This window comes from Podarcis melisellensis (genome assembly GCF_964234715.1).
Source record: "Podarcis melisellensis genome assembly, chromosome: 11".
NCBI classification, from domain to species: Eukaryota; Metazoa; Chordata; class Lepidosauria; order Squamata; family Lacertidae; genus Podarcis; species Podarcis melisellensis.
Window position 1 is genome coordinate 17418956 of NC_138543.1, and position 144179 is coordinate 17563134.

At 42.6% G+C, this 144179-nt stretch overlaps 2 protein-coding genes and 1 long non-coding RNA gene across 5 annotated transcripts; 2 read left to right on the forward strand and 1 right to left on the reverse strand.

Annotated features, from left to right (window-relative positions):
* The first annotated feature begins 266 nt into the window (after positions 1-266).
* Positions 267-14637, forward strand: LOX (lysyl oxidase). Of its 2 annotated transcripts, XM_081930715.1 has the most exons (7): positions 267-1406; positions 2881-2989; positions 4951-5088; positions 6850-7006; positions 8285-8380; positions 8466-8581; positions 10746-14637. In XM_081930715.1, exons 1-7 carry the CDS (start codon positions 761-763, stop codon positions 10750-10752), a joined length of 1269 nt encoding a protein of 422 aa, XP_081786841.1. In that variant the 5' UTR covers positions 267-760; the 3' UTR covers positions 10753-14637. The 2 variants fall into 2 exon arrangements, with proteins under 2 accessions (XP_081786841.1, XP_081786840.1); XM_081930714.1 differs by lacking the exon at positions 10746-14637 and having other exon boundaries at positions 494-1406; positions 8466-8600.
* A 3395-nt stretch (positions 14638-18032) lies between these two features.
* On the reverse strand, positions 18033-61303 carry SRFBP1 (serum response factor binding protein 1). 2 transcript variants are annotated; one of them, XM_081930709.1, is made up of 8 exons: positions 61147-61303; positions 41005-41093; positions 39898-39970; positions 30256-30327; positions 24023-24104; positions 21137-21869; positions 20018-20055; positions 18033-18367 (listed from the first exon to the last, which is right to left on the reverse strand). In XM_081930709.1, the coding sequence occupies exons 1-8, from the start codon at positions 61174-61176 to the stop codon at positions 18189-18191; spliced, it is 1296 nt and encodes a 431-aa protein (XP_081786835.1). In that variant the 5' UTR covers positions 61177-61303; the 3' UTR covers positions 18033-18188. The 2 variants fall into 2 exon arrangements, with proteins under 2 accessions (XP_081786835.1, XP_081786836.1); XM_081930710.1 differs by lacking the exon at positions 61147-61303 and adding an exon at positions 60820-61022.
* On the forward strand, positions 51013-52040 carry LOC309380724. Its single transcript, XR_014173078.1, has 2 exons — positions 51013-51204; positions 51573-52040. It is a non-coding gene; the product is annotated as an uncharacterized lncRNA (long non-coding RNA).
* Positions 61304-144179: the final 82876 nt, after the last annotated feature.

The following is a 144179-nucleotide window of genomic DNA, read 5'->3' on the forward strand; positions in this document are numbered from 1 at the left end:
CCAGTTCCAGAGGGGCTATCCTGTTAGGCTGTAATCATAGAATCATAGAATTTGGGAGGTACCACGAGGCTCATCTAATCCAACCCCTGCAATGCAGGAATCTTTTGCCCAACTGGGGACTCGAACGCATGACTGTGTTTGCCCAACTGAGCTCGACTGTAACGCGTTGAAGCCCCTTCAGCAACAGATGAAAGAAGAATAACGGTTCACCAACCGCCCCGTCTCGCCCGGTCCTGTCTAAGGTGGCAACGCAGCCTTAGGGGTGAACGAGGCTGGAAGCCTGACGGAGAGGCAGAGATGCGAAAAGAGGATTGCTGTTGTTGTGTTGTTTAGCGGACCTGGAACTGTGGAGCCGGCACGTTTCGAAGCGCATTACGCGAACAAACAGCGCAGGAGCCGCCTGCCAGAATGGGCTTGTGTAACTTTGCGAACGTGCCAGAAAAGTTTAAAAAGCCCTCATCTCCTCCCACCCACCTACCCTCCGCCTCTCCCTCCCTCCCTCCGCTGCCGCTTCATTCCAGACACCAGCAAAAGCAAGAGGGAGAGGCGGCTCGCTCAGTCCCGCGCCGAGCGCATTCCTTTTAGCAGTCTTGGAGAGGAGGAGAGGGGAAGCTTGCTGCAAAGGGGAAATCTGCCACCTGTGTACGAAGAAAGCGCCCAGGCGCCTGCAAGAGCTGCTTCTTCGCCGTCGGGCTGTTGTTTGGCTCGACGGTCCTTCCAGGACCCAGGGGTGTCAAGGGGTACCCCACTCGCCGCCGCTATGCGCCTCTCCACCCGGCCGCCGCTGCTGCTCCGTGTAGCCCAGCTGCAGGCGTGCGTCTTTTGGAGTTGCCTGCTGTGCGCGCCGTCGGGCGCGCTGCCTCAGCCAAGGAACCCGCCGCCGCCGGCCGTGTGGAGGCAAAGGATTCAGTGGGAGAACCAGGGGCAGCTATACAGCCTGCTCAGCGTGGGCTCCCAGTACCAGCCGCCTCGACGGCGCGCAAGCCAGCAACCCTCGCACGGCGGCCACGTGTTGCTCCTCCGGGGCAATGGCACCTCTCCGCGCAGGGCGCAAGCGGTCGCCGCCGACGGCACCACCCGGAGACCCGAGGCGCAGCACTGGTTCCAAGCCGGCTACCAGCAGCCCGCCGGCGACAGGGGGCGCGGGGCCGACGGCGCTGCCAGCAGCAGCTCTCGGCGAGCGCCCCTCGCCAGCGCCCCCTCCAGGCCGGGCAATAGCAGCGGCGCGCCTCCTCTGAGCAACTTCCCTCGGGCGCGCGGCTTAGACCGCATGGTGGGCGATGACCCCTACAACCCGTACAAGTACTCGGACGACAACCCCTACTATAACTATTACGACACGTACGAGCGGCCCCGGCCCGACAGCCGACAGCGGCCCGGTTATGGCACCGGTTACTTCCAGTACGGTAAGAGCGCGCAGTTCGCCACGCCACGGGAGAGAAAACGTGGCGAGGAAATGCGCCCCTGCAGTGACTTAAACGTGGAGTTGGTCGCTTGCTCTGCCAACAGCAGTCGCCCTCCGAAAAAAACCCCAACCACCCCTTTTAAAACGCGGTGGGTTTTTTGGGGGGGCGGGGAGCGGGTATTGAGTCGTTGTTTTTATTTCGATTATATATTTTGCATTTTGTTCTGCCATCCGCCCTGAGATCTCCGGGTATAGGGCGGTATATAAATTAAATTAATAATAATAATAACCCAACCCCGACGCAGCCACGTGGCAAATCCTGCCCTCCCCGCCAGACGGCACGTTTAACACGGAGCGCTTGGCAAGGCGGCCGGCTCCACTGCCATTATTCGCCATCTGGTTCCAGCCCTCCCCCTTTGCCCCTCACCGTGTCTGCGTTGTTGTCAGCCTGGAACTTATTGCACGAGAATATCCCTTATTCACCGGAAACTTTTTTTTCAACAAGGGTTGTTTCTCTGTACTTTAAAAAGTAATGTTAAAAAAAAAAACAATCCACAAATCAACTTCTACAATTCTGCGCAGAGCGCTGGAGTGGGAAGGTTTTTCAGGACAAAAGTTCTGTTATCTTAGCAGTGGTTCATTTCCTTTATGCTGGAGGGAGTGGAGTTCTGTCCTACTGCAACACTGACATTTTAACTCCAGCCCACAAGCCCCTCACCAGCCATCAAAAAAGCTCTCTGTGCATGCTCAGAGGCACTGTTAATATTAAATCCAGTCCTGTGCACAATCTGCTGGGGCTGAACCCTGGATCAGTTAAGACCCCTACAACACACTTTGAAGAAAGGAGCCTTATGGTTATGGCACCCCTGCCCCCAAATTTCTCCACTCCTAGAACAAAGGAAACTTGCACCAATGCTCTGTCTCTTTGCTTTAAAGTAAGGCTGGAAGATGCCCTTCATCTTCAGGCTCTTTGAACGGGGTTAATTCAAACCACAACCTGCCTAATGGATGGCCAGCGTCAATTGTTTCGGCATAGCTGCAGGTCCATATAACAAAGAGCAAAGCTCCACAGTGTCGGACACATTTCTGGTATTTTGATCTGGCAGACTTAAGTGTACTCCTCAGCTGGTGTCCTTATGGGGAAGAATGCCTTGAAGATTTATGAGAAAAAATGCTTTGGAGAGTGCTGTGTTTCACAGTATCTGCCAATCTGCAAGGCACGTTGTCTATTCATATTCCCCCCCCCCCTTTTGATCTTGAGAAAAACGACTCTTGATTCTTGTTAACCAGCCATGGATGTGAGAGATATGGATTGTATGTAGTGTTTAGGAAGATTTAGTTTGTGACTCCTCTAAGATAGGCAAAATGCAAACATGTTCTGGGCTTGATCTGTTCTCTCTCTCTCTCTCTCTCTCTCTCTCTCTCTCCCCCCCCCCTCCGTGTGTGTGTGTGTGTTGTGGCATGATGCACTGCAGGTCTCCCAGACTTGGTACCAGATCCGTACTACATCCAAGCATCCACTTATGTGCAGAGGACTTCCATGTACAACCTGAGGTGCGCCGCTGAAGAGAACTGCCTAGCAAGGTAAACAGGAGTCACTCCTGCCCCTTGGTTTATGTTGACACTGGATTCCTAACTGAATCTGATGGGAAGATCTGGAGTGTTAGAACGAGGGTTTGTAAAAGAGGCACCCACCAGATTAGATTCAGAATGTCACGTTGAAATTGGCGGGATAAGTTGGTTGTTATTACCTTACAAAGTGCTGTTGCTTTCAATAGGACCAAAGCATGACCAACTTTGTGTGGAACCACAACATTGCTTTTACATCACAGTTCAGGACACGCTGACAAAAAAGTCAAAATGTCACACTGGCAGTTTAACGAGAGGGAAGAGGAGTTAATTTCATAAGTAGCAGAGAGTTCTGCTTCCATTCCAGTTGATGAAACATACTGTTTCTATTACCCTCTGCTGAGAGCTGGATGACCAAACTACAAGGCTTCCATGCCCTTATTGTTTGGGAATTACTGCCTTAAAAAGTGCCTGTTTTTCATTAAGTCAGTGCTTCGCTAATTTTTGAAAACAAGTCCCCCTTGAACACATCATTTACAAATTGTGAAATAAGTTGTTTTTTTTTAAAAAAGGCAAAATCTTGCTATTTGATAATTGCAATTTGCAATCAGCTCTTAATAAACCGTTTACTTTCTGAATATTATTATTATGATTATTATTCCATGGCTTTTCAACCAATGCATATCTACTAGGGAGAAAATTCCACTGAACTCAGTGGGACTTCTTTGTAAATATGCATAAGATGAGGCTGTGAGGATACTAATATAAAAAAATGTATTTTAGATCTGACGGAATGTTGTTATGCAAAACAGCCTCTCAAAATTACCTAGTTCATCGCTATGCCAGCCAAGATTTGGTAGTATGCTTTTTACACTTGCAGTAGTGCTAGCAAATTGATTCAAGAGTATCTTGTACTTGAGGATGATAGAAAAATAGCTAGCTAATGTTACACAACTCCATCATATTCTTAGTTGACATTTTAAAGGGGAAATATAGAAACTCTGCTGAAATTGGCAGGAGAGGAAGGAAGTGGAGATCACATGGACATGATCAGCAGGAAGAGGAATCAACACCTTCTCTGACTCGGCAGACACAAAAAAATTCTGGTAAAAGATTTGGACTTGGTGGTCCAGTACACAAAGCAAATTTTGGTCTATTTCAATAACAGAAAATCCACCTTTCATAGGACACCAACAAGTGAAGTTAAAAACTTCAGTAAATAAAAGTAGGCATGGGATATGTTTTATCTGACTTTCAGCCATGGCCTACTACTTCTTAGTTTTTTTAAAATATTTTCCTAAATATTTTATCAAAATAATGCATACTTCCTCTGATTTGAAGAGAGGAATTGGTTATGCTCATCAATTAGGCATGTGTTGGGCATAATCAAAAAGGAGTCAAACGTAAACATTAATAGCAAATGGAGTAGTAGTAGTAGTAGTAACAATAGTAAATTATTTTTTTTTCACCCATGAGGTCTCAGGACAGGTTTCCACAATTTAATAATACAATATTAAAATCAGTTAAAACAATAAGTCAATAGAATAGGGTGGCTCCTAAAATACATATTTCAGGTATCAAAGGTCAGGGTAAAGAGGCACATCTTCAGCATATAATGGAAACTGCACAATGAAGATTTCTTCCTCTCTGGGGAGGTAATTACACAGTTTAGGAGTTGCCATAGAAAAGTCCATCTCCCAGTCTACCCCTCTCACAGGAGGGGTGGGGGAACTACCAAGAGGGCCCCCTCTGCTGATCTTAACACCTGAGAGGGTCTGTAGAGAAGGCAAAACACTGATATATACCGCATTGGACATTGTTAAGCAGCTTCAGCTCTCGTTATGTTGCATTCTCTAAAGATCCCCAAGAGATCGTTTCAACTATAATAAATACAAATGTCGCACCATAAGGCAACGTGTGTTTAACGAGCAATTTCAAGCCTATTTCATGCGCATGTATGTTTTACATATTTGCAGCTCAGCTTACAGGTCGGATGTCAGAGACTATGATAACAGAATGCTTCTGAGATTCCCCCAGAGAGTGAAAAACCAAGGCACTTCGGATTTCTTGCCAAGCAGACCACGATACTCTTGGGAGTGGCACAGTTGTCATCAGTGAGTGAAGGGCTCAGTCTGGTACTTTCCAATTATGTTCCCTTGCTGTTTGTTTGTTGTGATGTGGCTTCCAGCACTCCACTCCCTTCCCCTGCTCTTGCTGCCATGCAGAAAATAGCAGGAGTTGAACCCTTACCCACTGAACTCAAGTTTACAACCCTGCTTTAGGAATACAGTGGAACCTCGGTTTTCAAACGTAATCCATTTCAGAAGACCGTTCGACTTCCAAAACATTCGAAAACCAAAGCATGCAATTCCAGCAGTAATTACTTACAGAAAACTCAAAACGGAAGCCATTCGACTTCCGAAAAGCAGTCGAAAACCAAAGCAGTTACTTCCGGGTTTTTGGCATTTGTAAACTGAAACGTTCGACTTCCGAGACGTTCAAAAACCGAAGTTCCAATGTAGAAAATAAATAGGAGCTATTCCAATGTGATGGAAAACGTAACTTGTTCATCTTCGGTGTATACATTTGGGACATTCAGAACATACTTACTCAGTAATCAGTGGAAATGTTAGGTGGGTGAAATTGGTCGACTCAAGGTGATGTTGGTATCTGAGCTCTTTAACTCAATGAGCATTTCCTGCATATGGGAAGGATTCAAAGATGTGCTAATATAGGTATGGTTTCTGTGATCTGAAGACTGCCGTCCAACAGAAGGTTGCCTTTGGTTTTCAGCTGCTTAGGCCACACATAGGGCAAATATCACCTTCGTTGATTTTAGACCTGCCTTTGCCAATCTGTTACCCCCAGATGTTTGGTACCTCAACTCACATCAGCTTGGGAGGGCCTGCAAAGGCAGCTTTAGACCCAAAGAGGGACATATGTGTTGAAACATGTTGCTTGATTCCATCTTCTGTTGGAATCAACAATAAGAAAATACAACGGAGAGAAGACGTTGAGGTGGCTGTCTAAAGTTAACCTATTTCCCCTCCAAATAAATAAAAAAATTGTCCAGTAGCACCTTAGAGACCAGCTAAGTATGTTCTGGGCATGCACACAAGAAGGTATCTGAAGAAGTGTGCACACACAGAAAAACTTATACCCAGAACATACTTAGTTGGTCTCTAAGGTGCTACTGCACAATTTTTTAATTTATTTCGACTGCGTCAGATCAATACAGCTACCTACCTGAATCTATTTCCCCTCCAGCTACTCTACTGTGAGAAATATAATGTAGCAACAGAACAGGCCTTTCACAATATGACTAATGAATAATCAGAAGCATAATAAGGCAATGTGTGTAAAACTAGAACATATTTAACACAGTGGAGTTTAAATATGAAAATATTTTGCGTAAATACTTGGGGGCCACTGATAGAAAAAGAATCAGAATCCATAGTATCCTTGGAATTTACAGTATACAAAGTAAGCATTTTTAATTCAGATGAACAGTATTCAAGGGTAACAATTGGACACTCCGATATAGACACTTAGGTGCTTCCTACTTCTTGCAACAGGAAATTTTGGAACAACAATTTTGCTTAGTCTTTAAACAAACTAAATGCTATGCAACAATTTACTCTCAAGAGCTGTATTTGTAATATAATTGTTGAATAATGAAACTATATGAAGAACAGTATCATAGGGCAACAAAATATTAGCCCATTAGTTTAGAATAATAAACAGCGATTGTAAGGCTCTATGCCAACGTTGTTTTGCTGGGCCACTATTATTATTATTATTATTATTATTATTATTATTATTATTATGGTTGTTGGGTTAACACTTAATAAAAAAGTTTGCCTGTGGTTTAACAGACACTACCACAGTATGGATGAATTCAGCCATTATGACTTGCTTGAAGCAAGCTCCCAAAGGAGAGTAGCTGAAGGACACAAAGCAAGCTTTTGTCTTGAAGATACGTCCTGCGATTATGGATACTATAGAAGGTATGCGTGTACAGCACATACGCAGGTAAGGTAGTCGCTGATCATTTTTCATCTCTTGCTGTCAGAATATAGATGGATTTCAAACATCAGTCTTGAAACAACAGCACCATATAGGCTTCAGGGAATCTGTTCCCCCTCCCTCACGGCAGGCTGCCAGTAATGGAAAGACAAGAAGCTCTTACTAAGGTCTTTTATTCAGTATTCACAGAGAGATGTAGAAATGCCACCTCTTGGATAATGACGTTGAAACCGGTATCGCAGTCTGAACTTCAAACCAGTTTCAGACAATGCATTGAGATATCTTCCAGCTCTGATCCCTGTACTGGTTGCAAGGAGTAACAACTAAGTTTAGAGGCAACTGGCAACTACCTTCTTGTAAGCCCCTACAGATTTAGGTCCTGGAATGCTTTCCCAACTTTTCTGCAAACTGGCTAGCTGAGTCTCTTAAGTATTATAGCATCTGATTGCTAATATGAATTCTTTTAGAATTCTTGCGGCTTCATCCGCTGTTTTGAGACCTGTGCTCTCTGCAAAGTATTTTCCTCAGCAAATGAAGATTGCATCCTATTTTTTTTTGAAAAAATGTGCATAGCTGCCAGCTCTCAGTATACCCATGAGCTTTCTCGCTGCAGCCCTTGCCAAGTGACACACAGTCTGTGGCAAAACATTGTACTTTTCGTAGGGGCAGCCAGGCACAGCTCAGAATGATTTCAGGGTAGGGAAAGGAACTGAACCGCACACATTACGTAGACCCAAAGGGTTGTGAGTTCATGGCTTAAGGGGAGCTGTCATTTCAGGACAAAAATATGTTTCCTAAAGTCAATCCACCCTTTTAATCTAGCAAAATAACAATGAGACATGAAAAGAGTCTAAGTCTCGTTTTACCAAGTTACCCTAATGGGAAGCTCGCAAGGAGGTCCTGTCCTTGTAACTTGCAACAACTGGGGGGTAGAATATAGTGGGGGGAAGAATATAGTGATTGTGTCTAGCAGCCATTGATACCCTTGTCTTTCATGAAAATGGCTCCTTTGCTTTGGAATGGGAAAATGCTGGATCTTTTGTTTGTTTTGGAAGGCAAAATTATTTTGCTAGAATTTAGACCTTTTCTATAAGGGTCATTCTATTTATATAGCAGGAAAGCAATCATTTTGATAGAATTAATGGTGACAGTAAGGTGTCATGAATCACTGAGAAATGCTAACTATCTAGGCAAGCTTTTTGACATTTGTCAACATTGTACTTACATATATATAAAAGAAAGTTAAGACTTTCACTTCACTATCCTGCTACACTTCAATTTTAGGGATTGAGCCCTGGGTGTTACGACACATACAATGCTGACATAGACTGCCAATGGATTGATATCACAGATGTTAAACCTGGAAATTACATCTTAAAGGTATGGAAATTACATTTTAAAGTTAATAATAATAATAATTATCAACATATGAACTTGCAAAGTACAGCATGCATTTCTTTTGCAGGTTAGTGTAAACCCGAGCTACTTGGTACCAGAATCAGACTACTCCAACAATGTAGTGCGCTGCGATATCCGTTATACAGGTCACCATGCATATGCGTCTGGCTGCACAATTTCACCGTAAGTAATTTCCTGTTTACACATTTTTACACAAAAATTGACACATTATTATGGTCTTTCAAAAAATGTGTTGCGCAGCATGTATTTTATAAAATGAGACTTTTTGGTCTTATCTCAACCACATAATGACAAGTCACATAATCCCTCCTTTTATCTGGTAGAATGATGAGCTCAAGAAGCATTCATTTGTGCTTTTAAACTAACAGAGTTCCTTTTCATATCACAGGGGTCAATGGCTAGTTCAAACTAGGCTTTGTTCAAACAAGCTAGGATCAAACCATGGCTTATGACCATCACTTGTTTGAACAAACCATGGTTTAAATCAATTGGAATTCCTGAGTTCAAATGTAACGGGGAACTATGGTTAAGTTAAAAGTGAGAGCAGATGCTTCCAATGTCTTGGAGGAGGGGAATTGTGTGATTCTGAGTTATGTGCATATTATGCTAACATGTAGTTTAGTGCTATTGACTAAAAAGGCTCATTCTATAAAATGCATGCTTCCCTTCCTGTCATTGTAACAATGGCTGTTTTCATATATCACAATAAATCATAGTTACTGTGAACACAATCCCTGGCTCAGTGTTACATATAGATCAAGGACCATGGTTTGCGTTACTCCAATCAAACCATGGCTAGTTTGAGGTTTGATCCTGGTTTATTTGTAACATGATCCCTGCTTCCTGCGTAATCCTAGGTCAGGAATTGGAGTTTGTTGCTCCCACTCATACAGACGCAGGGAAGCAAAGTAGTAACAATCTTAGTGTTGATAGTAAATCATTAACCATGGTTTATCATAATGTATGAACATGGCCAGTTTGTATCATTTTTCTTAGACTTGGTTGTTTTACTTTCAGATTCAAACCTCTTCATAGTGAAATGATGTGCTTTATCCTTTGGCTTTTCATAAAATCTATTTGATTGAATGGCCTAGAATGAACTTAAGAGTAACGCAAGTGTTGAATTGCTTGCCAGTGCAAGACACTCAAGTCAGATTCTTTCTGAAATACTTCTTTAGAAATCTTGTTTTGAGGATTTAAAGGGATTTGTACATTCCTACAGCAGTAGGACTTAGCAAGCGTCAGCTGTTATTTCTGGCTCACACCACTTTCCTGATACTGCTAAGGAAGTTCAAACGAATCCAAGCTGACTTTAGTTTTACCAAGCCCCTTGGGGATTGCCCATATACAGTTGGTCTGGTCCATCGTCCAGGCCCACACTTGCATAAATAGATGGATTATGTTTGACACTGATAGCACTGCCAATGGTCTTTTGGACAGGACTTTCCCTAGCAGTTATGGGAGTCACTGTATCTGGTCTCGCTGTTTTTCCATGTAAATGTGTGCCTGGGGAGATAGGATTGTTAACATGGTTGCATGGAGATATCTGTTGTGGGTGGGGATCTGTGCTTCAGAGGAAGTTGCAACTCTGGCGTTCAGTAATTAGCATGAGCTCATCTATATATAACAATGCAACGTTTGTCTTTAATACCCCTGTTCCAATATCCATGTTTATTCTTCAGCTTGCATTAAGGAACGAGCTATTAAACGCATTCTAGAGAACACCAGCACCAGTACTAGCCTAAGAATAGGCAATTATATTTATTCATTCAAACAAACCCACTGAACTTATTTTTGTCAGCACTAGCCCAAAGTTGCAGTTGGTTTACAGAATCAACAAGTTAAGAGGCCTCGCAACAGGCTTTTATGAATTCTTGCAAGTGTGAGTTTCTAAGAGCCCAAGAGCTAGAACAGCAGGATTCTTAAGAGGTCAACAGTGACATTAGCAGAGCGGCAAGAGGAATTTGTCACAGCTTCTCACTATGCTAAGAAATAATTTAAAAGGACGTTCGGGGAACAGCCCCTTTTCTTTAAGAATCTGGCACAATTCCATTTGGAAGTAATGAAATGTTGTCTAAGTGCACGAGTGTTTAAACTCTTAACAAGACTTGTTAATGTTAGAGACCTGTGCAAGGACACAGTCAATAGTGATTTGCCTTTTACTGAATCTTATTTAGGTTAATCAATAGGAGCAGTTTAAGCAGAGGAAAAGTGTTGTGCTAATGTTGCTTAAATTTTAAATCCAGCGACGATATCTGAAGGTCTATTTAGTACTTTTGTCTTGATGTATATTATACTTAACAACTGCTTCTTTTCTCTTTATTAGGTATTAAGATGAAAGAAAATTTATGCAACGGTGCCCAAGGTTTTGAGGTGAAATTATTTTATAAACTTGAGACAGGATGTAAAAACTTTTGAAAGCGAAAACGAAAAAAGGACCAGAGTATATACAAAAAGAATTTTAATGACTCTGAAGCATTAAGACCTCCTTCAGAATGAATGTTGTCACTCAATTAATGTGTTCAACTTTTTGAGGACAGTGAAAGATTGGTGCTTTATATACAGTATTTCAAATTCTACAGGAAGTTTTAACCCATTCACAGAAATGCCTTTTCTCTGACTACTGGAAAATCAGTACGCTATTTGTGAATGAGCTTAAGGAACAATGAGCTTAAGGATATTCAAAGAGGCTGAGATTCAAAGAGTTACTTTAGGTTCATATATGCCCAATGGAATCTTACACATTTTACTTAAATGTGTTAAAAAAACAACAGACTCCAACCCCTCCATATCAAAACAATGCTTTTTACATTTTCATTTTCTTTGGAGGTTTATTGCTATGTGGCAAGTGGCCAGGGCAGTGGTGTCCAAAGGGTCATGGAACTAATTTCACAATTATTTGGTCTGCAGCCATATAATAAATACTGAGAGTAAGGAGGAGGAGGAAAAAGCAGTGGTCATGGGGCAAAATCTGGACCAAACTCTGGGGAAATGAAACTTCCAACAGAGCTAAACACCCAGCATGATAATTTCCTATCCTTGGGACAAAATGTATTGTTCACTTTTTAAGAACTGTTCATGCTTCATGTATAGCAATGGCTATTCATTACACCTTTTCAGATGAAAGTATTTGCATTTTAGACGTATTAGCGGGCAAGTATCTTCTTAAACCAGATGCCTATTGATATTTTGACAAGCCATTTTTTCAGAAGAAATATGAAATAGTGAATTACCCATTTCCAATGTTTGCTGCAGATTGCTTTGCACACTTTCTTCTTTTTTTCCGTACAGCTCTAAAGATTTTAAATTACGATTATTTAAAAACTATTCTCCCTTAATAGAATTTGGGTAACCTGGATTAAAGCTGATCTATACACTCGGCAGAAAAAATAAGTCTATTTACAAAGGTGGAATTTCTCAATATATTCCATTATTTAGTGCAAACTTTAATTGGTTAAAAAAAAAGGTTAGGAGTCATATAGTTTGGTAGCATCACAAAACAAGGCTTAAAAGACTGATTCACAAGGAGCTAATTGATGTTCTCCATGAATACTGTGTTTTAAACCTTGTAGGCAGTCAGAAAGAATGAAGGCTTTTTTATATTAAAAAACCATACTAGCAGGATATTCAGTAGGCTGCATACTAAATAATGCAGTACTGTATTATATGATAATACCTGCCATATGCAGGATTCCACAGGCAAACTTGTAAATAATTCAAGTGAAGAAAATCATAACTCCAAATTGAAAATTGGTTGTTAGAGGTAGAAGAATCATTCCTCCTTTGGCTAAAGTGAAATAGATGGGTTTCTCCACCTCCCAAAACTGTGAAATAATTTCTAGCAGATGGGAGTCTTCCTTCCCACTACTAGCTTGCTGAAAGGCCCTATAAATATTCAGTTGTTGGCCATGATTTTAGCTGTTAGAACTAAAACTTGCTGCATTTTGAGTGCATTCCATACATTAAATATGAAAGAAGTGATATACATTAAGCTTGGGGAATATAAGGACATTTTCAATAACCATTTCTTGGAGATGTTTAATGGCTTGGAATATGCATTTCAGATTGTCTTGAAGACGCTCAAGCTCCTCCACTTTTCGTACAATTTATTTTGCAAATTTAAACAAAAATTTGTCATCCACACCACTGCTTCTGCCTATTTTGCTTGCCAGTGCCTTCCCCTTAGCTTGGATAGCTCTGGTGGATGTTGAAATCACCAGTCCTACCATGTGTAATATGTCCAGTATCACACATGAACACAAGCAACACCCTTTCATACATCAACAACAATTGCTATCCACATGATAAAAAAATTCCTTCCAGTAGCACCTTAGAGACCAACTAAGTTTGTTATTGGTATGAGCTTTCGTGTGCATGCACACTTCTTCAGATACACTGAAACAGAAGTCACCAGACCCTTATATGGGGAGGGGTATTATTCAGAAGGGTGGTGGGAATAACACCATTACTGGCCCCAACAACATCAAACATACCATCTCAGGACTATTTAATTGCTCAACTTCTAACATTGTGTATGCCATCAAATGCCAACCGTGCCCTTCAGTTCTCTATATTGGACAAACAGGCCAAACCCTATGCCAAAGGATAAATGGACATAAATCGGACATCAGGAATCACAAGACAGAGAAACCAGTAGGAGAACACTTCAGTCTCGCAGGACATTCTATACAAGATCTCAAAGGAGCTGTCTTATTGCAAAAGAATTTCAGAAACAGACTGGAAAGAGAACTTGCTGAATTGCAACTTAATACCAAACTTAAAACCATGGAGAGACCTGGTTGGAATAGAGACATTGGATTCTTATCTCATTATACACGATAAAGCTATTTTTAGCCATCTCACCCCTTGCTTTTTCCTGTAAGACCAATTGCAGTCATTAACAGTTGTCAACAGGTCTACCACACCAATCAGCCAATCACCCATTCCCACCACCATTCTGAGTAATACCCCTCACCACCCTCTCATTACATATAAGGGTCTGGCAACTTCTGTTTGAGTGTATCTGAAGAAGTGTGCATACACACGAAAGCTCATACCAATAACAAACTTAGTTGGTCTCTAAGGTGCTACTGGAAGGAATTTTTTAATTTCCCCCCCCCCCAACTACGACAGACCAACACGGCTACCTATCTGTAACTATCCACATGATACATGTCTTAGCAGCCTTGCTTGCTTATATGTAGAAAAATTTCTTTCTTTTTAAACATGTTTTAGTAGCAGCAGGAAAAACTCTGGGCTGGTATTGGGGAGCCAGTGACAACTGAGAAGAGAAGGGAATCAGGAAAGCTGATGGAATGACGATGGCATCTCAAGGAATAGGGCCGAGCAACTTCGTAGGACCACTATCCCACATTTAGCAGCTTTTCCAGTTACAAAATTGTGTTTTCATTTATTGGAAGGAAGCAGGTTATCTGCTGTTACATATGATGTGAACTGGAATATCTGACACTTTTGGATTCAGACCTCAGCCAAGATTCACTTTGCCAAGATCAGTTCTAACAAAGAAAGGTACTAATTCATGAAGATTCATGGCAGCTTGGAAGATTTTCTTGTGGTTTTTGGAACACACGAGGAATTAATGGGCTACATCTTTTTGCGAGAAACTAATCCTTTTCCCTTCCAGCTGCATGACACAGAGATAGATTTTCTTCACTTTTTTTGGCAGGCCCTTATTCGGACTATAGCACAGAAAATGTTTCTATTTCAAATATTTCACATTTAGATGAAAGGGATTTTTAATGGTAAACTGATTTTCCCCCCAGTCACCCTTTTTGTACCTCCCTATAGGTTTAGTTGGAGATAACTGAAGTACTATACTCTTACAAGTGGTCTACCCTGTGCCTTACATCAAAAACATCATTTTCACATTCCAGATACTACAAAGGTGCTTACATATTTTAACTTGAATTGAAATAAACAGTTTTCTGTCAGGAAATTTATAAGCAACCAAATGTTACAAATTTAGTGAAGAGCCACTCTAACTTCTTGCAAGGAATTCTAATATTTACTTCATTATTTTTTTCAAAGAGCCTTGCTTTTAAAATCTTTGCATCTTTCTCTGAGAAGTTATTTATAATTATTCATACACTAGCTTTGTTTTCTTCATTGCACTTCCATATTCTTGTTTAATTCTTGTATCGTGGTTGCAGATTTATGTGAAAATGACCTGAATAAATTTGTTTTTCAAATGCTCAGAACGTCTCTCCAGCTTTCACCAAAATCTTTCTTACAGGTTAAGAGGAATCTCTATATACATGATTGTATCATTCTTCTGTATGGGGGAAGCATTTCATTCTCTAAAAAATACAAACATGATACTTCAGATGCAAACCTTAGATAATTTTGTAGTTACCCTGCTAGGGAAAGGAGGGTCAACCTAAGAGAGCTAAAGGAGTTTACAGAAGTCATCACACATGGATGAAGAAAATTATATAAGCAGAAAGTTTGCTAATCCTAATAGCTAACAGACCATATCGAGCTTGGAGAACAGACTATAAGAGGGCTGCCTCTACTTTTCAGAGGGAAAGCTTGTAAAAATGCTACTAATTATGCATTATGACAAAATTATTATGGGACAAAGCTCATAGGATAAAAATAACAGTGATGTTCATGCCACAAGACTAGCCAGATAGTCAACGGGTCTTCAATAGGCTAGTTTATTGTCCTGTATCACCATTTTAGTAAGCCTGTCTGGAAAATTACTTTGAGTTCAAATGTATCCTTGAGTTCAGAATGTTTCTATTTCTACAAAATACAATACAGTATAAGACTGAGACTTTTGTATCAATATAGTATGACCACAATGGAATCCTAGTCCTCCATGCACTCAAAACGCCGCTAAACAAAAACATTCAATAATGTATTTTAAGGTTGCTAAATTTTCCTTCTATATTGGTGCTTTTCAACTGGTGCTACGTCTCTGTATGTCTTGCAGTTTTAAAAACACTGGTTTATCTGAATAGAAGAAAACAAGAGATGCGATTTACATTCACCTGGTATTGCCCTCCTATGTAGACAAAGTCTACATAGCTCGTTCCTTAGATCAAAAGCTTTGCTGTAAATCCAGCACTTTTAAAAATGCTTTGATGTGCTAGACACCCCATAGGAATACTGCTAGGGTCATAAGTTATAGCAGTAAGAAATTCTCTCCTGTTCATCAATTGCCAAGAAAAACTAAGCACTCTTGGCAGTCCAGAGACATGTAAAGAGATGCTACCCAAGCTATGAAGTTTTCAAGTTTCTCTATTTTCAACTAAAACAGGAAAAGGCGCTATCTTATTACTTTGTATGTAGTGTGCAAGTTTTCTTTAGCCATTCACAACTTGTTTTTACCCAATGGAAAGATGTTTATCAACTAGAGAGATTCAGGGCATGTTGTGTAGTTGTAAATTTAGGAAAATGAGAGACTAAATAATAAAGGGATAGGAAACCCTAATATTGGGCTAGCATTAACTTATGTAATATTTTTCTCTCCAACATGCATGTAAAATGGGGAAAGGCTTTTAAAGCAGTGGAGCCACTAATAGTTACAGCTTGTTAAGACGTAGCTTGAATCCCAAGAGTAATGAAGGACCATATGAAAATAATTTCTTTTGGATGTAAAAGACAAATCCTGCAGTATTATAAGCAAACAACTTCACCCTACTTTTTCAATTAATGCACTCTAGATAACCAAAAGAATTAACTGATCTGAAAATAGATGACATTCAATTCAGTCAAATGCCCTTCTAATCTCAGAATATCAAAACACAAATGAATGAAACCATTGGACAGTATAGATACAAAATTCTGACTTTAACAGATCAGTGGTAACTTGTCAAACTTAATCCGTTCCGGAAGTCCGTTCAACTCCCAGAACCGTTCAAAAACCAAGGCGCAGCTTCCAATTGGCTGCAGGAGCTTCTTGCACTCAATCGGAAGCAGCGTCGGACGTTCGGCTTATGCAAAACATTTGCAAACCGGGACCCAAGCCATTCAACAACCAAGGTACCACTGTACTAAGGAGGTAAATATATGATCTAACACCAGATTCATTCCTTTAGAGCACGAATGGTGATCTTGTGTCCCTCCAAATGTTGTTGGGACTACAACTCCCATAATCCCTGACCATTTGCCATACTGACTGGGGCTGACAAGAGCTAGAATCCAACATTTGGACACAGGTTCCTGACCTCTGATGTAGAGTCTTCCTTTTCTGGACAGCATATGTCAGTTATTCACACTGCAAGACACATGCTGTTTTCCAGTGGTTTCTGTTTATACATTTGTTCCAGTAATTTAATACAAACTCTGACATTTCAAGCAAAAACAGCCAAGCCCCGCAGCATCTTAATAAGCAACAAAACACCACCAAGGTGTAATGGTATAATTTGCCATATACGATAGTCATCTTCAAATATCTAAAGGGCTGTCACATGGACAATGCAGCAAGCTTCTTTTTCCCTGCACCAGAAGCTAAGACCCCAACAAATAGATTCAAGTTACAAGAAAGGAGTTTCCGACCAAACATCAGGAAGAACTTTCTGACAGCAAGAGCTGTTCGACAGTGGAACTGTCTCCCACAACAGATGGTGAACTCTCCTTCCTTGGAGGTTTTGAAGCAGAGGCTAGATGGCCATCTGTCATGTATGATCTAGTTGAGATTCCTATATTGCAGAGGATTGGACCAGATTACCTTTGGGGTTGCTTCCAACTACAATTCCAAGATCCTATGATGTACAGCTAAAAAGCAGAGACATCACCTTCCCAACAAAGGTCTGTATAGTTAAAGCCATGGTTTTCCCAGTAGTGATGTATGGAAGTGAGAGCTGGACCATAAAGGCTGATCGCCAAAGAATTGATGCTTTTGAATTATGGTGTTGGAGGAGACCCTTGAGAGTCCCATGGACTGCAAGAAGATCAAACTGATCCATTCTGAAGGAAATCAGCCCTGAGTGCTCACTGGAAGGACAGATCCTGAAGCTGAGGCTCCAATACTTTGGCCACCTCATGAGAAGAGAAGACTCCCTGGAAAAGACCCTGATGTTGGGAAAGATGGAGGGCACAAGGAGAAGGGGACGACAGAGGACAAGATGGTTGGACAGTGTTCTCGAAGCTACAAACATGAGTCTGACCAAACTGCGGGAGGCAGTGGAAGACAGGAGTGCCTGGCGTGCTCTGGTCTATGGGGTCACGAAGAGTCGGACACAACTAAACAACAACAATGATGTACAGCAAAATGTTTTTTCTGCCTATGGGATTTCCACAAAGGCCTATTATTTTTGAACTTCTAGCTAGCCCTTCACTGAATGGTTCCCAAACGTTACAAAAATGTCTTGATGTAAGCGAGTACAATTTGCATTCAAATCATAAAATAAAACCACAAAACAACCAATGGCAAAGAAACAAAACAGGAGCACAGAACAGTCATGCAGGAGAAGGAAAAGGATTCCATTGAATCTAAGGCCCGGATAAAGAGGTGCATCTTCACCAATTGTCGATACCCATGATCTTTCATGCAAGTTCCCATTAAGAAGTTAAAAACATGGCAAATGGAGCTATTCCTGACAAGTGCAGAATAGTTTCTATAGAAAAAAGCCTCTTGCAATGAACAACTTCAAAATCAACCATTTATTTTATATATTACATTTATATTGGAAATCTATAAATGAAATGTCTGTTTTTAGTTTATACAGCTGTGTCAACAAGTTGTCAACAGATGAGATAAAAAAGGAGGAAAAGAAGAGAGTCCTTAAGAAATAACACCCCCTTAGTCTTCAAATTTAATTTTTTTCCCTTGGAATGCTGTAATTTGAGATACTTGCTCTCGACGTTTCCTGCTCGCTTCCCAGGAAGGATGAAGTGGCTGTTCCAATTGTTCTCTCTTAATACCTTGCTTCATACTCAAACCTTTGAACATCTGTTTCTGTGGACCGTTTCTTTCAAAACCTGCACAAGAATTCATAGAACATTAAGAGCATCGACAATTCGCACACCATACAGGTATATAGCTTCTAGTTGGTCCCTCAGAGATAAGAAGTCGGATCCAGATTTGCTCTTCTGCGAACAGATAGGATATTTCCCACCTAGGATGCAGTAGACTTCTCAATATACAGTGGTACCTCTAGATACGAACGGGACCCGTTCTGGAGCCCCGTTCGCATCTAGAGGTAAACGTATCTAGCGATGGCACGTCTACGCACAAGCGCGTCGCTTTTCGCCGCTTCTGCGCATGACATCATTTTGAGCATCTGCGCATGCGCAAGCGCCGAAACCCGGAAGTAACGCGCTCCGTTACTTCCAGGTTACCGTGGAGCGCAACTCGAACACGCTCAACTTGAAGAAAATTTAACCCGAAGTATGACTGTACAAAGAGCTGTAATTTCCCTGTGTAGCCCCCAGCACCACCTCTGATGGTGTTTCAGAACGTCTCCCATCCCTCCTGAGCAGCATTTGAGGGGGCATCTGGGAAAGATATGGGAAGATCGAAGAGTTCCACTGAGCACAAGTCAGGATTCACCTTATCCTATCTGCTTTATTATTTATTATATATTTATGACGCAACATACCTGGTTACATTCACACATTAAACAGAAGCCACTGGCATTCTTTTAATTATCTTATGGAAAGCTTCCAGGCATGCCAATGCACAGTGGAACTTCATGCAGTTTTGGAGGACAAGCAAAACTTCAAAATATGCTACAGAGATATGTGGTTTTCAAAAGTAATTTCTTCTGATTGTATATAAAACAGTACTGAATTATGCAGCATTGGTAAAGTTTTGGGCCATCAGAGGCCCAAATTGGCACTGGGGTGGGGCAGAGAGAACTTGCAGAACAGTGTCGTGTGTGTGTGTGTGTGTGTGTGTGTGTGTGTGTGTGTGAGAGAGAGAGAGAGAGAGAGAGAGAGAGAGAGAGAGAGAAGGGGATTATTACCGTATTTTTCGCTCTATAAGACGCATCAGACCACAAGACGCACCTAGTTTTTGGAGGAGGAAAACAAGGAAAAAAAATATTCTGAATCTCAGAAGCCAGAACAGCAAGAGGGATCGCTACGCAGTGAAAGCAGCAATCCCTCTTGCTGTTCTGGCTTCTGGGATAGCTGCGCAGTCTGCATTCGCTCCATAAGACGCACACACATTTCCCCTTACTTTTTAGGAGGGAAAAAGTGAGTGTTATAGAGCAAAAAATACGGTACATATGACAAGCCACAGTGCTTTCTTTCCCTGGCGGAATGATCTTCTTGGTGCAACACTGAATTCCTCCCGAAATTTCATAAAATATGAAAATGAGACTCCTGTGCCTTATAAACCCTTTTGGAAAATATGAAAACAAGGATAGCACATTATTCCAATATTCAGTAAAATCATAGCAATTGCTTGACCTTGAGTAGGGCTAGTAAAATTCGCTGTACAAACCTAGATTGTAAAAATGTCCTTCCTAAAACTGAAAATTTAAAAGCCTCTATAAAGTTCAAGTACAATGCTTTAAAAAAAATTCAATTAAATGCATTTGAAAAACTACTGCTACAGTTTAAATACAAAATGAGATTTTGTTCTGATGCTGCATGAATGCAAGTAGCAACATCAACTTGACTTACCTTTTGCTTTACTTCTGGGAAGGTGGTCTTTTACAGTTCTAGAACAGAAAAAAGTGATATTTTTAGAAGTCAAGACATGTGATATCTGTGAAACCAAAAGCACATAAAGAGACCTGAGAATTATCTATATCTGGGGCGGGAACCTCTGGCCATGGGCCAAATATGGCCAGCCAGGCCTCTTCATTTGTCCCACAAGGCAACCTTCTCCAAACCACACCCATCTACTCCACACCTGACATTATATGCGACATGAGGTGGAGGTCAGGCAGAGATGTGGCTGTTTTCCTTGATGAAAGTCACATTGAACCCTGTTTTCTATATGCTGATGAGTGAGTGTTCATTCCTGCATGGGGACTTCTCTGTCCCCACCTTTGTAGGCCAACTTTATTCACTGGGCATCATTTTTACATCAGATGATTGACAAGCAGTGACTCTGCCCACTTGTCAGTTGGTCTACGGAGTTGAGGAAGTTAAGAATTTCACTCGCTCTGCATAAATGGGGTTTGATAGCCAAGCCAAGCTCACAGTCTGATCGTGAATAAGGCTCAGTTTCCATGACTTCCTTAAAGCTATTGAATCTGACAATGGTAGCTCCTCTAAAGGTAAAGGGACCCCTGACCATTAGGTCCAGTTGTGGCCGACTCTGGGGTTGCAGCGCTCATCTCGCTTTATTGGCCGAGGGAGTCGACGTTTGTCTGCAGACAGCTTCCGGGTCATGTGGCCAGCATGACTAAGCCGCTTCCGGTGAACCAGAGCAGCGCACAGAAACGCTGTTTACCTTCCTGCCGGAGTGGTACCTATTTATCTACTTGCACTCTGATGTGCTTTCGAACTGCTAGGTTGGCAGGAGCAGGGACCGAGCAATGAGAGCTCACCCCGTCACGGGGATCCGAACTGCCGACCTTCTGATCGGCAAGTCCTAGGCTCTGTGGTTTAACCCACAGCGCCACCCGCGTCCCATGGCAGCTCCTCTAGGGCAAGTCTAATGCAAAAATTGACTCAACAGAGGAGGCTAGTCAGAAAATATGCAAAGACTTTTCACAGCATGTAAGCCATTTGAAGGGTGAAAACATTTGTCCAAAAAGTTTGCAAACTAGATTGAGGGTTTTGATGGCTTACCTTTTCACTGATTTGGACTTATTTGTTTCTGACAGTGAAGAGTAAAACATGGATTCTAGCTTCATTGTTTTTGAGCTTTGATTTTGGCCTTTTGCATCTGTGTCCTGGGCTGTGTCAGACTGCAAGCCCTTTTTGAGCTGGATGCATTTGCCTTTCTGGTCTGTAGGGAATGAAATATCAGCTGCTCCCTTCTTTTTCCTCGTTCTCTTTACTTTGCCAATGAAGAAGTCATCGTCGCTATCATTTTCATCAGAGCCAGAAGACTGATTATAGAATCTCTCTTCAGTGCTGTCATCAAAGTATTCCTTCTCCATTCCAGCTTCCTCACTTGTCACTCTATCAGGTGAATCAACTTCTGTTCTACTCAGGAGGTCATCCAAACATTTTGTAACTTCGGAATATACTGACTTTTCTGCTTGAGCCTGAGCAGCTAATTTATGATGCTCTGCAGCCTGCACTGTAACATCACCCAACAGGCGTATTTCCTCACCGTCTGCCATTTTCAGCTTCTCTCTCACACAAATTTGTTCTTTTCCCATGTCAGAGCCTGGCTTCTCTTTCACCTTTATTTTGTCTTGGTTTCCAGCTTGTTTAATTGTTTTCTTATGTAGACTGCTACTGGAATGCTGGGTTAGCTCAGATTGTTTGGTAAGTTGTTCTTCCGATTTATGCTCTTCTGAAGAAATGGGTCCTGCTGGCTTCTGTCTCGCATCTTTGAAGGCTTTTACAGCAGCTAAAAAAAAGCAAGATTTTTTTAAAAAATAATGCAGCATAAATGGTAAAAACACAGAAATGATAAAAGGGGTTCTAAAGCGAACTCATTTCATTGTGGTGGGTGGTGGAGTGGGGCCACATAGTGTAGTGGTGGAATAAAATATACCGTATTTTTTGCTCTATAAGACTCACTTTTTCCCTCCTAAAAAGTAAGGGGAAATGTGTGTATGTCTTATGGAGCGAATGCAGGCTGTGCAGCTATCCCAGAAGCTAGAACAGCAAGAGGGATGGCTGCTTTTGCTGCACAGCGATCCCTCTTGTTGTTCTGGCTTCTGAGATTCAGAATATTTTTCTTCTTGTTTTCTTCCTCCAAAAACTAGTCTTATGGTCTGGTGCGTCTTATAGAGTGAAAAATACAGTATTTTTCTCTGTGGCACCTCATGTGAAGAGGGTCCCTGGTAGCAGGCAGAGGATAATAATAATTTATTATGTATACCCCGTCCATCTGGCTGGGCTTCCCTAGCTACTCTGGGCGGCTCGCAACAGAATGTTAAAAACACAATGCAGCATTAAACATTAAAAACTTCCCTAAACAGGGCTGCCTTCAGATGCCTTCTAAATGTCAGATAGTTGTTTATTTCCTTGACATCTGATGGTAGGGTGTTCCACAGGGCGGGCACCACTACTGAGAAGGCCCTCTGCCTGGTTCCCTGTAACCTCACTTCTTGCAGTGAGGGAACCGCCAGAAGGCCCTTGGAGCTGGACCTCAGTGCCCAGGCTGAACGATGGGGGTAGAGAATACATGGCCCAGACAGGGTCTGTGTTAGGGAAGGCAGTTTTCTAGAGGAATATGTTTACATCAAGTATAAGGCATCTGACCAACACCTTTACAAGTGTGCCCAAGTCATACCCACTACTAAGCCTGGATCTATGCACATCAAAGAAGCGTTTCAGTTTAAAGCGTTGTAAATTTAAACAGGGAAAGCAGGTAGAGAAAAAGGGGGCTCCACATCGCCATCTGGTGGCACAATGTTATATCGCACACCCAACACATATAAATCACTTTTTTTTTTACCCGTCTAGCTGAGTCCTATGTCTGCTATAGGACATAGGAAGCCTTCTCACCCACACAATTTGGATTCTACATCCAGTTCACTGAACCATGCACCAAGAGGCACTGGAAAGGTAGTCAGGAGTATAGGACTGCAGGAGTATTTGGACTTTTTACTCAATGGCTCCCGGTGACAATTATGCCATGGGATGGCCCCAAGTCTCTCATTAAATTCAATGGGACTTTCTCATGGGTAAGTGTGCGTAAAATTGAAAGCTAGTAACTCTTTACCTAATTAGAAAGGTATTAGAAGGCACTTAAGCATATTCTTACAGCTACTGGAGAAAGACAACTGAAAAATTTAAAGGAAGTTAAAGATGACCCCAGTGATTCAAGGCTGCAAAACCCCAAGTCTCTCCAAGTAACAGAGTAAAGACAGAGGTGGGGGAATTAGAGACCCTTTCTTTTTCAGTGCTCTAAGAAAAAAAAGATGAAAAGATAAATTACCAAGAAAAATTGTCTGCAAAAGTAGACACACTTATTTAGTCACAGGCCCTACTGAGCATAGTGAGATTACTTTCAATCACACACAGACTTAAACAGTTCATGAAGATCTCATTCTTAAAGCCTTTAAGTAAAAACTGAACTGCACATGTCTTGCTTTAACAGTATGCAGTCATTGTTCTACCAGAACCTCCTGAATCATTGTTTAATTTCACTAGTTTAGCAACTATGGAAATAGCAAGAGTGGTTATTATGAGTCGGCGTAACCCCTCAACTTGCTGGTATGAGTAACAATACTCACGTGCAATAGTGGACATGGTTGTAGAATAGCCCTGAAAATCTTAAGACACACCCAGAAACATTTGGCTTATGAGCGTGCTAGGCATCTGTAGATGCACTGCTTTTGAGATCTCTCTCTCCCATTATTTCAGGTACACAGAATACAATACATTTAGCTTACTCGACTATTGCAAATACTCAGTTTGAGAAGGTCATCAATGCCTAGACACAGCAGCTTAGGACAATGATATTGTTGTTGTTGTTGTTGTTGTTGTTGTTGTTATTAAAGCTGTACATGCTCCAGTGTACGAAGATTAGCTGGGCAAATTTTGGCTTACCTTTAATATTGGCAATTTTTGTCTTCAGTAGTGGGTGTGTTGTCAATCTAGCAACGGCTCTTTCTTTTACTGTAGAATTAGGCTGTATTAGAAAAATGGTGAAGCATCTTGTTGAGTGACAAAACAAAAAGGAGAAAAAGAAAACCAACCCTATCAAGATTAAATCTGCATATGCTGTAATAAGGGGCTTGAAAGGTTACCAATGGCAGTGGTATTACACCAAACTCCACCCTAGTCGGCATTTCTGAAGATCAAATACTATTATCTTCAGAGACTTAGGAACAGCTAGAATCTGTATTTCTAAAAATGAATCTAACTTACTTTTGCCAACCTGCAGGATTAGGAAACACTTTCTCGTGACCAAAGAGCAGTCATAGCTTTTGTGGGAGTACCGAATACCTTTAGTTCATGCACGAATGGAAAACACTAAAATCTTTCATTTTACAAGAAATTCAATTTCCGCCCATTTATAGTTACAGTTGAGAAGGAAAGGGTTGCTAAACATACAATCTGACATCCACATTTTTATAGCTTACTAGTATTTTTCTGCACACAAAACCCTGGCAAAAGATGGTAGCAGTCATATTTTCCCATAAGAATGCCCATGACACTATGCCAAAAAATTTGGCCCAAGTCTTTCAAAGCATCCAAGGTATGCAGATTATTGTACATATCTGCTGCAATCCTAAATCCTATGGAACTCAGTAAGATGTGCTTCTGATGAGCAGATACAGGACTGCATAGATAGATGAATCGAGTGAAAACCTGCTGCTCTGTATGTTTGCTGAGAAGTACATTCCACCAAGTTGATTGGGGCTTATTCCAAAGTCAGTACAGTAGAACCTCTACTTACGACCGCCTCTACTTGGGCCCGATCCAAGTTGCGACCGCAGCAAACCTGGAAGTAAATACGGGGTTTGCTGCGATTTGCACCTGTGCAAAAGCACGCTGCCGCCGAATGCGCCTGCGCCCAACGGCGCTTCTACCAGCGACCTAGATCGACTTACGGATGGACCTCCGGAACTGATTACGTCTGTAAGTAGAGGTTCCACTGTATAGGCTGCATTACTTTTTCACTTCTCAATCTTAGCTTAAAAGTTCCCTCTGATGCTATAGCATTAAAAATGTAACATAAAATAAAAAGTCAACTGCATAGTGGATAACAATTATCCTAGGCTCGCTTATTCATAGATGTTAAAATGCCAAACAAAACAAAAATATTTTAAAGTCTTTCCCACAGTGACTGTAGCCACTGATCTCATCCAGATCTCTGCTGCCCATACTCCTTGTATGAAGTGCATGCCTTGCATCAGTAGGAGACTCAACAATGAGGCAGGATTTTGGACTAGTGTATGAGACAAAATTCGTAAGACGTTGATTTAGGAACTGAACTCACTTCCTCTGTAGTTAGGAGCAGAGGGGACCCTTCATTTCTCAGGATCTCAGAATTGCATTGCCATTGCAAAGCTCCATTAAACAGCTTATTTGTAGCAGCTGTTCTGTATGGTGGCCACAGAAAACCCCATTAAATGGATTGTTCTCACTGAAATTTTCCCCAGGCTCCTGGTGGTGAAGAAATAATCTATGCGATGGGGAAAGCCATTTGGCAGGCTATAGTACACATGGAAACTATCCATTATGCTTTTGCACAGTGTTTAGAGGTAGACCAACAGGAAAAATACACTGTCGGGCACCAGGACTGGATATTAACTCTTGAAACTGTTTTTGAGCTAGTTCATTTCCGTTCAAAAGCCAAAATCACCGGGCAGACAGTGTACCTTTGGCACCGAGGAGACGTTAAGCTAGACAACAAATTCTTAAGGCTGTGAAAATATTTAAGAACATAGTTCAAACGTACAAATCTTTTGAAGACCACAAGGCTGAATCATCTGCATTACAGGAACAGAGTTAGTCACAGGGAGACAAATCTTACACCTTCATGAAACATTCCCACATCGCCAATGTTCTTAAGAGTAACCACAACCATTTGTGTTTGAAGTTAGGATCTGTTTGCCATGGAAATTTATCAGGAAACAGTGGTTTTTAAACACCCACAGTCAATTCCATTTCAGACAGAATCAGGGGACTGTTCAGGCTCTATAAAGGTTATTCCTAGGGTATCTTATCTTGTGCCTTATGAAGAAACATTAAACTTGCTTCTTACTGCATTCGTGTCCAGGGAACTCCGAGCAGCCTTTTAAACTACTAGTGAAGCCCTACTGAGCAGAGTGATCTGACACGGTGGGTTTGAATTCACAAAAGATAACACCATAAGGGCATTTAAGGGGCTACAACAGTCTGGGGTTTAACTGTTTTTTGCAGCAAGAGACTAACAGGGCTACCCCACTGCAGTAATTTGGGATATCTTAGTATAAGGTCTGGCCCTGAAGATGTGCAGATCACAAAAGCAATGACACCTGCTCACCGCATGTATCTTTTGACTTTAGGATGAGATGCATATTGACAGAATCCCAAGCACTCACTTCCTACAAAGTACACATTAAGTATAAGATGTCACCAACAAATACCAAGACTTATTTAGCTAAAAATGACAGCAGAGATTTCACAGAAGTTTGTTTCTTCTTGGCTTAAGAACTGCACACAGAATTTTTAAATAAGGCAAAGAATGTTAAAAATCCAAGTAAGTAATTATGTGTTCTGTTATTAATGTTGTAACAAATGCCAGCATCTTCTATCAAGCAACATAAATGTATAATTAGCATGAAGGAAACATAACGTTTTCAAAGTGAATGGCCTTGAGCCAGCAGAGAAACATCATGATTTGGATTCCAAAACTTCTGAATCAATAAATTTCAAGTGGCTGTAATGCACACTGCATAAAAGCAACGGGCTTTCCCATGCATTCCATCCCATGCATTGCTTACGTATTTTTTTAAATTATTAATTTATTTTTGAAGTGTATAAATGGCTCACAAAGAACACAGTAACAGTATTACCAATAAAATACTATTCAATCATTAGCCATAAAAGCTTGCCAAAGTTATACTAAGTCCCAAATAACTGACAATCTATTGGCACATATATATTGGGGAAAAGACCTGTTTTCACCTATCTTCCAAAAAAATACAAAAAAGTGTTGGTCGAGGCAGACTGTTCCACATCTGGACCAAGAAAACCTTTGCCTTTACACTTTTGATGATGGAGAAATGGTCTTCTTGTAAGATCACCGCAATGGAAGGAGGGAGAACTAGGTCTGGTCCGTGGGCTGGAGTCTTCTCTCCTCTCCACTAGGTGCCCTGTCTGATAGGTGGGCGGAGCTATTCACCTGTCAGTCACCTGATATCACAATAACATCAGATGACCCGATTCCCTTTGTCTGTGTGGTCTCAAATCAAACCACACGGCTGAAGAACGGTACTTTGCAGGCACTGCCGATAAGCTGTTTGTCAGTGTTTTGCAACTTCTAAAGCCCAGTGCACAGCTGAGTATTGAGCAGTGTAGCTTGCAGGTGCTGTCAAGCCCCATTTCCTGCTCCGTACCTTATTTCATATATCTATGATGTCAGGTATAGTACAGGTGGGTATGACTTAGCTGAAAGGGCCTCACGCCCAAACAGAGAAGCCTGGCCCGCTTAATAAGGCCTGTGGGCCACAGGTTCCCCATTACTGAAGGGCACATGAGAGAAACTCTCCCTTCGTGTACTTCTCTAAAGTAGACTCCCCACCCCACAAATATTTGACGCAATGATCAGCACTAGCACAATGGGGTTCCCTCTCTCCCCCAGGACATGCCCTAAACCATCCCAAAATCTGCTCCGAGGGCTTGAGGGATCTCCCAGAACAGATTTAGGGGGCACATGGTGGAGGAGAGTGGAGAACATTGTGCTAGGTTGACCGCAATCAGCTGCTCCACTTAAACATACTCGATTCTACATTCTAATTCTTCATCTTCCCCAAGCGTCGAAAACAATTTCCGCTTCCTTTTAATGTATGTATACTAGTTAAAACGTAGTGGCCAAAACGAAATGCACTGAGAAGCACCGAAAGGAGAAATGACATTGATTCCTGTACCTTGTATTAATAAATTGGTTTTTCCTTTAAAAGCATCAACCAACGACAACAAAAAGAGATCACAACAAACCCTAAACTCTCATATTGGTGAATTGTATGTATGTTGTGGTTTTGCTAGAAACAGAAATTCCGCCAAAGAAACTCACATTATATGCTTAAATTATATTACACAGAGTAAGCAAATCTGCCTACATCGGCTCATTCCGCTTTGGCAAAGTTTGAAAGGAAAGCTAGGGCATTGGTAGAAATCTGAGAACTCCCCCTTTCAAAGACAGCTGTAAGCTGGACACTGACAGGCACAAGAAGTTTGCCTCTTTCTAACTATATCCATTAACTAACAAGATGGATCTCAATAATAAATAAATTGCTCCATCCTGTGATAAGATATCCATGCTATTAAGTTATCCACTGACAATAGGAAATATACAATTTTTAAAACAAATGTTGACCATTTCAAGCAATGACAAAGTTTTTAATATGTAATGCTGTACTGTTTTTAACACTGATTGGGAGCCGCCCAGAGTGGCTGGGGAAACTCAGCCAGATGGGCGGGGTATAAATAATAAATTATTATTATTATTATTATTATTATTATTATTATTATTATTATTATTATTATTACAACACAAAGGTTTTCATTGCATATGATGAACTTGCAGCCGAATCCTTTTTTCCCCTGGAAAAAACAATCCCTGAAAAAATAAATGAGCAAGGTCCAATGTCGCACCAGTTAACATGATGGGACTTCTTCTCCAAAGGAACAAATGGGATTTCCCCCAAGCCTCTGCAGCAGATTTTGGGGACATATGAAGGGCTTCAGGGAGAAGAGAGAATCCCAATTGTCTGAACTGAAGTCCATTGTGCAAAGTGTCTAACAGGGTTGAATGTCACCCAATGTAAAATCTGCAAAATGTATCTCAAAATGCCATCCAGCAACTTTTGCCCTCTTTCTTGGATAGACAACTGCACCTAAAACCTATGTAATCAACTGCACCAGAGATGAGATTTGAAATACAATTTATTTTGGCATTCATATAGAGATGCTGGTTTATAAATAAAATAGGACAATGCAGATCAGCTGTGAGGTGCTTACAAAAACATCTAGAGTCCTATCCCCCAGCTCACCTCCTACCTCAAAAGCAAAAGTGCTGACAATCTAAATAGACACCTGTAAAGTACCGTATTTTTTGCCCTATAGGACACACTTTTTCCCCTCCAAAAATGAAGGGGAAATGTGTGTGCGTCCTATGGGACGAATGCAGGCTTTTGCTGAAGCCTGGAGAGCGAGAGGGGTCGGTGCGCACCGACCCCTCTCGCTCTCCAGGCTTCGCGGACCTCTCCGCAAGCAGCGGGAGCTGCCTGCCTGCTGAAGCCTGCACGCGCTGAGCTCAGCGCGTCCAGGCTTCGCGGACCTCTCCGCAAGCAGCGGGAGCCAGCACTGGGCTCCCACAGCTTGCAGAGAGCTGCCTGCTTGGGGGCTGGGGTTGGGGGAAGCTCAGGCCTCCCCCGCCCCAGCCCCGCGTCGGGGGAAAAAAAATAATTCCCCCCCTTTACTTCCCCCCCAAAAAACTAGGTGCGCCTTATGGGACGGTGCGTCCTATAGGGCGAAAAATACGGTATCTCCATGAGATATGCATGGAGTTTTTCTTCTTCTAAACTTGCAATGCACCGAAAAAATGAAGAACAGAGACATTTGCAACTGAGAGCAGAAATCTCATCAAGGCATCCATCATAACCAAAGCAGGCATCTGCACATACCTTTGTTGTTGAAATGTCACAACGTTAGAAAAGTGCTCTGAAGGATCTACAATGACATACACCATCAGCACCAACATAACATGAAACCCTGTGACAAACCTTTGGGGTGGCTGTACAGTGGTACCTTGGGTTACGTACCGTCCCCCTTACGAAAGCTTTGGGTTATGCGCTCCACTAACCTGGAAGTAGATGCCCCTTGTTGCAAACTTTGCCCCGGGATGCGAGCGGAAGTTGTGCTCCAGAGGCATGGCAGCAGCGGGAGGCGCCATTAATGAAAGCGCGCCTCATGTTACGAGCGGTTTCCGGTTACGAACGGACCTCCAGAACAGATTAAGTATGTAACATGAGGTACCACTGTAAATATATTTGCTCAGGTCGAAAGTGGGTTCTTTCCCGCAAGCATGTTTACATGATGACTTAACACAAATGCACAAAGAATCCTACCTTTTTGCAAACAATCTCAAAATTAATTTCTCTTTCGAGTGCTAATTTGGTAACGTGGTCAAGCTTTATCTCCTGTGGGGGGAAAAGAGAGAGAGAAATAGAGTTAGCTAAAGGCTTTCATTTCCCCTTTTTGGCAAAACAGGATTAAAATCTAATTTAGATTAAAATCTAACTGGAAATGCAGCTCATCCCTCTTGAAAAATAAGAGATATCTATGTTAATGGTGTTTAATTTTTTTTAAAATATATAGACTCGTTGTAATTCCTATTATACCAAAAATCTGGAAGGCATTACTGAGGTCTCTGGCCTTCTTCTTGTTTCTGCTTTGATATTTCATATCTGTTTTCTGTGATGGTTTTGTTTTATGCTCAATTTTGTATGTTAATAAAATAAAACAAATCCACCATATGCACACAAGTTGACCTATAACACAGCCCTTCTAGGATAACGCCAGCTGCATAGTGCAGTAAACAATGTCCCCAAATTTCAATCACTCAGCATTTACAGTTCTCCACCTCCTGTACAGTTTTCTTTCGGAGTACAGTGGTGCCCCGCAAGACGAATGCATCGCAAGACGAAAAACCCGCAAGACGAAAGGGTTTTTCAGTTTTTGCGTCGCTTCGCTAGACGATTTTCCCTATGGGCTTGCTTCGTTTGAGAACCAAGGTACCACTGGATATGAAATTAAAAATTAGAATCTGCATTTGAATCGTCTATATTTAGAAAAAACAATCCACACAGCTTCCACTTCGGGTCACCCTGGAAATATAAATGATTTCTAACTGACATAAGGCATTACATTCTTTAGTGATGTTCTGTACAATGCAGGGGTGCCAACCTGAATAAAATATTGGGGGGGGGGGCAGGTAAGCCCCACCCTGCATAATCAATCACATGATACAGTGCGCACACAAAATTTGAATGGGAATGCCCATCAACTTTGTGGGGGTCCGCCCCCCCAAATATTTCATTGTGGGGGTCAAAGCCCCCACAGCCCCTGGGAGTTGGCTCCTATGGTACCCTGATGTACTTCTGTATCTTGGCAACTCCATACAAGACATAATTCAAGTAATGGGTTGAGCAGTGGATTGAACCTGCAGTTCACCGAGTATCATTTAAAATGTTCTTAATTCTTCCACAATATGCTACAATATGGAGAATGGCTTAGGCTAATTCAGTTTGTGACTTTCGTTCCAGTATTCTATTTTAAAACTTGTTGTTTATTGTCTGGTTGTTGGTAAGAAATGCAAGTAACACATCACATCTGGAATTGCAAATTTAAAATAGCAAGGGGATTTTTTCCCCTTTTGGTCATAGCAAGGTGATGAAAGTTCCAGCCGTCTGATAGCTACTGTGGTCAAATTCACACCAGGTTTTGCAGATGGGAATGTCATTTGAAGTTTTGGTGCCAATTGGGGAAAAACATCCTCATGCCTTCGGAGGGAAAACACACCCACCCCACTTACTAGCTTTACAATAAACTTCACCCACAAGGAGTTCCAACACCACCTCCACCTAACCTAAAGGAAGAATCATCAGTTAAGACTAATTTGAACTTGATACCCACTACAGTTGTATCTTGAATCTCGAATGACTTGCAAGTCAAACATTTTGGGTCCTGAACGATGCAAACCTGGAAGTGATTCTTCTGGCTTGCGAACGTTCTTTGGAACCCAAACGTCCGTTGCAAACTTCCAGAACGGATTCCATTCGACCTCTAAGGTACAACTGTATCTCCAAGTTTATATTTAAGGCCAACACTGAATTAACAAAGAAGAATTGAGCATGCATCTTGTGTGATGTCACAGAAATAGCGTGTAACTGATAAAGTTGTGCAGTGGACCTGGCCTAAAATCACAACTCAAATAGAGCCAGCTGAGCCAAGTCACAATCTCTCTGGTTATGTTTCCAAGCTTCTCTGTAAAATGAGAATGACCAGCTCAGGAACTCCACGGTACAACCATCTTAGCCAGATTAAATTAGGTACAGTACCTTACAGCTGACTGGCAATGACTTCAAGCCTCACTTTTGGCAGGGGCTAGCTATGCTACAGAGTTCTTGACAGGCTGATCGGCAGCCTTGTGAAGGGCACCTTAAGACTACTGACTGCTCCTTGGCAGTTTTCTCACAACGCAGATGATGTTACAAAAGACATTAACTATGGGGGGGGGGGGAGTGGTTTGGAGAAAACCACCTCACAGACCATATGGGGCCATGATGAGCCTAGTTAGGGCTGCCGGGCGGAGTTTTCCAACTCCTATGGTAAGGAATGCAACCCTATGGCCCAGGGAAATCTTAGTCTACAGGTGTAAAGAAAAGAAACCCACAAATATCTTTACACACAAAGTAGACAGATGTAGGCAGGCTGCTAAAACACTTTGCTCTGTTGACAAGAGCTGTTATTTATCAAAGTTTCATAAACTATAAAATAGTTTACCAGTACATCAAATTTAAGACGAAATTTAATCTTAAAGTAAACTTATGCACTGGTATTTCTACCGATAACAATGGCATTATTTCAATGTACTAAATCGACACAAATTTATCTCCTGCTGCTAGGAATCCCCACTCACTTAAAATTCAGCCACAATACCATTCCAAATAATGACAAGAATCCAAATAAGCATAATTCCTTTATAAAAACTGGAGGTTGTATTCAATGTTACTCAGAGTAGCCCCACTGAAATTAATGACTATCTTTGGTTCATTCATTTCAGTGAGTCTTACTTGGCGGCAACCTTCAGAGTTGAACTAGTCTTTCTTCAAAACCAACAAGTAATGCAGTTTGCGATATGGAACAAAGGTATGTTGTTAAAATTATACCAAAAAACCCATTAATTTTTTTTAAAGGCCTTGGGCATGCATATGCCCTTAGAATCCCTAAAATAACCCCTTTGGATAATGCTTCCTTTTAAACTAAACTCTACTGGCTCACATATAGATTTAAGACTGTAATTCTGTGCATACTTACTTCGAGTGCTCTGTAGACTGATATCTGTGGTCTTATATATACTAGCCTTTTGCACTCTTGTCTGATGTTCCTAACCCTTCTTTTAGACTTTCTTAGCTTCTTTTGGACTTATATATATATTCTGTTTTAACTCCTTTTGGTGTTTTGTTTTGTTTTTTAGATTTTATATGATTTTAAATTATTGTACCCCTCTTTCCTTATGCTGGTCTATGACTGTAATAAAATGTCACTATTGTTGTTGTTGAAGTTGTTGAATTTGGGAAAAGCACCAACAAAATCAGTGAGATACAATTCAGATACGTACAAAAGTGTTGGCACAGTTAACTTTTCAAATGCAGTGACATGTTCCTAAACTTATTTTCATGATTTTAAAAGGCTTCCAAGACAAAATGGAAGCAATGACTTCAGCATAAAGTTTAACCTGGAAACTATGATATGCGCATTTTAGACAGTGTAACTAGAGGAACGGTTTCAGCCCCATGGTTCCCATTCAAGTCAGTAGTCACATATAGGAAATATAATTAACCGTCTTTCCTCTAGGATGAAAACATTCGTTTGCAAGACCGTAATTTTGTGGTGATTTAAAAAGCAGTCGCTCTCCAAACTGCTCTTTGCAAGCTACTGCAGAAAGTATTTTGGTTATCGATGCTACAAAAACCAAGTTGGACAAAAGGAAAAAGCTGGGTCATAACATCATTCAGTGGGGCAATCACAAAAACCAAAATTGCAATGTTTGAACATTCCATTTCCTTAGCAATTCTTCAGTTGTGTATGTCAGCATTCGCTTGGGATAGTATCCTCTAATTTTTCCTTGAAATGTGTTCCACATCACCGTCCCCAAAGTCAAAATCAAATTTCAATTATAAGCAATATCAGGATTAAAGCAAGAACAAGCTTTCCTAGTTTTGATATGTGGGCATGTACTTAGGTAGTAACTATCACCATAAGTAGTTTTCTCTTTAATTTTCAAATACAGTTGTACCTTGGATCCTGAACGCCTTGGTACTCAGACATTTTGGCTTCCGAATGCTGCAAACCCGGAAGTGGGTGTTCTGGTTTGTGAACGTTCTTTGGAACCGGAATGTCCAACAGGACATCTGCGGCTTCCAATTGGCTGCAGGTAAAGCCAATCCATACTCATTATGACCTAGAACTTGAACAGTCCACTAAAACCCTTTCTGGCAGAAAATGGTATTACAGTTGGAAGTCCTAAAATTTAGATGTTATGGTATTTCACTGGCATAGGTATAACTGTAATTTAGCTAGCCACTGCTCTTACAAGTACATTCCATGAAATATTCATGCCACTTTGTAAATGTAAAGTAGAAAAAATCCTTCGCTTGAAAACCCTGCTGTAAATTCATAGGTAGTACATAGTTCTGTCTCCTTTTTTTCTTCAGGAAAACTCTAAACTCCACTTGGTAGCAAATTTAGAATTCAAGTTCAAGAAGTAAAAAGGTAAAGGTAAAGGTACCCCTGCCCGTACGGGCCAGTCTTGACAGACTCTGGGGTTGTGCGCCCATCTCACTTAAGAGGCCAGGGGCCAGCGCTGTCCGGAGACACTTCCGGGTCACGTGGCCAGCGTGACAAAGCTGCATCTGGCGAGCCAGAGCCGCACACGGAAACGCCGTTTATCTTCCCGCTGGTAAGCGGTCCCTATTTATCTACTTGCACCCGGAGGTGCTTTCGAACTGCTAGGTTGGCAGGCGCTGGGACCGAGCAGCGGGAGCGCACCCCGCCGCAGGGATTCGAACCGCCGACCTTTCGATCGGCAAGTCCTAGGCGCTGAGGCTTTAACCCACAGCGCCACCTGCGTCCCGTTCAAGAAGTACTTATTAAATATATAAATGAAGCCATTTTCTTGCAATCATATTTACCAACATGGCACAGGCATTGAAAAACAACCGCAAGAATGCTTAAAATGGTTGCGATTCAACCAGAGAGAAGAGAAAAGCAGCAAAAGTAGTCGGAACACAGAGCAGATTTTTAAAATTCCATTTTGGACACAAGGCAAGCCATTAAGCTGTTTTGGATTGTATTGGCTGTCATTACCCAATAATTAAGAAAAACAAACATTATTTATGACCCTGCTCCCTGAACTGACTTCAGAAGAGACAATGCGGAGCATAAAAATTTCATCTTGAAGGCATTTGTTCTTCTCTTGTGTGATATTAATACTCTTCCTTGCACAAAGCAAAAGTTCAAGCTGCCATAGGCATTCTAATCTGCTTATAATTTGCCATCCTGCTACAGCAGCTCACATATAGAAAAAAGGCAACTTGTGGCAACTTCACACACAGAAGGAAGCGCCTTCATGCCAGGAACGTATGCATCTCGCTGGGAGGAGAGAAACACGCAAATACACCCCCCAAGCTTGCGACTCATTCCAGAAACATTTTTTTAAAAATGCAACTCTCTTTGTCTCCTTATCTTTGTCTTGCATGTATCACATTATAGGCACAAAAAGTGAACATGCATACATGTACAACTGCAGCCATTCTAAAGCAGGCAAGGGAGTTGCAAGGAAACTATACAGCTTGGCTCCCCAACAAATTGGCTCCCAAATGCTGCAAACCCAGAAGTTTGTGTTCCGGTTTGCGAACATTTTTCGGAAGCCGAATGTCCGATATGGCTTCCGATTGAGTGAAGGAAGCCATGCCTTGGTTTTTGAAACCGTTTCGGGAGTCAAATGGGCTCCCGGAATGGATTAAGTTCGAGAACCAAGGTACCACTGTATTGTGAAAGCAAGGCAGTACTTTGTTTCCTGAATATGTACAATGCCTCCTTTTTAAGATTAACAGGTTGCTGGTGGCGGAAGGCAGTCCTGGAGGCAGTAAATCAAGGTGTTTGAGAACCAAGGTACCACTGTATTTGCAGACAAATTCATACCTAACTTTGAACCATCGGAGGCAGATTATTCTTGAAATTTCTTTAGCTTTAATGGTCAGCTGTGTTGATACTGATGTGCGCCTTAACTGTTGTTAAGGCAGGAAGAGGGAATTTATTCCTTGCCAGGACCATGGAATCTTATGGCAAGTTCCCAATTTCTTAATTAGGGTTTGCGGATCATAGGCAACATTCAACTAATACACAATATCAGCAGATCCATGGAAATCAATGAACTTAAGTAACGTAAGTCCACTGATTTCAATGGGTCTACCGTGAGTAGGGATTAGCTGGGCATCACCTCAGCTCTGTTACACTGGCCCAGAATGCTCATTTCAGAACAGTGACATGGGTTTACATAAAAACTTGTAACATGTCATGTGATATATTTTGTGAAATAGGATAAATTGAATCAATGAAGGCCAAATAATAGTATTATTGTAATCCACCCTCTTTTTCTACAAATACATCTTATATGTCCAGTTTGGACATCCATAAAATAAATCACGTACAGAGGAAGAACTAGCAAGGTTCATAGCGTTCTTTGTCTCTTTCCTGTATTTTAAAATAAATGTTTTATACAGTTTTGGCAAAATGAAGCCTGAAGAATCTAAAAACAGTTTTCTGTTCCAATAGCTTCAAGAACTCCTGCAAACAATTAACCCAGTTTTTTCATCCACGTAGCTAGAATTTTGAACCAATGTTGTTTGCCTGCAAAGAGGATATTTCTAGCTTTTGAGTTTGGAATGTTTGGGATTTCTGAATCATCTGATTACTACATATGCCTATTAGTCCTCTTTTAATAAATATAAAGTGCAAATATCAAGGGGGAAAGCCCCTTGGACCAGACCACACTGATGTCATAAGAACAAACCTGCCATAGAGAAAAACTTTAATCTTTTTAACAGTTTGTGACAGGACTTCTCAAGTTCCATCAAATACATACCATCATCTGGCTGGTATTCATTTTTCAAGTGCAAGTGCCTAAATCTTATCGGGTACCATACACAGTGACTACTGAACAATTCTTCATATGTAACTGTTAGCACCTAGCAGAATGTGTTAACCCCCAAAAGTATTTTACATTAAAATAAAAAACAGGTAAACTCACAGCCCAACATGACATGAGATTAAGAGGGCTCGACACACAGCGGTCTGTATTTCAAATTTTATATAATGCAAGTTACGTTGCAAAACAGAAATGGTTTTTTTTCCAAGCTGAAGCTGTTTTTGCCCCTGAATCTATTTCGAAATCTGTTTCGCAAAGAAACTTCATGTTTACATATGAAAGAGGTACAAACATAATGAACTTCACCTAGAAAAAAGCTTGACCAGGCATAGGCAAACTCGGGCCCTCCAGATGTTTGGGACTACAATTCCCATCATCCCTAGCTAACAGGACTAGTGGTCAGGGATGATGGGAACTGTAGTCCCAAACATCTGGAGGGCCTCAGTTTGCCTATGCCTGAGCTTGACAGTAGGAGTTATAGAATCTTTCGGGCAAAGTTCATTGTAAAATGTGAGAGCCTCTGCTTGAATGTTTGCAACCAGGATCGAAGCAAGCAATCCCTTCAATCCCGTGAACTGCTCCCAAACTATGGAATGCACTATAGGCACAAGACGACGACAACAGAACTGGATGCTTCACTGGCCACGGCAGAGAGTGTTTTCCTGCCAGGGATGATACTGGATTCCAAGTCCAAGAATACTGGTAGGAAACAAACTTTACACATAATTTCCACAAACAAAGAAGCCTTTTAGGGCACTTTGGGTCTGGTAGTCTCAGTCCCATCAACAGCAGGAGAAGACAACCTAAGGAGCCCAAGGCGCACTCAATGCCTCAGCCACTTTTCCTCCTTTCACCAAGGAAAGTTTCCAGACCTTGGAGCAGGGAAAGGAGGTTGACAATTTTGGCAAGGGCTGCTTTGTGTGTGTCCTCTAAGCATTCTGCAAGTGCTCCAAATGCAAGCTTGCAACGGTTCACTTTAGGAGTGCTTCAAAGTTTCAGAGGCTTGACACATTTCAAGGACAGCAACATGCCGAAATTCCAATTCAGTGGTACCTCGGGTTACATACGCTTCAGGTTACAGACTCCGCTAACCCAGAAATAGTGCTTCAGGTTAAGAACTTTGCTTCAGGATGAGAACAGAAATCGTGCTCCGGTGGCGCGGCAGCAGCAGGAGGCCCCATTAGCTAAAGTGGTGCTTCAGGTTAAGAACAGTTTCAGGTTAAGAACGGACCTCCGGAACGAATTAAGTTCTTAACCCACGGTACCACTCTATTAATGGTACAGGTAATCAGTATTTCTGGTTTCTGCAGGGAACTGGATATCTGAAACACAGCATCAAGTTTCTGTAATGCAAGTCCGTTTGCTTGTCCAAAAACATAGCTGTGCCCTGCAATTCCACAGATACTAAAAGCCTTCATTTTTGATGGAATGAAGAAAGGGCAAGATAGCTAAAAGACAAAGGGCTGGATCCATAATGGCTATTTCTTCAATGGAAGAGTTCATTCATAGAAGGCATTGGGTTCTGGTTCTGTCCAGAGGAATGGAAAAGGATTTCCACTGACTTCCCCTTTTGCCATGCTGTCTCTAGAGCTCCTGCAGGTCTCCAACCCTATGGAGCAGTTTTCAGGAGGTGTAGGGGTTGTCGGAGAAAAGGACAAATAAACTAAAATCACTTCTTTCTTCCAGTGCCAGTGAAACTCTGCTAAGCAAAATTCTGGATCCAACCCAGTTCTGCTATTATTTTGTGTGTGTTTTTGGCTGTAGCCTGTCTCAGAGAGACTTAAAATAACATTTCCTTATTTCCCCTCTTTTAAAGTTATCTTCTTCTTCTTTGGCGATCACAAAGACCAGTGCATTTGCTATGTGCTTTGAAAACTGCTGTATACATTTTAAGGCAATTCTATAGGCACCAAAGTGGAAGCTGTTTAATCTACTTTTCATTAATAATTAGTTCTTAAATACTTCCAAGAACCAGCATATTGTGTAAAATTACTATAGCTCACCTGTTTAGAAAAGTAAACTATGCATTCATTAGCAGGGGAAAACAGCATTCCTGCAGCTTAATCTTATGGCTAATTTGAAAGACCAGGCTTGCACTTTGACGTTTAAAGTTATAAATATTGTACGAAGAAAAGAGACTGTAATTAAGCTATTCATTGCTACAAAAAAGACCTGTTATTCAAAAGCCTGCCAGACATTTACTGGCTCAGCATGTCAGTGTAAGAGAAGTAAAAGAGCCTTGCAAATGCTAATGAATACCCTGGCTTCAGAAGAGAAAAAATACTTTGGTTTCAGTCCATTTTGTCAGTTACTGCTTTGCACATTAGAGCAGTGACAGCATTGCAGAAAAATGTAAGGAGTTGGCAAGTGGGAAGACTAGGAACTATGATGTCAACCACCAAAATGTCCATCGCATTTCTGAGCAGCAGAGGCACTTAACAGTCATCATTCAGTTCAGGAATTAAAAATTGAGGCACACTGGTCTGTTGGAAACAAATGCTAGTTTAGCTTGGCAACACGTACAAGTCAAATTAGTCTAGCACCTTGACAGTTACACCAATAAAAAGTAAAATATAAATTTAAAAATAGTCTCCCACCACGTTTGTGGTCTGTTGCTCTCCCATATGTTCTATTTACAGCCAAAACTAGTCCATACAAAATCTGAAACAAATTTATTTGAAGTGGATTTTTTTTTTTAAAAAAAAAGGCCTGTACAGATGTTTGTAATTTAAGCAGTTTGTAGACTAGATATCCAAAGGCATATGCATAGCGTTACCTTCATGGCATGAATTTCTTCCAGTAACCTCTCTGCACGTTTATGGTTTTTCAATACTGCATCTTCCGTGCCCCTGAAAGAGGAAGGTATTTAAATAATATTGCAATACTACATATGTTATGTTCCGTTATTATTCACTGTAAAATAATTCATGGTAATAGTTACCAAGGCCTGGTGCAGTTCTTTTTTCCCCTTTTCTTTTTTGCAATCTCTTATTCATGGTTAGGAAATGCAAAAGTTGCACTGGGAGCATAGTGGAATGGTTTGCACATCATATGAGTGCAGAATGGCAGCTAATCCAAGGTCTGACTTAGCTTGGCTACAGGACAGTGGTGTAGCATGGGCTGCTGGCACCCGGGGTGTGTGTGTGAGAGAGAGAGAGGGGGGCAGCCATGCCAGCCGGAGCCCTCACTGCCAACTGAGCCATGGCGGTCTGAGTCGGCAGCAAGTGAGGTGAAGTGAGGGGAGGGGAGGAAGAAAGAGATTCAAAGCTGCCATTTGAGGACAGACCTGAGGGCTGAGGTGCCCTGTTGGCAAAGGAGACAGCTCTCTCCTTGGTGGTGGTGCCCTCCCCCTTCCTCCCTCTCGGCCGGCTCAGGGCACACATGGGTGGCCCTTCACCAGCCACGAGGAGGAGGAGGCGGCACTGCTGCCCCAGCCCGCAAGGCCTGGACCAGGTGCAGCTTGGCTTGCCTTCTCACTGCTCCGAACTTGATGAGGACCCCTGGCTGTGCCCCCTCGTCGTGCCCCTTCAAAAATCTGTGCCCAGGGCCACGGCCGCCCTGGCCCTCCCCACACTATGCCCATGGTTGAGGAGGAGATTCCTTAACCATGATTCCAGGCTTGGACAGTGCATTGGCTTAGCTACCAAAGGGACCTGGAAACTCCAAAACACGTTATAGAAAATGAAAGAATGTGGCGACTTGGGACTACTGGGGAGGCTGCAGGAAGAAATAAGTCATCATGGCAAGAGGGATATTTTTTGGCCAGAGAGGGGCAGGGGCAAGGGGTTGCTTCCCACTTTCCTGCTAGAAAGAGCCCTTAGCTCCTACTACCAGTTGCCCTGGGACTGCAGAAAACCATAAAAAGAATAATTGTTAAGCTTACTTTTTTGCCTTCAGTTTTGCAATATGTCTAGTTAGTTTGCGAATTGTCAGCACTCTGACTTTCCTCACTTCTTTTCTCATCTTCACAACCTGTTTTTTCGGGGGAAAGAAAATGCGTTGTAAAAAAACAACAACCACCAATAGCATATTTTGAATAAACACTCAAAAGTTTACAAACAGCTTTGAGCATAGTTAGCTCCCTTGCTTAACAAAAGACTGAATTCAGTTTTTCTGCTAAAAGTCAAAACTGCTTCCAAAAACAGCCAGCCAGTTGAGGAACAAACCAAGTCTCAAAACATGTCTGAGTTCTGAAAAGAAACAAGCCATGAAATAGCCAGGACATTCCTATGCAGTCATGTTTAATTTTCTTAGACCTAGGCTTGGCTATAGGTGAAGACAGCTTATTTGTGTTACATGTTCATTTATGTACTCACACTACCACAAAACACCTGTACTTTCTTCTAAGTCTTCTACAGAACAAGACTTCCTTCAGTTAACCACATGAATGTTTTAATTTAAGATGATGTTAATGCAAACCTGACTCATTCTTTGGTAAAACACTCTTTCAAATTCCATTTCACAGAGAAATAGACTGTTTTCTGGTGCAGTGAATGGACTAAATGGGCACTGACAGTCAAGAAGACCCAAATTTTATCTTAGATCAAACATTTCTAGGCAACCCTATAAATTCCTACAGCACTTCCATGATGTCTTACAGCATGAGGTCAGCATGCAATAAATAGGTAAAAAAAAACAAAATGAAGCACAAAGACAGGGTTAACACCTTAATAAAAGCAACCCATATAAATAAGACAGAAATCACCACACCCCAAAGTTAAAAATAGAATGCTAGCCTACCCAAGTTATTTAAAGTATGTTTAATAATAAAAAATAGCAACACTAGCCTCTCTTACAATGGTGCCATAGTTGAGGTCATTGCTTTGAGAAACTGAAATGTGGTAGTCGTACCTTGGATCTTGAATGGCTTAGTTGCTTAACATTTCGGCTCCCGAACAATCGAAAGCCGGAAGTGAGTGTTCCGGTTTTTGAACTTTTTTGGAAGCCGAACGTCCGGCGCAGTTTCCGATTGGCTGCAGGAAGCTCCTGCAACCAATCAGAAACTGAGCCTTGGCTACTGAATGTTTTGGAAGTCAAACGGACTTCCGGAACGGATTCTGTTTGGCTTTCAAGTTACGACTGTATATGAACACTAAATTCTAACCAGAGAACACCACCAGATCTAGACTTTGTTCTCACTGATGGATGAACGGAGGTGACATGCCAATTTCTCCTATAGCGCCTCACACCCTCGAGGTAGGGAGGACTGGTAAATACTGCCTCTCCCTCCCCTTCCATTAATAGGAGCCTTCTGCTGGATCAAAAGTACACAGATGGAAGCTCTTCCATTCACAAAAACGTAAGTTTGGATCCAACTCAGTGAAAAGCTGCTATGTGGCAATGTGCGAATGCGTGTGTGTATCTAATTTAATTCCACTATGATCAAAGCCGATTTGGATATAACGGTGTTTTTTGAAGCCTACCTCACAGACTCAACGCTAGAAAGGAACTTGGAACGCATTTTAAAGTAGCCCTTTCAGCTTACTCCGTATTTCTATTTACTTGCCTGGAGAGCTGCTGGTGCCAATTCTGTAGGGAGAAGCAGAACAAGGAGTCCATTTCTATCTTTCTCCGGGAAGATAGGGAAGGCCTCTGTGGGAAGCAAGTGGCTTTCAGAAAACTGGTACATCAGTTAACTGATAGTCAAATAAGGTCAAATGACTTCCTATTTATTATATGCTCACAATGAAATATCCAATGGAATAAAAAAAAAATGCCACTTTGAAAGTAACACCTTCTGTTTTTAATAGAGTTATAGGGTCATTTGTTAACAAGGACAGAAGTGAGGGATTTACAGTCTGAGGGGTGGGGAGCTAGTCGTACAGCAAAGTTTCCCGCACTATCAGCTATAAATGCAAGCAAGAGATCCGGAGGGTGGCAACACAAGAACGGGGCCTTCTCTACAGTGGCTCCCGTCTGTGGAATGCTCTCCCCAGGGAAGTTTGCCTGGCCCTTTCATTATACACCTTTAGGTGCCAGGCAAAAATATTCCTTTTTAACCAGGCCTTGGTTTACTTTGATTGACATCTTACGCCCTTTTAAAATGTGGTTTTGTGTGTTGTGTTGGTGGGTCACTGGGTTGTTGTTTTTATTTTTATTATATATTTTGTGGTTTTATATTCTGATTTTTTTCTGTGAACCGCCCTGAGACCTCCGGGTGTAGGAGGCCCAGTTGGTAGTGCTACCTGTAGCTGCTGCCCAGTTGGCATTGACCAGGGACTGGGTTAGGGATTGCTTCCATTTGTGGAATGCCCTCCCTGGTGAGCTGCTTCTGCCTCCTTCATTGCTGACTTTCAGGAGAAAATAAAAAACATCTATTTCTAGCCAGGTGTTGGATGGGATACTACTGACCATGGCAACCTTGAAATTAGCAACTATGAAGATACGTGATAGTGTTTTTAGATGTTCTAAATGTTTTTTATTTTAAATTGCATTGCCTTAAATTGTAAATTGTATTGCTTGCGGTCCTTGGAAGCGCAGGCTAGAAATTTAATAAAAAACAAATAAGTAAAATGTCACTATTTCCTCCCCTAAGACCTGGGAAAATATTTATTAATATTACTTGCTACGGGAGGGGTAGTTTATTATTCAAATTCCGACTCTGTAGACACTTCCTATTTGTTTAGTAGTGGGAAGTATAAGTGTAACAGCCAATTCCAAACCATCAGCGTGACCTCTTATTTAAGGTTGGGGGGAAAAGGAGTCAAGTGAATTTGCAAGGCTTGTTTTCCTTTTCCTTGTGACAGTCTCCAAAAAGACAGCCTCCCTCTGGGAAAATGCACCCCATGTGGAACAAATATTGATGTAAAATGATACTAAAACTAAAACCCTTTAAAAACACTTTATTGCAAGGTAGAAGTGTTTGCATATTTGAAACCAATTGGGTCAGGAATTAGAAATTTGGCCAGAGTGACCATGTCATGCTACGGTTCCATCTTACTACCGTGCAAACAGGAAGCACTGGCTTGCAAAAACACTTCTGCAGAGTCAAAATTTAAATAAACGATGCCTGTAATAGCAAGTGATTGTCCATAAATATTATCCCTGATAGTGTTTATAAGGAAAAAGGCTCAACGCACACAGCTTAAAATAAACTATGATGTAAAAAATAAAAATATTTTAATCGGAACTCACTAGGCCACTCTTTTAAGTACGGATATGAAAATGGAGTTTATAAACAACAAGTACTCAAACTAAACTTGGGGTTCCCATCAGTTGTTTTTGGCCACTCTAGATAAATGTTTCTCTGCCAAAACTTCAGGGCCAAACAAGGCCCATCTTCTTTCCTGTACCTGCCCATCCAACCTGTTCCAACCAGATTTCCAACGTTATCCTAAGGAATCAGGTGCTCAGATTTGTACATCTGACTTGTCACTACAACATTGCTCCCCAACAAGGGACTGTGCCTTGGATTTTGACACGTCTGCAGCTGTTAATACATTCTCTCTAGCAGGAATAGCTGCACAAGTTCAATTCTTGCCTGTCACAGATCTGGCAAACTGACGGCAAACCCACCTACTTCCATGGATACGTTAGCTGATATAGATGAAAAGTTCACAAGCTATAATAAAAACAACAACAACCAGGCATAGGCAAGGCCCACAATTTAGAGAATCACAGCAGATCATTACGTACTCAAACATATATTTTTAACTTCCTATCCAATATTTAATTTATTCTTTCCAGGACTACGTGTGGAGACATGGTATATTTTTAGGAACCCATTTAACCAAAGGTCAACTAACTGCTGGCCATGAATGCAAGAAAGAGGACACACCCTGTGGCGTAATAACATATGGACATGTTATCTTATACTGATTTGGCACATTAATTCAAATCAGTATAATGTGGAAAAATCAGCTGCTGTCCAATATCTCCGGCAAGCTTATTTTAACCAATATGCTTCCAATTTCTCCTTTTTCCTTATCTTCTAAACACGTGTTTGGATCAGCAATGAGAGAGTAAAGGTAATAAAGTGATGCCCAATCCAGACAAGATGGAGGCAGAGTTCTCTGGAAGTGCAGTTTACTAAATTACTGGGATTTCCCACAGCCTGACAGAGCTATTAGATCTGACCTTGCATTTAGATGCCAAAGACTGGCTCAAAGAGGATTTCACTGGCTTCGGTGGGGTGTTAGCTGAAGCCACTTCTGGGTTAGCAGCATGATTACAGTGAAAATTGTATGAATACAATTGTATGATTCTGTAACTGCAAGACCTATTTGTGCTCACCAAACTGGAGGAAATAGCAGAAGGGAAAGGAGCCAAAGACTCTTCCTTTTCCATACAAGAGGGCTTACCTACTGTTAACTGCACATGTATGTGCCTCCTGAATCAATATGAGCTCAGGCACGTCAGCGATGCTGTGCCAGCTGAACAGCTGGCCTTTTTGTGCAATACATAACCTTACATGCAATGACTTGGGTGTCTGGTGGCCTGACAGAAAATGTGAAGGGACTAGAATGTGTCTGGCAAACCAACCAGCTTCTGCAGATCCTACCATTGCCCTCAGAGTCCTGGAAATACCGTATTTTTCTGTCTATAGGACGCCGCCTTGTATAAGGACACCCCCCTATTTTTGGGAACTCAATTTTAGGAAAATGAGGGGAGATGACCCAAAGGTGTTGAGCTGCGGGCAAGAAACACTCCTTAGATCGTTTCTGCATGCAGCGGCATCGGGGCAAGTTGTGCTCCTGGGAGCACAACCTTCTCTGATGCCGCTGTGCGGGAAACGATCCAGGGAGCGCACACCATGCGCAGTGCCTTCGGGGGAATTTGCGCTCTCACCAATGAGCTGGCTGGCGGCGCACCGCTTCTCCCCCTATGCCACTATCCATATATTGGACAACCCCCGTTTTTTGACGTAATTTTTGAGTCAAAAAACCTCATCCAATACACAGAAAAACACGGTAATTGTCTATGGACTTCATTACTCATCTGCCTCCTCTCCCTGCTTAAAAGCTTGGCAGAGAGGCGGGGAAATTTACTGAAACAACATAGCAGCTCCCCTGAAGTCTTGGAGCTCTTGCCAGTAACCTTGGCCTTTGCTGTCGGACTGAATTTTTCGTTGCTGCTCCTCTGCCTTTGCAAGAGCTCTTTCCCAGCTACCGAGTCTGTATTGCTAGGCTGATATAACAAGTGTTTACTTCTTCACTTACATGCAATTTCCTTTGTTGTGTGGTTTGGGGCAAAAGCCAGGACCCTATTCATCCAAGGGGGCTGGTAAAGTGCAAAAGCAAATAGATATCAACTGTGCACATGGTGGGAACACATTGGCTTGGGATGTTTGCGCAGACCGCAGTGCTTTGAAATGTAAACATTAATATTTCTAATGTAAATGTTATTTTCTTAACAATGCAAGATATTGACCTGGGTATGGGGAAATATGTAGCAGATGGTTGGGAAATCCATGCTTGGAACTGAAGATACTTAAAGATGGTTAACATAGCAATTTCAGAGCATCGCAGGGGGAGGAAGAGGAAGGGCAGCATCACGCAAGGTAAGGTTTGAACTGGATTAGAGCCAGATGAGAACGAAGAAAAAGGAAATGGGGATTCATGTTCTAAACTTGGAAATTGGAATGGCAACACTTCTGCGGTCCATATGTCCACCATGCCTCCTCTAGCAATTTCATGTGTAGGTCATTCTTGCGTCATTTTCAAATATCACTTCATTTGACTCTCACCTAATTACTCAGCTGTAATCATGTTTTCCCATGCAGCCAAAACAAACCCGACTTTGAGAAGGCTTACAGATTCAACTTACTTGAGAATGTTAATCAAATGCACTTCCTTGCTTCCTTTCCTACACCCAATGGAATCCCAAGCATCTGATTATTCCACTCATGACAACTGTGGCGCAGCGAGTTTAAGAAAGAAAAAAATCTAGCAGAGCCTAGTCAACTAACAAACTGCAGAGAAGTTTAAGGCATGCTTTAGAGATTGCGGAGGGTGATGGAATGCTAAGAGGGTGTATTAAAAGGACTCGCTGGATCACAGCCAAAGATTATACATTGTAAAGACCTTGTAAGGGGTGGCAAATATTGGAAAGATGTATTGCATTAGAATAAAATGTTATGCTTGGCTACTTTGGGGGCTTGCTTTAAATCTGAAGAGAGAGAAGGGGTCCAACCTAAGCGAACCCGCAGCCAAGAATTTAAGAACATTCATAGGAAAGTCTGACCAAAAGGGGAAAGAGCTCTCATGAACGGTACAAATCTATAGCTTAAAGCGTATCACCATGGGGAGGTCAAAGTATGAAAACATTAACACCAACCTGTGTTAGGATGAGAGCGACATTCTGTTCTTGAACACCCAAGTAGTAAAAAAGAATCAAGAAAAACTGACACTGAATTTATAGTAAAAGCCAAAGGACACTATTAAATCACTTAGATATATACATCTTAGAATATACATCTATAAAACAACTTAAAATGCAGGTTTGACTATGATTCTAACAATGTTAACTTGGAAGCCATTCAGTGGGACACCATTCCTATCGCACCTCAAGGCATATGACCACTGAGCCCACAAGACATCAGCACTCGGTGACCATCCAACTGCTGAATATTGTTGCCAAGGTCACTTTCTCAAGTGTCTTCAATGTCATGCACAAAGCTTAATTTTGCACATGGCAGTGGCTACCATCAGCAATCACAGTGTGAATTTGCCCCTAAACAGCCTTTGCATCAGGATGTGAGAGTGGCTTCTCTTAAGACTGGCAAATTTTGGCTTCCTCATTTAATTTTTCCATTCCTGCAATTCACCACAAGATCTCTGTAACTAAGAATTAGTGCCTGAGCTCATTTTTCCTACTCCCCTCCTGTCCATTCTCCTTTCATGTTGTGTCTCCTATGCTGTGAGCCTGAGGGCTGGGACTGGCTTCTCAATGACAATTTGTAAACCACTATACGGGTGGGTTGGTTTTTTGTTTTGCTGTAGAAGAGAAGACTCCCTGGAAAAGACCCTGATGTTGGGAAAGATGGAAGGCACAAGGAGAAGGGGACGACAGAGGACGAGATGGTTGGATAGTGTTCTTGAAGCTACCAGCATGAGTTTGACCAAACTGCGGGAGGCAGTGGAAGACAGGAGTGCCTGGCGTGCTCTGGTCCATGGGGTCACGAATAGTCGGACAGGACTAAACGACTAAACAACAACAACATAGGGGTGGCTTGGCTTTTTGTTTTTTTTGCTGTAGAGCAAGATAAACTGGTGAAATAACTAAGTGATCTGGCATCAGGTAAAGTAAAACTTTTCTCTCACTCAAGTTGCCCTGCTTTGTTCCCACAGGCTAAGTCTCACTCCCTTCCTCTTCCCCCTAGACAGCCTTACCTGGACAATCTTGTTAAGAGCACTGGCTTTTCTGTACCCATTATTATGCACTCTTCCTTAAGCATCTTGCAAATTGCAACTGGCAGACACTTTGCCTTGGGACTGATAGCAATCTCCAGTCTTAAAACAGCTTTGTCTTGCCAGCATCCTCAGCTTCACTGGCCCCTAGGGAGAGTTTTGATGATGCCAGACACATCTTTTGACAGCAACATGCTTTTTCATGTTGGAAGGTGGTGGTGGTGATGAAAGACAGATGCAGCCGCTCACCTGCTTGCCCCAAAAGCAACTGCTACGCAAGCAAGCATCAAATTTTGCACCTGCTTTTCAAGTTGGTCTGTGGAACCATTAGAAAACAAAGACTAATAACCCATGACTTCTTACATAAATTAGGGTACGAGATAGATGCGGGTGTGTTATTTCAATTACAAGCAGATTTCCCTTCTTCAATTGGAAAAAAATGCTTTAAAAACTAAGGAGGTGAGAAGTATTTCCTTACAAAATGTCTGCCTACTTTGTGGAATTTTTGTAAAACAATATTTCTTCTACTGTTCAGCATTCCCGCATGAAGAGAGTATTGAGTGAAGAAATGTACACAGATAAACTTGGCAGCAGTGCCCCCCCAACTGCTGCCACAATTGTAGGCATTGCAAACTTAAAATTATATACAAAGGAATACCTACACTTAAATCAGTAGTAGATATATTTTAGCAGATTAAATCATTGTGCAAAAAAACAAGTAAATAAAATGAAGATTTATGAATGGTCAGTTCTAAGAGAATGATGTTTTCTGAATTTTAGATTCTAGCCCCCTTTTCAGGCCTCCTTAACTGACATGAAAACAGCTGTAGCAAGCTTTATATAGAACACACATGCTATGGCCACAATTCTCTTAAATTGGCAGTAAGCTATAAGTTCCCTTTCAAACGTGTTGGATTCTTCTTTGCTTTATTCTCATGGCTTGCCTTAATTCAAATATGATAAGCCACCAATCCAATTTGGATGGAATACAAAGACCAAATATAGACCAAATTGCTTCACTTAGCTGAACTTATTTGGATTATAATATGGAAGTCAGTATAATCACTTACAAATTAGCATAATCATCACAGTGAGAGAAAGCTACAGACAAAAAGAAACACACTAGAAAACTGTAGAGCAAAAAGTTAATGAACTGAAATCAATTTGACTTAAGTAATCAGCAATTTGTCCCAATGACTGCAAAGGGAATTTAAGTGCAACTAATTTGGTATGGATACTAATCCATTACCTGCTGTGGTTGCTTTCTTTAAAAAAAAAAAGAAAAAGAAAAAAAGAACTAAGATTGGAACTAAATATCAGTGTCCAACAAAGATTTCCAGTTTGGTGCTTAGCTCTGATATACAGAGCAGAATCACACAGTTGCAAGAAGCAGCAGAAAACAACAGGTACTTCACCTGTTCCCACCACAGCTTATCCCCTGCAACCCTTTCCTCTGTGTAGCTTTTCCCCATCCAAATCAATAAATACTGTAATGATCAGAAAGGTTTTAAGCACCTCCTCTCCACATCCACTGGTTCTCCACTCTGTACTCTCTTTAAATGTCAAAAAGAAACCAAGACTGGGAAGGAAATATCCATTATCCATAAGTTCAATAATGACTCTTGCAGCATGGCATACTTGTGTTCACAGCTGTAGTTATACCTCATTCTAGGGTAGTGTATAACATTATTCCTCCCAACCATTTCTGACAACTGGCATTCCTTGCATACTTAATACTGGCCACCTATATTCCACCATCTATCATGGAGTCGCTGCAAGAAATGATTTTTTTTCTTATGCCAAATACATGGTCTCATAACCAAAACTTGTAACAGCTGACACTCCTAAAATGACAGGAAATATAAAATGGGAATGTTAACCTGGATGTTAAATCTTATTTGCCAAGTCACAAAAATCAAACGTTTTTACTTGTGAACCTAGCTGGTACTATCAACAGCACTGTTTGCTGACTTGTTCAAAAATATCTTGAAGACTGACAAAATCCCTGTTAATGTGGAAGAAACATTGAAGAAAGAACCAATGTCACACTTCACATTCTTTTCAAATGATAAATTACACATTATTACAACATTCCCACATGTATTTGTTTGTTTGATTTATATACTGCCCTTTAAGGCACAAATAAATAGTCAAAATGGAAGCAACAAAATAGTAACCACCTACCTGCAAACACAAAAGGCTGTAGAATATTAATCAGCCGAAGGCCTGGTTAAACTAGCTTCATGTAAAGAAGGCATTTAAATGGCACATTTCAAATGCTCCAAACATAAAAAGATATGCATGTGGCATGATTATCCCCACACTGTACATGGGTAGAGTGTGGTGCTGAGAGAGCAATGAATGAGGTCAAGTTGTTATTATCATCATGATAATTAGAATTTTAGTTGTTTTATCTTCCCCAGGGCAACCTAAACCAAATAGGCAAGTGTTTCTAAAGCAAAGGACAATCAGACAAATGCATGGCAGAGAATTCCAAACCAATTCATTCCTTTTCCTTGTTAGTTTATGGTGAGTTGTGGGGGGGGGGGAATGGAGAGATGGATACAGAGCTGGGGAAGTATAGTGGGGGGCAGAATGTCCCGTTTAATGCCCCAATTTACTTGTGGAGCCTGGGAACAGTAAGCGGCAAGGGGGTCTCTAGACATGTGCAGAGTGTCATGGTTGGGACTATGGTCAATATTTGCTGTGGATTAAAGAAAAGCACAGGGAAGCAGGTGGCGCTGTGGGTTAAACCACAGAGCCTAGGGCTTGCCGATCAGAAGGTCGACGGTTCGAATCCCTGCAACGGGGTGAGCTCCCATTGTTCGGTCCCTTCTCCTGCCAACCTAGCAGTTCAAAAGCGCGTCAAAGTGCAAGTAGATAAATAGGTACCGCTCCGGCGGGAAGGTAAGCGGTGTTTCCGTGTGCTGCTCTGTTTCGCCAGAAGCAGCTTAGTCATGCTGGCCACATGACCTGGAAGCTGTATACTGGCTCCCTCGGCCAATAAAGCGAGATGAGCGCTGCAACCCCAGAGTCGGTCACAACTGGACTTAATGGTCAGGGGTCCCTTTACCTTTACCTAAAGAAAAGCACAGCCAAGCAGGACACAACTGAGGATGACCTACTGAGCATGTAGCTCCATTTAAGCTGAAAGAAGAGATCCTTGTAGCTCAGGGACATAGCTCCCAAGATACATAAGCTCAGTGGTTCAAATTAGTGTTTACACCAAGAGAGTGTAAGCTGTGGTTTGTGCCCCTCTTGTTTTTGACAGGATCAGAAAGTTAAACAAAAAGAATTCTAACCACCATACTGCAAAGCCTTCGCCAGCAGAACTAGAGCAGGGAACCATGCAAAAACAAATGAAATGAACTGCAGAGCCTGGTGAGGAGAAGGCAGGCAAAAGTTGCCATATTTCTACTAAAGAGGTTCAGGAACAACTATTTTGTGATGTGTGGCATGCAGTAGGGGTCACTGAATCAGAAGAGAGACTGAGAAGTGGACTGGGGGGGAACCCTGCATCTTCCCTTCATATGCTGGAAAAACACCAAATTAAATTGAACTGTACGCATCACAGTTTCAGTTATACACAATGTGACTGTTCGGGTTTAGGAATGACATTCAGAGTTTAGTCCCCAAAAAAACAGCCTCATGCCAATTACAAATAAAAATTAAAATGAATGATGTGTTCAACAGTTCAATGACTGAAAAGGAAGGGATGTCATATACAATAAGTAAAATGAATGATCAGTTCTGATTAAAAGTCACCTGGTACAATTAATATCTCTTTTAGACACCTGTAGCCTTACCAGTTAACCAGTCAGTGTTTTCATCACAGCTATGCTACAGCTCCTTTAAATATAGTCTACAGCAAGCTCCCATGACTGAGCTTGCAATTTTTTTATTACGCACCAGCTCAAGTAAGCAGCCACATGTTTTATTTCTGGCAACTTCTAACTAGCCTACGTGGCCCAACCAAATGCACTTCACACAAACCACTCTGAGCAGAAGGGGGAGGCAAAATCTCATTTTCATCTATATTCATTTAATACTGCTCAGTTTGCAACAAGTACACAGGCTGCTGTTGCATTTTTAATTTCTTCATAATCTGCTGCAAGCAAATGTGCTTGAATCTGCTGGTCACAGTATGCCTTTAATGTTCTGCAACTGATGATGTGGCAACTCAAAACTTGAATAATAGCTGCTGGAAGAGATCCTAGGGGGAAAATGTTCTTCTAAATTCTATCTCAGAGGCTGAGCTTGGAAATTTCATAAGCTTTATCGGAATGGTTGCTGAGAACACTGACATGGTCCGAAAGAATGTCAAGAGATTTTTTTTCAGCAGAACTCAATCCATCACAGGAAATTCTTACTAAAGAACTTGCTAGAGAATATTAAACTATTTTAAACAAGAGACAAACTTGTTACACGTATCCTCAAGGGATGAAGAAAGGCTTAGGGCAACCTAAGAATGGTTTCCTTCTTAACAATCTACACATTCATGCCTTTGGATAAAAAGACTAAATTGAATTGAATACAGTCTGCCAATGCCTTCTAGCAAACACTGACAAAGTTCTATGAAGCAGATACTTGGTAGATGTGCAGAATTATCAACTTACTATAATAGTCTAAATTTTGGTCATCATTCTTATCCTTAGAAATTAAAGGGGGGGAAATCAGCCTATTTCTGGGCAGAGGGAAGTGTGTGTGTGAAGTTTGTGGCCAGCTACGCTCCAGGTCATTCCACGTCAGTTCAATGGGGTCATGCCACCCACCGTCTTGGGTTTTGATGAAACTTGGTGTACACCCTTCCCTTATGGTTGAAAGAAACCCCCTTAAATATTTCCCCTCTATCTCAAACAGTTTTAATTTTATAGCACTTCAAAGTTTCATGAAATCCGGGTTTCTGTTACTCTTTCATTCTATACTTCAGATCTGTGAGTATTTTGGCCATCGTAGTTCCAGACCTCTTTTGCAAGCTACAACCCATAAGGGCTAGGAAATGACCTTTCAGTTCTAAACCTACTTTCAAGATTTGATTTCTATAGCCTAGAAATGGTATTCTGAGATGTGCATGAGCAGGAAGAAACCACCAGCCTTCCCACTTCTCCTCCTTGTAGCTGGGTGGACAAGTTGGGTAGCTTTTAAGTTTTGCTTTCCATTACCAAATCAACTTCGTGTGTTGTCCAGACCAAGGATCGTGCTCTCTATCAAACTCCAAGTTAAACAAGTGAGCTTCAGAAACCACAGTTAGACATTGGCTTGATTTAAAACCTACCAAAGTTTGTTATAAAGTATGATCCTTGGTCTGGATAACAAGACAATCCAGGATTCAGGGAAAGCAGGGGAAGAAACTGCTGTAGAACTTGTTGCAGCTGCAGGGAAGGAAGAGGAGAAGAGAGGACACAAATTTTAAGTTATCAATACTTTGTTCCTGCTAATGCATGCCTCACAAAGCTATAATTTTGTGTGACATGTGAACCTTCCTGCTAATGCACATGTAAACTAGACCAATGGATACTGTCCTAAATATATTTCTAACAGTGTAAGCCCCACTGAACAATATACACAAATTGTTTTGATTCACCTAGCTTACAATTCCACTTGATTCACTAAAATTATTATCATTTATTATTATTATTATTATTATTATTATTATTATTATTATTATTATTTACTTATACCCCACCCATCTGGGCAGTTCCCAACAGAATATTAATAATAAAAATAATAAAGAAAGCGACAATATCAAACATTAAAACAGGGGTCAACAACCTTTTTCAGCCGTGGGCCGATCTGCCATCCCTCAGCCATTGTGGGGGGCTGGACTATATTTTGAAAAAAAAATATGAATGAATTCCTATGCCCCACTAATAACCCATAGATGCATTTTAAATAAAAGCACACATTCTACTCACGTAAAAACATGCTGAGTCCCAGACTGCCTGCGGATTGAGAAGGCAAATGGGCCGCATCCGGCCCCTGGGCTTTAGGTTGCCTATCCCTGCATTAAAAACTTCTCTAAACAGGGCTGCCTTCAGATGTATTCTAAAAGTCAGATAGTTGTTTATTTGATTTGTATAGATTAGAAATGGTATTCTGAGATGTGCATGAGCAGGAAGAAACCACCAACTGATGGGAGGGTGTTCCACAGGGCGGGCACCACTACCGAGAAGGCCCCCCGCCTGGTTTCCTGTAACCTCACTTCTCACAGTGAGGGAACCGCCAGAAGGCCCTCAGCTGAGTGATGGGGGTGGAGACACTCCTTCAGGTATACGGGGCCGAGGCCGTTTAGGGCTTTAAAGGTCAGAACCAACACTTTGAATTGTGCCCGGAAATGTACTGGGAGCCAATGTAGGTCTTTCAGGACAGGTGCTATGTGGTCTTAAATATAACAGATGCAATGGGAGAAACAAAGCAGTGGTATTTATTCCACTAGAGCAAAATCCTCACAAAATAAGTGAGAGGGCTTTGCTATGTTCCATCTACAGGAAAGCAGAATGAAGTCCTGAAGTTTCACCCTAAATGCCCAAGTGCTATTAAAAATGTATACATAAATTTAGGGCCGGGGGATTCTGTCCTAAAAGAATACATCTCACAATTCTGTTTGGAACAGTACATATATTTAAGGCTTTAAATTAATCAGTTTGTAAATTAAGCACATTTGCAAGAGAACTTGTACAAGCAGTGCAGGGGTGGGGGTTAAGAGGAGCTTATTACTTATTTTGTGCTGCCACCTAGCAACATTTTCAAGTATAATATGCGCATAAAGCCATTTTACGAGTATATTTTTAAATATATTACCATTCCATCTTATTTTTTTCTTTTAGATTATTCTCCGCCAAAAAGTAATGACCGGAAGAAACAAAATTCTATTATACAAATTAAAGATGCGTCCCTGATTGTTTAGGTGTCCGGGAAAAGGTTGTTTCCAGATCGCAAGCATAATTGCAAATCGGGATCATTCCCTGCCCCAACACTAACCTTAAATGAAGCCTGCTTCATACCAATGTATGAAAAGATTATTTTTCTTTTCCCAACAGTTCAGAGACTTGAATGAGATCAATAATATTCACACACATACAGCACAATTGCTTCTTCACTTGTAGTTACATATTCCTATATTATCCTGCCTGTACATTAAGATCTGCAGGAAAACATTGTTCTTAACTCTGCTCATGTGACAATGACATGTGATAGGGCCTTCTCTGTGTTGGCATCTTGTCTATGAAACTTCATTTGGAGGTATGACTGGTGACATCATTACTGGCACCCAGCTGGTGACTTACCTCTTCACCCTGATCTTTTGGGGAAGCTAATTTGAGAAGGGAGTATGAGCAAAGTCCTGCTGTTCTGATTAAAATATAACTGTTGGTGGAACGTCATTGTTTTAATATGACACTGGTTTTGTAAACAGCCCTGGGATCGTAACTGATTACGAAGGGCAGTTTAGAAGTTGAATAAAATAATAAGTATTTGTCCCTACTCCCGATTCCTAGTCAGCAACAGACACTCATGCAGTTCTTACCCAATAACAGCTATCTCCGATGCAAAAGTGCTTTGCATGGATATGAAAAGAAGAGAACTCACAACAAACTGCAGCCGTGGTGCTGCATGATCAAGCTGGACAGCAGCGAGAAGCAGATTACCGTATTTTTCGCACCATAGGGCGCACCGGACCATAGGGCGCACCCAGTTTTTTGGGGGGGAAATAAAGGGGAAAAAATTATTTCCCCCCCAGGTGCGGGGCTGGGGCGGGGGAAGCTAGAGCTTCCCCCGACCCCAGCCCTCAAACAGGCAGCTCTCCGCAAGCAGCGGGAGCGTTCCCGCTGCTTGCGGAGAGGTCCGCGAAGCCTGGACGCGCTGAGCTCAGCGCGCCCAGGCTTCGGCATGCAGGCACCTCTCCGCAAGCAGCGGGAACGCTCCCGCTGCTTGCGGAGAGGTCCGCGAAGCCTGGACGCGCTGAGCTCAGCGCGCCCAGGCTTCGGCATGCAGGCACCTCTCCGCAAGCAGCGGGAACGCTCCCGCTGCTTGCGGAGAGGTCCGCGAAGCCTGGACGCGCTGAGCTCAGCGCGCCCAGGCTTCGGCATGCAGGCACCTCTCCGCAAGCAGCGGGAACGCTCCCGCTGCTTGCGGAGAGGTCCGCGAAGCCTGGACGCGCTGAGCTCAGCGCGCCCAGGCTTCGGCATGCAGGCACCTCTCCGCAAGCAGCGGGAACGCTCCCGCTGCTTGCGGAGAGGTCCGCGAAGCCTGGACGCGCTGAGCTCAGCGCGCCCAGGCTTCGGCATGCAGGCACCTCTCCGCAAGCAGCGGGAACGCTCCCGCTGCTTGCGGAGAGGTCCGCGAAGCCTGGACGCGCTGAGCTCAGCGCGCCCAGGCTTCGGCATGCAGGCACCTCTCCGCAAGCAGCGGGAGCCCAGCGCTGGGCTCCTGCTGCTTGCGGAGGGGTGTGCGAAGCCTGGAGAGCATGAGGGGTTGGTGCGCACCGACCCCTCTCACTCTCCAGGCTTCAGCGAAAGCCTGCATTCGCACCATAGGACGCACACACATTTCCCCTTCATTTTTGGAGGGGAAAAAGTGCGTCCTATGGTGCGAAAAATACGGTAAGTATAGTGTGTGTTTAACAAAAAAATCATATACTATAAACCAGTGTTAAGTTCTAAGTCTGATATTCAAACAACTGCAAAATTAAATGTATTGCCGGAACATATTATCCCTTTAGTAACCTCAAACATTTTCTACCACTTCTTGTATTTTTTAGCACTTGCAAGTGTGTCAGATCTAAATCTAAAATAGAAAATACAATTCACAATAAAAACAGCAAAAAACCAAAATACAAAGCCCAACTAAAATAAGAATAAAGCATGACAACTATCAAACAATTAAAACTAATGTTAAAAAGCATAAAAGATAGCAAGGGTAAACTTGGTGCAAGTATCCAATATATCAAACACCCAATGAAAGAGAATAAGGGATCCTGTGATACCTTAAAGCCTATGGAATAAGCTTTCATGAACTAGAGTTTACTTCACCTGCTTTGTTTTTTGGTGTAACAGACTGACAAAGTGATCCCACTGGAAGTTGTCAAATAAGAGAATCATAATTGAATGTCAAGGGATCTAACTGGATCTACGGTGGGACACTAGAGGACAGAGAAGTTCATCATTTACAGTCTTAGAAATTGACCTACTTCTTCAGGTGTCAAGGACATGATGCTGTTCCATGCAATCACAAAAGAGATGCACACGTGCGAAGAAATCCAACCTTCTCCTTCACAATTGGTGTCCTTAAGTACTTTGTAAGCCTTAGGGAGCGAGTCTAACTCCCAGGCAGAAGTAGCAGTATAGAACAATGCATCTGCAGCTCTGCCACTTATGGCCACAAGCTTCCGGTTTTCACTGCACCCAATCCATGCTGGTGCAGCATAGAGACCCAACCAGTAGCTGAACCAGCAAATCCTTAATAGGATTCCTATTCCACACCTTCCCTACTCCTGCAATTCCCTGTTTGGAGGGCTTGTGCTGGCTACCACCAGTAAGGCCACCACTGGCAGTAGTACCTGCCCACTCAACAGAGTTTTCAGTTTTCAGCTCTTTTACTTCTGCACAGAAAATGCACAGCAACACTATGAAACAGGGAAAGAGAAGAAACACAAAACTAACTATGAAAAGAAGATAATGAAGACAGGTGTGTGTGAATGAAAGAAAGGAGGAGAAAAGAAAAGTCACAGAAGTGAAGGAAAGGCAAAGTTAATGTTTTAACCAAATGTTGGGTCAACACAAGGAGTATTAAGACGTAAACTTTTGTGGACCACAGGTTATTTAATCAATATAAACATGCATTTTGAAAAGTTGCAAAAAAAGGTATGCTATAATAAATGTGATTATTTTTTTCAGGTGTGACAAGACACTCGGTTGTTTTTGCTGTAAAAGACTAAGACGATACCCACACCGCAGACTTAAAGTGCTCTTATACCAGTTTAACAGCCATGGAGAACCCTATAGTTTGTTAAAGGTGCTGGCAATAGGAGGACTGTGAGGTCAGCACCCTTAAGAAACTACATTTCCCGGGCTTCTTTGTGGGTAGCCATGACCATGTTAGAACAGTGCTTTAAATGTATGCTGTGGATGTGACCTAACACAGTGGCCCTTTGGCGAGAGGGAAAGTCAATACTGCAACTCACTGCACCCTTAATTGGTGCACTTAGCAGGGTCTACTTCTGAGGGTAAACATGCAGAGCATGGGGCTGCAGCTGTTCTAAGAGGAAGAAAAGGCACCTGGGAAATGTTGTGTGGGATAGCTCAGTCAGCAGAACATGAGACTCTTAGGTTTGTGGGCCACGCTGGGCAAAAGAGATCCTTGTATTATGAAGGGGGTTGGACTAGATGACCCTCCAGGTCCCTTCCAACTCTATGACCCTATGGATAAACAAATGGACACTGCTCTCGATATCTGCAGGGCAACGGACACTGAGCAAGCTCAGGAGTTTTGCAGCAGCACTATAAAGCCAAAACAGCCGAAGCAGAGCTCCTGAAGAAGAAGCATTCTTTATTTGCATCAGCCACTAGCCATAGCAATAAAATAAAATATACCAAGGATAGAGGTAAAAACGTAATTATACAAAATACATTCTGGAGGTTTATAATAATAATCAAAGAATAGATCTTATTCTAATTGCCCCTCCCTCCTAAAAAAAATGCATTTTGCTGTCACCTGATTATCTTGATCTGCTGGAAGAAAGGACACAGCAGCAATAGTTGAGCGACCCCGCATGGACAATAATAGAGGGGTAATAACCTCACTCCTCAAATCTTTATAAAGAGTGCAAGCCAGAAGCACATGAGCCACTGACTGAATACTGCCATCTCCACAGAGACATAACTGTTTTTCCAGCAGGATTTTTTGAAATTGACCCTCAAGTACAGCTGAAGGAAGTATATTCCATCTTGCGTAAGGAAAAGCACACCTGTATTTTGGAATTGTTACATTTTGCAGATAGTGCCAACAGGTCAAAATGACTAGGTGGCAAATAACTATACCACAAACAAAATTTCCTTCTGGTGGCCAAATTAGGCGGTGTCTGACTTAATTATTTGCTTCACCAAAGCCCAGTGTTAATAACTGTTGCGGTGATAAACCAGAAACGCAAAGCGTTGGGTTCACCATTTTAGTCCAAGTGCTATCATGACGATCTTGTGATACTAAGAGTAGTGGAGCGGGTGGCACTGCGGTCTAAACCACTGAGCCTCTTGGGCTTGCTGATCAGGAAGGTCAGCAGTTTGAATCCTGGCGGCAGTGAGCTCCCGTTGCTCTGTCCCAGATTCTGCCAACCTAGCAGTTCGAAAGCACACCGGCACGAGTAGATAAATAGGTGCTGCTGCAGTGGGAAGGTAAACAGCGTTTCCGTGCACTCTGGCTTCCGTCATGGTGTTCCGTTGTGCCAGAAGCAGTTTAGTCATGCTGGCCACATGACCCAGAAAGTGTCTGTGGACAAACACCGGCTCCCTCTGCCTGAAAGTGAGATAAGTGTCGCAACCCCATAGTCGCCTTTGACTGGACTTAACTGTCCAGGGGTCTTTAACCTTAACCTTAGATCCCAGGGCAGCTTACAATATAAAATGGTGTAAAGGTATAAAAGGTAAGGGACATGGGTGGCGCTGTGGCTTAAACCACAGAGCCTAGGGCTTGCCGATCAGAAGGTTGGCGGTTCAAATCCCTGTGACGGGGTGAGCTCCCGTTGCTCAGTCCCTGCTCCTGCCAACCTAGCAGTTCGAAAGCACATCAAAGTGCAAGTAGATAAATAGGTATCGCTCTGGCAGGAAGGTAAATGGTGTTTCCATGTGCTGCTCTGGTTCGCCAGAAGTGGCTTAGTCATGCTGGCCACATGATCTGTACGCCGGCTCCCTCGGCCAATAAAGCGAAATGAGGGCCGCAACCCCAGAGTCGGCCACGACTGGACCTAATGGTCAGGGGTCCCTTTACCTTTACAAGGCAAAGGATCCCTGGATGGTAAAGTCCAGTTGAATTCGGTCAGCAAACTTTTTCAGCAGGGGGCCGGCCCACTGTCCCTCAGACCTTGTGGGGGGGGGCCGGACTATATTGGGGGGGGGGGGAATGAACGAATTCCTATGCCCCATAAATAACCCAGAGATGCATTTTAAATAAAAGGACACATTCTACTCATGTAAAAACGCGCTGATTCCGTGGGCCGGATTTAGAAGCCGATTGGGCCGGATCGGACCTTAGTTTGACTACCCATGGGCTATGGGGGTTCAGCACTCATCACTCTGAAAAACGACATGAGCGCTGCATAGTCGCTTGTGACTGAACTTAACCATCCAGACGCCTTTTACCTTTTGTTTTCTATTTTACTAAGGGTAGTAGACCGGTGGGATTTAAATTCATCCGAAGCCAATACTTCAAGGTCCCACGCCTAAATCTGCAATTGGACATCTCCTGCCCAGCGGTGGGATGAGCTTCACGAAGCTGGAAGGGTTCCCCAAGGGTCATCCAGTCCAACCCCGCGCAACGACTCCCTCAGAAGGCGGCGTGTATTGGGAGGGCCTTGATGCTCGCTCAGCAGACCTCCCGCCCTCGACTCCGTTTCGCGGCCATCCCCGCGCGCGCATTTCCCCGACCGGTCACCCTCAACCCGCCGGGCGCCTTCCCCCTCCGCTCACCTCGTTGTTGAGGTTCAACGCCTGCGCCATCGCCTCCCCTTGGATCGCGCGCACCGGGGCTCCGCGGAAGGGACGGCTGGGCGTCCAAACACACGCGCGCAGCACACCTTCGCCGCCCCTCGCGTCTCTCCTCACGACCGACGCGAGCGAAACAACAACGCGCGTGCGCGGCCCTTCCGGCGCGCTCCTTCCGGGCGCCGCTCTGCAGCTCAGCCTCTATGGTTTAGGAGGACAAGCTGGCTGCTTTGGAGTCCGCGTCAGCTCTGTGGGCTTTTAAAAATGATTTTTATGAAAGATTTTCATGAATGACAAAGGAACGTGCAATCTCTCTCTCTCTCTCCTCTCTTTTCTGGTTCAGACCTCGGGGCATAGGGCGGTATATAAATTCAATACATCATCATCATCAATAAATACATCAATACATCGCCATCCTCAATCATCATCAATAAATTCAATACAAATTCAATACATCATCAGTAGTCTTTTGGTTATGTTCATTGTAAGGCAATGTGGTATCCAGTGGGGAAAGAGGAGAGGGTGGGGGGTAAACACACTAAAAAAAATTCGTTTTTCCAAATTGGCACATGCATAAGGTTTTTATGTCAGCATCGTTTGGGGTAGGTTCCCTTCCTATTGTTAAGTGAAAAGGGGTTTAAAATTAAAAAAAAGAAGAATTATAAATAGGTATTTGAACGATTGGTATTAATAATTGCAGTGCTTTTTTCCTAAAACAATATTTAGGGGTGCTCTCATTTTCTACTCATTGAAATACTGCCCCTCAATGAGGCCAAACTTAATTCACAAAATGTTTAGGGGTATGCGTCCGCCCCTTGGAAAAAAGCACTGAATAATTGTATTATAAATTGGTATTGTTATAATGAGGCTGTTACTGGATTGTAAACGAAAACTATTAAAAATTATTATTAATGAAATAAAAAAGAGTGGCGTGGAAAGCGGGAAAGGAGTTGGGAGGTTTCTCATAAATATGATGAGAAACTATCTGTGTTTTTAAAAACCCAACATATCTGGGTGGGCATGGCCAGGATCTTTGTTAGGGGGAGCAGAACCTCGGATTTGTGTTGTTTTCGGAGGGCAGCTGCCTCCTCTTGGCTACTCCCACGCTGATCGGTGGCAAATCCAGATAACAGTTTCACAGAATCGTGGAGTTGGAAGGGACCCTGAGGATCATCTAGTCCAGTTCTGTACTGTGTCCAGTTCTGGGCACCACAGTTCAAGAAGGACACTGACAAACTGGAACGTGTCTAGAGGAGGGCAACCAAAATGGTCAAAGGCCTGGAAACGATGCCTTATGAAGAACGGCTAAGGGAGCTGGGCATGTTTAGCCTGGAGAAGAGGAGGTTAAGGGGTGATATGATAGCCATGTTCAAATATATAAAAGGATGTCACATAGAGGAGGAAGACTGTTTTCTGCTGCTCCAGAGAAGCGGACACAGAGCAATGGATCCAAACTACAAGAAAGAAGATTCCACCTAAACATTAAGAAGAACTTCCTGACAGTAAGAGCTGTTCGACAGTGGAATTTGCTGCCAAGGTGTGTGGTGGAGTCTCCTTTGGAGGTCTTTAAGCAGAGGCTTGTCAACCATGTCAGGAGTGCTCTGCTGGTGTTTCCTGCTTGGCAGGGGGTTGGACTCGATGGCCCTTGTGGTCTCTTCCAACTCTATGATTCTATGATTCTATGAACCCAAATATGCAACTGTCCCATACGGGGATCGAACCTGCGACTTTGGCGTTATCAGCACCACGCCCTCACCATCTGAGCCATCCAGGTGTTTGTAGTCTTGGGCTGTAATTCTTCCTGTGACTCCCCGGGAAAGTGGTGGAGTCTCCTCCTTTGGAGGTTTTCAAGCAGAGGTTAGATGGATATCTGGCCTAGAGGCTTGAGTTGAGATTGCTGCCTTGCAAGGGGGTCACACTAGAAGGCCCTCTTGGGTCCCTTCCAACAATATAAGGGGGGGATATTGTGATAGGAATTTTATGGTCTTAGATATATGGTAATGTTCATAAGTGTACCAACCAAGCACGTACTGTACATAGATCAGCACAGGAAGGCCAACCTGGAACCATTTTGATTCCTAAACTGAGTAAATGTTTTCTCTGCAAGGTCAAAGTGGGAAACCTCCCTTTGTCATTTCCTTCACAAATCCTGTCTTAAGGGTATGTTTGTGTTTGAATAGGGTGTGAGCTTGTGGCATGGCCCAGGAACTAAGTATTTATCATTACAAAAGACTGGCCAGGCTCCCCAGGCAATCCAATCAAGTAACCTGCCAGACAGGAGATAAACAAGGACAGGAGGAAAAACAACATTCAAATTTCTGTTTAGACCACCTTTTCTGTGATGTAGGTATGATGTATCTGAGGGGTGGTCTTAGGTTACACCCCTTCTGTGATGTATGTATGATGTTTCTGGGGGTGGTCTTGATCTACAGGATGGCAATTTCAAAAGTCTTTATAAGGCCTTGCATGCCATTTTTCTGGGTCCCTCCTCTCACCTGTGGGTGAGGGGAGCACCCTGTTGCAACAGATCAATAAAGATCAAGCTTACTAGCTGCTTTGCTTCTCAATATTCTCTGGTTGGCCTCTGTTATTCTCTCCTACCAATAGGGAACCTATGTATGGACTCTATAAGGGCAATTTTTGTTTAAAACACTTCCTCTCCCCCACGTGAACCCCATACCCTCCCTGAATAAGCTCTGGAGGGTTGGGGGAAGTTGCATGCTGCATACAGTTCATACTGCTTAGGCTGGAGACTAGGCTACTGTGCTTTATTTGGAATTCATATAGTTTTCTTCTAATATATACTTAAATAAACCTGCTAGTAACTCATTGGTCCCTGGGTGGCACTGTTGTTTAGGATAATTAGTCAAATAAACTTTTGAGGGGTACACTTGTGACTCGCTGGCCTCTGGGCGGCACTGTTGTCTAGGAATTATATTCTTGCTTTAAAAAGAGAAATCTAAATTAAATCTGAATCAAATGCCTCCGTTTTATGGGATTTGTGGTTTAACATTTGGATCTGTGTACCTTTGCGAAGGGGCATGCTGGGTTGCAACAATGGTCCATTTAGCTCAGCATCCGCTCTGTTGGCAGTGGCTAGACAGAAGCCTCAAGGAGGTTCGCCTGCAGGGCGTGACGGCAATATCCACCTCATATTGTTAATCCTCAACATCTGGTAGTCAGAAACACATTGTCAAGGTTGCTATTATTGCTAGCAGCCGCCAGTGAGCTTACCTTCCAACTCTGTGAAGAAGTCATATATATGTTTAACTGCCATGACAACACCCTATAGTAATGATAGCTCGTTGTGGATGGCTGCAAGCTCAGATAAGGTAAAGGTAAAGGGACCCCTGACCATTAGGTCCAGTCGTGACCGACTCTGGGGTTGCGGCGCTCATCTCGCTTTATTGGCTGAGGGAGCCGGCGTACAGCTTCCGGGTCATGTGGCCAGCATGTGGCGAACCAGAGCAGCGCACGGAAACACTGTGAACCTTCCTGCCAGAGCAGTACCTATTTATCTACTTGCGGTTTGTCGTGCTTTCGAACTGCTAGGTTGGCAGGAGCAGGGACCGAGCAACGGGAGCTCACCCCGATTCAAACTGCCGACCTTCTGATGGGCAAGTCCTAGGCTCTGGTTTAACCCACAGCGCCACCCGTGTCCTATGTGCAAGATCAGATACCTTGCACTATAATTGCAATTGCATCACACTGCACTCCATATTGAGTTTGGGTAGTTGTGTGGGGGTTTTTTAAAGGCAGAAACTTCCGGCTTGTATTGAAGTGTTGTTTTCAGCACACTAATAACTTACTAATTGCACTTTGTGTTTGCTTTAAAATTTCACAGTGTTCCATGTTCATTCGGGAACAAAACTGATATCCCTACTGTCTTTGAGGCCTTCCCTGTGTCTGTGCAGCAATGTGAGGGCAATGTGAGTACTGCTGCTTTCTCCCCTTCAGTTTAGAAACAATAGACCTGAGTTTGAAGTTGTTGTGGAAAGGTAAGATTCTGTGGGTATGGGACTCAGATTCCACCAAACACTTTCAGGAGTTGCGCTAGACCAACGGTTGAGTCAGGACAGACTACCAGGTTATGTGAGTTGCAACATCAGCACTATCACGAGACAGATACAGTGGTACCTCAGGTTAAGTACTTAATTCGTTCCGGAGGTCCGTTTTTAACCTGAAACTGTTCTTAACCTGAAGCACCACTTTAGCTAATGGGGCCTCCTGCTGCCGCTGTGCCTCCGGAGCACAATTTCTGTTCTCATCCTGAAGCAAAGTTTTTAACCTGAAGCACTATTTATGGGTTAGCGGAGTCTGTAACCTGAAGCGTATGTAACCTGAGGTACCACTGTATATTACTGTATAAAAATTAAGGAATGGGTTAAAGGTGGGTTCTGGGTATGCAAAGGCTGAAGTCTAGTGCAAGAGATGGTGTTGGACTTTCAGAGGAAGAGAGGACAACTAGCCCCGCTGTACATCTGGGAGGGCTGTGTGGAGAGAGTCTCTTCCTTTAAATTCCTAGGAGTTTATCTCCGTGAAGACCTTACTTGGAAAATCAATACAACCCAGGTGGTTAAGAAAGCCCAACAAAGACTCCATCTCCTCAGAGTATTGCGGAAGAACGATGTCAATCAACATTTGATGATCTCCTTCTACTGGTTCACAATAGAAAGTGTCCTTTCATACTGCATCATGGTGTGGTACGCTGGTTTGACATCAACGGATAGGAAGTGCCTACAGTGGGTGGTGAATACAGCACAATATATTATGGGCTGTCCCGTGAATCCGCTGGATGACATTGCAGAAGAACGTTGCCTCAGGAGAGTGAGGAAAATTCTCAGGGATGATTCACACTCTGGCCTGCACTTTCTTGATCTCCTGCCCTCAAGCAGAAGATATAGAAGCATGATTAGTCACACCAACAGGGTAAAGAACAGCTTCTATCCATGGGCTGTTAGGCTGCTGAATGAAAAGATAACAACAGGGCAACTGACTTTCGGGTTTGGTGGGTGTGCATCAGTAAACGAGGGGAATTAAGACTAAGAGAGCTGATTGGGGGGTGCTCGTGTAATCTCACTGTATACAAGTTGTACAAGTGACAATAAAGTATTTCAATTGAAGATTAACGGGCACCTTAGTTCAGACCATTCTTGGGCATCTCTTTTGATAAAGCATTTTGTCCTCTGCCATGATTCACACTTGGGCTTGGTTTGATAAACATCATGGACAAGCAAAGAAAGGGGACTGATATGAATAAATTAGCTTGATATCACAAACAGGAGCCATCTCCATGATTTATATGGATTGTTCGGTCCTTTGGCTGTAAGATGTGGTTTTACTCTGGTTGTGAGACAAGCTGGACACTGAATTTGCATCAGCTCTTTTCTTCTCTTGACAAGCCAGAGAGTTTTTTTTTTTATGTCTGTAAATAATTTGTATTCTGCTTATCTCACGTCAAACCCGACACAGCTCACCTATCAACATCCGTAAAAACATCATACAACTGAAGTAACACAAAATGCACAAGTTGCAGCAATGAAAAGCAACATGAGACACAGCAGAGAGCGTTCCATCACAGGAAGAAGTGCAACTAATACAGCTTTGTGCTTACATACCTCCAAAGAAAGAGAGTCCACAACCTCTCAAGGGAGACCGTTCCACTGTCAAACTGCTCTTACTGTCAGAAAGTTCTTCCTGATGTTTAGTTGAAATCTCTTTTCTTGTAACTTGAAGCCATTGGTTCGAGTCCTACCCTCCAGAGCAGGGGAAAAAACAAGCTTGCTCCATCTTCCATGTGACAGTCCTTGAGATATTTGAAGATGGCTATCTAATCTCCTCTCAGTCTTTTCTTTTCTAAGCTAAACATACCCAGCTTCTTCAACCGTCCCTCATAAGGCTTAGTTTCCAGACCTTGATCATCTTGGTTTCCCTCCTCTGCACATGTTCCAGCTTGTTGATATCCTTCTTAAATTGTGGTGCCCATCTGAAACCACAGGGGAAAACGAGATGGTATCTATAAGACCCGACACTCTAGTCACTGGGCAAATTGCTCTGGTGGACAAATAATTTTCTCTTGAGCTGCATCCTTTGTGAACTTAATATCAACACTACATCTATCATAGCCAAGTTATCACTGAATTTCTGAGAAGGAAAGCAGGAGATTCAATATGCCACCCACACATGAGACAAATTGCAAATGAGCAAATATACCGAGAAGTGTGTAATGCTTTGATGGTACCTGAGATTACATAGTCATTCTGCTGTCTTTATGTGATGGAGGCAAATATGACTATGTTTTATGAAATCTCCTGCAGACAATATGCCAGAGATTTCTTACGCTGGTGAACATAATGAACATGCTGTGTAGATATTTGTGAGATGATGTGGCAGCACCTAATTGCAGTTGAAGTAATCAGAGTTCATAGCTGATTACATGGTTACATCACTTAAAGCTTAACACTGGTTGCCTGCCTGGGCGAAAGCTCCATTGGCAGTGGAGTTAATCGTGATTGAAGTTCTGTGCCTTTAATAGCTGTGGAAAGGGGAAAAATTCAATAGGTGTGGGTCTGTTGGTTTGTTTGTTTAATTGTCATAGAGATGTAGCGGTTAGGAAAGCAACATATGTTGAAAGTCTGCTTCTCTTGCAGCTGCAAAAAGTTACAGGCAATCCTATTAATAAGCAGTTACACAAGGTTTAATACACAAGGTTAACTACAGAGAATTGTTACCAGCCATATGGTACCTACTTGTAAACTGGAAGGAGACATGCGGAAGCCCTGGGGAGAAGTCATCTGTAGCATCCAGCCACACATGGAAGCACATTTTTATTACTCTTGCATTTCAGATTGGAGGTGCATGGTAAAATTCATCTCGTCTCTTGACCAGGCACGACGGACACCCAGCTTCTCATACGCTTGGTTCATGAAACTCTTTATATTTACAGTCAGCTATCTTATGCAAGTGGGCACCTGTCACCAACCACTGCAAGATGAAAATCTGTTTCCACAAAAGAGAAGTCGCAGGTATTGCAGATAGTAATATTGCACTGTTTGAAGCGACTGGAAGCATAAGAACTGAATCCTCCTTTTGGAAGAAATCATTGTCCAGATTCATAAAAATATTATTCTAACTTGTACTTGCAGGACTACTCAAAACAGAACATAAACATCAAAAATACATTCAAAATATCCATACACTGTCTTGGAGTTATCTTTTGATTCTAAGATGCTGATCCTGGGATCAGCATCTTAGAATCAAGGATCAGCATCTTAGAATCAAAAGATAACTCCAGAAATCAAAACGTGTCTCTCTCCCTTATTGCGTGTCTATTCCCACCCCCTCCCACTGAATGGAATGAATAAAGACACAAGACACAGAATTTTAGGTTAATGGGCGAAAAATGGCCACAACTTTATTGATTACAGGTAAGAGCGGTATTGGCTTTAGGCATTGGCCCTATCATACTAACCGGTAAACCGGGAAGGGTTAAGCACCAACAGGGGGAGCCCCCGAGATGCACATCCCTGGGCGCTCCCCGAGGGGTTACCACTCGGGAGCGCGCTTTAGGCCCTAGCCTCCATAGGTTTCGGACGAGGCGACGCTCCCCAGAGTCCTTTAACGAACTACCCTTCAGCATTTTGGGGGAGGTGATGGCGTTCCTCCCCCCCATCTCATTTGCATAACAATACCCCTGCCAATGCCTAACCGCCAAAACCAAAGAGTTGTGACGATTTGCTACGAGGTAGGCGAAAAAACCAAGTGGCTTCCAAATATAGCCAATTAGCCAAATGGAAAAACTCCTACCAGGCCCCTTGCGGCAACCAGCCGAGGCCCATAGCAAAAGTCCAGATTATAACCCCAAGGGAGGGAGGGAGGGAAACCGCAGCTGCTAGCAGGAAAAGAAAGGGGCGAGTATGGGCTTCCCCGACCTTAAATGCCCCTTACTCACCCCGCCCCTGCCGCCAGCCGATTGGCTGGCCCGATGAATAATGCCTAGAAATGATCCCGGGATTTCCCCTGTTCTCGCGGGGCTGCAGCCAGCCCCGCGAGAGTGTGATTGGGGCGTGAGACCGCAAAACCCCCTCCTCCTGATGTTGGAAGTGGCATTCCAGCCTACCTTAGCCTGCCTAAGGCTAGACAGCTCTTAGAAAGCCATTTACATCCTTCTGTTCTTTGTCGACTTCAGAGAAAGACTAAACATGGAACTTCCTTCAGAATGGAGATTTGCAACCAAAAACCTTTGTCACTTGATCTAAGGTTACAACACTTACGTTAGCAGAAAACAACAATGAGTAGGGTTGCCATACATCTGGTTTTTCCTGGACAGATCCTCTTTTTCAGAGGTGAAATTTTATTCTGGGCGGATTTTTTGAATTTGCCAACATGTCAAAGTGGTTTACAAAAGAATAAAACAATAACATTATCAGTGAAGGGAGTTTAAAATAGCTATTTAAAATGTTCAAATAATAATGAAAGTGTGTTATAATCTTAAAACACACCTACACATTCTACACAGATGACTCTGTTTTATGAACCTACTGAAGAAACTGTTTCAAAGGTCTGGATCAGGGTTTCCCAAACTTGGGTCTCCTGCTGTTTTTTGGACTACAACTCCCATCATCCCTAGCTAGCAGAACCAGTGGTCAGGGATGATGGGAACTGTAGTCCAAAACAGCTGGAGAACTTGCTCTGGATAGTCCTAGGCCAAGGTGGTGCCCTTCCCTTCAGAAGATGTTGACCGCAGCTTCCATCAGCCTAAAACTGCATTTGGAGGGTGCCTTGTCAGCTCCACCTACCTAAACAAAGCAGAAGGGGAAATTAAAGTTGCCTAGCTACTTGCAACTTACTGGCTTCTTTTCCATTATCATCAAAATAATGGAGTTGTGCAAAGGAGTGTAACCCCCTCTGTAATAAGGATAGTTCATGGGATATCTTACTTATCAATTAATTAAAACAATATTCAATCTTCCTCCCTAAGTACCCCAGGATGGCAAACACTGAGTAATAAAACAATAAAAACATATTTAAAACAGTCCCAGAACAGGTGCAGACTGGAGGGGGGCAGGTCAGCTAAAAAGGCATGTCTTCATTAGCTGATGAAGAGGCAACAGAAATACTGCCTGTCTAAGACTGCTGCTATTTTGCCTTGGAACGAAATGTGTCATTTTTCGGGGTGTTGAAACTGAGAAAACTAGAGGCTTCCGCAGCTCCAAATGAAGTACCGGTAGGATATTTTGATGTGCCTGGACACGGTCAAGAAACCCCGCTGTTGCTTTGTAGAATGTGCAGCTATCGATGCATCCAGCCGGAAGCTTTATGAGAGAGGAAATGACACAGTATTCCAGGGCCAACGATAATACAAAGCAAGAGTTCAGATCTCATCATCTCATATCCTCTTGCTCAAATAAATAAATAAAGTTTCTATTTTTCGAAGATGGTAAAAGGATATTTGAAGAGCTTGGATTCAAAGATCCAAAAGCAATCAGATTCTGTAGCAGCTGTTTAAGTGCCGAGACAAGGGAGGAAGTATTATGTCAATAACATTTTGTAAATCTTAAAAAGAAGGGCCTCAGAAGATGATCTCAGCGTCTGGGTAGGTTCATACGGAAAGAGGTGGTCCTTGAGGAAGAGTGTTCAGTTCCTGCTTCAAAGGAATATGCTATGTACTGAAGTTCTCACCCTGGGCCAGCAGGGGGATACTGTAGATAGTTATGCAAATAAGGGAGCGAAAGTGACGTTCAGTGATTGGATAGTTTTAGAAAATTGTTACAGTTACGTTGTACGGAAGCTCTATATAAGCAGGCTGACTGAACCCTTCAGTTCAGTTCTGTTCTGGCCTCTGAATAAACAAGAGCTGTTTGAAGAATCGCTGTGTCGTCTGATATGTTCACCCACAACTTAACGGAATACACATGTTTTCTCCTAAATGTGTGGCCAGAGAGTAATCTCTGAATGAATCTATTGTGAGGACTGCTGCGCAGGTCTGTGATTCCCATTCATTATAGCTAATTCCACTTTGACACTATGTGTGTGAGAGAGTCTGTATCTCCATCCAATTCTTCTAACTAAGTTGTTTCAACAAGTTTTACTCTTGTATCTTTATATAACTCACAGTGGCATCTTATGGTGAAGGGCAGGGCAGGAAATCGAATAAATCATCATCAACAAACAACAAAACTTACGATGAGTTGGCCTTCAGCGTTACTCTGTTTTAAATTCCAGGCTTCCAGTAATTTCACTGTCTAGGTGGAAGGGAGCATGCAGAAAACTTCTGAATGGGATGAAGAGGCATCATATGAAAGGACTAGGAGCATCCAGAGACAACATTTCTTCATTAAAGATCCGAAGAAGTGAAGCCGCCGCCTCATTTATATGTACACTGTGACCTCTTAAGGATGCTAACTATGCATCCTTGGGCAAAAGCCATCTCTCTCTCTCTCTTTTTTGCAAATGGTTCTTTGCGTTTTCCATCTCTTCCCCTCTATTGCTGAAACCCCTAAGTGATATCCATCTGCTTTTTGCGCCAAGTTAATCTAAATTTCATTTCTCTAATAAGAGTCCGTCAGCTGGGAAGCCGAATGTGGAATTAAATATTTAAGGCAAGGTTTTCAGCAGGTCCTCCTGTGAATATATCAAAGTTCTTGTTTAATACCTCGGCCATTTTACCGACTCCTCTAAATGCACATTCTTTAATTTTACAAAGTGTGGTGTGCTCCCTCCCAACTTCCACTCAATTAGCGATTTTTACAGGTAACAGCGAAGGTGTGGCAATCCTCAGAGATCCCAGAGGAATGAGGCACTTGGGGCCAAACTACATGTGCACTTAAATCGGTAGCAGGCAGCTGTTTTGTGCTGATTTTAAATACGGTGGTACTTTGGGTTACGTACGCTTCAGGTTACAGACACTTCAGGTTACAGACTCTGCTAACCCAGAAATAGTACCTCAGGTTAAGAACTTTGCTTCAGGATGAGAACAGAAATCGTGCGGTGGTGGCGCAGTGGCAGTGGGAGGCCCCATTAGCTAAAGTGGTGCTTCAGGTTAAGAACAGTTTTAGGTTAAGAACGGACCTCCGGAACGAATTACCGGTAAGTTCTTAACCCGAGGTACCACTGTAAAGTATTTTAAATCCACCCTTCAGCATGACACAATCTCAGCTGGACAGGGAATCAGGGTGGGGGAGAACTCTCCGTTCCAAGCTCAGAGTGGAGTGAAGACACAAACCTTCCCTTTCTGCACAGTGCTTACACAGTAGTAATTGGGTTTCCTTGCACCAGTGATTTATTATGTAAAAGGTTGCGTAGCTGCACGCTGTTCATTAAGTCCGCATCAAATGTGACCCTCGCTTAGCTTCTACATTCTTGTAGAAGTTATATATTTGTAGGAACAGTATAAAGGGGCTCTCTGCGCCCTTACTGTGACCAAAAGATTGGTATTGTTGAACTAGAAAAATAAAGATGCATCTCCCTTTAACGATTGGATTGAAAATATGTACAAACTGGTTACACATGAACAAGTTGTGTACAAATGTAGACTTGCCAAGGACAAATTATACAATATTTGGAATTCATTTTTATAATTAAGGTCTGGTTAACGAAAGGTTTGATATTGATGCTGAAATCCAGCATCGCCTCAGCTTTGCAAGTGTAGCTTTCTCCCGATTGAAGTATAGAGTGTTTGAGGACCAGAAGGAAATCAAAATGCTTGTTTACAAAGCTTTTGTACTACCAACCTTACTGTATGCTTGTGAAACATGGAGCACTTATAAATGCCATCTCCAACTCCTCAAACAATTCCATCAACAGTGTCTCTGAAAATTTTTACATATCACTTGGGAAGACAGGCGAACTAATATCAGTGTACTAGAAGAAGCAAAGATCACCAGTGTCTAAGCAATGATTCTTCCACATCAACTTCGTCGGACTGGTCATGTTGTACAAATGCCTGATTATTGACTTCCAAAGCAACTACTCTATTCTGAACTTAAAAATGGAAAGCGTAGTGCTGGTGGTCAACAAAAGAGGTTTAAAGACTCTCTCAAGGCAAATATTTAAAAACGTAGTATAAACACCGACAATTGGGAAACACTGGCCTGTGAGTGCTCCAGTGGAGAACAGCTTTTACCAAAGGTGCCATGGACTTTGAAGATGTTCGAACACAGGACAAAAGGGAGAAACATACTAAGAGGAAGGCACGCTTGGCAAACCTTCACCACGATCAACTCCCACCCAGAATCCTATGTCCCCACTGTGGAAGGATGTGTGGATCCAGAATTGGCCTCCACAGTCACGGACTCACCGTTAAGACTGTGTTCATGGAAGACAATCTTACTCGGCTACGAATGATTGCCAAAGAAGAAGAAGAAGGTTAGCAAGTCTTCGCCCCTCCTTTTTATAATGTACACAATATCTTTTTTTGTTCTCTCTTTTGTTTTCTACATAGGTACTATTTCCTGTTTCTTCTTTGCATCATAGCTTACTCTTGGCACTTGTAATTTTTCATTAAAGAATATATAAAACATTATATATCTGTATTTATTTATTTATTGTAAACTCTTCGGGTGGCAAATGCTAGTCCTTCTCTGAATAGAGCTAGTGAAGTTAATACAGAGACTAACTTACTGTATGTTCACTGGTTTTAATGGGTGGACTCATGAGTGGAATGTGGTTGAATACAACCTTTTGTATCCCACTGGATTAAAGTCAGGTACATTAGGTTATGCTACGAACTAAAATGTCAAACAGTTTAAAAAAAAAGTTTCACTCCAAATCTCAAAACCACACATGTTCCTTCCCTACATCTTCTTCCATAATCCATAAACCCAACTGAACACAATGGAGCATATATATATATATATATATATATATATATATATATATATAGTAGAAATATATAGGATATCACGGTAAATGTGTGTGTGTGTTCCACAATTTCTAAACAGTTAGTGCTTTTGTGTTTCACTTGATGTTTGGACATTTTTCAGAGCTGTGACAACTGTGGCAAGTAGCAGTTCAGCTACAATACCTGGGGACTTTTTGCCACTATGTGTCATTATTTCCACTAAAGCAATGCCTCCGCAACTGACATGATTTACTGAGTGAATATGCCTGTGAGATTTCAGCAGAGTCACGATGCTAAATATATAGAAACATGAGACTGAAAACCTGCGGATTTATAGCAGTTATATTGCTGTGTTTGCTCGTCCTGTCCCTGTCCTATCAGTAAACCATTCTCCCTGTGGTTTAAAGTAGGGTCGTGATTCATATGCCATCATAAGCACATTTAGCACGTTCACTCAAAAGCAAACTCGGGAACTAAAGTGCAAACTGACACATATGCATTCTTTCCTTTGGACGAACCTACATCAAACCTGTAAGCCACTTTGAAAACAGCCAACAGGAGTTTCCAAAGGAATGAATGCAGGGATGGTTAACTCAACCTCATGCAACTGAATTAAAATACATAAAGCGTTGTTTCACCTTTTCAAAAACTGTGTAATGCTAAATATTTCACATGTATGTGTCAAAGCTCTTGTAAGCTGTCCTGAAAATTGGCTTTAGAATCTCAGTCAGAGAATATTCCCCCTCTCTCTCTATCTCTGCATCTGGAATATATATATGACCTGTTTTTTATCATAAAGTTTCTTAAAGCACCATGTGCATTTCCAGAGAGCTATTAATCATTAATAATAATATCCAGAACTCCTCAGTCACATTAAAACCACTTATCCTTCATCTTGTAGTTGCCTTGTTATAGCCCAGGGATAGAAAGGTGGTTCTTTTTTTGCAATCGAGAACTGGCTCAAAAAAGGTTGTAAGTATTGCAGACATGGAAAAAATTAGGCATCTCTGGGAACTGCAGAAACTGAGGTTTATGCAGGTATTTGGTAGACCTGTATGACGTCTCTTAATCATCACCCCATTTCAATATAGTCCCCACAAAGGATGAATTCATCTGGATTTAGCTTTAATTAACATTTCCCCTGTTCATTTTCCTCATCCATGACTTATCTTTTGTCTATCCCCCTCCCCTTATTCTTTTCCTTACAATAAGATGTGAATTCTCTTTCATTGGGTTTTCTTTGAAAATGTGTATTGCCTCTGTTCAGAATTGTAAAAATCTATATTTATGCTATTTTCTTTCTCTTTTAGAGGCCTACCATGTCCATGACTGGTATTACCCAGCATGCTATTGAATGCTTGCATAGTATTAATAATAAAATATAATAATAATAATAATAATAATAATAATAATAATAATAATAATTTATTTATATCCCACCCTCCAAAGCTGAAGCCGGGCTCAGAGCACTTAACAACAGTAAACAGTATTAACATTTGAAGTATTAACAACAGTATTAACATTTGAAATGCCACAGGTTCCCCATTCCTGAGTCAAATCTGTGCATTGGATAGGGCAAGACTAGAGATGAGGAGGCCTGGAAAAAACCCAGAAATTTTTTTTGGGGGGGGGAGTCAATAGTCCCCCCCCCGTTTCCCCCCAAAGCCGTTTCCCCCCCAGAATTTTTTTTTTTTAAGTGTGTGGAATATTCAAACTATATCCAAAACTCCCTCCCCATTTCCCAGGAAAAAATGGCTTTGGAAAAAACTGTGTGTGTGTGTGTGTGGAAAAAAGGACAAAAATGGGGGGAAACCCACCTGCCCCCCCATTTTTCCAGGTTTTTTTCCCCTAGGCCTTCCCATCTCTAGGCAAGACTGCCAGTGTGGGGTGGTGAAATTTGCCAAATTAGCTTATAACAGACTTCAAAATGAGAAGAGGCTTGTTTAAATCAAATAAGTATTTTGACCGCCTCATCTCCTTCATCACCATTCCAAGTGTGGAAACAAAACAGGAGCTAGGCTTACTCCAGCCCACCTTTGCAGAAAGGGGAGTTGGAAGTAAGACAGAGAAAGCATTTAAATCTGACAGTGGACTGAACATTATGTAATCGCCAATTAAGGTGGATGTATGCGGTGAAGTTCTCTCAGCTTTAAAATGTCACTGAACAATAATTTCAGAGTTCACTCAAAAATCAGATCTAATCATCCATTAGTTTATGCCCAAGCGCAGCCATTTTTCCTTAGCCTTAGCCTAGGGATTAATAGTAATCTTGACTCCCGTGAACCAAAGCTGGCAGCAAGTTTCAAAAAGGAAAAGAAGCGTCAATTAACGGCAACCTCTGAGGTGTAGATGTCATGTCACTTCTGGTGTTATCTTGCTAGGGATCTTTTTTCTAAATAAACACTGAAAGGGTAGCTAACTCTTCAAAGACTTGACTCCCGAAAAGGGACAGTTTTTCTAAAGTTCACACATCTCCTAAAAAGTTCACACTGTTCAAAAGAATCTTCCCTTTTGACTTTGTGTGCATCTCCAAGGTGATATTCTGACTGCTGAAGGGAAATTTCGCTTTCTTCTTTGTAGATTCTGAATAAGTGAGTTCCCTTTTCAGAATAAAGGAAGGAGGAGGAGGAGGAGGAGGAGGAAGAGGAGGAGGAGGAGGAGTTTAGATTTGATATCCCTCTTTATCACTACCCTAAGGAGTCTCAAAGCTAACATTGTCCTTTCCCTTCCTCCTCAACAACAAACACTCTGTGGGGTGAGTGAGGCTGAGAGACTTCAAAGAAGTGTGACTAGCCCAAGGTCACCCAGCAGCTGCATGTGGAGGAGCGGGGAAGTGAACCCAGTTCACCAGATTACAAGACTACCGCTCTTAACCACTACACCACACTGGTGAACGTTGCCTTTCCAGGATGTTTCAGTGACAAATATTTTGCTCTAAGTTATTCCACACACTTGCATTGGGTACCCAACCCATGTCACAAATTTATGTTTCCCAGTATTAGTTTTCATGGAATTTATTTCCATGAGATCCATAGGGTAGTTTCTGGAGTTGCAGAAACTTGAAGTGGCAGTCAATGAATCTATGTGCCTATGCCTCATCTGGTAAGCCACTCAAATGCAGGTTGTAGCATCAACTTTCCCTTGGCATTGAAGTACCCTCAGGCCCATGGCTGACTCCAGCAATCCACGCTGGCTACTGGAGCCTCTTGGAGAGATTATATGAAGTTGTCTTATTCCAGTTGAGTCTTGCCCAAGCAACACATTCTTCTGCTCCTGGGAAGATTCAGGATCGGAGGAGGGGGTGGCTCCCACCATTCTTCCTCAGTGCAGTCCTCCTCAGCACATCCCTGACAGGTGGGCACCATTGCCATTAGAAGAGAACAAAAGAGGCGTTCATGGTGAGTTCTGGCATACCTGAAGGAGCGTCTTCACCCCCATCGTTCTCCCTGGATGCTGAGGTCCAGCTCCGAGGGCCTTCTGGCAGTTCCCTCATTGTGAGAAGCAAAGCTACAGGAAACCAGGCAGAGGACCTTCTCAGTAGTGGCGCCTGCACTGTGGAACGCCCTCCCAACAGATGTCAAAGAGATAAACAACTACCTGACATTCAGAAGACATCTTAAGGCAGCCCTGTTCAGGGAAGTTTTTAATGTGTGACATCTTAGTGTATTTTTGATCTTTGTGGAAGCCGTCCAGAGTGGCTGGGGAAACCCAGCCAGATGGGCAGGGTACAAATAATAAATTATTATTTTATTATTATTCTGGCACCTCTTTTTCTAGAAAAATAGCACCAATTGTTCTTCAATCCTGTTTCTTGGTTTGTCCTCCAATGCTGACTTGCTCTCCTGACCTGGTTTCATACCTTGACTTGGATCCACTGGTGCAACTCTGAGCTCCTGGTCCCCTATGCTTGGCTCATATAAGTTATGACGGTTTTGGTCTTGTCTATGTAAGGTCTATGTTAGTATTACAGCCGATACTATTGAATCTACTTCATAATTACTTTTGCTTTCTATGTTCACATGACAAAATAAGGATACAAAACCTAAGAGCTTGCTAATAGCTGCTAAAAAAATACATAATATATAAACTTACCAGCATGGTAGAGAATGACTTGGACTTTAGCAACAGGAGGGAAAACTACACTGAAAATCCAGAATGTGCAAGGAAAAGACAATCTGCAATCATTTTACGCCGCTTGGCAGAACTTCTGCGTTTGCATCTAGCAAGGCTTATGAAAACACACAATGGCAGCTTGGCAACCTTAACACATGTAGCATGAACTCTGGAAAGGTGAGGAGGAAATGTGTCTTGTATATTGCACTGGTCCTCTTGTTGTAACGTCCCCTTTTTGTGTGTGTTGTGTTCTTTTGGAATTATTTTTCTTTTATAAGATCTCATAACATTGCTTATGGCTCAGCTCCAGGAAGCAAGTAATTGAAAATCCATGCGTTCAGCTACATTTCAGTACAAATATTTGGGAAGTGTTCCAATCAGTGGCGTAGCATGGGTTGTCAGCACCCGGGGCAAGGCAAGTAATTTGTGCCCCCTAACCTGTGGATTTGCGCCCCCTAACCCGTGGATTTGTGCCCCCTAACCCTAACCCCCAGATGTTGCACCCGGTGTGGCCGGCCCCCCCTGCACCCCCCACGCTACGCCACTGGTTCCAATGTGGGATATATGGGATGCGTCTATCTTCCAAGGAATCTGAACCCAAGGAGAAGTGAATTACAAGCTTCCACATAATCTCAGTCCAATGCTGAGAAGAGAATTACCGCCTGGACTTCCTAACACTGTAGGTGTTGGATGAAGTGGAGATTCTGCAGTTGGGATGTCTCTTCCCCCTAGTAGAGGTAAAAGGTAAAGAGGTAAAGGATCCCTGGATGGTTAAATCCATTCAAAGGTGATTATGGGGTTGCGGCACTCATCTTGCTTTCAGGTCGAGGGAGACAGCATTTGTCCACAGACAGCTTTCCGGGTCACGTGGCCAGCATAACTAAACTGCTTCTGGAACAATGGAACACCATGATGGAAGCCAGGGCACACGGAAACGCCGTTTACCTTCCTGCCGCAGTGGTACCTATTTATCTACTTGCACTGGCGTGCTTTTGAACTGCTAGGTTGGCAGGAGCTGAGACGGAGCAACGGGAGCTCACCCCCTTGTGGGGATTCGAACCACCGACCTTCCGATCAGCAAGCCCAAGAGGCTCAATGGTTTAGACTACAGCGCCACCCACTTCCCTTTCTAGTAGAGACCCTCTACTTGGTCCCCCTGCTGGACCAAGCACTGGAAAAGAGGCCCAGGCTTTCCTGTTCTCCAGTGTTGATGCACAGCAATGCCTGTATGAAAACATTTGCATTTTTCCTATTTAGCTGCTCAAGATTGAACTCAAGCTCAAAGCAGTCGCAGTTACTGAACTTTTAGAACTAAGTTGTGCAGGAAATGTATGTAAGAACCCCACTGAGTAACACTACTTCATTGAATTATGGTAGGCTACTGGGTTACAATAACGTTGTGGGAAGATTTATGTTTTTAAATGTATTTGCAGAAAAAACTCCAGCAGTTTCACCCATGTCACTACTTTGTGCTGCCTTTCTATTTACTGTGCCCAAAAATGATGACAGTATATAGCCGATGGCCAACTTGCAATGTCGAATCACAGCATTTCAAGTTAGTTAATGTGTGTAAATGAGTTAAACCTCAAAACGTGCTCATAGTAGATGACCTCCTCAGTGCTGCAATTCTGTTGGTGGCACACAAGATATAAGTAAGAGATAAACCTGTATTCCACAACCAATATAAATTGGTTTCTGTGTACATTTTCTGGCAAAGAGAGCCAAACGATAGAGCAAAGGCAGCTGTCGTGGGGATGTCCAGATGTTGCTGTACTACATCCCTTGCCCTTTGCTATGCTGGCTGGGGCTGATGGGAACTGGAGTCCAACAACATCTGGAGGGCACCATGTTGGCTACCCATGCTGTAGAAGATGGAAAACACAAAGACATTTGTGAAGGCACCAATAGTGAGAAAAAGTATATTCTTGCCAGTAGCATTTAGTATTATGACAGTGGACTTCAGACTCTGCTTTTCCTTCCCAATTTGGTCCCTTTGGTCATAGTTATACTATGATTGTTACTGGTTTTGCATTTGGACTGATTCCAGTTATGTGATGAAATGCAGGAGCTTGACCTTAGAAAGTTTACTGTAATACAGTTACAAGCCATCCATCCATCTGTGATCCATGCATTGGACCCTTCATGATCCAAAGGTCCTAACATGTTATTGAATCGCTAAATTGTATCCTCCCATTCCATCAAATAGTACCAAGTGTATACAGTGGTACCTCGGAAGTCGAACGGAATCCGTTCCAGAAGTCCGTTCGACTTCCAAAAGGTTCAGAAACCAAGGCGCGGCTTCCGATTGGTTGAAGGAAGCTCCAGCAGCCAATCAGAGGCCACGTCGGATGTTCGGGTTCCAAATAATGTTTGCAAACTGGAACACTCACTTGTTTTTGATCGTTCGGGAGCCAAAACGTTCGACTCGCAAGGTGTTTGGGATCCAAGGTATGACTGTATGAAGAAAATAAAGATTAATAGAATGAGTGTTCACACATGTAGAATTTGTTTGTAAGTGGGCTCTCTCTGCCAATCAAAATCTAGAATAAGGTCCCGAATTGCACATAGTTATCTATCGATTCCATTTGAATCAAAACACTGAAACAGAGAACTTCTCGCTCCATGCATTGAGTTGTATCTATACAGTGTATGACTTACCGTACTTTGAAAACAATGAACTTCAGTTAAGTCTATTTATTTCAATGGGTCTGCTCTGAGTACGGCTTAGAATATCACTCATTATTCATAGATTCCATCTTAAGCTCCTATAATATGAGCCAGCATGTCCTATTTATTTTTAAATTTCTGCGTACGGTGTTTAGCATATGATACATGCTATATCAGATCTCAATGACAGCACCATCAAGCTTTGACAACACTGTTCAGCTATAAAGCTTTTGAATCTATGGTTTTGTCAATGAAGAAAGTTTCAGGACTCAGCTACATTAGGCAAAAGCAGTGATTTGAATGCGTTATAAACATGCAACACCAGGTGTCGCTGGAGAGCAAAAGAAAATTCTTTGCAGTTTTCCATAGCGTTTTTTCTTTTGTTATAACGATTTAATTTCTGACTTATTTATGGCATTTCCCCATCTGTGTGTAGGTTCCTTCTGAAGGCTCCAGTACATAGAAAAGAAAATGACTTCAAACTTGTAGCCTTTTATACTGCACACACACAGAGAGAGCAATATCAATATTGCTAAAAAGTATTAGGAATAATTTGAGTTTCACAATCCAGTCATCTCATAAATAACCCAGGTGGCCTAATTCATTTTAGAATTTAAAAAGATCATACAGAAAAGTGGGGGGGGGGGAGCTAAAAATTTAGCAACTGGCAAACAGTGCATCGCAGCAATATCTCTGAAGATTTTGTAAAGTTGAGGCAGTACTCAATAATATTGATTTTCTCCTAATACAAATACAGCCAGTTGTTAATAGATGCTCCCAGCATTGCATGTGACGATGAAAATTGCTGAAATAACTGGTTCCTGGGATATGAAGTGTTATTCTGGCATTTTCTTGTTTTTATTTATTTATTTTTATTTCAGCAGCCTGCAATCTTTCTCCCATTTACCCTGTCCTTTGTGGACCTCTCTGCTGCCGTGCCAAAAGAAAATGAAAGGAAAGGAACATATTATTTTTGAAGCATTGTGGATTTTTCCTATGCAGTAGCATTCAAACTGCGTACTTCTCTTTTCAAGTGTCACACTGTGAAAGCACGTCTTTGAACTTGAGGGCACCGGAGAATCTCAGAAGTTTCTGATCCAAATTGTAAAACTAACAGCTTGATTGTAAGAGTAAGTTGACACACAGAACCACATGACTTTGCTTTTCTCTGATCTGTTTTCTGCGTTTATTTTAATTTCTCACTTAGATTTGTACGCTGTCTTTTACTATAAAAAGCCTCTCGCAACAGAACAACCAAAATGCCGACCAGTGCATCGTTACAATAATAATTCGATGCCAAATCATTCCTTTTTAAAGAAAAATACATATTTTATTTGCTTTTACAGATATATGTTTATAACAACATTATTTATATAACCATTTAGTGAGATTCTCTGAATCTCCAGACCCTACATGGGTCTTATACTAATGTTTACAACTACAGTGGACCCTTGGGTTATGTATCGCTTTGGATATGTAATCTTTGGGTTGAGAAAGCACAAACCTGGAAGTATTTTTCCGGATTTCGCCGCTCGCGCATGCACAGAAGTGTTCAATCATGCCACGCGCATGCGCAGAAGCAGCACCTCTGGTTACGGATTTTTTTGGGTGTGCACAGACCTCAGTCCGTTATCCAAATTTTTCATCCTTCTGAATTGTCCATCATTTTTGTTACATTACAAGTGAGGTTTAAAGTCCAGCTAAGGTTTTAATTTGCTTACAATGGTCTCCTAAGTAGATTATAAATTTTCCCCATTCTTTTTTAAAGTTGCCATTTTGGTGTACAGCTTGGATAGCTGTTCTTCCCTTGTCAGGATTGCTTTTTCCTTCCACATTGCCAAATCATTTCAAAGCGCACCATGACAATTAAAAAAGAAAAGAAAAATGAAAACAAGGAATTTTCATTATATGAACATTATAACGTTTTCAAGTCATCATGAAACAGACTATTCAATAAATTTAGCAATTAATGACAACTGTAACAAACAGGAAGCAAACACTGGGAAGAAATTTGCCTGCAGACAGGTTTGCAGCAATAGTCACAACTTTGGCAGATAGGGCCTTGGGTCTAACATGAGGCAAATGGAGCATCACCCCAGCCTCAGAAGAGGTGTGTTCACAGGGAACTCGGTTAGAGGGGTCTAGATGGAAGTCTCTATCCAAAGGCCAAGGCAGATGGGCCATAGATCTTCCTTCAGCAGCTTGGCAAGGCCATTCGTGTGGCCCTGCATCTTGCAGTGGTCCATCGTAGGATCAACCTTGTTATGCCTTAGCCCTCCACCAGGAGACTGAGATGAACGTCCAGTGCCTATGCCAAAGCCAATCTACATCTGGAATCAATAAAGTTGCGGCCAATTTTTAAATTCCAGAAAATTGTCCAGTTTGTTCACCTTTCTTAGGTTAGGCCTTGCTGCCCGGGGAGGGGTCGCTGCGGGTGGGTCCACAAACCACATAAATAAAGGATGAAGGATTGAGGGTTGCATTCCCTCAGGGGGTGGTGGTGGTGGATTTGGGATCCATATACGGGGATCCGTTTGGGATCCATATACCGATCGACTGCAAGCATGTTGCTGATGACCCAAATTCTACTGCCTTGACAAAATGTCTAGCTATGTATTTTACTAATTCAAAACTAAGAGCAGGACTGTGTCAACTTGAAAATAAATCTTTGACATGAAAAATAATAAATGATGATATCATTGTTAGGAGTTCAGCCTACACTTGAGTAGGACCCTGGCAGAGACACATGCCTGACTGGCATGTTCTCTCCCTCCTGGTCAATCGTTCAGGAGCTTCAAAAGCCTTCTTCAGGCCGATCATCTCAGCGACCGATGCCAACCGACACCGGCACACTTAGGGATCTGCAGAGTTTGCACATCAGCGTTTTAGCTAATCTACTTTATTTACATATAAACACACATGGAGCACTGTAACACGGCTCCCTCTCTCTCTAGCATCAGACAGCAAAGAGAAAAAGAACAAAGGACAATAGTCCCACTTCACGGAGCACAGTTACATAACATCCTGTCTCCTTCACTTCCCACTCTGTGGAGTCAAAACACATACCATCATGTGTTAGACAAAAATCCCGTGACTGCAATCATGGAGCAGGAATTCTAACAATCATAATTTAGGGAGTGAAAGGCTTGTGTTCCATTAGCATATACAGTTCAATTAATAAAAATTATTGGGGAAAAAGCATATACAGTTCAAGAATCTGACGATAGACTCCAATAGGGTCTAGTACAGTATTAAGGATCTGGAGAGCACATACAAGAGACATATGCCCATGCAATGACATTTGTAAGATGTGAACTTACTACTTAAACCTCCATACGCTGAATACTAATACAGTCAAACCTCGGTTCCTGAACGGCTCTGTTTTGGAATGTTTTGGGTTCTGAACCCAGCATTAATTGCTCCAGCTTTCAAACATTTTTCAGAAGACAAAAGTCCGACACAGCTTCTGCTGAGTGCAGGAAGCTCTTGCAACCAATTGGAAGACACACCTCGATTGTCAAATGTTTTGGAAGCCAAACAGACTTCTGGAACTGATTATGATCGACAACTTTTGCTTGCTTTAAGGGATTTTTTTTTGCTAGATCTCTCTTGCTGCTATCCCAAAAGACATTTTCTTTGCATGTGATCCCTGTGCATTTGGAATAAAGAGAAATCATTTTGTGCCTATGCATTCAAACCTGCACAAAATGTTTGTTTCTCTCTCTCCTGCACCTTTTAGAAATGGCCATTCTCTCAAGGGCTCAGCTTACCATTTCTTTCTTTTTATATTATGAGGGAAATGACAATGGGAACACCAACAACATCAGAAAAAGCCAGTGGAACAGCCAACATCTACACTAGCGACCAAAATTGTGGAAACCTTCCCCCCCCCATTTTTTATTGGTTTTCACAATATTATAAACAAACAAACAAACAAACAAATACACAAGACAAACAAACATAACAAACATAAATCATAGCCTTATTGAAAATTACTGTTATTAACTTTGTTAAGTGAATTCCTCGCTTCCCCTTAGTTGAATTTCATTGCACGTCCTTTTAATGGTTTTCCAAATCCCAGTTTTTATAAAATTTAACTTAAACATTAACATTCTTAAATCTTCACCTTATATAATTAAACATATTAATACATCACTTAACATAAACAAAATCCTAAGCCTATTAAGTATCTGCAAGCTGTTTCCGGTTATTTTAACTTAACAAATTTAACTAAATAATCATTAAATATATTCCATTCTTCCTGAAAATTGTGGAAACTCTTTGGGAAAAGTGTATTTCCGAGGTGTGATGGCTCATAACACCTGATTGGCTCTCTAAACACTCATGCTCATTGGCTACAGTCAGTGCCAGATTTACGTATAAGCTAAACAAACTATAGCTTAGACCCCACTCTCTTGGGCCCCATCCCAAAAAAATCATTATTAATATACTTCTTCTTAATTGTATTTCAGTTCAACAATTACCATATTCTTCGCTCTATAAGACGCAACAAACCATAAGACGCACCTAGTTTTTGGAGGAGGAAAACAAGAAAAAAAAAATTCTGAATCCCAGAAGCCAGAACAGCAAGAGGGATCGCTGCATAGCCTGCATTCACTCCATAAGACGCACACACATTTCCCTTTACTTTTTAGGAGGGAAAAAGTGAGTCTTGTAGAGCGAAAAATACGGTACTTTGATAGAATACGTATTTTGCTATGTGCGAATGGCTTTAGATACCTATTAGGTCAATAAATTACATTATAGCATATATTCAACATCAAAAACAGCGGCAATTTGTTGTTGACAATGAACATATAAAGGGCCCCATTACCTTCAGCAGCTTAGGGCCTCATCAAACCTAAATCCAGCCCGGGCTACTGTACATTCAAATGAACAAAAGCTACTGCATATCAACCTAAGCAAGTTGTGCTTCCTTTTTTCTGGTTATTTGGCTATAACTTTTGATAGAATACAGATAATTGAACAAACTCTGTTGCACTACATTATTCGTTAAATTATCTTTCCACTGATATATAATTTTATGGTATTACTCAAAAAAGAAGTAGTGTTATGAGCCATCAAACCTCAAAGATACACTTTTCCCAAAATTTTGGCCACTAATGTTGTCCATAAAACTGAATCGCTAGTCTGGAGACCATTCTATGCAGGTGGAAATAGAATGGATAACTTTGGCACCTAAAAAGTCCCAGAACTTCCCAGGAAACTGGATATCAGCCGGGAAGCGAGAGTGGAGAGAGAAAAGAGAACCTAGTAGAAAGTGAAATTAGCCCAAAACCAAAAAACGGGATTGTGCTGCTGCGGTTAGTTAGGAGAAAGATACAACTTCAGGTAGCTTTTAAGTAAAACAATAACTCATGCTGTCATACGTGCACTTTTTTGTGTGTGTCCTTCACTGAACCTTGTCTGAGATTACTTCTTTTTTTAAATCCTCTGCTCATAAGACTCTTCGGAGCAGAGTTATGAAAGCAGTATTATAAGATTTTCTATATTTCAGAAATTACTCTCATTCCTTAATTACAGCCTCACAGATTGTAATAATCTCAAGGAGGGCCTCTCCATTTGTGCTCATGATATTATTAGACACATTCATTCATTTCTCACAAATAAAATTTCCCCAAGCACAATGCAGCTCATTATTATCTGATTTTTTTGTGATTATAAGTCGGTTTATTCAGGTCTTCCATCCTACTTCTAAGCTTAATTAATGGTCCGATATTAAAATCTAAGGTAATCAAAAAGGCTGCAGGACATGCCAGTGTCACTCTTGCATTTTACACCCCCCCCCAACACACACATTTTAAAATAGCTGCTGGATTGGGGCCACAGCACAGGGAGATCATTTCTCCACTGAAAATCATTTCCCAAAGCTGCTTTCTGCTCCTAACGGCACATTTCAGGGTGAAAACAGCAGCTCTGGTGAAATATACTCAGAGTCCTGCAATGATTTCATGATCTTTATTGAAGCTTGTAAAACAGTGATTAAATTTCTCCCCAAACCTCAGGCTTTTATATACATTATTTACACAATGAATCCCGTCTGATTGGCTGATTCTGCTTCCCCCCAGAGCCTGATTGGTCTTCTCCTACAGGCCAATCAGTTGTTGCATTCTAGGATTCTACCTGCCTATTGCTCTAGGATCCAAGCTTAGTACATAACACCCCTCCCCTCTGAGTTCCTGTTGCACCTGGAAGGGTAGCATTCGTAGTCGTCAAGGTATGCCAGTCGCCTACGTATGCATTGTGGTCTTAGGTGTCTCTCGGTAGGGGTTCTGGCCCTTGTTCCGGGGCTGCCGGCTGTAGAGTTGGGCGCCGCTGGTCCACTCGGTCGTGGTTCTGGTTTTTGTGGCTGCTCGGCCTTGGGGGTCACCTCTGGGCTTCCTAGTTCTGCCTCCCTTACCCGCTCCTCCTACTCTATGGGACTCACCCTTCAGCTGTCCCCTTGGGATTCCTCTGTCCAGCCCTCCTCACGGTTGTCCCCCCTGGAATCATCGCCATGGTTGATTGCAGTGGCGTCACCAGGCTTTCCCCCCTTCCGTTAGCACCTTGTACAACACGGGGACAGTCGCCCTGGTGACTGTGACGGGTACCCATGCTAGGCCCGCCCCACTGGGTCGTGGGGCTGAAAGGTCCGGGGGTTCCGACCTTCCCCCACTGCTCCCTCATCATGGGCCCTGTTGAGGTGAAGGCAGTTCAGTCTTGTTGGGAGGTGCTGGCCCATGAGTAGTTCTGCTGGGCTCCGGCTGGTCATTGTGTTGGGGATGCTATGCTGGGCTAGGAGAAATGCAGCGAGGCGGTACCCCCAGTCCCCTTGCATCATGTGGTGGAGGGCATCCTTGGTGGTCCGCTTCATGCACTCTGCTTGGCCCTTGGCGGCAAGGTGGAACAGTGCCGGTTGTGTGTGGCAGGTGGCATTTTGTGTTGCGAAGGTCCGGAACTCCTCTGACGTGAATGCTGTTCAGTTGTTCGAGACGAGGGTGTCAGGGAGCCCATGGGTTGCAAACAGCCTACGTAGTTCATAGATGGATGCGGCTGTGGAACTGGATGGTACCTAGGGAACCTCCAGCCATTTGGAGTATGAGTCCACCACTATGAAGAATGTCCTTCCCTGGAAGGGGCCAGTGGAGTCCACATGCAGGTGGGACCACGGCGCTCAGGCGGACTCCCAAGGTTGCCTATTGTTCTAGGATCCAAGCTTAGTACATAACATCTGGCATGGAATTTTGGTAGGGAAACATGCAGGGAAAAGGATAATCTCCTTTTCTCTGCAATGACCCCAGTTCAGACCGCCGTCTTCTGAGGCAAGTGTGACCATGATATGTTTGAAGTCATGTCTAGTGTTATGTACTTAGCTTGGATCCCAGAACAATAGGCAGGTAGGATTTTAGAATGCAACAACCTTAGTGGCCAGCAGGAACAGCCTAATCAGGCCCCAGGAGGAAGTTAATCAACCTATTAGTCTGGTAGGATCCTAGAATGCAACAACTGATTGGCCTGCAGGAGCAGCCCAATCAGGCTCCAGGAGGGAAACAGAATCAGCCAATCAGACGGGACCCATTGTGTAAATAATGTATATAAAGCCTGAGGTTTGGGGAAAATTTTCAATTTCACCCTTTTTCAAGCTGCAATAAAGAGCATGAAATCACTACGTGACTCTGAGTATATCTCATCTAGGTTGGTCTCAGATGTTTCAAAGAGGAACTCCATTCGCCACAGAAGAGGCTACAACAAAGAGAGCTGTCGCCTCTTTGACAGTGACAGAAGCCCTGACCCTACAGCAATTGTGGCCAGAAAGAGAGCCTACTGAAGAAAAACAATGCATTGCTCGGCATTTGAGTTGTTCTGTTGCAAGATGCTTTTTATAGGGGGAAAAACAGTATACAAATCTAAGTAATAAATTAAAATAAATGCAGAAAAAGCAAGATTGTTTAAAACAAAAGACAGAGCTTTGAAACAAAGGAACAATATATTTCTATTCATTTTTTAAAATTTAATATCCTGCCTTTCAGTGCCAATCAGCTTTCAGAGGATTCCATTTTTCTTTGATCAAGGGGGAAATTTTGGGAGAAGGTAACACATGCTCATCCATTTGACCTTTGCATGCTTCCCAGCTCTTGACACAACTTTGCCGCTGAAGGAAGACGTTGTAGAAGAAGATAAAGAAAGCTGCAGTACCATTTGGCTCCCCATGTACCTCGAAACTTAGAATTTGGCAGACATTTGGCAGAGGAGGTACTTGCTGGGGGGGGGGTGACCTCTAAGGAATATATCTTAAACAGAAACCAAAGCATAGGTATTCCTTTTTATTTAAAGATGGCAGGCATAAGCTTTCACATAGACACATTTCCTTTCCATTTTTTGCACATTTAAAGGCGGGTGACTATAAGTTACATTTAAAGTCATTCAAGGGGAAAGCAGAAATTGAAAGAAGATATCAAATAAATGTAACAGCTCAAGCCGTAACAGTATTTTGCTGTGTACAAAGACATTGTCAAAGCTTGCTGGCTACTGCAGAGTTGATCTATGTTTGTAGAACAGAACAAGCTTTCAAATTTGCATGACATGAATATTTTTTGAATGTTATAAATATAACATTTATATATATAACAAGTGCCTGATATTGCATATCAAAAACCATGTGTAAAATCATAGTATTTTGGATGTGCCCAAAGACAGTGGCAGAATTGATGGAGAAATTTCTGGAACAACAATGGGATATCAGCTCCGTCCAAGGCATGGCGGATAACAGCAACAACCGGGGGAAAGAACGGGATAACATCTGACAAGGACAGGAAAAAACACCACAGACAGAATAATTGCCACACACAGAAAGAACAAGGATACAGTTTGATTTCCTCGCTTGTAGTTTTATAAATCATTTAATGTTTGAACATGAATAAAAGTTGTTAATATTGCAGTTGCATAAGAGATTATTATTATCCCTGAAGGAGCATCTCCAGCCCCATCGTTCAGCCCAAACACTGAGGTCCACCTCCAAGGGCCTTCTGGCGGTTCCCTCACTGTGAGAAGCCAAGTTACAGGGAACCAGGCAGAGGGCCTTCTTGGTTGTGGAGCCACACTCCCATCAGATGTCAAGGAAATAAACAACTATCTGACTTTTAGAAGACACCTGAAGGCAGCCCTGTTTAGGGAAGTTTTTAATAGACGATGTTTTATCGTCTTTTTAATATTATGTGGGGTGCCGCCCAGAGTGTCTGGGGAAACCCAGCCAGATGGGTGGGGTGTAAATCAAATTATTATTATTATTATTATTATTATTATTATTTGGAAATTAATAAGATTTTGGAATGCAGAAATACCGAAAATAATCAAATTATCAAATTGGGGAACCACTTTATCTAAATTATATAATTCAGTATTTGAACGATTGGTATTAATAATTTTATTATATATTGGTATTGTAATAATGAAGCTATTGTTGGACTGTAATTGAAAACTAACAAATATATATACAGTGCTCCCCCCAAAAAAAATATGTTTAGGGGTACTCTCATTTTCCTACTCATTTTGAAATACTACCCCTCAATGAGGCCAAACTTAGATTCACAAAATGTTTAGGGGTATGCGTCCCCCTGCGTCCCCCCCAGAAAAAAATCAAGAGAGACAGAAAGAGACAGATTGGCAGACTTTGGACTCTCAAACTAAGTGGCGCCCTGTGCAACATTAGGGTTGCCATATTCAAAAGAGAAAAAACCTGGGCACATTCCAGGTACCTCCCCACACTGTGCCTGTAGCTACCCCCTCCCTGCTGCCAGGGGCGCTGACTTATAAAAAATATTGGGGGGGCCCATACCGACTTATAAAAAATATTGGGGGGGCCCAAGACCTCCAAACCGCTGCTGCTGGGGGAACGAAAGGGGCGAGCCCCGGGCTGCCCCGACCTTAAGTGAACCTGTGAGGTTGGCTGCCGCCGTGGGCGGTGAATATTAATGATGTATCATTTTTGTGCTTCATGCTGTGGCCACAGACATGTGATCTGATGGTGAATTTGGGGTGACCCAATGCAAAAATCCTGAGAATCCCTGTGGATCCATGCTTTGTAACCACGTTTTTGCACCATTGCAGCCCCAGGCAACAGTGGGTGTGTGATTTTTGGGGGCAGGCTGTAGCCATGGACATGCTATGTGCTCTGATGGTGAATTTGGGGTGACCCAATGCAAAGATCCTGAGGATCCCTGTGGATCCATGCTTGGTAACCACGTTTTTGCACCATTGCAGCCCCAGGCAACAGTGGGTGCGTGATTTTTTTGGTGCAGGCTGTAGCCATGGACATGCTATGTGATCTGATGGTGAATTTGGGGTGACCCAATGCAAAGATCCTGAGGATCCATGTGGATCCATGCTTTTTAACCACATTTTTGCACCACTGCAGCCCCAGGCAACAGTGGGTGCGTGATTTTGGGGGGGCAGGCTGTAGCCATGGACATGCTATGTGATCTGTTGGTGAATTTGGGGTGACCCAATGCAAAGATCCTGAGGATCCATGTGGATCCATACTTTTTAACCACATTTTAAGTGGGGAGGGAAGGAAAAACACAGAACGGACAAGGAGCACGAGAGGGGTGTGCAGAGAAGCAGCTGGCTAAGAATGCAGGAGAGGGGTATAATGGCAGGGAGGAAAGGAAGGCAAAAGTTTTCCCTCACCTACCCACCCAAGCCAGCCAGCTCGCACGTGCGCTCTCTCTCTCTCTCTCCCCCCCCCCCCGGAGCATAGAGACGACACTCTACTTGCCTGGAGGGGAGGGGCTTTCCCTGCTCTTTGTTCCGTTTGAGCAAACACAGCAAGGCAACAGAGGAGGGTGGGCAGTAAGACCCTGAGGCAGAATGCAGGAAAGCAGCCGCTTCCTCTTTTTGAGGGAAAAATACGGTAATAATTTTCTTAAATTATTGGGGGGGCAGAGCCCCCCCAAACGAATTTTTGAGGGGGCTCGGGCCCCCTCAGGCCCCATGGAGTCGGCGCCTATGCCTGCTGCTGACCTCTTTCTCACCTGCCTGCTCATCCCCTCCTTCCCTCTCCTTTCTTACCTTTGCTGTCTTTGGCCTCTAGCTCACAAGATGCTACGTCTCCAGACGATGGGAGGCTGAGCAGCCCCAGGAAGGCTGCGCAAGGCCTGGTGGCCACTGGAAACAGCACAAAGCCAAGCACCCCAAACAGCTGGTCCCCAAAAGAGGACACAACACAGCTGTGAAAATCTGGACATATGGCAACCCTATAATTTGGCATCTCTTGCATTCAGTTCTAAAGCATTGTTTGGTGCCCCCTGCAACATGGTGCCCAGGGCAACTCACTAGTTGTGCTACCCTAAAACCACCTGTGCCGAAGGTCTTCATGAAGAATTTCCCCCCTTTTTCCATGTCGTTCTAGAAATTAATCTAGTTTTGAGCCAACCCACCATTTGTTGCAAACTGAAATATAACTTAGAATGCTTCATGAATTCTATGGCACTGAGGACCCAGAGCTATAGCTTCTCTTATTCATAGAATTAAATTATATTACAGAAAGCTAAAGCCGCTTTCAGACAGGTGCCGGCAAGTTCAGGTTACACAGTTAATGTGGATTTGATGCTCGCACACAACAAACTCCCAAACTATCTGGACTTTTTGCAGTAAGGAAAGTTACAGGTAATGTGCGGCAAAGTGAGAGACAATAACTGCCTGATGTGATGTCATAACCTCCCTGCAAAAAAATAATAATCAAAATGAATGCTTGATAAAGCAAGTCATCTGGAAGTGATCCAAGTTTCATATTAGATTATAGAACATATACAATAAAGATGAACTGAGCACCAGAGGATGAGAGACATAACTTTGAAACATGAGAATCTTCTATGTCTTGTATCAAGTGTGTAATGAATATGTTCTCAAGGAGAGCTAACCAGGGAGGGCGAAAACCGAACAAGACGAAGTCTTAGTAGCAAGATGTAGTAGCAGCTTGATGGGAATGTATAATCATCACACAAGAAAATGTTATCTTTGGACACAAGAGGATAGCTGTCACATTTGATAAAGTGGAACAGTAATTTTATAGCTTTAAAGCTGATTATAATTCTTTGATAGTTAATGACAGGGGTGGAAAAGGAGCCTCTGTTTCTTCAACAGCAAGAGTTCTGTTACATGACGATGCCATGACATTTTGTGCAGCGATGGTCAGAATGATGACCGAGAGACACAGTAATGACTGTTGGTGCTTCGTGTTTTCCTCTTAGATTTCTTTTTCTATTGCCGTAGTCATAGACCTGTGTTACTGACTTGTTCACCTCTTCTGCTAATTACACCTCAGAGTCAGAAAAGAGAGACCAAACATCAGAGGGAAATACGTTTGTGTGTCGTGGCCCAAAGCAGATAAGGAAGGATTACACATCTGACAGCGCTTTTTTTGGCAAGAGAAACAGCCAGTGTGGTGTAGTGGTTAAGAGCGGTGGACTCGTTATCTGGGGAACCGGGTTCGCGTCTCCGCTCCTCCACATGCAGCTGCTGGGTGACCTTGGGCCAGTCACACTTCGTTGAAGTCTCTCAGCCCCACTCACCTCACAGAGTGTTTGTTGTGGGGGAGGAAGGGAAAGGAGAATGTTAGCCGCTTTGAGACTCCTTCGGGTAGTGATAAAGAGGGATATCAAATCCAAACTCTTCTTCTTCTTCTTCTACTTATAGCAGCTTCCACGGTGCTCCAATACAAACACACACTTCCAGCAGTGGTCCACAGGTCTGAGCCCTATAGATCAGTTGCAGCAGCAGGGCTTACATACCCTTCTCTGATGGGTTGTGTGCCTGTAACCTGAGACTTCTCCTGCATGGAAGTCGTCACTGCTCTTACCTTTTCAAGCCCCTCCTGGTTATAGGAGACAGTGGGAAATTGACTGACCCATCTCTTGCCTGACCCATCCTTCTTTCTCCTGTGCACCTTCCTGTGCACCTTAGTTTGCCGACCCATGATATAGGTCATTGGCTGAGACATCAGAGCTCTTCTTATGTTCTTAAAAAGCCAAGAAAAATACAGAAGAATAATGAGATAGCTTCAGGAGGTGGGTGAGCATAAAATGAGGTTGGGGGCTACATATGGCCCCTGGACCACAGATTGTTCACATGTGATTTAAAAGATGAGGGAATGTTTCTTTTGCATTGTGGGGCAATATCAGAAACAGCTGGATTTCATCACTGCTAGGAACACTAATGCAGTATGTTTCTGTCTGATAAACTGTCCCTAAATGAGACTCATGTATGATGTTTATGCATTATTCAGTGTTCAAACAGCATAACGGAATTATGGCATTAATAAATGATGCTAATTTGTTAATGTACTTAACAGCTTTCAAAAATGAAGTCAGCTAAGGAGATGCACTGTATTTTTCAGCAGTGTAATGCTTGCTGTACTATAATTAAGAGGTCTCAAGGACCGTAGAAACAGCCATGTACAGGTCATTGTTGGTTAGCTAGGGGAAACATTTCCAGAATAACCATGCCACTTGACAGCAATGTTAATTTTACAGTTTGTTTTGTTCATGGCACAGTGTCACTGTTTGTAAGATGTATCTATGTCCTAATGTTACGTTGCGTAGCGGACTGATCTGCTACCGTACATATTTTGGAATGCTCTTTGTTGGTGTGTTCTCTATGCATTTGGGCACCACTTAAGATATTGTAATGCAGGGGTGCCCAAACTTTTTTCAAAGAGGGCCAGATTTGATGACGTGAACATGCATGAGAGCCGACCAAACTTGTTGAGCTTTTTTTAGGATTTTAGCCCGGGACATATACTGCTACAGGGGCCGGATTAAATCAGTCGCTGGGCTGGATGAGGCCCCAGAAATGGACTTTGGACATACCTGTTGTAATCAGATTTGAATGATTGGTTCCTGATATCAAGGAGGTTTTTTTGGTTGATGTTTGGATGCAATTGGATGCCGTTTTGAATCAAGATGGTGGACTTCAACTTTCAAAACGGCACAGTTTCTTTGGCTTCTTAGAATTCCAGAGCAACATTGGATATGACGCTGCTAGTATATGCGAACAGCACGCTAATATACTGGTTCTGTTTATTAATCCTTTTGCTGTCTATACTCCAGTAATTTCCTAATGTGAAGCCTTCAGCCAGACTTCTCAAAGCAACTTGTAGTCCCCTCGCCCTTATATACTCAACAGAAGAGCTTGGGAAACCTTTTGCACCTGAGGACCCCATGTGAGGGGGCCCAATGGATTGTGAATTGCATGAAGGCGATGTTCAGGTCTGCTGTGTGGGAATGTTGTGGATACTAGGAGAGAATATATTGATTAAATATTATCCTTCCTCACTCATGCTAGTGAGTCAGCAGCAGAGTACATTCCCCAGTATATAGCCAGAAGCTAGTTGGTAGATTTCGTTTGAATCTCTTTACTTAAGCAATCCAATCTGGCTTTGTCCAACACGCAGGCAATGTAGGTTGAGACCCTATCTGCCTGCGGACTGTCTCGCCAGAGTGGTGCATGCTCTGGTTATCTCCCGCTTGGACTACTGCAATGCACTCTACGTGGGGCTACCTTTGAAGGTGACTCAGAAACTACAACTAATCCAGAATGCGGCAGCTAGACTGGTGACTGGGGGCGGCCGCCGAGACCATATAACACCGGTCTTGAAAGACCTACATTGGCTCCCAGTACGTTTTTGAGCACAATTCAAAGTATTGGTGCTGACCTTTAAAGCCCTAAATGGCCTCGGTCCAGTATACCTGAAGGAGCGTCTCCACCCCCATCATTCTGCCCGGATGCTGAGGTCCAGCACCGAGGGCCTTCTGGCGGTTCCCTCATTGCGAGAAGCAAAGCTACAGGGAACCAGGCAGAGGGCCTTCTCGGTAGTGGCGCCCGCCCTGTGGAACGCCCTTCCAGCAGATGTCAAAGCGATAAACAAGTACCTGACATTCAGAAGACATCTTAAGGCAGCCCTGTTCAGGGAAGTTTTTAACGTGTGATATTTTACTGTATTTTTGGTTTCTATGGAAGCTGCCCAGAGTGGCTGGGGAGGCCCAGCCAGATGGTCGGAGTATAAATAATAAATTATTATTATTATTATTATTATTATTATTATTATTATTCAGAGGTGGCGCCAAGGTTGGAAGATAAGGCGGCTTCAGAAGGAGGCTCAGCTGGAGGAGGAGCGCAGGCTTGCAGGAGACTGGCGGCTGCTCTGTGTCTGAGGCTGCAGAGAAAGGCTTTCCTCTCTTAGCCTGCTGATCTCCAGGATACCTTGTGAAGCTCCATGCACCAGGCTCACTCACGGCTGAGGGGGAAAGAGTGCCTCTGAGCATGAGCAAAGCGCTTCTCCCCCCCCCCGTGTCACTTGACACAACAGCCAAGCTTTCCAGCTCTTTCATTTCTCCTTTTAAAAACTAACACAAACCTGCTGTGTCATCAAGGCTGAGGGGATTTATTCACCCTCCGAAAAATATTTCTAGCTATTTGAGATAGGGTTCAGTCCTGAAACCTGAGGAATTATAATGATTAGAGAATTATTTTATTTGTACAGGTATTTATTTTCCTCTGAAGAATAAACTTCCAGCTTTCTACTGGATCCTGTCTAGGGCTTTGATTTTTTGCCAGGAGCACAGGAGTGTACAGCCTGGTTCCCCATGAAAACCATGTAATTATGGATAAAAACACCATGATTTTTTTAAAAAGTGCCCCCAGATTCATTGAAAAAATCTGGTAACCATATCCCACCCCCCACTGCCCAGTTCATTACAATAGGGAGTGCTTCAATAAGAGGGCTTCTTAGCTATTCCTGGAGATAACCAACGGTGACATGGGGAGCAAAAAACAAAAGCAGTTTGCCAACCCAGATTTAAAAAAGGAACTGAGCATGTGCAGCTCCACATTTTAAACTCACTAAATCATAGTGTGGCTGTGACTACAAGAATGGGGATTTCCTTTCGCTGCCCTGATTCAAAAGCCCACCCTTTAGTGATCCAATGGCCATCTGGGGAAAACCCAAACGGCCATTTGCTCTGATTGAGCACTAAAGAGCAGTTTTCCTTGAGGGGGGACAAGAGGAAGAGTGAATAAGCCCTAGCTTGGAAATAAGCACCCTTTTTGTGGAAAAGGGTAAACTATTTTTAAGTAAAGATAATAAGATGAGCATATCTAAGCATCCACATGCCCGACTGATCACCCTGTGGCTATAACAGACTTTTGCTGTTGTTTAGTCGTTTAGTCGTGTCCGACTCTTCATGACCCCATGGACCAGAGCATGCCAGGCACTCCTGTCTTCCACTGCCTCCTGCAATTTGATCAAACTCATGCTGGTAGCTTCGAGAACACTATCCAACCATCTCGTCCTCTGTCGTCCCCTTCTCCTTGTGCCCTCCATCTTTCCCAACATCAGGGTCTTTTCCAGGGAGTCTTCTCTTCTCATGAGGTGGTCAAAGTAGTGGAGCCTCAGCTTCACGATCTGTCCTTCCAGTGAGCGCTCAGGGCTGATTTACTTAAGAATGGATAGGTTTGATCTTCTTGCAGTCCATGGGACTCTCAAGAGTCTCTTCCAGCACCATAATTCAAAAGCATCAATTCTTCAGCGATCAGCCTTCTTTATGGTCCAGCTCTCACTTCCATACATCACTACTGGGAAAACCATAGCTTTTACTATATGGACCTTTGTCGGCAAGGTGATGTCTCTGCTTTTTAAGATGCTGACTAGGTTTGTCATTGCTTTTCTCCCAAGAAGCAGGCGTCTTTTAATTTCGTGACTGCTGTCACCATCTGCAGTGATCATGGAGCCCAAGAAAGTAAAATCTCTCACTGCCTCCATTTCATCCCCTTCTATTTGCCAGGAGGTGATGGGACCAGTGGCCATGATCTTCGTTTTTTTGATGTTGAGCTTCAGACCATATTTTGCGCTCTCCACCTTCACCCTCATTAAAAGGTTCTTTAATTCCTCCTCATTTTCTGCCATCAAACAGACTTTTACAAAGGAGAAGAAAGGCTCCTGTGGCCAGCAGGCCCTGTTTGATGCTGCCCTCATCATCTGCTGCTCTCTGGGTGGTCATATGTGAACACTTTGGGCTCTGAGGCCCCGAATCTCAGCCTCAAGATACACCACTAGCAGCACCACAAACTGAGAATTTTGTGCACGCATCAGGCCAGCTGCTATGTTATCCAGAGAGTTGTTCTGGATGCAGGAAATTAAAACATCTCCCCAAGTTCATTAGAAGGAAGCTAAAGGTGACCTGCCCAATAGGTACAGTTGTACCTCAGAATCTGTTCCGGAAGTCCGTTCGACTTCTAAAACATTTGGAAACCAAAGCGTGTCTTCTGATTGGCTGCAGGATGTTTCTGCAGCCAATCAGAAGCCATGGAAGCCATGACGGATGTTCAGGTTTCAAAGAATGTTCACAAACTGGAATACACACTTCTGGGTTTGCGGTGCTTGGGAGCCAAAACATTTGACTTGCAAAGCGTTTGGAATCCAAGGTATGATTGTACTGCCTATCTGGAGGGCTATTTGGAGTCTGTATAATATACAAGCCAGGAATGCAAGATTGAGAGGCTGGAAGCTTTCCCTTTGATTCTAATGTCCGTGACATTACAGAAAATTGTTGGTCAGGAGGAATTCCAGGATTTATATGCAGAGTCAGTATCTCTACTCCTTTTCTCCAAAGTGGATCAGTCGGTTCAAAGAACCTGGCCGGGCTTATGTTTCAGAAATGTCTATCAGAGAGAACAGAATTAAACCCAGAAGGGGTGGTGCTAAAGAGCATTTAACAGTATCTTTTTTCACATCCTGCATAATTGTTTAAGCCCTGTTGTGCATCAGCTGGAGAGTTGCCAACCTGTACCAAACATCTCCGTAGGGGCTTTTTCGGTAACATGACATGACTAAATGAGAAAATGCTGCATGCCCCTTGTCCCAGTGACAAAGGCGGCAATTAGCTCAGTCAATCTACCAGTAACATCGGCAGAAAAGGTGTCGGGTGGAAGAATGTTATATGAAACTAGATAAACTGGATCTGTGTGTGTTATCCTGAGGAAATTAAACCAAATATTCAGAATGGGTCTCTGTGTGCCAAGCCATTTCTCACTTGGGCAGTTCCAGTGGTGTGAGGCATTAAGTAGCAATTTTTCCCTAAAGGACCCTCAGGTGCCAGTCCTGTGCTCACGGTTAACTGGGGGTAGATGTGAAAAGCACAAATTGAATAGGCTTTCTGTCTCCCTCAAAAAAATCTGAGGGTTTAGTCCAGTGGGTTACAGTTAGCTGGGATGTGAGCTGGAGAGTGGGCTGGGCATTGTGGTTGATCTCTGTTTGAGTACAAGTCTATGGCAGAAGGGATATATAAGGGAAGAAGGTGGCGCTGTGCGTTAAACCACAGAGCCTAGGACTTGCCAATCAGAAGGTCGGCGGTTCGAATCCCCTCAACAGAGTGAGCTCCCATTGCTCGGTCCCTGCTCCTGCCAACCTAGCAGTTCGAAAGCACCTCAAAGTGCAAGTAGATATATAGGTACCGCTCCGGCGAGAAGGTAAATGGCATTTCCGTGCGCTGCTTTGGTTCGCCAGAAGTGGCTTATTCATGCTGGCCACATAACCCGGAAGCTGTTCGCCAGCTCCCTTGGCCAATAAAGTGAGATGAGTGCCGCAACCCCAGAGTCAGTCACAACTGGACCTAATGGTCAGGGATCCCTTTACCTTTTTACTATGGCAGAAGCAGAGACCTTTTGGGGTGCCAATGCTGTGAACCCCTCCATCTAGGCATAGGTTGTATATACGTCTCAGGGATGCAGGTGGAGCTGTGGTCTAAACCACTGAGCCTCTTGAGCAGGGGTCAGCCTTTTTCAGCCGTGGCCGGTTCACCGTCCCTCAGACCATGTGGTGGGCTGGACTATATTTGGTGGTGGTGAGGAGTGAACTAATTCCTATGCCCCACAAATAACCCAGAGATGCATTTTAAATAAAAGCACACATTCTACTCATGTAAAAACATGCTGATTCCCGGACCATCCGTGGGCCAGATTGAGAAGGCAATTGGGCCACATCCGGCCCCCAGGCTTTAGGTTGCCTACCCCTGCTCTTGAGCCTGCCAGTCAGAAGGTTGGCGGACAGTGTGAGCTCCCATTGCTCCATCCCAGCCCCTGCCAATCTAGCAGTTCGAAAGCACACCTGCGCAAGTAGATAAATAGGTACCACTGCGGTGGGAAGGTAAATGGCGTTTCTGTGCGCTCACAGTGTTCCGTTGTGCCAGAAATGGTTCAGTCATGCTGGCCACATGACTCAGAAAGCTTTCTGCAGAAAACGCCGGCTCCCTCGGCCTGAAAGCGAAATGAGCACTGCACCCCATAGTCCCCTTTGACTGGACTTAACCGTCCAGGGGTCCTTTACCTTTTACTTTTACCTTTGTATACATGTGTAAATAAACCCTATATCATAAAGACACTGCAGACTTTGCAGTGCCTCATTGTCCAAAAGGAAAGATAGGCCCTGACTGGTGCGCCTGGTACTCCTGAAATCTCACACCACTTGAAATTGGGGTGGCGTGTAACAATACATACTGTGCTAGAGGAACCATTGGTCTGACTCCGCATATCCTATGTTTACTAAATAGTTCCTTTTGACCCAAAGCCAGAACAAGGCTTTCTCTTCTGAAAATTTGCATCCATCCCCAGCAAGAGCAACTTCAAACACCTTCCTTACCACATACAATTTTCATTTTTCTTTAGAACACTTCGGCTATACTTTTCAAAATAAGTTCCTCAAGGCAAGTGCCTGATTAGATGGCCTAGAAATAAGAACTAAGAATTTGTGTATGAGGCAATGTTATTAATATAGCGTTACTGCTGTTGGAAGGGGTGTATAATTGCCCTTTGCCTTGCTGGATTTCCACTAAGATATATATGCTAAATTTTAATGTGTCTTGCCTTTGTCACATTTCAACACCAGCACATCAGAAACGAGGCTAATCCCGATTCGGACCTTCAGGGACCCATTCATCACCATGTATAATTCATTTTCTGTAAGTAAATGTCACACGCGTCAAGAGTTTGGCTTGTCCTAAGGTGGGTCTCGCAAAATGATGTCGTTAATTACTTGCTACTCATGTCCTGCTGGGCATCTCTGCATGGTCCTCTTTGGCGTGTGAGTGATAAGCAGTTGTCAGGACACCTCTAATTAATGGTAATAAGCAGAACTTTCCGCATTAAAACTTCAACAGCTCATTGCCCTGAGCACAGACTAATTTGTATTTTCGAATAACAGGGTGACACAGAATAATTTAGCATCCGATGCTTCCAGTTTCTCTTATTTGAGTTTCAGCCATGCCTTTCTAAATGATCAAACACATGACTTGTCATTCATTCGTTCAGTGGCAGAAGTGCAGACATGCGACCTTGGTGTGGACGTTGATCTGGAAACCGCTAAAGCTGGCAGCAGGCTGTCATTTGGCAACCAGGATTATTTCCCAGCAACTCAAATGATTCAAACTGTAAATGCATTATGCATTTGGCCCCAACAAATGTTGAGTTTGTAAAAAAAAATAAAAAAAAATTCCCGTTTGCAGAAGTTTGGAGTAGTGTCCTTTAATGCTCCATGTCCTATTTTGTTTGTCTTACTCGTACTGCTGGGAGATATCGAATACAACGGAGTGGGAGGAAACCTGGACAATGGCACTCCATGCTGCAACATTTTGTTGCAGGCCCCGACTTGTTAATAGCAAACAAATTATCTGAGTGCCTTTCCTAATGAACCCAAAGGGACACCGTCTGCACATAAGTGAGAAATAGAACTCCGCTCTGGGAAACTCCAGGGTTTGCAAAGTCCCTCCCTCATTAAGATATGAAAAAGATAAAAATAAAAATCCTATGGCAGGGAGTAAAACAAAAATCCTCAGAAAGGATTAAACCTGTTATCCTGGATACAGGATAATCTCTGGAGATCTCTATAACAAATATTGCAAATGTGGCAATTTGTCTACTCTTGAGAGACAGATGACAAATAATGAATGAGATTTCCATTTTCCTGCTAAACGTCATTTTATTCTCTTCCCAATTCCTGCTATGCGAGAGATCCAAAAACTGAGTAGCACATGTGCCGGATGTCTGAAGGTGCCAAAGTTGTGCAAAACAACTTGAAAGGAAACAACCCATAAGTGGAATTAGTCAACAAAAACAGATCTGCATGCAGCAAATGTAGCATTGTAATTGCATGTGTCAAAGGAACAAAAATGTGCCTTCACACACAATTAAGCGCTTGGTTGTAGGCACTATTCTCCCCGCAAAAAAACCCCCTCTGATTAATTTAATTATCCGAAAAGCTCAATTTTTGTTTGCTCTTCTAAAGCAATGTTTTTCATCCTAATGTTTGCAGGAAAAAAGCCAGAAGTGATTAACTATCAAACTTTACCATCTAGAATACAGATGGAAAACAATTAACAATACATGGATTTAAGGCTGGCAATATCAGGATCTTCCCAGGAAGATATTTGGGGTGTTTTAGCAGAGCCCCAACATTTCTGACAGAAAGCACAGATCTAGCAGCAAGTAGTTCTGATTCACACTTTTCACGCAATATCTGAAGCTTCGTGAATGGAGCCTTTTTAGATCTTCACTCAGAAAACAGCAGGCAAAGCAGATTTGGAATATTGCCAGATTCTTCCCAACCTCATGTGCTCACCTGGGAGGCAGAGAAAATTGAAATTGCTGAAGCCACTGATCATTAGGTTGAGAAAAACTAAGGATGTCTCCAGACTGTATCTTGCAGCAGCAATTCAAGTACATATCATGAAATTTTGGTATGTGCATTTTAAAGTGGATTAAATTACCCTAGTGCAACAAATCCACATTTAAAAAGAAGTGGATTGCATTGCATTATGCATTAATGTATTACAGGTATTTCCTTTTAATGAGATTGGAGCACATGATGTGTTATTTTGCAGTTTTTAAGATTATGAGAGTGTTTGAAATATATGCTGTGGCAAATAAGCTATTTAAAAAATAAAAATAAAAATAAGTGGATTTTTTGTGTGGGTAGGGTATCCCCTTTTTGTATTCATCAACAAATTCATGATTTCTGCAAATTCTAAATAGCCCTGAGACTGCAAGTATCCTAGGTTTTCTGAATGGATACCATACCAGACACTGGTAGGAGTTAAAAATGAGTTTTTTAATCAATGAACCATTAGGATATCTGGGGTGAAAAGCAGCAAAGCACTAAATGGGGCGCAAAATTTTTAAAACTGCAAACCTGGGATCCATAAGTGAGTTGTGGGAGTATTTTTGCAGCAAAAACCTGGGAGGCTGCCGGAACGTATTTATCCCCTTTCCCATGAAAAAATCTTGTAAGGGCTTTGTTGGCCCTTCCTGCGTTGGCAATGGCGTTTTTCATCTGTTGGTGCCACGAGACCCTTTCCTGAAAAGTTATTCCCAGGTATTTGAAAGTTGCTACCTGGTCAATAGGTTGACCATTAATTCTCCATTTGTGTTTCCTTCTTTTTTTTGAAAACACCATAATTTTAGATTTGCTGTAATTTATTGATAGTTGTTCCACTTGACAATGATCAGCAAGTGATCTCAAAAGCTTCCTCAAGCCAACGCAGGAAAATGAGAGTAGGACTGCGTCGTCTGCATACAGAAGCACCGGGAGGGGCAAACCTGCCAGTTTGGGAGGGTGGGCATTTTCTTTCGCCATATTAACTGCTAGAGAGTTGATGTAAAAATTAAATAGCGTTGGCGCGAGGACACATCCTTGTTTAACCCCATAGTGCGTTTGAATTTCTTTAGTTAGATGGCCTGACCGATCGCATCTTACCCTCACCCTGGTGTTTTCGTATAGACCACGAATAAGGCGTAATAAGCGTTTATCTATGTTTGTAGCGCCAAGCTTTTCCCAGAGTCTATCCCTTGGTATTAGATCAAAAGCCGATTTAAAATCGACAAAAGCTGCATATAAAGACCCCCCTTTTCTAGAGTATTTATCTGCCAGGTGTTGAAGGATAAGGGCCTGGTCTATAGTTGAACGCTTTGGCATGCATGCAGAGCATAAAATCTGCTGGTGCGATGAGGCTCCCCCCCCTCCTTCCTCAGCCCGCCAAACCCATTCTGGATTACCCCCAACCTTCCAGAGTATATTTTGGGGTGTGTATGCAAGGGTGTGAAGAGGATAGGAGAGTGGTACAAGTTCCATTGCCAAAGCCGACCTAGTAGAACTCATCCCTGGCTTCAGGGACTATGACAAGGGAGTACAGCATAGCTTTAAGACCAAGAATAAAGACTGTACGCAAAACCCTTCTAGCCAGAGAGTCAGGTGACCATAGGGAACCAATCTCTTGGTTCTTAATTCTACGAGAAAGTACATCACATCAAAAGGAACACCTGTAAGAACAATTGGGAAACACTTGCCTGCAAGCACTTCAATTGGAGAACAGCCTTTACCAAAGGCGGCATGGGCTTTGAAGACACTCAAACTCAGGACGCAAGGGAGAAACGTGCTAAGAGGAAGACACGCTTGGCAAATCCACACCATGCTCAACTCCTGCCCAGAAACCAATGTCCCCATTGTGGAAGGATGTGTGGATCCAGAATTGGCCTCCACAGTCACTTATGGACTCATTATGGGAGACAATTTTACTCGGCTACGAGTGATCACCAAAGAGAGGAGAAGAAGAGATGATGATGATGATGATGATGATGATGATTTCTGCCCACTCTGGGCAACTTTATTTATTTATTTATTTATTTATTTATTTATTTATTTAATCTTTATTGATTTTATACAATGAATCACAGTTGTAACTATTCATCAAGAGTGTAAATAAAAGAAGTAAAAGAAACAAAATCTCCTTAAATCTTTCGGTATCTCTGCATCTATAATCCCCAGGAGAAAGGCTTCTGTTTTTTTGGCAAAGGTTAATTTAAACTTTTTTTTTAGCTCATTGTAGATCATTTCCCAAAATTCCTTTATCCTTTTGCAATTCCACCACATATGATACATAGTTCCTTCTATTTCTTTACATTTCCAACACAGGTTAGAGCTGGTTCTATAAGACTCTGGGCAACTTCAATTAAATTATAAAACCACAATGAAACATCACACATAAAAAAAACTTCCATACACAGGGCTGCCTTCAAATGTCTTTCAAAAGACAGATACAGTGGTACCTTGGTTCTCAAATGCCTTGATACTCAAACAACTTGGAACCCAAACACTTGCAAAACCGGAAGTAAATGTTCGTTTGCAAACTTTTTTTGGAAGCCGAACATGCTCCATAAGAGTGTTACACTTCGAATTTGAGTGTTATGCTGAGGTCTGTCTGTTTTTGCTATTTATTTTGAGTTTTTGCAGCTCTTTTTGTTCTGTTTTTGTGACTGTGGAACCCAGTCCAGCTACTGAAGGACTGATTGTGTGTCTGCAGTACATTGTTTATTGCTTTCATTTTATGGATCAATGGTCTCGTTAGATAGTAAAATTCATGTTAAATTGCTGTTTTAAGGGGTTGTTTTTAAAAATCTGGAACGGATTAATCCATTTTGCATTACTTTCTATGGGAAAGAGCACCTTGGTTTTGGAACGCTTTGGTTTTGGAACAGACTTTCAGAACAGGTTAAGTTTGAGAACCAAGGTACCACTGTACTGGCTTATTTCCTTGATGCCTGAAAGCAAAAGAAAGAGATTATACAAATCAGTTTATGTTCATTAGGAGAGATTAGGCAGCAGAGTAAAATCCTGCTCATATCCCAGGCGGTGGCAAAACCACTATTAACAGAGCCAAACTGAAAGCATTGGTTCAGTGTCATAGCTGAATGGTCAAGCACAATGGCCAAGCACATATTTTGCATGCAAAAGATGCAATGTCCAATCCCATTTTGGACCGTGAAGGCATCCTGTCTGAAACCCTGGGAAACTGTTGCCTGTCATTGTTGACCTATGCCGGATCCAAGCCGTACATTTGAAGTGCACGGCTTCCCCCAATGAATGTTGGGAACCATAATTTGTTAAGGGGAGCGACTGTTTCTGGGATTCTTTGGGGGAAGTCATGTGCTTTGAATGGGTGCGGGGGGGGGGGTGCTTTAAATACATGGTGCGAAATTGCCCCTAGATGGAGTTCTGACTTTCTATAATTCAGCTTGCTATGTTCCTGTAGCCATTGTCCTTGTATTAACACAGATAAATGCACAACCTTAATTCACAGGGCTAGAGTGACTAAGTCATTTTGGAAAAGGAATGTGAATTTCTCTCGCCATTAACATTCCTGTAGTAAAGAGTTAGGTGCGAAAGGGTGAAGGCTTGTGTTTTTTTAAAAAACAGCCCCTGGGAAAAAATATGACTGCAGGTCATGATTTTTAAAATTAAGCCTTGAATCTTTCTCCTTCTCTCTTTACTTGTTGATTACTCTAAGCAACAGCTTCAGGCATCTGGATTAATACTGTTTTTTCTTGTATTATTATTATTATTTAATTTTACAGTATGTCTATCTTTTCTGGAGGGAAATAGGAACATTCTGTTTCGGTTGCTTTTTTCTCGGGACCAATAAAGCGTGTTCTCATTAAAAAGAGAGCACGTGTTGCGGTTGGGGCCAGCAAAAGCATTCCTAGTTGCCAGCCGGGCTGTGGCAAGGTAATTGATTGATTGGTGGTTGTTGTTACTAGGCTAAAACTGATGTTGCCAGTTAAGGGGTGGGATCAGAGGTTATTTATACCAGGTCCACAGAATGTTCCTTTCTCTTTCGCTGTGGACACCGGATCACCCGCCCGCCCTCCCTTGAAAGGGCTTTTGCTTGGCCTTGCTATGCCTGTCATGGGGTCGTCCGCCTTGGTGCGGGGGCCTGGTAGGAATTTACCTTTTGGCTGATTAGTGTGTGCCAATTGGGTTTTGCCTACTGCGTAGCAAATCGTCACAACTTGTAAGGTTGGCGGTTAGGCATTGGTTAAATTGGTTGGTGGAGGGGTATGGATTGGCTGTGCCTACCCCTCCAATGCTGCTGCGGAATGGGAATTCCGTTAAAGGAATTCTGGGGCTTACCATCCCCCTTGTCCAAACCCCTGGAATCGGGTGCGGGCCGTGTAAGACCCCAAGGCGCACGCAGGGAGGAACTGAAGGGTCTGAGTCGCAGCCCCAGTTGCCCTGCCTGTTCCTCCACACTGACTTACGCTGGAATCCGGGAGTCAGTGCTATCCCCAAGGCGGGGGGGATAGCTAGTCATAACCAATGCCTAAGCAACCATTCACAATCTTGTATGATAATAAAGTTGTGGCCAAAATTATGCCAAAAACCTTAAACAAAAAATTATGTGTGATGTGTGAGTTATTTGGGGAAGGGATGTTTTGGGGACCTCAGCACGCAAGTGGGTTTTAAATTAAGTTCCGCTGTAGCATTTAATCAGACTTTCATAGAGTAGTTTTCAGGATCAATGTACTTGCATAAGAGGTAAAAGAAACGTGTCCGAATTCATGTTGCGGAAATATGGCTTCCCATAGAAATTGGTGTGATAAACTTTACAGCAATCATGAATCATATTGTGTTTTCCAGGGCAGAAGGCAATGGATTTGCCAGCATAATATAAGGTGTGACTTCCTCAAAAGGGATGAAAACATATTTGTATGTACACCTCTTCTTCTTCTTCTTCTTCTTCTTCTTCTTCTTCTTCTTCTTCTTCTTCTTCTTCTTCTTCTTCTTCGAATTTATATGCTGCTCCATGCCCGGAGTCTCAGAATGTAAATCAGACCCAAGGCCTGGTTAAAAAGGAACGTTTTTGCCTGGTGCCTAAAGGTGTATAATGAAGGCACCAGGCGAACTTCCCTGGGGAGAGCATTCCACAGATGGGGAGCCACTGCAGAGAAGGCCCTGTTCTCGTGTTGCCACCCTTCAGACCTCTGAAGGAGGAGGAACATGAAGAAGTGCCGCAGAAGATGATCTCAGGATACATTTCATTTTTTGAATAGTGTTTGATTAATTAAAGTTGAAACCCTATACACTTGTTCCTGGGAGTAAGCACAGTTGAATATTGTGGATTTTGCTTCTCAGCGGCACCCAGTGTAATCAGCTTTTTCAGGTATGTTCTGCAACATGTCCCTGACACAAAAATAGTACATGTAGTGGTGAAGCACGAGACTCTTAATCTCAAGGTTGTGGGTTGAGCCCCATGTTGGGCAAGATTCCTGCATTGCAGAGGCTTGGAGTAGATATCATCATGGTCCCTTCCAACATTACAGTTCTATGAGTCTATGATTGAAGGCAGCCCTGTTTTGGGAAGCTTTTAATGTCTGGTGTTTTATTGCTGCTGCATTATTATTATTATTATCATTAATTCTATAGGGAGCTGCCCAGAGTGATTCGGGAAACCCAACCAGATGGGTGGGATATTATTATTATTATTATTATTATTGGCTGTTGAAGGGACTGGTCTAGGGAGCCTCCTGAGGGTGAGATAGGAATGCTGTAGTTGAGGACACCTTCAACTCACAGGCCTGAGACTCACCACGTCTGTATTAAAACAGTGGCTCATTTCAACTAAATAAAAAATGCCTCAACAATTTTTTTTTGATCTTGTTAGTATGTAGAGTAAGTGCACTGTGTGTTCGGCCACAAGAGGAAATCTGGAAATAAATCTATCCTTGCTTTTGACATCCCTGTAATGAGAGTCATTTTCAAAATGGCTTTAATATCTGTTGTTTATAATATGTGAGCTGCATGCATGATTAAGAATTATGCTACCGGGTTATGCAAGAAATTAGTGCATAATGTACTGTAATGATAAATGACCTTGTCTGAAATGATGTACTACTTAGTATAGGGTATGGGAACTGTGTCGTAAAAGAGAACACAAATCTTTGTGAAATAAAACAACTAGATGTGTAAGCATTGTGTAGTGGTTTTGCCGGGTCCACAAAACATGCACTGTAACTCGCTATATGGTGATTTCACACGGTCAGTTCTGCTTTATGATCTGTAGGAGACGTCTGCCACAAGGATGGCATTCCCCATGGGAATAAAATATAGATTGAATCACCATACTGCTTTTTAATGTACGTACACACTGACCTACTTAGTACGTAAATCAGTTTAAACTGTACTAAAAGGTAAAGGTAAAGGACCCCTGGACGCTTAAGTCCAGTCAAAGGTGATCATGTGCTTGTGATACTCATCTTGATTCAGGCCGAGGGAGCCGGCATTTGTCCACAGACAGCATTCCGGGTCATGTGGCCAGCATGACTAAACCACTTCTGGCGCAACAGAACACCGTGACAGAAACCAGAGCGCATGGAAACACTTTACCTTCCCGCTGCAGTGGTACCTATTTATCTACTTGCACTGGTGTGCTTTCGAACTGCTAGGTTGGCAGGAGCTGGGACAGAGCAACAGGAGCTCATGCCGTCGTGTGCACTAGTGCAACCTAGAAAAAAGCAACAAACAAGAGCGCTTCGCTTCTCTGAGAGGAGCTAACCTGGGATGGTAGTTTGTTTGTCGCTCTAAAAACCTATGACCTGTAATCGAGGTTTGTTCTTAGCTTACTGCTCATGGTTTGTTTGGAGAGAAACAAACCGTGAGCCTGGGTTCAGACATTGCACTAAGCTTAGCTCCCAGCAGCAGGAAAGGGAGAAGGCTGAAGCACTTGCAATTTCAGCAATGTACACAAGCATGCTGCACATTCACCTTTAAACCCTGGTTTATTTTAAACATGTTTAAAAGAGATGTATAAAAGAGACCATTGGGTAGTATTGTTGGATCAATCCATCAATCCAAACCTCTGATGGATGATTTAGAAGGATTTCTTTCGCTGTGTGTGTGTGGCAGTATCCAGTGTGGTGTAGTGGTTAAGAGCGGTAGACTTGTAATCTGGTGAACTGGGTTCGCCTCTCCGCTCCTCCACATGCAGCTGCTGGGTGACCTTGGGCCAGTCACACTTCTTTGAAGTCTCTCAGCCCCACTCACCTCACAGAGTGTTTGTTGTGGGGGAAGAAGGGAAAGGAGATTGTTAGCTGCTTTGAGACTTCTTAAGGGGAGTGAAAGGCGGGATATCAAGTCCAAACTCTTCTTCTTCTTCTTCTTCTCAACGCAGCTCCTTCCTTGGAAGCATCTTCAGGGTTAAAGGTACACACTGTAGGCAGTAAACACTCATGGATGCCATAAAGATTCAGTCAAGTGTAGAAGTTTGGGAAACACTGTGTTGAGTTGAATACAATTGACATGCATGGTTTTTGTTGTGCAAATAGCAACCTTGGGGGAGCTTAGAGCCATGGGGAGAGGAGGTGCAGAGGGAGAGCTTAACCCTTTCTCTCCCTCTGCCTATGCTCTTGGCAAATATAATCTCTCTAAAGCTGCCACTTGGATTTAAACTGAAGTTCCCAGTAGCGCATGGGGAGGTTTTCCTTGAAATGCAAATAGCATTTCCAGAGAGGAGATATGTATTAGCACTCTAGCAGGGAGAGAAAGGCTTCCTGAAGGCTGCAGTTTATATAAGAGAAAACATGCAGGCCAATGTCTAGGCATGTCTGGTTTGACCTTGAAATATTCAGGCCTTGAGACTTTTTCCTGAGCTTGTTTTCATCTTCCCAAAATGGGCAATTCCTCCATGGATTTTTCCATGTTTGAAGACCCTCCAAGTGTCCCTACTTTTCAGGGACAGCCCCGTATTTACAGAAGCCATCCCAGTTTCTGATTTGATCCTGAAATATCCCACTTTTCCGTAGGACGTCCCTATTTTCATCAGATAAATGTTGGAGGGTATGGAATAGGATTTCTTTATTTTCATTGGATAAATGTTGGAGCATACTGTATGTGTTTGCCGTCTTATCTGGATTGCCTAGCGCATCTTGCATCTCCATAGAAACACCTTCTTTTTATAAATTCCCTAACTTCCCTCTATTTCTCCCTTTTCTTTTATTATTTGTACCCTGCCCATCTGGCTGGGTTTCTCCAGTCACTCTGGGCGGCTTACAGCATATATGAAAACACAATAAAATTGCAGCTAATAGTAATAAAGGCATATTTTACGAGTTTGTTAGTTTTGACGTTTTGAATTATTCCATAAAGTTTTTCACATTGCTATTGTTTCTGGCCATCTTGTTGCTTTTGATATTGCTGACTCATATTTTGCAACACAGGGGTTAGTTTGTTTACTCATATTTTACAGGAAGGCAGACAGAATTAGATGCTTACGAATTTCTCCTCAGATTTTGTGGCTCTAAATTCTCTCACCTTATATTTCACTGATGCATTGCCACACTTACATCCTGCCCTCATATTTTCAGTTCCCATATTTTCAAAAAAAAAACCCACATCTGTTTATTGGTTATCTCTCCAGTGCATACAGTCACATCCTTTTTGCTTGACGTTCAAAGCACCAACTTCCTATGACCCACCCCCTCGCCCAAAGTTCTGGGAAGCAGTTGCAAAGGAACCCTACAATGAAAATTATAATGCAGAAAGATTTGTCTCTCTGCCTGCTTGCATCTGACACATCGGCATGTAGAGAAATGGGTGCCAGGCATTGAAAATGCCGAGCCACTTGTGGGAATACTTTTTCAGAAGTTGCCCATAGCCAGTTAGCCATTTTTAGCACTACGTTCAGGTGTGCTATTATATACTTTTAAAATATCTGTCTCTTCTTGAAATGTTATGCTTGGCAGTAAAACAACAACAACAACCCCACCACTTTTTCTTTTGGATGAATCAGGGAAACGATTGCTGTATTTCAGCATACTACTTAATGTCACTTTAATTGCCATAAATGTCTTGTAAGCATCTGGTTATGTTAATATATATAATCATGCACATTTGCATTTTGATTCTGTCTCTAGACAACACAGTAATGCTATCATTAAAATCACTGGCACATGCCTATTGATTTACAGATTTCCCACTAGCAATGTGGTTTAAAATATCCTACGCATTCCATTCTTTTCTGCTGAATCTGTGCAGATGGGTTACTTTTACTGTATCAATGAGTCTTTGATGAGCACGGCTGTCAGTGAAGCATGCTCATTTGACACCTTTGCAGCAGAAGCTCTGCATGCTTACTCAGAATAAACCCCAGTGTTCAACAGTGTTCACAGCTAAGTGTTCACAGGTTTGCAGCTGGAATCAATAAAATACTAAGAACTGATTACTGTATCTATTTTGTTCATTATGGATTTTGTCTTGTCCTGTTACTCAGACCAAGGAAGACACACAAATATCCACAATGCTACATTCTAAAAAGAAACAGACCCCTGCGGAGATCACAATAAGGGATGCTGTGAATATCTATGATTTTCAGTCGCTAAAGCAAAATATTAGTTAGTGTGGATCAATGGGAAAAAGAAACAGTAACTTGTTTAGCAGTTAGAAAGTCTGCAAGTACAGTCGTACCCTGGTTTTCGAGAAGCTTAGTATTCGAACGTTTTGGCTCCTGAACGCTGCAAACCCAGAGTTAACAGTTCCGGTTTCCAAACAACTTTTGGAAGCCGAACGTCCAACGTGGCTTCCGTGGCTTCCGATTGGCTGCAGGAGCTTCCTGCAGCCAATCGGAAGCTGTGCCTTGGTTTCCGAACGTTTTGGAAGTCAAACAGACTTCCAGAACGGATTATCTTCGAGAACCAAGGTACGACTATACAACAGCCTTGTCTGTTCCTAAGAACCACATTGCTGCATTTGCTGATAAGTGTCCTCAACATGTGATGATACATTGTTCACCAAGGTGAAAGCATTCGTGGAAACAAATGGGACAGTTTTTCACATCCTTATCTGCAATATAAATGATGAGAGATTAGTAGGAAAATGAATAGGATTAATAGAGTAAAGGGGATTAGATTTACAGGCAAGCTGCATGTGATTGTGAATTATGTCAGTTGTGTAAAATTAAATGAGACAGCAAGCAGAGATGTCAGCTGGTGTTGCAAGGGCCACTGGGAGCTACATTTGCAAAGCTTAAGTTGTGCTGCTCTGAAGGAGGACAAACATCCCCACTAAATGTAAAGAGACAACCTTCAAATGATTGTTCCCTTCAGGGAATCTTTCCCTGATGTATATCTCCTCTAAGACAGCTGCTTTCACAAGATACCTGCTAAAGCCAACACCAGAGTAGAACCAGATGAAACATGGCCCTATTATGAAGAAATACCTTCACCTTTGTAGGACAAATGTTCTCATAAATTAAGCTCATTACAGATTAATGTTCCATAACATTTGTGGCTTTTCACTGAGCTTCTAAAATGATATGTGATGTTCTAGCTACTATGGTATACTTGCAGGAAATTACAGAGCTTTGCTCAATGCAAAGCTTGTGAGCAAAGACTCGTGTCCCATTTTTTCTTGCAGGATAGAAGAGGGTGGTTATTGGAATAGATGCAAGCTTAATCATTATTCCCTTTATTTCAACTCCAGCTTACACACCTTTCTCACGGTTGCATAAGGCAGTAAACAAAAATTTTCTTGAGGCGGCATCCAGGGTGTATTTTGCAAAATAACAGCTGTTAGCAACAGTGACACATAGTTATGGAAATTATGGAAAACCCTAAATTTAGAGGTATCCTACCCTTAACAAGGGACGCGGGTGGCACTGTGGGTTAAACTACAGAGCCTAGAACTTGCCGATCAGAAGGTCAGCGGTTCGAGTCACCGCGACAAGGTGAACTCCCATTGCTTGGTCCCTGCTCCTGCCAATCTAGCAGTTTGAAAGCACGTCAAAGTGCAAGTAGATAAATAGGTACCACTCCAGCGGGAAGGTAAACGGCATTTCAATGCGCTGTTCTGGTTCACCAGAAGAGGCTTAGTCATGCTGGCCATATGACCCGGAAGCTGTACGCCGGCTCCTTCGGCCAATAAAGCGAGATGAGCGCCGCAACCCCAGAGTCGGCCATGACTGGACCTAATGGTCAGGGGTCCCTTTACCTTTACCCTTAACAAATACTTGCAAAATTGTAACATGTTGTATGGAATATAATTGAGATGAAGTTTGAACCGGCCTTCTCCAATTTGGCACCCTTCAAATGTTCTAAACTACAACAATATTCTGCCCCATCCTTCACGACTAATGGTCAGGGACACTTGGGGTTGTGGTCCAAAATATCAGGAGATACTGTGTTGGGTTTATTGGTTTATAAACAATACATCTATTCACCTTGAAACACCAAAACACAAAAGCACTACAAGCAAACCACTACCAATACAAAAAAGGACAATATAACTTGAAAGAGAAAAAAATAAAGTAACTTTCTTCTCTGCTTAGGGACTTCCGACCTCCTCTCTGTGGGTCCTTTATTTCTTTATTGACTGCATCTGTTTTTCAGTAAACTTAACCAATATTAAATGTTGTTTGAATTCTTTTTGACTTGTGTTATTACGAGAGTTAGTCAAAGCATATTAGAGATCTGATGTGGAGACAATGTTCTTTTAAATATAGTCTATAGATATCCCATTCTTTGTTAAACTTTGGATCAATCGGTCCCTGAAATTTTCTGTCATGTTCTCTAGTTCTATATACTCACATAATTTAACCTGCCACTCCTCTTTGGTTGGTATTTTATCTTCTTTCCACCCTTTGGCTATCAGCATTCTTGCTGCTGTTGATGCATACATAAAACTCCCCTTTCTTTCTATTGAAATGTCTGATGTCATAATACCTAAGAGGAAGGCTTCAGATTTTTTGGTAAATGTTAATTTAAACATTTTTTTTAAAGTTCATTAACAATAACTTCCCAAAAGCTTTTTATCTTTTTACAGCTCCACCACATGTGGTACATTGTTCCCTCTAGTTATTTACACCTCCAGCAAAGATTTGAACTGGTTTTATACATTTTTCTCTCTCAGCATGATATCTTGACCCGGAATTGAGCTAGAGCACGGTGCCCCAAATGGCCATTGTGCTCCCATGGGCTGGGGGGGGGGATAAGGATATCCCGGTTTCTCTGGGACAGTTGACAAGTATGTCACTTTGCGTGGTGAAAAGGCCCTGGAATGGCAGGAGGAGCAGAGGATTTGGGATAGTAGCAGAGGCAAAATATACTGAGGGAGTCCTGGGTGGTAAACTAATACTTTCTCTGTTTGAGAGGGCCCTGGAGCTTGCAAAGTGGGAGAAAGAGGCTGAGGCAGAAAGAGGAAGCAGAAACACTCCCACCTTTGTGCAAAGGGTTTTCTCACTTATGTCCAGAGCTGGCTTCGAACCTGCTAAAAAGCAGTGGTTTCAGGGCTCACTCCAAAAATGTTTTGGTTGCTACTAGAACAGTGGTTCTCAACCTTCCTAATGCAGCAACCCTTTAATACAGTTTCTCATGTTGTGGTGACCCCCAACCATAAAATTATTTTCGTTGCTACTTCATAACTGTAATTTTGCTGCTGTTATGAATCGTAATGTAAATATCTGATATGCAGGATGTATTTTCATTGTTACAAATTGAAGATAATTAAAGCATGGCGATTAATCACAAAAACAATATGTAATTATATATTGTGAAATATGTATTTCTAATTACAAATAAATGAAATTTTGTCTTGAAGCATGGTGTAGCATGGGTAGCAGTCTTAATGTAACAACAGGGTTTATGTGATGGGGTTGGCGCGATGATGTCATCACGCCGGGTACTTGTATGTGGGCGTATTGCATATGGAATCGGATATCCTGGAATCAGATAGACAAGCGGTGTCTTGGTTCCTAAAACCATTGGGAATATGTGTTTTCCGATGGTCTTAGGCAGAGGTCGGCAACCTAAGGCCCATGGCCGGTTCCGTAGATTGGTGAAGGGAATCCGTAGGGTTTTGTTTTTTTTGTGGCGCGGGCGCCATTTTCCCCCTGCTGACATTTCCTCCCCTCTCCCTCACTGTGGTGGAACCTCCCCTCTTCCCAGTGTAGCAAATCACTGGCCAATTACCTGCTAAGGTTTGAGGCCTGGGCCAATGGGCGAGTGGCGGCTGCGCGTGGCCGAGAGGAGGAAGGGGTGCTAGGGTGAGCTGGCCAAGTGCATTTCCAGCAGTCCCTCACCGGAGCAAGCTGTTTGCCACCACCGCTTGTGCTGCTGCCACCTGTGCTGCCACCGCTCTGCTAAACGTGGCTCCTGTGCCAGCCCTTGCGAGCAGCAGAGGCTGTCGGTGGCGGAGGAGCCCACCCCCCAAAAAGCTTGCCAACCCCGCTTAGGCAACCCCTGTGAAAGGGTCGTTTGTCCCCCAAAGGGGTTGCAACCTACAGGTTGAGAACCACTGTACTAGAAGTTGTTGTTTTAGCCTGGATTCTAGAGGATATGGAGTTCTGCCATATTCTTACACACCTGAGTAGTAGCTTGTCTATGAGAAAGAGCCATCAGCTGGGCTTCCAGGATGCAGGTCATATTTCATGTACTGTGTTGTTTAGGAGCGGACCAGAAGGTAACACAATTCTCTTGGCATTTTATTTATTTACCTGCTCAATGATAGAAAACACTCTAATCATCAGAGATGGACATGGGACATCTCTTCCTTCTCCCTTTCATCATGAAGCTTGCTATCATCATTTTCCATTATGTTAACAGTTTATCAGGCTTGTTGCCATTTTTGTCAAGGGTTTTGTGCCAATTTTCCTTTTTCAACATTTCATTCCTGCCTGAGAAGCAGGGACATATTCCATATTTCTTTTCTCCAAACAGATTCCCTGTAGCGCTGCATTCAGCTCCCCCTGCCTTGTTGCTGCTGCTTTTATCTTTTGTTCTAACTGGCTAATCTTTTCCATTCTTTTAGGTCTGCTGATAAGCCTATCTCCTTACTTCGGATGACAACTTTGGCTGACTCCCAAGAAGCACTGGTACCAACTCTGCCAAAATCATTTGGGGGGAAATTCTATGTGTCTTTTTCATCTGCTTCCATGTCTGTGAATTTTGTAAGAAAGTATTATCCATCCGAATGTTTCTTAGCTTTATCATTCACAAGATATGCACCCTGGGCTGTGCAGGAACACGTCTGATAATTGTCATTTTTTTTTAATGGCTGATTCTCTTATACCAGAGATGAGGAACATGCAACCTTCCAGATGTTGCGTGTTGAAGTCCTCTAATCCACCCCCAAATGATTCACACATCCACCCCCAAATGATTCACACGTCACAGATAATTTTTGTTTAAGGTTTTTGGCATAATTTTGGCCACATGTTTATTAAAATACATAAATGTGAGTGGTTGCTTAGGCATTGGTTATGACTATCTGTCCCCATGCCTAGGGACAGAACTGACTTCCGGATTCCAGCGAAAGCCAGTAACGGAAAACAATATTGGGGAGAGCATGGAGCTGGGCACCAGACCCTCACCCCCCCATGCTCCCTGGGGCTTGCACGGCCCTAACCCCCCTTCAGGGGTATGGACAAAAGAATGGCAAGCCCCTGGATTCCTTTAACAGAATTCCCTTTCCGCAGCAGCATTGGAGGGGCAGGCACTGCCAATCCATGCCCCTCCACCAACCAATTTTTAAACCAATGCCTAACCGCAACCTTACAAGTTGTGATGATTTGCTACGCAGTAGGCAAAAACCAAATGGCACCAGCCAATCAGCCAAGTGGACAAAATTCCTACCAGGCCCCTGCCCCAAAAGCAGGCGACCCCATGACAGGCATAGCAAGGTCAACCAGGAGACCTAAATTAGGGTGGGTGGGCGGGTGATCCGATGCACACAGCAAAAGTGCCTAGTCAGAGCTGGATGACTTTATTTTATAACCTTTGGTCCAACCCCCTAAATGGCAACACCAAAATTTGCCCAACAGCCCAACCATCCAATCACTGCAGATGGTCATCCAAACTAACCCGCCCAGCAACAGAGGGGTGGCCTTCCAGACCCCACCACAACACGCGCTCTCTATTAATGAGAGCACGCTTTGTTAGACTTCAGCTTACATCAGCTCAAGCCAGCATAGCCAATGGTCAAGGATGATAGCTGTTGTCACTTATCAACCTATGGAGGGCTTGATGTTTCTAAACCCTGTTTTGTGGATATAGATCTTTGTGGAATGTTATCCCCAGGGAGGCTTGCTTGGCACCTTCATTATATACCTTTAGGTACCAGGTAAAAATGTTCCTCATCAACCAGCCCATTGGCTGCTTGACATCCTATGTCCTTTTAAATGTGTTTGGGAGGTGCTATTGCTTTGAATTTTCTTGTTCTTGTTTTTCGTATGTATTTTGTGTTTTTATCTTGTGTTCTTATGCTGTGAGCAGCCCTGAGATCTTTGGATGAAGGAAAGCATGCAAATTTAATTAATTAACTAATTAATTATTATTAATATAGAAGCTGCAGGTTGATCTGTATGAGATTATATTGAAGGTGAAAATCTCCTCCTGTGCCATGTGCCTTATTCACTTCCTTATCCACAAAGATTAACTGGAAAAGCCCTTTTTGTGTGTTTCAATAATACAAGAAGCACACACAGCTGTTACCCTGAACAGCACGGGCACCAACTGCATGAGGCTGAGGGGTCTTTGGCCCCCTCAATATCTGGGGACAAAGGGGCTGGGACCCCTGAATACTGAGGAACCAGAGGAGGGCAAGCATGAAGCTGGGCTCCACAGTCTGCCTCCTCCCGATGGCTGGCATTACTGAGGTGTGAAGATCCAAGGCATGATGTGGTTGCCAGCAGAGTCGCATTAAAGGGGTGGGATCTCTGGCATTCCGGCACGACCCTGCTGATGAGCCCAGAGCGTCAGTGCTGCATATGTGAGAGGAGAGACTCCATCAGGAAAGACCTCTTTCCACCTGCCTTGCCCCACCCTCTAGTCTCTGCTTCTCAATGTGTATTATATTGTTTTATGTACTGTGGCTTGCCATTGTTTTATTGATTATAGTTTAGATATTATTTATTGTAACTGTTGAATCGATTTCTGTTTAACTTTCATATATTGATATTATTTTATACTATTCTATGATTGTTGAATGTTAACTTTAAAATAGGCAACCTGCATCAAAAAGTAGCTTTTATTATCACATTTTTGTATTGCATTAGATTGTTATAAGATGTACATTTTTTGTTTCTTCAGCTGGTAAACCGCCTTGAGTATTGTAAGATAGAAAGACTGTATATAAATTTAAAATGATGATGATGATGATATGGCATTGCGTGTGAGTGATGTCATGCACATGTGACATCATGTGATGTGCGATGGGGCCCCTCAGTGCTGGGTGCAACTTGGTGCCTCTGCTTCACAGGCCCTTCTCTGTACCCACATTTGTGAGGTTCCCTCTAATTCTGGTCTCTCCTGGAATTCAAGAAAGCAGGTGAGACTTATTTCATCCCAGTTTTTCATTGGTTCTGGATCCACTGTTGACCACTTTTAGCTTCTGCTGTATCTGGTTTTGATACTGTAGGCATGGCTGCCATGATTTGACTTTATAATTTATATTATTGGGTTATGATGGAATTTGGCAAGCCATTGTGAATTTGTTTACTCCAAAAGCGATAAAGGGAATTTTAATGCAAAGAAGTTCATTACCAAGAGCCAGGGGGATAGCAATCTGTGCTAGCTACTTATCAGGTGAGTGCAGCTTGTACACTCCATAAAACAGCGTGATTTCTGGAGAAGTTATGGCACCAGGATATTAAGAGCAGTTGCTCATAACTGGGGAAATCGCTGGGTTATTTTGGTAGCTCTGATTAGACGCTGCTTGAAGTATAAGATACACTATCTGTCCAGAATTAGGTGGCAGTTGGTGTTCATATGGGAATGTTGCCGATTCCACCACAATGAAACAGGCATAAGGATCTTGCTGTGCAAACAGAAGGCACTTCTGTTCATGCAAGTGGGAATCCCCAGTTTTCAGATTGCCCCTTCCTGGCACAGCCCCTGTCCCACGTGCCTTTATGTTCCCTCTGTTGGGGTACCCTCTGTTTAACACTTTATAAAGGTAACATCTTGAATTATGGCTGGAAGATCCTTAGCAGCTCAAGTGAGAGATAAAACAATGTTCTAAGGCCAATTCATATGAAGATCGTCAGCTGCACCAATACAATTGACAGCATTCATTGGTGTATCTCTGAAGTCTCTTTTGGAGACCTTTGTGAAATCCATAGAAGATGGTGCAACATTTTTGTGGGGTCTCTAGGTATGTCAGAATAATATAGATTTACCAGAATGAAGCTGAAATCTTGTACAGGCTTATCTGCTAGTAAGTTCCGTTTAAGTCGACGTGGCTTACTTCTGAGTGTCTCTTCTCCTCTGCTGTATGTCAGCAAATGAAAAGGATTGTTATACTATCTCTGCTTCTTTGATCAAGTTCACCACATTTCCCATTTCTCTCCGATATTATTTTTGTCACATGAATACCGTACCTATAATTAAAGTTGCCAGCTTTTCAAAAGCAAGAAAACAAACTCATCCTTTAAAAAACAGTCTGACTCATAGCAATTCAGGCTGCTTTCCTATAGAAAACTACCCAGGAATAAACACCACTGAATTCATTGAGGCTTACGTAGAGTCAGAAGGGACCCTGAGGATCATGTAGTCCAATTCTCTGCAATGCAGAAATATGCAGCCACTCCATATGAGGACTGATCCTGCAACCTTGCCATCAGCACCAGACTCTAACCAACTGAGCTATCCAGGCTGCACACAAATGCATAGGACAACATTGTTAGGAAGTAAACATTTCCATTGACACTTCATGATGGCTATGTTGCAGCCAACCCGTTTCAGAAGCAGTGCACATCTGTAGACCAGTTGTGTGGATCACAAGAGTTGCTGTTTGCATTTCTTAGTGCAAAAGGTATTGATCTGATGTCTAGAGATCTTTCCTATTGTACTTAATTCAAGAGGTTCTAGATTCAGCTAGGGTAAAGGTACAGGTAAAGGGACCCCTGACCATTAGGTCCAGTCGTGACCAACTCTGGGGTTGCGGCGCTCATCTCGCTTCATTGGCCGAGGGAGCCAGCGTACAGCTTCCGGGTCATGTGGCCAGCATGACTAAGCCATTTCTGGTGAACCAGAGCAGCGCACGGAAACGCCGTTTACCTTCCCACTGGAGTGGTACCTATTTATCTACTTGCACTTTGACGTGCTTTCGAACTGCTAGATTGGCAGGAGCAGGGACCGAGCAATGGAGCTCACTCTGTCACGGGGATTCGAACCACCGACCTGATCAGCAAGCCCTAGGCTCTGTGGTTTAACTAGGGTAGATTCAGGTAATTCAAGAGGGTTCTGGTAGCTTCTCTGTGTGAAAGAAACAAGCAGAAGGTTCATGTTGTTTGGGTTATACTTTCAGAGAAGCTGATCACAGCTGGCTTAAACTGGTTCTGTTATCTCTTCTGTCAAGGTCATGCTGACTATAATAATAAGGCCAGAAGGAGCCTGAGCTTCACTTACTCTTTCTATCTCTCTTCTATCTGGTGTGCTGTTCTGTGCATAGATAGTGTTAAGATTTAGACTTATTATAAGTTATTGTAAGTTTAAGTTAAGTCTGCTGCAGCTGGATTTCTTATGGACAGTGCCAATCCTGAATGTATTGGATTTGTGACCATTATGCTCACTTGCCTTCAGTAGCAGTAAAGCTCTGCTGGATGAATTTTTCATTGCCTCTGGTCTATTTTGGGGGGAATCCTGCAACGTGTTTAAGTTGTTACTCTGCTAACTACACGTCGGAGTTCTGCTTTGGATCAATACTGAGTCGAATTCCATGACAACACTGATGTCTTGCTTGCACTGGTTCCTGTGGAACAGGATACTCTGACCCAGCAGTGCTCTTGTTAGGTTCTCTCCAATACCCAAAAGCTCCACCTGCAAAATTTCTATATGGGATGCTTCTGTCACACTGGCAGAAGAACAGCCCAATGGTAACAAAGAGGCAGTTATCTCCTTGCCTTGACTATACACTGCAGTCTTCTGTAGGGGTCACCGGATGCTTGCTAAAACAACCACCACATGTGCAGTGTAATAATTAATATCTGAGAAAAATCTAATGCTACTTTGGGCGTTGCTGAAAAACAATGTTTGTTTCCTTCTGGTGCTGATCATCAGCCTGGATAGCTTAGTTGGTTAGAGTCTGGTGCTGAAGATGCCAAGGTTTCAGGTTTGATCCCCGTATGCGGCAGCTGCAGGTGGTTGAACTAAATGATCCCCAGGGTCTCCTCCAACTCTACAATTCTATTATGTGTGCATACAAACAACTCAAAGGGCCGGCACTTCAGTAATAGACTTGTCACCTGCTAGTGCTAAAAAAAGAGTAGCCATATAGTCAGAGCTTTTTTCAGCTGGAACTCATCGGAACTGAGTTCCGGCACCTCTCAGGTGGGCGCCATTGACATAAGAGAAGAAGAAGAAGAGTTTGGACTTGATATCCCACCTTCCACTTCCCTTAAGGAATCTCAAAGCGGCTAACAATCTCCTTTCCCTTCCTCCCCCACAACAAACACTCTGAGATGAGTGAGACTGAGAGACTTCAGAGAAGTGTGACTAGCCCAAGGTCACCCAGCAGCTGCATGTGGAGGAGCGGGGAAGCAAACCTGGTTCACCAGATTACAAGTCCACCACTCTTAACCACCACACCATGATGGCTCCCAGCAGAGAACAAGTGAGGTGTTCACAGTGAGTTCTGGCGCTTCCTTTTCTAGAAAAATAGCACTGCATATAATGCATATGGCATCCTGAACACAAGCCCAGACATTTGCTTTCAATTACTTGCCTTTGTTGCTGTCAGTTTCATGGTGATTCATGTCCACTTCCCATATACAAAATCAGGATGCAGCAAACTGGTCCCATACAGTCCAGTCCTATTCCCAAGCTATTTTGCCCACACCATCTGATCTAGCCTGCTAATATATTTGATCAGGCCAGCCCTACCACTGGGCAGTGGGAAGATGCCACCTTAGGCGGCCTAATGGAAGGGTTGGCTCCAGACAACGCTCTTCTGCTGAAAGAGGATAGTGTCCCTGTTGGTACTTCTGTCCACAAGAGGGTGCCCTAGCACTGAATTACTTAAGGACAATTATGCTTGTGAATGGACTTGTTTCCGTTAGTGAAAGAAAGGGATGGGGGAACCTGACAACTTACAATTGCCTCTTTATTAGAAACAGCCATGTGTATAGTTTTCCACAAATGTATTCTTGCCAGTGTAATACTACACATTTTCTCTGTTTAAATGTTCCTGACATCTTGTTGTATTTTATTTACTTGGATGCAATAGCAGAATCTGCAGCTCATTAACTTTGCATTTAGCTGTAGTAATGGGATCAGCGGTAATCCTTGGCATTTCGGCATTTCAAAGCTCATATCTGATTTATACAGTCTAACTGAAAAAGCTAGATTCTACTTAATGGGCTGTGTCACTTCTCATGCAAGACACCCCCTTCGCATGAGAGGGCTGTCTTGCTCACCTGAGCTTTTCGTCTGATTATGGTTGAAAGGCTAATATTTTTTGCTTGGTTTCCTGATAGTGAGACAAAGTGGCTTTTCCTGCTGATTCAGACACTGATGATGCATCAGTTCTTTGGTGTTGCTGATGCGGTAGGTTGTTGTTGTGTTGTTTTTTAAGTTACTGTGCTTTTGTCTTCAGTGATGGTCACTTGACTGTGAGCTACCATGAATGCCAATGTGTTTGGAAGTTGGCATCAAAATAGTTCAATAAATAAGCTGGGCAATAAATAAGCTGGGCAATAAATAAGCGGATACCTTCTCAGTAGTTGCACCCTGATCATGAGCCCTCTCTCCCAAGGAGATCTTGGCTGCTTAGCTTTTAGGTAGTAATAAGGTAGCTTGACACAGAAGAGGACAGGAGCTCCAGCACCTTTAATGTAGAAGAGGGAATCATGTGTCAGTTTTAATGGCACACTCATACCCTCCAACATTTCTCTGATGAAATTGGGGCGTCCTATGGAAAAGTGGGACATTCTGAGATCAATTCAGAAACCAGGATAGCATCTGTAAATCCAGAACTGTCCTGGGAAAATAGGGATACTTAGAGGGTCTGCGAAGTACAGCTACTCTACTTAACAGCCCTGCAGTGGCGTAGCGTGGGGGGTGCAGGGGCGGCCAGCCGCACCGGGTGCAACATCTGGGGGTTAGGGTTAGGGGGTGCAAATCCACAGGTTAGGGGGTGCAAATTACTTGCCTTGCCCCGGGTGCTGACAACCCACGCTACGCCACTGCAGCCCTGTCCTCTTTTTCATTAGTTTTATTGATTTGTGGCATTTTTATGCCACTTTTAATGATAATTAATTAATTTTAATGATAATTAATTAATTTTAATGATAATTAAAATTTCTAAGCAGTGTACATACAAAATAAGCCCTACAGAGAATAAACAAGAGAAGCTCATCATAAAATGAAACATTAATCTGAAAATGACTGCTGGAATAGAAATGTCTTTGTTGTACACCTGAAGTTCAATCTCGATTGGGAGAGAGCCATGCCCCTTACCCATGGTGGACCACAAGTAAAGACACCCCCCCCCAAAGTTCTTAGTGATTAGGCAGGGATAGAAGGGCTCGGGTAGTCCTTGTGATATCCAGGACTCAACTTGTTTATTATTTCTAGATTAGACTTATATCCCACTCTTCCTTGCAAATGAGCCCAGGGCAGCAAGTTGCTAAAGGCCTTGCAAATTAATACAAGAACCTTGAATGCTCATTTTGTTACAAAGCAAGGTAATTCCCCTTCTCCCAGTCCTCGTCGTATTTTGTACTCGCTTTTCAAAGTTGCATTATTCATTGTTAGGCAGCCAATCACAAAACTGCCACAGGTTTGGAGTCACAAAGCCACTTCAGTATGAAGCTCCACCTTCAGTGTCTTGTGATTAAATGGAATACTTTTTTCTAAAAAAAACCCCCACCACCTTCTTGTCTGCAAATAAAATATTTCTTGGCCGGGCTATTAAATGCATGTTTGCAAATGATCTCTTGCTGCTGCTACTGATGTCCTGCTGTTCACATGGGCCAGGGTGGAAGGTGAGCTGAGGGATGGGTGGGAGGAAATATCAGAATTTTCCCTGTGCCAGCTCCAGCCTGGCATAGCAGAGAGATCTAGATTGGGATCATGGCTGCAACTGGCTGGTAGAAATGGATGAGAAATTTGATTCAGCATGTGTTTAAAGCCCAAACTATGAAATTTGCACTTTCCAAAACAATATTCAAACTGAAATACTGCCATCTTTTAAAATTCACACTTCCCTGAATTGTGTGATGCAGTTCTCCACCCGCTGGTTGCAAAAATTACAGGATAGTGTGCATAAAAATGAAACTATTGATTAGCAGAAATAACACACGAAAATGCGTTCTATCAGGGAACATTGCTTGCAAAAATGCACATCTAAGTCAAAACTCTATATAAAATGTGTTACTTAGGAAAAATTCGCACTAAATGCTGATAAACTTCCATGAGGAGATATATATATATGTACCATATTTTTTGCTCCGCACCAGACCATAGGACACACCTAGTTTTTAGGGGGGGAAATAAAGGGGGGAATTATTTCCCTCCCCAGCTGCGGGGCTGGGGTGGGGGAAGCCTGAGCTTCCCCCAACCCCAGCTCCCAGAACAGGTCCAGGAGCGGTGGCAATATTGCGTGCAGTGCTGCGCTCCCCGGGCTTCAGGCTTCAGGCTGCTATCCACAAGCCTTCGGAGCCGGGTGGGAACCCCTGCCGCGCTCAGAAGGCTTGCGGATAGCTTCCTGAAGCCTGCATTCACTCCATAGGACGTACACACATTTCCCCTTTATTTTTGGAGGGGAAAAAGTGCATCCTATAGAGCGAAAAATAATATATATATATATATATATATATATATATATATATATATATATATATATATATATATGCAGGTTTTGGTGTCCTCGGGTGTCTTCCCGTGTAAAAGTTGGGGTGTCTAGGCGACGTTTCGACGAGGTCTCACTCGTCATCTTCAGGCTGGTGCTTTCGGCTTCTTGTTACTGGAACAGAGCAGGATCTCAGTGTTTGAGTTCCTATAAATACTGTTGAGGGGGTGTGGTGTATAGCCTCCAATGTTCTGGGCAGAGAGGAAGTTCCCAGGCTAGTGTGCCTGGAGGACACCAAAACCTGCATTCCTGTACCCGTGAAAATCTACGAAAGCAAATATATATATATATATATATATATATATATGAGATGCAACTTGCTGCAAAATATAAATAAGTGAATTTAAGAGAGGAAGCTGGGTGCAGGGGAGGGATTCAGGTGAAGTCAGAAGCTCAGGCAGGAAAGCAGGACAGGGTTCAGGCAGGAACTAGTAACCAAGGCATAGGGCGGCCCCGATCCTCTGGTGACTCGCCTCCCCTGTTCTGGAGGCGAGCACTCCTCCTGCGGGAACTTAATTCCCTCCACCTCTCTGCCCTGAGCCTCTGCAGCTCAGGAAAGGCTGGAGGGTTACCGGACCCAGAGGCAACCTCAGCTTCCCCTGATGGGGCTGAGAGTGGAGCACCTGCAGGCAATGGGTCCTCCATCACCTCAGGAGCCAGAGCAGACTCAGCTGGTGCCTGCACCTGAGGATCCAGCACAGGTGAGGACCCTTCAGGCTCAGGCCCCAGCCCCGGCTCAGCTAGTTCTGGAGGCGGGGAATCCTGTGCAGGCTGGGATCCCTCAGGTTCAGCATCTGAGTCCGAATCCCAGGCCATCACAGCGGCTGTCGGCTATTGTTTCTGGGTGCCTACACTAATCAGAAGCTGCACTTTGGTTTTTGAACATTTCAGAAGTCAAACGGATTTCCAGAACAGATTAAGTATGGCACTTTTGTTTTTGCTATTTATTAGGCGGTTTTGTTTTTGAGGCTTTTTCAGTTCATTTGTTTTTGTGACTGTGTGGAACCCAGTTCAGCTACTGATTGATTGATTGATTGTATGGCTGCAGAAATGGATAAAAGCCCCCCATCCAGACAATGACTACCATCAGTGCAGGTAAGAATTTTTTTTTTAATTTTTATCATCTGCAATACTGTCTTATTTATTTTATAGTATAGTACACTGATTATTGCTTTCGTTTTATGGATCAGTGGTCTCGTTAGACAGTAAAATTCATGTTCAATTGCTGTTTTAGGGGCTGTTTTTAAAAGTCTGGAATGGATTAATCCGTTTTGCATTGCTTTCTATGGGAAAGTGCACCTTGGTTTTGGAACGCTTTGGTTTGGGAACCAAAGACACAACCTGAAATGCAATTCATCATTGCTAAGAAAATGGGGTTTGGATGGTACCACACACTACAGACCTCCCAAATGCTGCTGCTTTACCCTAGCCTAGCAGGATAGAACCACGCCAAAGAATGTGCCATAGCTGTCGACAAAAAACCAGTGTTTGCCCTTAGTATTTCAGAGAGGTCAGGAGCGTATGAAAAGAGAACACATTTTAACAGATTTAGCTGTTTGATTCTGTTCTGTATCTGCTGCTTTTCATGTTCCCTGCTCCTTTATGCCTGGCTATAGGTGTTAGCGCATTTACTGCTCCGCCTTTTAAAAGGAGCTCTTTGATGCAAAGTTGGCCAGCAAAAACTCTTGTGACTGTGTTTGACTTTGCCTTAAACTTTGGTGCAAAGCTCAAGAAGAAAATTAAATACAACACACATACTCCGCCAACTCTGAAGATCTATAGTGGGCAGATTAGATGCATCTCTGAGGGGGCCCTCTATTCTTTCAAGTGAGCTTCACAGACCTGGATTAACAATGGGATCCTGAGGATAATACATTTCAAAAGGTGACGACGGTGTGTTTTCAATAGCTTAAGGCTGTACACTTCCCTCTCTGTCAGGGGAAATGAGCGGAGCTCTGGAAAAGTCCGTGCACTGTTGAGTAAAGTCAAAGTATGAGCGAAATTAACTCGTTGCAAAAAGATCTACCCCTTCCCTCTCTTTGTACCTATTAAGGGTGATGGTATTGTCAGTCCCACCTCATGATCCGATAATACACTGATGTCCAAATTGACTGGATGCAGTCTATTATAGCTCAGTTGGTTACAGCGTGGTGCTGATAACACCAAGGTTGCAGGTTCAATCTCCATATGGGACAGCTGTATATTCCTGCATTCCAGAAGGTTGGACTTGATGATCCTCTGGGTCCCGTCCAAGTCTACAATTCTATTGTGCATGTATTGCATTGGCGGAATACTGATTGTAATCAGAGTCACTCTGAATATAAAAATAAAAATAAAAATTTATCTTTATCCCGCCCTCCCCAGCTGAAGCCAGGCTCAGAGTGGCTAACAACAGTAAAAGTAACACAGTTTACATAAAATCACAATCAATTAATTGAAATACATTCTAAAATCAATTCAGAATCAAATTAATGGCAACCATTGGGCTAGAGTTCTATGAGGATTACCAAAGGAGGGGGTCAGACTGTGCCTTTGTCAAAGAAGAAGAAGAAGAAGAAGAAGAAGAAGAAGAAGAAGAAGAGTTTGGATTTGATATCCCGCTTTATCACTACCCGAAGGAGTCTCAAAGCGGCTAACATTCTCCTTTCCCTTCCTCCCCCACAACAAACACTCTGTGAGGTGAGTGGGGCTGAGAGACTTCAAAGAAGTGTGACTGGCCCAAGGTCACCCAGCAGCTGCATGTGGAGGAGAGGGGAAGCGAACCCGGTTCACCAGATAACGAGTCCACCGCTCTTAACCACTATACCACACTGGCATGGTGGAAGAGCTCTGTCTTGCAGGCCCTGCAGAAAGATATCAAGTCCCGCAGGGCCCTAGTCTCTTGTGACAGAGCGTTCCACCAGATTGGAGCCACAGCCGAAAAAGCCCTGGCTCTGGTCGAGGCCAGCCTAACCTCCCTGTGGCCCGGGACCCCCAAGATGTTTATGTTTGAAGACCGTAAGGTCCTCCGTGGGACATAGAAGGAGAGGCGGTCCCGTAGGTACGAATGTGCCGGTGAGGTTTTAGCCAGTCAAAGCCCCTTGTAATTCCAGGTCTCCCCAAAAGGCACAGCATACCATGTGAGGAACGTAGCAAACTATTTTTCCAACTAGCTCATGATATATCATTAAAACCTTAAACTAAAACACAGTACAGTGGTACCTCAGGTTAAGTACTTAATTCGTTCTGGAGGTCCGTACTTAACCTGAAACTGTTCTTAACCTGAAGCACTATTTCTGGGTTAGCGGAGTCTGTAACCTGAAGCGTATGTAACCCGAGGTACCACTGTAGTATAAAAGCAAATAAAAGCAAAATACAGAGGACCCAAGCGCATGAAAAAGAGACCAATCTCATGGGCCAGGGAAACCCAGGCCAAAAGGAGAAGTCTTAACAGGACAACTGATGCTTGCTGCTTCATGAACAGCATTCCACACTACAGGAGCAACAGCTGAAAAGGTAGTCTTGTAAGTAACCTGGTCCCAAGTTGTTCAGGGTTGTCAGAGGAGAGGCCTTGAAGTTGCCTATTGGCAGCAGCTTGACAGCAAACGAAGCAAGCACAAAGGTCACAGTCTTTCCCACATGAGGGGAAATTAAATTGCCACAATTTGCATCTGTGCATTAAATTAGCCATAAATTGTTGTTGTTGTTTAGTTATTTAGTCATGTCCAACTCTTTGTGGCCCCATGGACCAGAGCACGCCAGGCACTGTCTTCTACTGCCTCCCGCAGTTTGGTCAAACTCATGCTGGTAGCTTCAAGAACACTGCCCAGCCATGCTGGTAGCTTCAAGAACACTGTCCTGTAACTTCTGTTTCAGTGTATCTGAAGAAGTGTGCATGCACACGAAAGCTCATACCAAGAACTGACTTAGTTGGTCTTTAAGGTTCTACTGGAAGGATTTTTGTTTTGTTTTGACTATGGCAGACCAACACGGCTACCTATCTGTAACTGGAACTGTCCAGCCATCTCGTCCTCTGTCGTGCCCTTCTCCTTGTGCTCTCCATCTTTCCCAGCATCAGGGTCTTTTCCAGGGAGTCTTCTCTTCTCATGAGGTGGCCAAAGTATTGGAGCCTTAGCTTCACAATCTGTCCTTCCAGTGAGCACTCAGGGCTGATTTCCTTAAGAATGGAGAGGTTTGATCTTCTTGCAGTCCATGGGACTCTCAAGAGTCTCCTCCAGCACCAGAATTCAAAAGCATCAATTCTATGGCGATCAGCCAGCTCTCACTTCCATACATCACTACGGGGAAAACCATAGCTTTAACTATACGGACCTTTGTTGGCAAGGTGATGTCTCAGCTTTTTAAGATGCTGTCTAGGTTTTTCATTGCTTTTCTCCCAAGCAGGAGGCATCTTTTAATTTCGTGGCTGCTGTCACCATCTGCAGTGATCAGCCGTAAATTAGGATACGGAAATCTTATGCCAATTTGTGTCCCCTTCTCTCCTCTATTGGGCGATGCACTTGCCTCCCCTCCTTTTTTTTTTTTACCTAATTGGCCACCAAAGGATTGAAAAAGAGGTGGCTGGAAAGATAAGTGGGAAAGGAGGATTGAAGGAAAACTCAGAGACAGAAAAACCAAGCAGAGAGGTAGCTCTGAAGAAACGTCAAAACGGTCAAGATCTGAGAAGGCAGTATGGTTTCATGGTAGCGTTGAAGAGAGAACTGTGGGGAAGGCACTACAAAAATGGAGATGAAAGTCAGGAACTGCCTACAAAGGCAAGATCTGGATATAAGGATGGATAATGGAGCCACACAGGGCCTCGAGATAGAAGAAAGGGTTGTGCATTATTGACAGGAAGGTTATAGAGAGCCAAAGACAAGAGCAACCTGGATATGGCAGTGAGTAGCTAAGTAAGGAGTCTAGACTCCTGCCAGTGGAATTTTGGCAGTCATGGCTTCTACCATTTCTTGTTGTGTCCTGGGAATCCAATGGAGTTGACAATAACCATGAAGCATTGGGTGGGAAAGATAAATCTGGGCTGAATTTCACATATTCTTTTGAACTAAGCAGCCAGCTCCTTGGCTTTAGGCTTCTAGCAACTAATGAGTGTTCCTTTCAACATCACAGAAAGTTGCAAATGAGTTTCATGTACACACATGCCGGAACGGGAAAGCTGATTGCAATCTTTCCAAAATAAACAGCTGGCAAATTTCCGAATTATTTCTTGAAGAAACGAGTGATTGCAAATAAAATAATGGTGGTGATCTTTCTTGACATTTTATACAAAGGCGTAAGGAAAAAAGAAGACTATAGGTTTTCAGCAAACAAATTATAAGCATTTGCACCTTCACCGGGAGTCTTTCGATTGATTATAATAATAGCTGGAATAATCCCAGAGTCGCCTTGATATTCTTGCAGCCTGACTTGGATCATTAAGCTGGAAGTCACTATTTTCTTCCCAATGATGTAAAGTGTGATAAATATCTGTATGATTGTAATTAAAAGCTAAAAATCACCTCTGGAACTTTTTAGCGATTGGTTAGCTCCCCTTGGTTTGATTTGTAATTGGCTTTGCATTGACAAGCTTGGCGGGAGTTCAGAAAAAGTTTGTCTGGTGTCTTGTGTTGACTTTATCTGTCACAGTGACATGCAAGATTTCAGTGTGAGCCCTGCATTGCCCGTTTCTCTACATATGTGGGAAATGCCTGAACACGTCTGTGGTTATTATCAGTGAATCTGGCTGTACATAGCACAAAATGGCTGCACCTCCAACATATATGGTAACATTTAAAATAAATAGGTGTTTATGGGGAGAAAAGGAATGATTGAAGCAGACCCCCCCCCCCAGTGTCCCTATTTTCCAGGGACAGTCCTGGATTTACAGAAGCTGTTCGGTTTATGATTTGATCCCGAAATGTCCCGCTATTCCTTAGGACGTCCTTATTTTCACTGGAGAAATGTTTGAGGTTATGGAGCTATGTGACCCGCTGAGACAAGGAGATAGGTAACTAGAAAACCTTTAGAAGACATCTGAAGGCACTCCTGCATAAGGAAGATTTCTTAATGTTTAATGTTTTATTATGTTATATAAAAACAAAATAAAATATTAAACATTAAGAAAACTTCCCTATACAGGACTGCTTATATGTTGGAAGCTGCCCAGTGGCTAGGGCAACCCAGTTCAGATAGGTGGGGTATTATTATTGTTATTATTATTATTATTATTATTATTACTAAATAGGATGTCCCTATTTTCATCAGAGAAATATGGAGCATATGGCAGTATCCTGGCACTTTTAGGCTGCACACACACCAAATATTTGAACTACATTTCCCCTAATAAACCCTGGGAACTGTAGTTTATTGAGGATAGTGGGAATTGTAGCACTGTAGGGTAAACTATTGTTACCAGGATTCTTTGGATGCATGTCCTTTAAATTCAATATGCATCTATCTCCCACTCAGATACTGAATGTAAGGAGAGCGCTGAATGAGGCAGAATAAAAATGCTTGTGCACGTGAGCAAGATATTAACAAGCCGCTTCCACATTTCCCCTGAAGGCGGAACTGGGACAAGATAGGAAAAGGATTGTCCTGGTAAAAACAGACAGTTGGAGTGTATGAACTTGTTGGAACAGGGATATATTTCAGCTAGGAAAATGGGTACGGAAGCTGTTGTTGCAGCGACTCATTGGCTTGATCCTTTGCATACATAAACATATATTCAAAATGCTGAATTGTCCGTGATACTGCCATTTTGGTCTGGTTGCCAAGCCATGGTTTGCACATAGGTGATTATTTACAGCTTGCAGGGCAACAGTTAAACGAACCCTTCAGCTATTTAAGCATTATAACAAAACGGCAACAACGAAAAAGATGCATGGTCTTTGCCTCAAGGAACCCATAAAATCTGGTTGGCACAAAGCAAACGCCCACCTGTATTTTATTATTCAAGAAGCTGCTAATTTGTTTTATGCCTCGTTCCTTCCTTTGTTTATGCTAAGTGCTTTTAATGTATTCCCAGTTGTAGCAATTAGTTTTGTGATCTAGCCTTTAAAAAACCCTTTGACACATTAAAGCGGCGCAATCCAAACTGCCCTACTAGCATTTGTGGCATTCCGAAATAAATTATGCCTACAAGGATATCCACGAAAAAATAAGGACAAAGAAATTTGTAGTTGTGCGTTTTTCTCGCACACCAATATCATCAGCAAAGTTCAATAACCTTTACACTCATTTGTGGTTACCTTTAGGCATGAATATATAGGCCAAAAATTAGTTTAACGGCTGTAATCTTGTTGCTGTTGCTTGTTTTGTTAAAAGCCTTAAGCTAAACCACTTTCACATATTACACTGCAATTCCTCTGTTTGATATGGAGACCTTCCTAGTCCCGACAACAAAATATGATGAGGACGTTTAGCAGTAATGGAAGCACATATTGACTTAACAAATCTGTGCTTTTCACAAGTGCATCCTACCCTAAAAGCCTCTCCAGCAGATTGGAAGAAGAGTTACCAGATGTTTTGTCAGCTGGGGCTGAAGTGGGGAGAAATGGGGCAAGAGTCCTGTGGTCCGCTGGTAATTTTGATGCTGCATGGACAATCCTTCAGCATCTTCTGCAGCTCCAGGTCTCCTGAACCCTCTGGAGAAGATTTTGCTGTAGAAGATTTCAGGAGGAACAGAAGGGAAAGATCTATTGCACAACTTGCTTACTGTTTACACATCATGGGATGAAAACGACAGTTCTCGCTAATAATAATAAATAATAATAATTTATTATTTATACCCCGCCCATCTGGCTGGGCTTCCCCAGGCACTCTGGGTGGCTTCTAAAAAAATATTAAAATACTGTGATACATCAAACATTAAAAGCTTCCCTAAACAGGGCTGCCCTCAGATGTCTTCTAAAAGTCTGGTAGTTGTTGTTCTCTTTGACATCTGGTGATGTTGGGAAAGATTGAAGGCACAAGGAGAAGGGGACGACAGAGGACGAGATGGTTGGACAGTGTTCTCGAAGCTACAAACATGAGTCTGGCCAAACCACGGGAGGCAGTGGGAGACAGGAGTGCCTGGCGTGCTCTGGTCCATGGGGTCACGAAGAGTTGGACACGACTAAATGACTAAACAACACAATTGACATCTGGTGGGAGGGCGTTCCACAGGGCGGGTGCCACTACCGAGAAGGCCCTCTGCCTGGTTCCCTGTAACTTGGCTTCTCGCAGTGAGGGAACCGCCAGAAGGCCCTCAGTGCTGGACCTCAGTGTCCGGGTAGAACGATGGGGTGGAGACGCTCCTTCAGATATACTGGACCGAGGCCGTTTAGGGCTCTAAAGGTCAGCACCAACACTTTGAATTGTGCTTGCAAACGTACTGGGAGCCAATGTAGGTCTTTCAAGACTGGTGTTATATGGTCTCGGTGGCCGCTCCCAGTCACCAGTCGCTAAGGTGATAAACCCATGCCCAGGCTGTAACTCATCAGACTGAAGGTTGGAGTCCACATATTTTAATGCTCCTCCACATATTTAATTAACAGAAACCTTTGGGTTTAACTGTTGTGTTGAGGCTCAAAAGATGGTGGGAAATTACTGCTGCAATAATTACATATCATTGAGGCGATATTGATACGGTATGATATATTCTGTGATTAGTTCCAGCTTCGGCACTGTGGTGGATGGGTGTCAGTGGCAGAGTTCACTAAGTCCCAGGTTTGTCTGTTCTCTGGAATAGACACACAATTACATAGACCTATCAGCCAGCTGATACCATTACACAGAATGATAGCACTGGAAGGACTCGTGAAAATCATATTGTCCACCCGCTGCTCAGTTCAGGACAGCCATAGATTAAACACTTCTCCTTACTTCTCCTGTATATCACCCACAGAGGACTTGGGTGATATTGTAGGGTCCTGTTGGTTCACAAGCCCAGCAATCAATGGTGCATTTAAAGGTTGCAATGGGAAAAGAGGAAAGCCAGCAGATTAAAAAAACACAGTTATCTCCCAGATTTTCCTCCTGCCTGTTTCCAGAAGGCTCTTTTGTCCCACTGCTGTGCCCCTCAGAAATAATTTCTCTGCTCCATCCCCACCCCAAATTCTATTTATGCTTTTAAAAGATATCTCCATAGAGAAGCCCAGTTGTAAAAAAAGGGTTTGATTCCCACCTGCCTTATGCCAAAAGAAGGGAATAGCTGGATTCCAGTGGTTTGACCATATACATTCAAAATGCACAGGCGAGTCATGATTGTCTTTTTTCCAAGGACAAGCGCTAAATGTACCAAGAAAGTTCTTGAAAAACATCACAGCAAGTTCTACCTCTAATGGTGGTCAAAGTGGTCTCCATCCTTTGTCTTTAGCTATCTACTGGAATGCTGATAAAACAATTATTTTCAAGATTAAGTTCCACAGTAAATAATAAAACAGATGGGTAAAAAAGAGCAAACAGCCTAAATTGGGCTTTTAATATTCCATTAACTGCTATTGGAATGAAATGGCTCTACCTCCAGAGGAAATTAGGTGCTTTAAATCAAACCCCTGCTGTTCAACCCCCTGAAGCTTAAATCTAAATTGAAATTTCTCTTGGCAATGAAAATGTCTGAGAAACAAGTGATGAGAAGAAAGAGAGGCAAAACACACACAAAAAAAACCAACAACAACGGAGACACTCTGGTTCCTTTGCACCTATTCAATATCAATTAAAAGAAATCAATATCCTCAGGGAGCTTCAATTCCACCCCCTAAAAAATATTGCAGAATAAAGGATATGTATGGTCATAAACATACCGTAATGGATGTAGAAGTAAGTGCTAGTTGTGGTCTAAACCACCAAGCCTCTTGGGTTTGCCATTTGGAAGGTAGGCAGTTCGAATCTGCACAACGGGGTGAGCTCCCGTTGCTCTGTCCCAGCTCCTGCCAACCTAGCAGTTCGAAAGCATGCCAGCACAAGTAGGTAAATAGGTACCGCAGCAGGGGGAAGATAAACGGCGTTTCTGTGTGCTCTGCGGATTTACTTTTTGCAATAAAAGGGACAGAATGCGTCTTTCCAGTCTCTCCAGTCTCTCCCCCTCTCTCTCAGTACTCTACTGCTTTGGGCACCCTTGAGCTCAGTGTTGCTCACTGCTAAAGCTGAGTAGAAAGGAAGATTCTTGCAGTGTCTATTTATAAATGCATCTATAAAAATATCTGTGCATCGCCAATTCATATGATGCAATGTGCATACTCTCCAACATTAGGGTGAACACATCTCCAAGGTGAACATTTTCAACTTAGAAATGTTGAAGGTAACCAACACTGCTCCCTGTGGCTCACCTGTCTGTGCAGTGTTGCTGAGATCATGACTGGGTTTGCTTTTCCCATAGCTCCAGCCTTGGATGTGGGTGGAGCTGAGGTCTAAACTACTGAGCCTCTTGGGCTTGCCAATCAGAAGGTCGGCAGTTTGAATCCCCGCAATGGGGTGAGCTCCCGTTGCTCTGTCCCAGCTCCTGCCAACCTAGCAATTCAAAAGCACGCAGGTGCAAATAGATAAACAGGTACTGCTGCGGCAGGAAGGTAAACGGAGTTTTCGTTCTCTCTGGTTTCCGTCACGGTGTTCCGTTGCACCAGAAGCGGTTTAGCCACACTGGTCACATGACCTGAAAAGCTGTCTGTGGACAAACACCGGCTCCCTCTGCCTGAAAGCGAGATGAGTGCCACACTCCATAGTCGCCTCTGACTGAACTTAACTGTCCAGGTGTCCTTTGCCTTGGATTCTAGCAGAAATCAAGCATCTCTCTCCCTTTCAGGCTTCCTTCCCCCTGCTTCTAGCTCCCTCACACACTTCAGCTCTGACATTTGCCCTTCTAACTACCAGCCAGTTGAGGAAGCGGCCCCCACCCATTTGCCCTCTGGCATTTGCCCTTCGTTACCTTAACAAGGGATGCGGGTGGCGCTGTGGGTTAAACCATAGAGCCTAGGGAAGGTTGGCGGTTCAAATCCCTGTGATGGGGTGAGCTCCCATTGCTCAGTCCCTGCTCCTGCCAACCTAGCAGTCCAAAAGCACGTCAAAGTGCAAGTAGATAAATAGGTACCACTCCGGCGGGAAGGTAAACGGCGTTTCCGTGCACTGCTCTGGTTCGCCAGAAGCGGCTTAGTCATGCTGGCCACATGACCCGGAAGCTGTACACCAGCTCCTTCGGCCAGTAAAGCGAGATGAGCATTGCAACCCCAGAGTCGGCCCTGACTGGACCTAATGGTCAGGGGTCCCTTTACCTTTACCTTAACAAACCATACTTAGGCCATTACCTCTCTAGGACGCTAGCCTGGCTTTTCCAGCAACTGAATCCTTTCTTGATCCAAGAATTAGAAGGCACTAAGGTATAAAGCCTAACCACCACTACCCCCTCAAAAAAAACAAAAAAACCCCATTCACAACACTTTGTTCAATTTATAAGTCTAACTTTTTCTCCTGATCTAAATTTAGGATGCCTTTTCTTCCGCCGGGAGCCTCTTTAAAGCGCTTAGACAAGCTACAGTTTCCTACCTGCTGATTTGAACAAGGAAGGATACAATTGGCACTGAAAACCCATCTTCCAAGAATCCAAGTTGCTTCTTTAGGATAACAACCTCAGCTATGACACCTCACTAAAAGTTACTTCAGATTCCAAAGTAGTCGAAAGGCAGAATACTAAACTATGGAATAAGGAGGATATATGTGCTTAATAGAGGCACAGTAAAGGTTTTCCCCCCATTCATGAATTTTAATAAGTAAAAGGAGCAAAAAGAGTGCTGGAAAATGTCTCATGCACAAATTCTAAAATTAACGTGTCATATATATATATATATATATATATATATATATATATATATATGTGTGTGTGTGTGTGTGTGTGTGTGTGTGTGTGTGTGTGTGTGATAAATACCTAGTTTATTAGAGCTCTTCCACCTGCAAAGTTACCTGCTCTCATTTTTTTATATTTCAAACCAAGGCTCTTTTCTCTCTCATCCCTATATTCCATTGAGGTATCCCCCCCTTTTTTTGAAAGATAGCCATTGCATTCAGCTTCTAACGGAGCATATGGGGAAAAGTTGATGGGCAAAAAGCATTTGGGAAGTGGGCAGTGAACTAGGATGCTGCAAGTCTAAGAAAGCAACATAAGATATAGAATGCAAGTGTTAATAGATGCATTCACATTCACACATCACTTAAGGGTAGGGCATTAGTCATGTGTTGAATCAGGAACGAGGCCAACCCATCCCATCCTCCATTTGTGCCCAGCCTAACCCCACTGCCGATGTCCCTGTGTCTAGAGCATGGCCATCTGAAATGGTACTCCTAGCCCATTCTCACGCACAGGGGTACCACTCAATCAAGACATCCAATTTCACGTGAACCCTGCATATCCTTAAGTTCTAAGTGCTTCAGTTCAGGCATCCAGGACGTTCTTTCTCACCCCCACATTTTCTATTATTTCCCACATTTCCCCCCACCGTTTGGTAATAATTTTCTGCAAAACCCCCATGCTGGTACCTCTCTCTGGTTTCTCAGTGGCCATATTCTGCCTCCATTCCTTTTCACAGGAGAAGGATGAGGCTTCGTTGCTGAGAATGATAGGTTTGAGAGGAGTGAGGAAACTTCTGAGTGATCTTATGTCAGGGTGCAGAAGGTTGCAACGATGTGAGCCTCCTAGGCAGGTTTACTTAGAATTAAGTCCCTTTGAGCTCAGCGTGGGCATTCCCTAGTATGTGTGGTCAGGATCGCAGCCTAATGCCGTGCAGGTTTAATTTTAAAAAAGTTCTAATAGGACTTTTTCCCCCTGTGTGAGCACGAATAAGATTGCCATCTTAAATCAATTCACTACACTTTCCAGCTCAGGTGATTTATTAATTAACGAAACAACTGTGGCCAATGCAAGGGGGGGGGGGTAGATTTGATTGGTGTTTCAGTTCAGTAACACCAAAAAATGAGGATGGCCTGCTGCAGAAAAGAACAGGATTCCTGCTCCTTTGATAGTTGTGTAAAAGTGGGATGATCAATATGTGTAGCTCGTAATGCAAGCCATGCTATTAAAATAAAAGGTGCTGGAGTCCTGGCTTCTTCAGAATCTGGACACCCTAAAGCAAATCATTTATCATCATAAGGAAAGCATTGCTTGAGGCTGCAATCCTCTACTCATTTACTAGAGAGTAAACAGCGTGGATCCAGAGATGCGCATGGATTGTCTACAACAAATGCCTTTAGCTTGGAACATCCATCCACCAGAGAGACAAACTCGATTAAGATCTAATTTCGAAACCCCTATTGGATTATGGTTTTGAAGACAATCGCTTGATTTCAAGGGTGTCTCGCTGATGAATTGCCCTCCCCAGCCACGTATGCTTTCATTTTAGCAAGAAACGGTGCGGCAAAGCAAAACACCGATGGGTCTTCTTTATTGATGGCCTCGTGAACTGGGAATTGGTCCAGTGTAAAACCCTGCTTGACCAGAAACGCTATTCTTGGAAACAAATGCTGGCAAATTTAAAACCTGCATTTCTTGTCTCAAATGGATGGGGAAGAACATGGAGATGAATGACCTGCTTCCTTTCTGTTTCCTGCTGTAGAGCACATCGGCGATGGGAAACCTGTGACGCTCCAGTGGTGTTGGACTACAATGACCATCAGCTGCCTGCTCTCATTTTTTTATATTTCTGGTTCGCCAGAAGCGGCTTAGTCATGCTGGCCGCATGACCTGGAAGCTGTACGCCAGCTCCCTCAGTCAATAAAGTGAGATGAGCGCTGCAACCCCAGATTCAGTCATGACTGGACATAATGGTCAGGGGCCCCTTTACCTTTACCTTTAAGAGCTTCCTTGTCTACTCTTTGGCTGTCTGCCATGAAGAGCTGAGGATCAGAATTCACAGAAGCCTGACAGGCTGCCTCCCACCCCCAGGTTTGGTTTGGTTTGGTTTTGTCGCAAGCAAATAATTTTTTTGGCTGAATTTCCTTTGGCACTTACCACCTGCATTCACTATTAGAGGGAGTGATGAACAAAAGATGTCCTGAAGTGATAATCCTTGCAATTTTATGCCATAGGAGATGATGGCAAAGTAGTTTGTCATTTGTATTTGCATCTTAATTATCCTATTGTATTTGTACTTGATTAATCTCCCCCATCTCCCAGGCACAATTTGGAGGAAATAATACACATTAACGTTTAGATGAAATCAATAGGATTAAAATGCATAGATAAGCCCCAGTGATTTCAAAGTACACTTCATTTTGAATACTGTTTGGAGCTGAGTTTGACGCTAACAGTACATGGCAACAGCTGAATAATGTATTTTGGAAATTAGCTGCGGAAAACATTACACTAAAGTTAATAAAATGTGTGTGGCAGCCAATTTCGCTCTTCAAGATTCATCTATTGCCAAAACAAATAATTTTTCACAATTGTTCTGACATTGAAAAGCAGATCTTTTAATTGTTAGTTTGGTTCTCTTGAACTGCCATGCACATTAGAACTATTTTTACTGTTTGGAAATGATGACTTTAAGTGTCACAGTGAAATACTTACATTTATTTTTAATGCTGGGGTGGGGGTGGGGAAACCCACATGGGATCTTGTTGCAGTGAAACACTCTCATTAATAATGTTATTATCAATTTGCTGGAATTATAATTCCCATTTTTGAGAATAAAGAGTGCAGAAAAATAATTCACGTTAAATTTGGGAAACCACGCCCTTCCCAAAACATTATTACAATGAATGATGGCACTCCAAGTTTCTAGTAATATCAAGTTCCTTGGCAGTTAACGCACAAGAATGCATTTAAATGGACAAAAAGAAATAATGGACATCGCATTAGAGAAGCTGTAAGTATAATATCTTTTGATGAAATGGAATTAGGATCACGTTTAAAGATGACCATCCCCACTGGCTTCTGGTGTGGGTCAAAACTGAGTGGTGACACAGAACAGACCCACCATTTGTTTAAAGACACTTCTGCTCTAACTGTGCCAAAAATGGAAAGGAAGAATCCATTTTTATTTTATTTTTTTATAAATATTTTATTAAGTTTTTAATAAACAGATTTCCACTTTCAAATACATACTTCCATGAATCCACTGGACTCCCCCCATCTCCCGGGCACTGCATTCCCTGTGTAACCAAAACCTCAGCAATTTGTTAACTTGTTTTATACATAACAATATATCTTCCATTTTATCGTGTTATCTGATGTGAACATTTCAATACAATTGCATTAATTTTTAATTTCCACACAATAAAAATATTTCGTTACCTCACTTCTGTCTTATAGTGTCTTATTTATCAATTCAGAAATTTGCCGATACTGAAGCTATACCTTCCTAGAGAGGAGCATTTTTTAACATTCATACAACTTATAATGCTTTTTCAAATAGTCCTTAAATTTTTCCCAAACTTCCTCCGTTTCTTCTTCTCCCGAGTCTCGAATTCTGCCAGTCATTTCAGCCAGTTCCATATAGTCCATCAGCTGCGTCTGCCATTCTTCCAATGTGGGTAGATTTTGTGTCTTCCAGTGCTTTGCCAACAGAATCCTCGCTGCTGTAGTAGCGTACATAAAGAAAGTTCTATCTTTCTTGACCATCCCCTGGTCTACCATGCCCAGAAGGAAGGCCTCCGGTTTCTTAGGTAAGGTGAATCTCAGCACCTTTTTTAGTTCATTATGTATCATTTCCCAGAAGGCCTTCACTTTCGGGCAGGTCCACCAGAGGTGTAAGAATGTCCCTTCCTCTTCCTTACATTTCCAACATTTATTATCGGACAGGTGATATATCTTTGCAAGCTTGACTGGGGTCATGTACCACCGGTATATCATTTTCATAATGTTTTCCTTCAAGGCAGTACATGCCGTGAATTTCATTCCGGTGTTCCATAACCTTTCCCAGTCTTCAAACATAATGTTATGCCCCAAATCCTGTGCCCACTTTATCATAGAGGATTTGGCAATCTCATCCTGTGTGTTCCATTTAAGCAGCAAGTTATACATTCTCGAAATTAGCTTAGATTTTGGCTCAAGCAACTCTGTTTCTAGTTTCGATTTTTCTTCCTGGAAACCCACTTTTTTGTCTGCTTTAAAAACTTCCTGGATTTGAGCATAATGCAACCAATCTCGCACCTTGTTTTTTAACTTTTCCATACTCTGTAACCTCCATTTATCTCCAATTTTTTCAATTATTTCCCAATATTTAGGCCAATGGGCCTCCATATTGAGTCTTTTACGTGCTTTGGCCTCCATCGGTGAGAGCCACCTCGGAGTTTTACTCTCCAATAAGTCTTTATATTTTGACCAGACCATGAAAATTGCCCTTCTGACAATATGGTTTTTGAACAATTTATGAACTTTAACCTTGTCATACCACAAATATGCATGCCACCCAAAAGCATTATCAAATCCCTCCAGGTCAAGGACGTCGGTGTTCTCCAATAGAATCCAATCCTTCAACCAGCAGAGGGCTGCAGCTTCATAATATAACCTCAAGTCCGGCAGGGCAAACCCCCCTCTTTCTTTCGCATCTGTTAGTATTTTAAACTTTATTCGGGGCTTTTTGCCCTGCCAGACAAATTTAGATAAATCCCTCTGCCATTTTCCAAAACATTCCACCTTATCCACGATCTGGAGGGACTGAAACAAAAATAGCATTTTCGGCAATACATTCATCTTTATAGCAGCTATTCTGCCCAGCAAGGAAAGTTTTAATCTTGACCATGTTTCCAGATCTCTTTTTATCTCTGACCAACATTTCTCATAGTTATCCTTAAATAAGTTCAAATTTTTGGAGGTCAAGTGCACCCCTAGGTACTTTACTTTTTTAACCACATTTAGTTCTGTTTCTTTTCTGAACTCCTCTATTTCAGTAGTTGTCAAGTTTTTTGCTAGAACTTTAGTTTTTTGTTTATTCAGCTTGAATCCCGCCACCCGACCAAAATCAGAAATTAATTCTAACGCTCTTTTAGTACTAGAGGCTGGCTCCTGTAATGTTAATACCAAGTCGTCTGCAAAAGCTTTCAGTTTATATTGTTTCTCTCCGACCACAATTCCCTGTGTCAACCGGTCGTTTCTAATCATGTTCAGTAGCACCTCCAGGACTGAAATAAACAACAGAGGAGATAGAGGGCACCCCTGTCGTGTCCCTTTTTCAATTTTAAACTCCTCTGTCACCACGTTGTTTACTATCAATTTGGCTTTTTGTTCTGAATAAATTGCTTCTATTCCATTTTCAAACCCCCGCCCTACTCCCATCCTTTCCAAATTTTTCTTCATAAACAGCCAAGAAATGTTGTCAAAGGCCTTCTCCGCATCAATAAAAATCAACACCGCTCTTGTGTTTGAATTAATCTGTAAAAACTCCAAAATGTCAATGATGTTTCTTGTGTTGTCAAATAAATGCCTACCAGGGAGAAAGCCTGCTTGGTCCTTATGAATCACTTCATTTAAAACTTTCTTAAACCTACTTGCCAAAATGTCTGCAAAAATTTTGTAATCCACATTTAGGAGTGAGATAGGACGGTAGTTTTTAAGTTGAGTTTTTTCAGATTCTAATTTTGGAATCAACGTGATGAAAGCTTCTTTCCACGTTTCCGGTGCCTTCCTCCCCTCCATAATCTGGTTGCAAACTTCCAGCAATGGTTGTGTCAATGAGTCCTTCAGTACCTTATAATATTTGGAAGTAAGCCCATCAGGTCCCGGAGATTTGCCCAGTTGGAGGTTCTGAATGGCGCATTCAATTTCTTGGGTTGTAATATTACAGTTCAGGGTTGCTCTCATTTCCTGGGGTATTTTTTGTAATCCATTAGTTATAACAAATTGGTCCACCTCTAAGCTTTTTTGTGGCCTTTGAGAGTAGAGTTCTTTGAAATATCTCTGAAAGGACCTTCTAATTTCATCGGGTTTCTGAACCATTCTCCCTTCAATCTCTAGATTTGTAACTGTGTTAAGTTTTTGTCTCTTTTTCAACTGCCAGGCTAACAATTTTCCACATTTGTTTGCAGATTCGAAGGATCTTTGTTTCATTTGTTTAATTTTCCATTCCACCTCTTGATTTATCAGTTTCGAGTATTGTGCCTGGAAAAACTTCACTTCTCTCAATACTTCCTTTGATTTAGGCCTGGATCTCAGTTTTCTCTCTCCTTCTCTTATTTTCTCCAAGATCTTCTCCTTCTTTTCATTCCAGAGTCTTTTTTTAATCGTGTTCTGTTGTATTAGAAACCCTCTTATCACTGCTTTGCTTGCGTCCCAAATTATTCTTTTTTCCACATTTGTCTTTAAGTTTATTTCGAAATAGTCCTTTAAAACTTTTTGGGCCTTCTTAACAATCTCCTGATCTCTTAACAAGGCGTCATTCATTCTCCATCTGAACGATCCGGTTGTATTTAGTCTCAATTCCATTCTCAAGGCGTTGTGGTCGGAGCAGGTTTTTGGGCAGATTTCCACTTTTCTGGTCTTAGGCGCCAGCCCTCTAGTTATCCATATTTGGTCGATTCGCGTCCATGTCATATGGGCCTCAGAAAAGAAAGTTCCTTCTTTCCCTAGAGGGTTCTTGATCCTCCATATATCGATCAAATCCAAATTGTCAGTCATTTCAAAAAAGGTTTTTGGAAGCCTGCCATCTTTCGTTATATTAGCACTTTGTGACTTATCCATATTCACTGAGGCGACACCGTTCATATCTCCCAACATGATAATGTTGTTATAGTCCAAATAGTCCAGCA

What these genes read in the sequence shown, in the direction of transcription:
- SRFBP1 (XM_081930709.1), bottom strand. Translation starts at nt 61,176, where the DNA reads ATGGCGCAGGCGTTGAACCTCAACAACGAG. An exon ending in TTGAGATTGTTTGCAAAAAG is followed by an intron (nt 24,105 to 30,255) that starts GTAGGATTCTTT and finishes TTTCTAATACAG; the next exon opens with CCTAATTCTACAGTAAAAGA. An exon ending in AAAAATTGCCAATATTAAAG is followed by an intron (nt 21,870 to 24,022) that starts GTAAGCCAAAAT and finishes GCTTTTTTTTAG; the next exon opens with CTGCTGTAAAAGCCTTCAAA.
- LOX (XM_081930715.1), top strand. Translation starts at nt 761, where the DNA reads ATGCGCCTCTCCACCCGGCCGCCGCTGCTGCTCCGTGTAGCCCAGCTG. An exon ending in GAAGAGAACTGCCTAGCAAG is followed by an intron (nt 2,990 to 4,950) that starts GTAAACAGGAGT and finishes ACATATTTGCAG; the next exon opens with CTCAGCTTACAGGTCGGATG. An exon ending in CTGGAAATTACATCTTAAAG is followed by an intron (nt 8,381 to 8,465) that starts GTATGGAAATTA and finishes TTTCTTTTGCAG; the next exon opens with GTTAGTGTAAACCCGAGCTA.